This window comes from Myotis nattereri, assembly GCF_964212035.1.
Source record: "Myotis nattereri genome assembly, chromosome: 3".
NCBI classification, from domain to species: Eukaryota; Metazoa; Chordata; class Mammalia; order Chiroptera; family Vespertilionidae; genus Myotis; species Myotis nattereri.
The window spans coordinates 144,543,984-144,688,162 of record NC_138077.1 but is presented as its reverse complement, the minus strand read 5'-3'; the positions used below and the strand labels follow the sequence as shown (position 1 = coordinate 144,688,162).

Below are 144,179 nucleotides of genomic sequence, written 5' to 3'. Positions count from 1 at the left end.
CCAAGGGCAGCTTCTCTCCCTCTCTGGCTGGCTGGCAAACACGCTCCCAGGTCAACCCCTGAGTGTGTGGGGCAGTCCTCAGAGATGGGAAAATTGGTCCTGCTGGGCAGATACAGGGCCTGAGCCAGCATAGACCCAAGGAAGGGGTGATATTCCGAAAAGCTTCAGCAGGGGAGGAGCAAGAAGGGGAAGGATGGGTGATGTCTGACAAGTACTAAGTGCTTCTGGGCTATGCATCCTGCTGGGGACATGATTATTAGTGTCCTTGCTTTAAAGGCAAGGGACTGAGGCTCAGGGCAGTTAAGCACATGGCTACTGAGTCGCAGAGGCTCAAACTGGGTCTCCTTCCTCTTCGTGTCAGACTCTTTCCTTTATGCTGCTGGTCCATTATGTGAAATCATCCTCCTGGCATTGGGGGCCCTGGAACAAACCCCACATCCTCCACATGTCATTTTCTGGGAAGAGCCTCAGTTACATGATGCTCAGGGCTTGCTGCTCAAAGCCATCAGACCCGTGGGCTTCTCTCTGGGTCCTCGGACCAATGCTGAGAAGCCCTTTCGTGCCTAAGTGGCTCCATCCATTCCCTGGCATTTGGTCTCCATTCAGGGTGTGCTACAGCCTGCTCACACTGCCTCCCAAGAACCAATAGTCCAGTTTTTGAATTGCACAAGCTGGCTGATATCATATTGGCCGCTTGAAATCAGCCGTGTGGGAGGATCTTAAAGCATGACATTGACAAATGCTACCAATCAGGGCTCTCCTCTGCTCTCAGCCTGTTGTTAAATATTTACAGCCCATCACTAATCTCCATCTGCCCACTTCCTGCCTGGGAGACTACTGAAGATGTTCACATGCGAGCTCGCACTTACTTTTCAGTTCTACACTTTCTTTAAATAGATTTAGTGGAATGGTTGTTTTTAAAATATCTTTGTAAACTTGAATGCTTTGTATCAATTTTGGTGGTAACTCTAGGCCAAAAGCCTAAGAAGACAAATGGATTCTTTTTGTAACTCCCCCTCCCCCCACTTAACTACAATGCTTAAACTCCCTGTTTGCCACACTCATTGCCATGCCCTTACCTCAGATCGGTATCTTCCATGGAGCCTATAGAAGAGCTGCCTATCTGGTTTCCCTGCCTTTAGGCTTCCCTTCCCGAAGTCTACCCTTCACCACACCTGCCTGGTCAATCGTTTGAAAACCCTGTCTGTGGTCAGATCCCTCATTAGAGGCTCCGTAATGTCTTGTTATACAGTTCAAATTCCTGACCTGACTCTCAGCCCCCACCCCACCTATCTTTGGGCCCATTATTCTCCAGGGAACCCAAATGACAAACTTGGATTGAACTGGTCCTTGCTCATGTGAAGGTCCCTCTCCCTAGAATGCCCTTCTCCTCCCTCCGCCCCCTCCTCCTTTGTCTTCTAAAACTCAGGTCATGGAGCATTTCACCCATAATTCTGTCTGCCTCTAATCGCTATTACCCAGCCAGGTGACCCCAGTCGCCCGTGGACCTCTTAGAATACTTTGGTTGAGGTGCTCTTATATCCTTTATACCATGACTCCTCCAAAGTGACCTGGACACAACCCTCGGCTACACCAATGCAACTCAAAGTGTGCTCCAGGCCACAACACGGGTGGTGCGTTAGAAATGAAAATTCTCAATCCCCATCCCAGGCCTCAGTGAATGAGAATTCTGGGGCAGGGGGGAGAGGGAGCCCTCCAGGTGATTCTAGTGCAACTGGTCTACTCTCCCCCATTCCCGTGGGCTTTTCCTACTTCATGCCTTTTTTTATGGCAGCTCCTGATAGTATCTTTTTGCTGTTAATGTTTTCCCCTGCTCATTCATTCTGGCAATGTTACCTTCTGGAAGGATGGTCCCAGCAAGTCTGTAGGTGGTGGTTCCACCCACCCCAAATTACATTCCTTTTCTCCATTTCACAAGCTCCAGAATGCTCCCTGTGTCCCCAGCCCCTACTGAGATGGAGAACCTACAGCTAGCTCCCTTCTGCATTCAGCTAGGTCCACTGCTCCTTGTTTCGGTGAGAATTACACGCTCTCTTCTCTAAACACTTGCAGCAAAGGCCATCGTCCAGGTCAGCAATTCTGTTATCAGTAAGCTTGGAGTGCAGCCACTGTGGCCAGCCCAGGGCAAAGGTCAGGGCCCCCCAGGGGCTGAAGCCATTTTCACTGAGAAGAGGCCTCTCCATGCCCCCTCCCCCGAGAGGGAGCTCTGTCTGCCTAGAATCAGGTGTGGCTACAAGGTCCAACCCCTGGAGAACTAGGACAGCCTCTTTTTAGTTTGGGGGGATAACCTTTTGTTTAGATATAATTCCAAAGTTACAGAAAAATTGTAAGTCTGGTATAAAGAAACCCCATATACTTTCTACCCAGATTCACCCATCACTTATATTTTGCTCCATTTCTTTTACTACGTTAGCATTCTCTCCCCGTATTTTTTCTTAGCCACTGAAAAGCAAATTAGAGACACCACGTCCCTTTACTCCTAAGTATTTCTAAGAACAAGGGCATTCTCTTATATAGACATAGTACAATTATCAACTTTAGTACAAACTTAATGTTGATAAAATACTGTTATCTAAACTATAGTCCAAATTCGATTCATCAATTGTTTCAATAATATCCTTTACACTACCCCGCCCCCACCCCAGCCCAGAATCCAATCCAAGATTAATCATGTATTGCATTTAGTTGCCACTTCTCTTTAATCTCCTTTGATTTGGAACATTTCCTCAGTCTTTCTCTGACTTTTTTGACCTTGACAATTTCAAGGGCACTAACCAGTTATTTGGTAGAGTGTCCCTGAATTTATTTACCCAGTGTTGCAGGATTAGATTTTGGTAAGCATTTTGGCGGCAAGAAAGTCACAGGAGATGATGTTATATTCCTTTCAGTGTATCTTATGAGGGGGTCCATGATATCCCTGTGTCCCAATGCTGGTACTCTAAGCCCTGATCTCTGTAAAGCCTCTTTGTGAAGGCTGCCCTCTACTGGCCATTTACAATATTGCAGTTGCTATGCCTCTGCTGCGTTGGTTGACAAAGGCCAGAAGCCCAGCACAGGCCCTGACACTTGATTGCTTCTGAAACCTCGGGAAAGTCATTCAGCCTCATTGAACCTCCATTTCCTCATCTGTAAAATGAGCATGGCAGTGCCTGCGCGCTTCCCTCACCGGGATGGTTGGGTTTAAATGTGGTCGTGCGGTGTTGTTTTAAGCCTGCCCTGGACTCCCTGAGTGCCAGCGATGCTCTCCAGGACCCGTGTCCGCTACCTGCAGAGCCTACAGTGGGTCCGGTCTGTGGTGGCCAAGGCAGAGCTGCCTCCTTACCTGAGGCTTCTGTGAACTACAGGTTTCCAGGAGCTCAGGGAGGACCAGCCCCGCCTTCAGTGTTTCTGCCCTGAGCGACCATCTGGGAGTCGCCCTGGTCTGTGCACTAGCTGTTACCGCAACCCCTGGGGTTGCTGCCACACCGCTGCTCCCGGGCTGGGGCCGCTGAGAACTCGCCCCCTTCCACGGAGACGGAGCGTGCCCTCCGATCCCCACCAAACGCAGCGAACCTGTGCCTTCAGCACATTTACCGCAGGGCTTTCACCTGCGCTAGCCCGGGAAGGGGGGGGTGAGGGGGCGGAGATCCTGCAAACTGTTTTACACCAACCTAGTCTCTCACCCCGTGTTTTTGTTGCATCTTCGGACTCTACCTGCCTGCCTGCCTGCCTTCTTTCCAACTTTCAACAAAACGCCAGGCTCTGCACTGAGAAGGCAGCCCAGCAATTGCATTACTAAAAAGAGCCCTGTGCCTCTGAGGCGGCTTTCAATGGCCCCTGTGACTCAGCCACACTTGGTACCTCCCGCCTGGCCCACAGCCTCCGCATTATGGCTTTATATTGTTAAGTGTTCTCCAGGGATGCCATAGCGATCGATTTTTGTATGGCCCAAGGAGAAGCTCAGAGAAGGAGAATTATAAGAAATTAGTGGCCCAGTGCACGGATTCATGCACTTTGAACGGAAATTAATTAGAAAAATATTTTAATAACATAACCCCTGGCCGGAAGTGAAATTGCACGGCCCCATGAGGAATTGGGCTCCCTCCTCTTTGGTTCCAGGGTGCGTCACCAGAGAACCACCGTTGCCAAGTCACCGCAGCTCGGCAGCGCCTACGTTGAGTATCTGCCCCCTGGTGGTCAGTGCGTGTCATATGTACCTGCCGGTCGGATGGTCAGACAGTCGCTTAGCCTTTTATATATATAGATAAGTAGATCAAGAAAGAGAGGAAAGAAACATTTTTCCACATGAGACTAATTAGTTGTCTCTTACTCAGACTTACTGGTCTGAGCAGAAGCATCTATAGTAGTGAACTTGAGCCCTTACCTGGAGCCTCTCTGGGGTCTTAGGAGTCTTGAGAACAGTGACTTAATGAATGGAGCTCTGAGCCTGCTCAGAGGAAGGAGCGTCACACAGGCAGGTGATCAGTACACGCTGACTTACCAGTGCACATCCCTTGTAAAACTGTGGGAGGTCAGGCCAGAAGGCACTGGCAGGGTGGGGGGGAAGGCCCTGGTGAATGGCTAGCCCACCCAGTTTCCCCTCATCTGCATGATTGGAGGGAAGTGATTTCTCACCCATGGGAGAGATACCACCGCCTGATTCATCTGCCTCACAGGCTGCTTCTGAGTGAAAAATGAAATAAAACATGGGAAGGACCGTGCACCATTTGTGTAGAGATGCCCTACATACCAACAAATGTATAGGCAACGTCGGTGGACCAGAACCATGAATAAGGCGTCCCTTTATAATGCAGTTTTTCAGTTTTGTTAGGGAGCAGCCATGGTTAGGAGATGCTGGAACAGACGACAGATTGAGCAGCCCCAGTTGGGGTCTGTGTCAGGTGTGCATGGGTGCAATTCACACCTGCCCTGCTTCCTCATTCATGTGTACACTCCACACACACACACACACACACACACACACACACACACACAGGCTGGGGGAGAATGTGAGTGGGACACTCACAAATCCATCATTACTTCTCAAGGAACAGTTCGGTGAAGACTTAGGCCATCCTGCTATGCAAAGAGCTGAATGCTATTTGGGAAAGTAAAATAGAAAATCCCATGAGAGAAAGGACTGTGCTGTCTCCTTCACCACTTACACCCAGCACCTAGGGCCACAGCTGGCACATAGTGAGCACGTAGGGAAGCCCACCTTGGCCTCCAGTATTCTACTGTTTAGGGCGGCTTCTGCTTGGGATCAGGAGAAGAGAGTCTATGCTTTCTTGTGACCATATCCCTGAAGCAATGCTGGGGTCCAGCCCCAGCAGGTCCAGGGGTCCCCAAAGGTGTGGACGGAGTCGGCGAAGAAGGAATGACACGGAGACAGAGTTCAGTTGATCAGCAGCCTAGCCAGGATCTCTAGCCAGGATCTCTGGTCTCGATCTCCAGAGAGGTTCTGCCTTGGATCTCCAGCCAAGTTCTGTGTCCATGTTCTCCAGCCAGGTTCAGTCACCAGGTTCTAGTCAGGTTCTCTTGCCAATTTCTGTAGTCAGGTTCAGTCCAGGATCTTTTGCCATGTTCTCTCGCTAGGTTCTTTCTCTAGGTTCTGAGGCCAGTTTCTGTCCAGGATCTTTTGCCATGTTCTCTCCAGCGAAGTTCTTCTGTCTCTAGAGAATGTTCTGTGTAGGTTCTGTGCCAATTTCTGTCTCTCTGTCTGTCTCCTGCTGTCTTGTTACATCTGTGTTTATACCAGTTGATTCAATCCTATCAATCTCTATTACAAAGGTTAGGGCGTTTCTTATCTCCATTCCAGGGAGTAAAGATTATGTAGCTTAAGCATGATTGTTCATAGTTAAAGTGATTAATTACCCGCCTGACACTTAGTTAAGAGGTTTTATTCCCTCCCTAACTTCAGGGGAAAATCCCTACCTGGGGAAACAACCTTTCTCAGAGACCTTGGTTAAAACACATAGTGCCAAGAAGGTGAGCAAACATATTAAGAACAGTATGCTATATATGCCAGGTCCCTTGAAACAGCAAGCATGGACCAGCTCCCGGCAAAGCAATACTTTGAACGTCTGCTGCAATTTCTAGCTTTGCTTTAATTAGGGAATAATTAATAAATCCTTTGGAAACAAACTGTTTAAACAAGCAATTGATGGTAATATTGAAGCCATTTAAGCTGTTGTCCATTGAGTATGTTGTCCATTTGACCATGTCTAAACAACCATCACAGCTAAGGCCAAAATATCCAGGAATGCAACAAAAATGAAGGCAGAACAAAACAAAATCCCCTAGAGCCGTGGTCAGCAAACTGCGGCTCGCGAGCCACATGCAGCTCTTTGGCCCCCTGAGTGTGGTTCTTCCTAAGCCTTAGGAGTACCCTAATTAAGTTAATAACAATGTACCTACCTACGTAGTTTAAGTTTAAAAAATTTGGCTCTCAAAAGAAATTTCAATCGTTGTACTGTTGATATTTGGCTCTGTTGACTAATGAGTTGGCCGACCACTGTCCTAGACCATCAGCTATAATTATAAAAACAGGTGCCAACTTGTATTTTGCTAAAATCCTGAAACTGCCTTCAGGGGCAAGATAGCAAACAGTACCCTAAGGAAAAAAAAAGAGAAAAAGAGCCGCTATAATAATAGAACTGCTTTGTCTGTCCCGAGCCCAGGAGGGCAATACCTTCCTGGATTGTTCCACAACATTTACTCTTCAGCCATCTGTTTCCCTGGCCCCTCCACATCCTGTTAAGCCAACACTGTCCCGGTAACAGGAATCCCCGCTGTGACTTTATGGTATTGCTTCAGCTTCCTGTCCTGTTTCTGCAGGAGTTTTATTTAGCCTTATATGTGAGGGTGCACTTGCCTACATGAGAAAAGGGCATCCAAGCAGGGCCTGAAAAAGGTCACCCCCAGGGCAGGCCAGCATGGCCTGGGCTTGCTTTCTGGTTCTTGGGGCCAAGAGCCATGCATTCCCAGAGTGTCTATTTTATGCTTGTTTTTTTCAATTACTGTCGACATACGATATTATATCAGTTACAGGTGTACAACATAGTGAATGATTAGACATTTATAGCACTTATGAAGTGATCACCCCAATAAGGGGTTAATATCCAAAATATATAACGAACTCATGCAACTTAACACCAAAGCAAACAAACAAACAATCCGATTAAAAATGGGCAAACAGCCTGAATAGACATTTCTCTGAAGAGGACATACAGATGGCCAATAGACATATGAAAAGATATTCAGTACCACTCATCATCATGAAATTGCAAATTAAAACTGGAACTGGACAACCAAGGGGTTTGGGCTGCCTGTCACTACTTGACCCAATTAAGCAGAGACAGGGTTGAATCATATATGAACGTTTATTCCAATAATGCCGGCAGTATGGGAGAGCAGCAGGTCATCCACAAAAACCTGCTTTACCCCTCCCCATAAGCCAGCTGCTTACATTGGGTAGAAGGGCGAATATGACGTGGAAAAGTAAGAATTACAGGCATGCACAAAGTAGGCATGGTGTGATCGTTACAGGTTACAGGCCATGCGGGCTGGGGGTTGCAAAGGGTGTGTGCCTCCGGGCGCCCCCAGGACCAGAAGACAGGCAATAGGGGCTGCAAAGGGCAAGCATCTCCAGGACTTTCAACCACGAGGTTGTAAATCTTTCCATAAAGGTAGGCAGTTCTTGGGAAAGGAGGATGGACTGCATTCCGATGATAGCTCCCATGTCCCAAGGCATACGGCTCTCAGCCAGGTTAGAATGTGCTTTCTCTAATCAGAACAATCACAGTTAACAGAGCATGATTAATATTTCGTATAATTATAGCTAGGCCTCAATATTCTATTTCTGCCCCTAACAAAACCACAGTGAGATACCACCTCACACCTGCCAGAATGGCTGTCATCAGTAAGTCAACAAACAAGTGTGGGCAAGGATTCAGAGAAAGGGAACCCTCATACACTGTTGGTGGAAATGTAAATCGGTGTAGTCACTATGGAAAACAGTATGAAGGTTCCTCAAAAAAATAAAAAATAGAACTACCAGCAATTACATTTCTGGGTATGTAGCTGAAGAAAACAGAAACACTATTTTGAAAAGATATATGTACCCTTCTGTTCATTGCAGCATTATTTACAATAGCCAGCATATAGAAACATCTTAAGTGTCTGTCAATAGACACATGGATAAAGAAAAGGTCATATATATATATATATATATATATATATATATATATATATATGGTGGAATATTACTCAGCCATAAAAAAGAATAAAATCTTGCCATTTGTAACAACATGGATAGACCTAGAGGGTATTATGCTAAGTAAAATAAGTCAGAGAAAGACAAATACCGTATGATTTCACCAATCTGTGGAGTCTAAAACACAAAATAAATAACATATAAAATAGAAACAAACTAATAGATACAAAGAACAAATTAATGGTTGCCAGATGTGAGGGGGTGGGAGGATGGGTGAAAAAGTAAAGGAATTAAGAAAAACATATTGACATGATCTCACTTATTTGTGGAATTTATTGAATAAAATAAACTGACCAACAAAATAGGGTCAGAGGCATGGAGGCCTGAAGCAGACTGAAAAATCTCAGGCCGGGGTGGGGTGGGGGAGTAGAGGGGGATACGGGAAGAGATTAACCAAAGAACTTACATACATGCATATATGTATAGCCCATGGACACAGACAATAGTGTGGTAAAGGCCTAGGGTAGGGGTTGGGCTGGGTGGAGGAGGGGAAATGGGGGACATCTGTAACTGTCAACAATGAAAAAATATATATTAAAACAAACAAAGAAAAACAAATTGCCAGTTATAAAAAGTCATGGGATAAAACGTACAGCATAGGAAATATAATCAATAATATTCCATGGATTTTTAAAAATTTATCTTTATTGTTGAAAGTATTACAGATGTCCCCTTTTTCCCTCCCATTGACCCCCTCCACCCCACTCCCGCCCCCTCCACCTCACTCCCAGCCCCTCCCCAGGCCTTCACCACACTATTGTCTGTGTTGATGGGTTATGCAAATATGCATATACGTTCTTTAGTTAATATTCCATGGATTTTTTTTAAGCTACCAATTATTGAGCACTGTGCTAAGTGCTTTACATCTATAATAATAAAAGCGTAATATGCTAATTAGACCGACAGTCGAACACCTTTTGGACGAAGGTGAGGCTGCGAGGGCCAAGCCCCTTGCACGAATTTTGTACATCGGGCCTCTAGTATGTTATCATATTATCTCATTAGATTGACCTCACAGCTACCTCGTGAGATGGGGGTGTTTTTGTTTGTTCGTTTGTATTTTTTTTTAATCATTTTACAAATGAGGAAATAAGTCTGAAAGAGAAGTTGAGTGGCTTGACCTTTTACGTGACTCAGACATGGCAGAGGTGCAATTTGAACTCAGGCTGACTCTCAAAACTGTGCTCCCAGCCAGTAGGTTCTCAGGCTTCCCTGGTCCTACATCCTCGCTCACAGCATTGTCTTCCTTGAGAGTCAAAAGCATCCCAGCCAATTATTAAAACTTTAAAGCCCGGAATCACGTGATGAGATTAGCATGTTATACAGACTCCTCCAGGAGCGCAGGGGCGGAATTAGGGGAAGATGCGGAGGGAAGAAACACCAGGGAGGCGGCCGAAGTGTCTCCATCCGGAGGAGCCCACCCGCAGGGGCCTTCCTTTCCCTCCTGCCCTGAAAGGATTACTGACTATTTTGAAAATGAGAAAAGGAAAATAAAATGCATAAAACGTTGTTCAAAATCAAGTTAGTATTGATGCCCAACAGCCTGGACTGTGCTCCTGCTCTGTATCGTTGTATCAGAGTTGAGAAGACCTGGCCCCAAGCAGCCTCAATCTGGCTGAGCAGTGAAGACCACCAAAGCCAAGCCGCACCACACCAAGGCGCTTGCAGAACACCTACAAAGCGCTTCGTTGTCCTTCACCCCCGACCAGAATGTAAACTGGAATCCAGGAGACAGAGACTTTGTCTTATTTGCTCTATTCTGGCAGACATTCGACAAGTGCTTGTTGAATGAACAAATGAGCTCTGGGCCGTCAGCCCAGGCCTGGCCCACATGGCCTGGCCACTCCACCCCATTCCTTCCTACAGTGCCCTTGCTCTAGTCTTGAGAGCTGTCCTGCCAGGACGTACCCTGCTCCCAAAGGGTGAAACGGTACGGACAGAAACGACTTCTCTCCACACTGTTCTGCAGGACGCCCAGTGCTGCTGCCCCTCGGGAAAGTGATGCTTGGCAGTTGTACACGCTGGTGAGGGGCCAGGAGGTGGGGCTCATCCACGGCCGCTGGCAGGTGGAGGCCGACTCCAGCGAAGGGAACCAGAAGGGGGCCCATCCTTTCTTCTGTGCAGGACAATGCGTCTGAGAGGGCTGGCCGGACCCTCCAACTGGGGCTGTTACTCTCCAGGCCCCCTGGCAGCTCTGCCTTCCATCCTGGCCCCCCACACGCTGAGATGCACCATCCCTGCCCCGCTTTGTCCTTCCACCTCCTCCTGGCAAAGGCCCTCCTCCCTCTCTGTGGCCCTCTCCCGCCCACGCTGTTTCCTGGCTGTATTCCTCCCTGGCTTTCTGTCACACTAACCTCTTTGTCTCCTCTGCCCATTCTTCAAATGACATTTTTTTTTGGTGCCCTCTGTAAGCTCAAAGCTGCCGGCCAGAGCCTTTCCTCCTCTTCATCTCGTCTGTCTCGTAAAAAAAAAAAAAGCATTTAATCTGGATTTGAAGTTTCCTTCTGGCCTGAGGGGCATCCCTCCCCATGGAGGAAGACCTGAGAGGCGGTTTTGTCAGGGCAGAGAGCTGCAGACCTGGGTTTTGTTTAAGCCATGACCCCACCCCCGCTCTCCTGCAATTCACCCAAGCGCACATGCGCTGAGCATGACCCCGAAGTGGGCTTAGTCAGCTCTGACATTTTCTCAATCCCCAAGGTCAAATTAGGGAGCCAGTACACACAAAAGTCCACTTAATGATACAAGATAAATATTTGAGTGAGAAACCGATGTGTCCAAAGCAACCTCAGGGCTATAGTCTCCCCTCCAGGCTGTCACCTCTGAGCCCCACCTTAGCCGGTGGCTCCCCCGGCACACACTTCAGCTTGCAGTGCAGCATGTGGGCAGCCTGGCCTGCGGATCTCATCCTCCCCGCTGCTTTGTTCTGGGGAGCTGAGGAGCAGCCGCCCTTGGCATGTTCTCCCCCCACCTGCAGCGAGGTAATGCACTTCCAGGTTTAAGCTTCTCCCTGGCAGAGAAAGAGCAGCCAACACATTTAAAAGCTAAGGCCTCTTCAGAGAGAGCGCCAGAGGTCACCCCAGCAAACAAGGTCACACTCCCCGCCTTTCTGCATCTCTGCCTGCCTCTCCAGGTGGGGATTCCAGATGCCCCTCTACCCTCTGAGCTCAGCCTCCGCCTTCCCCAGGGCCAATGCCTCGGAGTCAGCACCCACCACCCGAGTGTCACACAGCCCCAGGCCACGGGGAGCAGGGAGAGTGTCATTTAAAGGGCATGAAACATGAGGGGGGCTGTTCTGCACTTTCTTTCCTCCGTTTCCGTTCTGGGCAGCCTACTTCAGGGTCCAGCCAGAGCCTGTGTCTGCCCCTCTGCCCACGTGACAGCCCTCTACTGCCCCAACCATCATTCCAGCCCAGTGGTTCCATTTCTGGGTTTTGGCTGGATTCATCTGCGGAGAAACTTCTCTCCAATTCTTGACACAGAGAAGGAGTTCAGGAAATATGAGTTGAATTTGGTAAAGAACGAAAGGAAGGAAGACAGGGAGAGAGGGAGGGAGAATCCTGCTCTCTGGAATGTCCTGCCCTCTCAGGGCTCCAGACCCAGAGCTTCTGAAAGCAAGGTGTCTGGGTGGTGGAGGATGGGTTGGGGGAGGCAGAGCAGGGGCAGCACGTTGGCAGGTGCTCCAATTCGAAAGCCAGCCACGCGCTGAGAGCTCGCAGCTCCCCCTGCCGGCCCTGGCCCTCCAGGTCGGCCCCACTGACCTTCCCAGGCCCTGGCACTGCCACAGGCCCCGCTCCTGTCTTCACTCCTGCCATTTCTTCCCTCTCTGCTACACTTTCCCCTTTCCTACTCCTTTAAGACCAGGTACACATTTCCATCCCTTCCCAGAGGCCGGGCTCTTTTTACTCAACCAGCCTTTGCTCACGTTCCTGGTATTGCACGTGACAGCCTCATTCACCCACGTATTGGTTCATGCTTCATTTGTTGAGGGCCTACTGTGTGCCAGGAAGGGATCGGTGGTGATGGGGAGAGACCTGGCTCCACAGCTCTGCTGAAGAATTCACATCCTGAGGGAGAAGACTTCAGGAGCAATGACAAGATGGTAGGTAAGTGTTCTGGAAAGGAAAATCGGGGTGCTGTTGGAGGCATAGACGAGGGAGGAGCACGTCATCCTGGGGTCAGGGGTGAGACAGAGAACATTTCCCTAAAGATGGAACATTTCAGCTGAAACCTAGAGTGAGGAAGCCACGGCCAAGGAGAGAGGTAGTTGTGTGTGTGTGTGTGTGTGTGTGTGTGTGTGTGTGTGTGTATGAGCGTATGAGTGAGTGAGTGTGTGTGTTGTGCCGGGTGAGAGGAACCCAAGCAGAGCCATGTAGCCAGTGAAGGGAAACAGGCTGGAGAGCCAGGTAGGGAAAGAGTGTGGAAGACCAGGAGGGCATGTCCAGTGCCAGCTCCAGAAAGGGAGGGTCTGTGACTTGTTTGTTTTGTGGTCCTGGGGCCCCGCAGAGCAACAGGTGCTCAAGAAGTGTTTATTGAACAAATAAAGAAATGAAAACATGTTAGCTTAAAGAAACAGAATTTAAACAGGACCTGGGAATCTGGAAAATGAAACAAAACCTCCTGCCAAGGCCAGCTGTGCCGCCACAGGGCCATTTCAACGTTAGCTGGGAGCCCGGGAAGCACCCCACCCATCTGGCTGGCACAAGGACAGGTTGTAATGAACATACATGGCATGACTTGCACTGGTCAGACTTAGCAAGACAAGTGTGCCATTATCCAGAGCAGGCCTATGCGGAGCCAGTGTGGGGAATCTGAGTGACATCTGCCAGGCTGGGATTTTACCCCACAGGGGAGTCCAGAGGCGGAGACCTAGCCAGGGGCTGTCATCATGGAGGGGCGCTCTCTGCTGGTCCCGCAGTCCTGTAGACCTTGGAGACTCAAAGCATCTTAGAGCTACAGAGGACCCTGGGAATCATCTGGCCAGCCCTGATTTTACAAATGAAGACACTGAAGTCAGAGAGGTTGAGTGGCTTACCCTAAGTTAGTGGCAGGACCAGGCCAGGTCTCGGGTCTCCTGCGTCTATATTCCGTCCTCTTATTAGTACATTTAAAGGGAAGACAGGAGGAAGCGAGAGGAGAGAAGAAGAGAAGGGAGGGAGGGAGGGAAGACACTGCACTGCGGCCATTTCACGGGGAATAAAACGAAGAGCAGAAGTCCATAGTCAAGGGCAACTAGGAAATACAGTGCCTGTGACAGACCCCTACTGTTCCATCCTTAACAAGGAGCCAGGAGCTGGGATCGGGGACGAAATAGCCAAGGTCTTTCCGAGTCTCTGCTCTTGCATTATTTCCCAGTATCTCTTCTCACCTTCTTCCTAGTAATAGAAATCCTGACTTTTCAGCTGCCTGGAACAAAGACTACATTTCCCAGCTCCTTGTGACTAAGAGTTGCCTTTGTGACTAAGTTCTGATCAAGGCATGGAAGCAGAGGGACCGGTGCAGATTGGGGAGATCAACTAAAAGCATTGGTTCTCTATCTGGGGAGATTTTGCACACACACCCCCCCCCCCTCCATCCCACCCCTCCACCCCCAACACAGACATCTGGCAACATTTGGGGAAATTTTTTTGTCATACCTGGGAAGGAGGAAGTAACGCCGCCACCTGGTGGGCAGAGGCTAAGGATATTGCTAAACATCCTACAGTGCACACGACAGCCTCCTCTTCCCCCGCGCTCGCCCCCCCCTCCCCACCCCCCCACCCCCCCCCCCCGCAAACAATAAATTATCTGCCCCACATGCCAAAGTACCAAGACTGAGAAACCTGCCTTAAAGGTAGAGGCACGCTCACCTTGCTCCTTCCTCCATACAGCTGGCTGGAGTCTGAGCTGCCACCTTTAACCATGAGGTAGAAGCAGCCTGTTGAGGATGGTGAAGCAGCAAGATAGGCGTCTGGAAGCCAGATGCTCCTGAAGCCGCTATCAGCTGTGGGCGGCTCACTTCCAGAATAGCACTTTTGTTCACGGAAACCTCTGTTGCTTTGGTTTTCTGTCTCTTAGGCTGGACTTACTGGATACATCTCCCTCCCTCTTGTTCCTGCTTCATTGCCTTCAACTTCAGCGAGCCCCTGCCCAGCCATCTCTTGCTCCTGGGCTTTGTACCCCTTTGTTGTTCTCAGGTTTCACCTCCAGATTTACTCAAGAGCTCTATTCATCCGTTCTGTTTGATCTACTTTAAATTCCGATACTTTCTCCAAGATTCATCTTATTGCAGCTCTGAGACTATCAGGTCCTGCTCCTTCCAGAGTCCCAGCCAAGCAGGTTCTAACCAGTCCTAAGAATATGTCGTATTAATTGAATTCTAAACATTTCTTTGTAACCCAGTTTGCAAAGTGGAGCAGTGTTCTCCCAAACTAGGGCCTATCTCTAATGACTAATGTACAGTGTGGGTGCCAGCCCAGTAGAGTGGAGATTTAACCAATGGGAATGGACCTTGGTCCTTATAGGCACTACCAGCTGGATATCAGCCCTGGTTATATTGTAGCCTAATAATTAACCCATTCACCAGTGCACTCATTCAACACTTGTGTGAGTCATGTTCAAGGTCTACCATAGAATCTGCTATGACAATACCTGGAAGTCTTTCCATTTATCATTATTGTTTACCACGGGCTTAAAAATGACAAACCCGGCTCTCCCTCCAGGGAGCATGCCCCCATACCTTCCCCTTCCTCCTCCCCTGCCCTGCCCCAGGCACGTTACCATTAGCTTCCTCACTCCCCAGCTCCAAGGGCCCTTCCTTTGCCTCTATAACTTGTTTCCTAAGCCCATTTCTTCTAGGAATTACTTTTTCTATCTCTGTAATTTACTCAATAAATGTTTTTAATTAAAAAAAAAAAAAGTAAACCCTTGGCTGCCGAGTAGGATTTCCCAGCGAAACAGAAGGGAGCGGCTGGCCCCTCTCCTTGTGCCTCCTCGTTGCTTGTGGTGGAGAACTCGATATTTAGGCCTTTCCTTTCTGGGATTTTTAACTCTGCTACCAGCAAGCTGAGAAAAAAGCCATAGTGACCCCAACACTATACAGATGACTTCACAGTTATATCATCACACTGTCAGGAATTCAAAAGTAAATCATTTGTAGTCAGGGGTAGATATTCCAGAACAAAAGGGGACTTCCTGCCAGCATGTTTGCTACTGCTTCAGATTGTCTACCTGACACCCGGAAGATATAAAATGCTTGGGGTGGGTCATTCCAGGGGAAAGTGGGCAAGAATCAGAGAACAGTAAAGGAAAAACCATCCCGGCCGACCTCCATGTCTTTCCCATGGGCTCTTGTAGACACTGTGCATTGGAATGCTCAGCCTCTACGACTTCCTAGCCTGTCCTATCTTCTTCTTCACTCCCCCGAGGCTGTGTGCAGCAGGTTCAATAGCCCTTTCCAAATGCAGCCTTCTCCCTAACTACCCGCCTCAAGATGTGACCTCTCCCTCTCTCCCCGAAAGTCCCATACCACTGCACCTATCTCACTTGGAAACCTTTTTACCTTGCATCACAGTTGTGTGCCTGTCATCATCTCTATTAGGCTGTAAGCCAGGCACATCTTGTTTCTTTGTAGTCCAACTAGACCCTCAATCACTACTTGCTGAAGAGATGAAGTCACAGGAAAACACCAAGTAAAAATGAATCGGGATGTAATATTCTCCCTGACCCTCTGCAGCCATTCAATTCAGCCTGCACACCATTCCCTAAATTAGTCACCTTAGAGCACATCCATTCTCATGCCAAACGGAACTCATAGCTCCCCAGTGCCTGTTGCATTAGATACACTTTCCTGTTGCATTAGATCCACCTTCTTCTCCTCCTACTTCTTCTCCTTCCTCCTCCTCCTCCTCCTCCTCCTCCTCCTCCTCCTCCTCCTCCTCCTCCCCTTCTTCTTCTTCTTCTTCTTCTTCTTCTTCTTCTTCTTCTTCTTCTTTTTTCTTTAGTCCTCACCCAAGGATATTTTTCCATTGATTTTTAGAGAGAGTGGAAGGGAGGGGAAGAGATAGAGAAACATCAATGTGAGAGAGGCACATCAATTGGTTGCCTCTGGGCCGGCCAGGGCCAGGGCCAGGGATGGGATCAGATGGAGCCTGCAACTGAGGTCCATGCTCTTGACTGGAATCGAACCCAGGACCCTTCAGTGAGCCAACACTCTATCCACTCAGCCAAACTGGCCAGGGGCACTTTCCTCTTCCTGAATCAAGCCTGCCCCTATCCCCTTTGCCACTACTGGACTCCACCCTCCTTGCCCAACCTTATCTCTCTTATCCCCAACTAGACTACCATAAAGACCCATTTGTCTCTGTTCTAATTAATGTCCAAATTCCTTCATTCTGGAAAATTTCCTTTCCCTTCCCCTATTCCCATATTGCCACCTAGTATAGTTTGGTTATTGGCTTGGCTGAAACTCAGCACTAAGATATTTATTTATTTTATTTATTTATTTATTTTTAGGATGAAAAAGGCCATCATTTAAATGCTGCAAGTAGATCTTGTCTGGCAAGGGACAAGTCTTTGTAAGTCCTTTAGGAGTGGACCATACCTTTGTTTTGGGAATTTAGATGGTCGGAGATGGATGAAAATAAGAATCCACATAAGGTTCTTGAGGAGAGAACTGTGAGAAAATCATGAAACTGAAAGTAGATGTTTTCAGCCTGAGAAGCTGGGTGTTCTGTTTGGTAGCAGACATGGTGTCTACAGTCAAGTAGGAGTGGGGTAGGGAGGTGGAGAATGTTTCTTGGATTGCAACAAAGTTAGCTGATGCTGTATCTGAATTTTGGTTTGTTCCTGCAGGATGTGAGATTTCTTTATTGAGAGTTGCTTGCTAATAACAGCAATAAGTTGTTACATACTTACCATGTGCCAGGACTGAGATAAAATTTTTCAAGGACTAATTCCTGTAATCCTCACAATTTTAGTATTTTTTGGATGAGGAAAAGAAGGTTCTGAGAAATTAAAAATCATGTCTTGCAAACAGGAGGCAGAGCCCAGCATGTGAACACCCTGTGTTCCTGACCCCTACAAGTCTTTGTTTTTTAAACTCTCACACTTTTAAAATTTCTTTTTGGGTTATGTTTTATAATTAGCATAGTAGTAAGTGCTTATTATTTGGGAGTATAAACTCAAAAATATTTTACTGGTAGGGTTGTCCAATCACATTTGCCTCTTTTTCATAAGCTATCTTGCATTATCTGCCCACTGCTCCGTATTCATAGGTCATATTTCTCGCAAGGAATTTGAAGTCTCCTTGAATTGTATCTTAAACTTCCCCTCTGTGTCCCACAGTAAGCCCAACTCTATCCTCCTTAAATACTCGCTGAATGGAATTAAACTGGTACTCCAACTATCTTCTCCCTCTGGAACAAAGCAATGCTAGTGAAATACAGTATAGTCGATTTCTAGATCTTCTGGGGAAGGCTGCAGCTGCTTCCAAGCATGCAAACAGAAAACAACTTCACTTAAAAATAATTATGCTGTACAAACATGGAAAGTGTTATTGCAGGTTCCCAATGGTGTATAATGGATTTGAACTTTAAGACACCAAAGTGAAGTAGGGTTTAACTTAGGGTTCTGGATGAGGAAAAGAAGAGAACTCAAAATTGCACAAGGACAGAGATCCGCACGCTCATAGGAGTTATAGTCCATGCTTTGGCTCCCTCTGTTGGCAGGAAAGAAGTAATTCTGTAATTCTTTTACCTGCAGGAATGCTTGATTCGGGGTGTATAATGGCTGCTGTGCAGTGTATGTACTGCCTGTGAAGATTAATCTCTCAGATTTAGCAAAGGGAGAGACAAAACCTACTGTCTCTCTCCTCAGATGGCAACTAAATACCCATTTTCACTCCTTTTGCACTGCTGCCTCTGAAGCCAGACTCACGATAAACCGCTTATTATCAGAGAACACCTGCAGCCCTCCTTCTGCTGTGGCTTTCCCAATCCTTTAATTGTCGGCATGAAAAGCTTGCTGACCATGTATCTTGGTGATGTTTTCCATGACATAAGGAGTTTGGAATCAAATATCCAAAATTCTCTGATTCGTTAAGTGGAATTAAGGACACACACACCTTTCCTTAGCACCAGGGTCCTTTCCCAATTCCCCTTGCCTTAACTTTTCTATGAGTCTAAGTTGTTATTTACTCATGTCAATGACTCACCATTGGAGAGTGGCTCCACCATCTCCAAGCCAAATTCCCTGTATGGTATTCCTACAGGGGCACTGAGCATCTCTCTTCCCCCATATTGCCTTGTTCAATCCCAAGGACCAGTGAAGATTCTGAGATGCCACCAGTGCCAGGCATATTGCACAATTCGATAGAAATTTGTTTAAATACGTATGATTGAAAGTCATATCCTATTTTATTTTTTAAATATATTTTTATTGATTTAAGAGAGGGAGAGAGCCCTAACCAGTTTGGCTCAGTTCATAGAGCGTCGGCCTGTGGACTGAAGGGTCCCAGATTCGGTTCTGGTCAAGGGCATGTACCTTGGTTGCGGGCACATCCCCAGTAGGGGGTGTGCAGGAGGCAGCTGATCGATGTTTCTCTCTTATCGATGTTTCTAACTATCCTTCTCCCTTCCTCTCTGTAAAAAATCAATAAAGTATATATAAAAAAAGAAACTGCCATTGTTAACATGTTAAGTGTATTTCTTCCCTTCTCATGCAATAAAATGCCATTTATTAAAAAAAAAAAAAAGAGGGAGAGAGATAGAAACATCAATAATGAGAATCATTGATCGACTGCCTCCTGCGCGCCCCCTACTGGGGATCGAGCCAGCAACCCGACGCTCAACCATTGAGTCACACGGGCCAGGCTAACCTTTTTTTTTTTTTTTTTTTCCAGCTTCCCCTCTTTATAAAGGGGACAATAGGACCTGCTCATAGTATTGTTGTGGCTTAAATAAGAATGTAAGCTACCTAGCTACCTAGGGTACTAGGACCTCCCTTTCTCTCTTTAGAACACTGACAGGCTGCTTCGATGCCTGGCGATGCTGGGCAGGGATGCCGGACAGAGAGGCATGGCGCGGACCACGCGTGGACCGAGGCTGATCCTGGGTCGGTGCAGAACTGGGCAGCGGACCAGGCTGCAGAATGCGCACAGCCGCGGCTCCGCAATTTGCACAGAGGCGGGGCTCGGAAAGGGGCAAACTGATTGGACCCGGAGGCGAGGGATTTCGTCCTGCAGCAGTGGTTGCATGGCAACCGCGCAGTTTTTATTTAGATCTTCTATTTCAAGTGGCTTCAAAGTCGTAAAGGTGGGGATTACTGGGGCACTGAAGAGTCCCCCAGGCCTCCGAAATCACCCCCCCGATTCGTGGCGAACGCGCCATTCTGAGCAGGCTCGGGCTTGGGCGCCCGGCACCCACGAGAACCCCCGCGCCCGCCCGCGCCCTCCCGCCCCCGGCGCCCCCACGCGCGCAGCCCCCCGCAGGGCTGCCGCCCACGCAGCCGCGTGCTCCGGAGGCGCGGGCTTGGGCGGCTGAGCGGCGCCCCCGGGGCAGCTCCCGGCCCGGGGACAGGTCCCGGCGATTGCTGCGATGGGGGCGCGTCGCCTCCCTCAGGCCACCAGAGCCCCGGATGCCTCCGAAATTTGGCTCTGGGTCTGTGGGGAGCGAAATGCAACCCACACCCCGTTTCAGCCAGCCCCGCGCAAATAAGCACTCAGCCCGCACACAGACGGCGCCGCGCCCGCGCCCAGAGCGGCGGGTTTGGGCCGCCGGCGGCCAGAGCAGAGCCCGGGACCCGCGCGGAGCCGCCGCTCGGAGGTGCGACGTAAGTGCCCGGCGTTACTCGCTCGGCTCAACGGCGCAACGGCCGGCCCGGAGCCCGCATCGCCGGGGCGGGGGACCCGGGGGCGGGGCGCTCGGGCAGGAAGGGAGCCGGGGAGGAAGCCCGCGGCGATTTGTCCTGCGCGGCGGGGTGCGGCGGCTGGGACGGTCCGGAGACCCGGCTGCGGCTGCCCTCGGACCGACCCGCCGGGACCGGCGGCTGGTGGCCCCTCGGATCACGGTGAGCGGCGGCCGCCGGGGGAGGACGAACGGATGCCTGCGGCCCGTGTTTGGAGGCGGCTGCCCCGGCTGGCACGGTCTCGGCGACACAGACGCACGGCCAAAGGGGCAGAGGGAACAGCGCCGAGCCCTCGCCTCTGCTTTAACAGAGCAGCTGCGCGGAGGCTCCAACAGGTGGCTCCGTGGCGCAATGGATAGCGCATTGGACTTCTAGAGGTTGAAGGCATTCAAAGGTTCCGGGTTCGAGTCCCGGCGGAGTCGTAACCTTTTCTGCTCGCAATTTATTATAAATCCCTGTCATTTCTCTGCTTCCTCTCCTTTTCCTGAACTGTTTAACGCTTCCCGCTCTCTGATCTCTCTCTCCCCTCGGCACTCGGCTTCTGCGGCCCCTCTCCCTACAGCCGATCACGCGGATTCCGCTTCACCCCCGCCGCCCGGGGTGGTGTCTCAGGGCCTGGGCACAGCCGACCAGGAATCTGATCCAGGAACTGGGAAGAGCCGCCCCGGGCGGCGGCGGAGCGAGGCCCCGCGGTCTGTCCTTAAAGGAGATTGCGGGGGAGGCCGTGTCTCGGGTGCTCTGGGGGAGCTGCCCCGAAGCCCGGGGGTGATCCTCCCTTGTCGGGAACGCGACTGTGACTGCTATGGAGGGGCGAGGAAGCACCAGAAAACGCATCTACTCCCTTCGCTGCGCGGTGCCGGCTGACTGCCCCTCCCACCCAGAAGGCTTCAAAATTGTCGCCGGAAATCCTCGTGGAATCCTGTCAGAAATGCAGATTTCTGGGCGTCATTCCTGGACGGTAATTCAGTCGATCGGAGGCGGGGCCCAGAATCTGTATTTCTGATCAGAATGCCCGCTCCCCTCCACTAGATTCCTGTGCAGAGGTCCCAGGTCCCCTCCGCCTGTCCGCTCCTCCAGGCAGAGATTACCATCTGGCACCTCTTCTGACAGTGCATACCTTTGCACAAGATTAGGATTCCACCGCATTAAATGCAAGCAAATTAATGAATAAGTGGAATTTTAAAAAATCCATTGCAACAAACTTCATTCATGCAAAAATTACAAAATCCGAAATTGTCAAGAAAGGTACATGGAAAAGTAAACACCCTATTGTTCCTGTATCCCAGTCTATAAGCCATTGGTGAAAATAATTTCTTGGAAATACTAGTATTTTCAGATTTTATGCACATGTTAGCATTTTTATATCTATTGTCTTGCTCTGTGTTTATTGATGTCAGTCATTTAGGTGATTGGTAGTATACTAGCTCTTTTTTCCTCTTTTCTCTTTATTTTTTTTCTTTTTAAATATATTTTTTAATGTTGATAGTATTACAGATATCTCCCATCCCCCACCCCCCCTTTCCTCCTCTTCCCAGCCCCTAACCATCCCCTCAGGTCTTCACTACCCTATTGCCTGTGTCCATAGACTATGCATATAAGTATTTAAGTTCTTTGGTTTATCTCTTCTCGTCCCCCCAACTCCACATTGAGGTATACTTGCTCTTTCTATTAAGGCAGGTACTTGTTCCACTGTACATGTGTATCATAGAGATTTAACAGCCCCCAATAGTTTGGCATTTAGGTATCCAATATTTTCCTATTACAAACAATACTTCAGTGAACACCCTTGTTCTTACATTCTTGTACACAACTGCAAGTATATTCCTAGGAAGTTGAACTGTTGGGTCAAAGGTTTGTTTGTGCATTCTTTGATAAGTATTGCTAAATTGCTCTCCTAGAGCCTGTACCATTTTACTCGCACCAGCAATGTGGTTCATTTCCCCACAGCCCACACGTTACCAAAAAAGATTTCTAGTTGTAGTTTCATGTCTTTTATTATGAGTGAAGCTGAGCATCTTTACATACATAGAATAATTTGTATTTCCTTTTTGTGATTTGTCTTGACTTTTGCTATTGCATCGTTGGTCATATTAAGGAAGCCAGCCCTTTGTGATTATGTTACAAACTTTTCCAGGTTATTTGTCTTTTGGTTTTGTTTATGGTATTTTATGTTCTTTTTTGCCTTACTGACATTCATATATTTGGATTATCAATCTTTTCTTTTATGGCTTTTAGGTCTGGGATTATACTACCTTCAGATTATTAAAGAATTTCATCATATTTTAGTGTTCACAGTTTTATTTTTATATTTAAATCTTTATGCCATCTGGAATGTATTTTTAATAAGGAGTGAAGTGGGAGTTTGTCCAAGAATCACTGAGAATGAATGCCTCTCCTTTTCCACACTAAGCTGAAATGCCCCCTCTGTCATTTTCTGAATTCCCATATGCATCTGGGTTTCTGGATCCTCTCTTCTCTTTCATTGATCTGCCTGTTTTAATTCTGATTGAGAACTGTGCTATTTTAATATCACAGTAGGGCCAGTCCTCTCTAAAAATGTTTTTTAAAAAATATGTTTTTATTGATTTTCAGAGGGAAAGGAAAGGAGAGGGATAGAGATTGAAACATCGATGAGAAACATCATGGATTGGCTGCCTCCTGCAAGCCCCCTGCTGGCGATTGAGTCTTAAACCTGGGCACATGTCCTGGGTGGGAATCAAACCGGGGACCTTTTGGTTCCTGGGTCGACATTCAACCACTGAGCCACACCGGCCAGACCCTCATAAGTTTTTTTAAAGATTTTTTTTTTACCACCTATTCTTGAATTGTTATTTTTCCCACCTAATGTTAATAATTAGCACTTATTTAGCACTTGTTATATACCAGGTACTATTCTAAGTGCTTTATGCATTTTAATGCATTTAATCCTCCTGACAACCCTGCCAGCTAGATATTATTATCCCCTTTCGTGAAAAGAGGCATCTGAGACACAGAGAGTTTTTAATTTGTGTGCGGATACTCAGTGTACCACGATGGGAACCCAGGAAGCTTGAGTCTGTGTGTAAAACCATAATTCTGTATTGTCTTTTCATATGAGCTTTAGTTAAAGGTAGTCTGGCTCTAATCTGAGGAGATACTTGTGTTGGAATTATATTATTTATATAGTAATATAGGGAGGAGAATTGAACTAATTATGATGGTGAATTTTCCTAAGGGTAGCAGGGGACCCCTAGCCAGTTTGGTTCAGTGGATAGAGTGTTGGCCTGTGGACTGAAGGCTCCCAGGTTCGATTCTTGTCAAGGCCACGTACCTCGGCTGCAGCCTCCTCCCCAGGGTAGGTCCTGGTCAGGGTCCCTGCAGGAGGCAACCAATCATTGTATTTCTTTCACATTGGTGTTTCTCGCTGTCTTTCTCTCTATCCTTGGGTGAAGATTTAAAAAAAAGAGTAGCAGGATGGGTTTTTTTCTTTTTTAAGAACACCTATGTTTTTCCATTTGTTCAGCCCTTCTGTGTTCTTAGGAGTGTGTCAAAGTTTTTTTTTTCGTTTTTTTAAAATTTGTGTGTGTGTGTGTGTGTGTGTGTGTGTGTGTGTGTGTGTGTGTAATTGATTTCAGAGAGGAAGGTGAAGATAGAAACATCAATGATGACAGAGAATCATTGATTGGCTGCCTCCTGCACGCCCTGTACTGGGGATCAAGCCCGAAACCCAGGCATGTGTCCTTGACCTTAATTGAACCCAGGACCCTTTAGTCCACAGGCCAACACTCTATCCACTGAGCCAAAGCAGCTTTGAAAACTTTACCCCTGGATAGTTTTGTTGTTGTTGGGATCTTATTTTCCTTTATATTTTCTAATTGGTTATGGTTATGTATATTGAGGCTTTTGATATTTTAAGTAATTTAACATCTAGCCATCTTATTGAATTATCTTATATTTAAAGTAGTTTTCGGTTCAAAACCACAATGAGATCCCACTTCACACACATTAGGCGGCTATGATAAAAAAAAATAAAAAGAAGAAAGACAATAACAACTGTTGGCAAGGATGTAGGGAAATTGGAACCCCAATACATTGTCAGTGGGGGTGTAAAATAGTGCAGTTGCTTTGGTAAACTGTTTGGCAATTCCTCAAAAAGTTAAAAATAAAGTTACTGTATGACCCAGCAGTTCCATTCCTAGAGATATACTGAAGAGAACTGAAAATATGTCTGCACAAAACTTGTACATCATTGTTCGTGGTAGCATTATTCTTAATAACCCAAAAGCACAAGCAGCTCAAATGTCCATCAACTGATGAATGGATAAATAAAATATGGTATACCCATCTAATGGAATGTTGTTATATTACTTGGCAATAAAAACAATGAAGTACCGATTCATGTTGCAACATGGATAAATTTGGAAAGCATTATGCAAATGATTTTCTTGTGAAAGGAGACAGTTACAGAAGGCCACATGTGGTATGATTCCCTTTACAGTTGGCCTGTGATTAATGCAGAGTTAGGGGTGCCGACTTCCCCACAACTTTTGACTCCCCCCAAACTGAAGCTGTTCCTCAGTATATATGGGGGATCAGTTCCAGGACCCCTGGCAGATACCAAAGTCCATGGATGCTCAAGTCCCCCATATAAAATGACATGGATCGATAGCACTGAAAATAGGTAGGTAAAGAATGTAGGTAATATTTTTTATGCTCATAAAACACAGAGCTGATACTACAGGAGATCCCCCCAGTCATCCTTTACCTTATTTCCTCGTCCTAGAGACACATGTGAGAGGGATGGGATGGTAGGCAGTTAGACAGACATGAACAGAGCAAGGACGATGGGCCAGGTATATATAGAAGGTGTCACCAGGGTGGGAAACAAGTGTAGGGTTGGACCTCATCCCCAGGGTGACATTTCCTCCCCTAGCATATTATTGGTCTTGCGGTTTGGACCTTCTAACCTTTCCTTCCTAGAGACAACATCTAACGGGCAGTTGTATTTCAGTTCCAGGCCCAAAAAGCAGGCAAACCAGACCAGTGACCCCCTGGCTGACCTCAGGACCAGCTACATGGAATAATGACCCCCTGCCCTGGCCAGCCAGTTAATCAGTGGAGACCCGACCCTGAAAGGACACGCCTGGAAAGCTGCTGAATTTTCTATTGAGATCTTCCGCTGGGACCTCCCCTAAGAACTCCACCCTTAAAACCCTTAGGACAGGCTGGCTGGCATGGCTCAGTGGTTGAGCAATGACCTATGAACCAGGAGGCACATGCCCGGGTTTCTGGCTCGATCCCCAATGTGGGGCACGCAGGAGGCAGCTGATCAGTGATTCTCGCTCATCATTGATGTTTCTCTCTCTCTCCCTCTCCCTTCCTCTCTGAAATCAATAAAAATAAGATTTTTTTTAGAAAAACACCTTAGGACAGAAGACCCAGCACCCCCCCTCCTCCTCCTCTAGGGAGCACCCTGAGGCCTTTCTCTTCCCCCTCCATCTCTCAGGATCATCACCCCTTAACCTTACCTTCTAAGCTCCAAGGGCCCTTCCTTTGCCTCTGTAACTTGTTTCCTAAGCCCATTTCTTTTTTCTTTTTTTAAATATATTTTATTGATTTTTTACAGAGAGGAAGGGAGAGAGATAGTTAGAAACATCGATGAGAGAGAGAAACATCGATCAGCTGCCTCCTGCACATCTCCCACTGGGGATGTGCCCGCAACCAAGGTACATGCCCTTGACCGGAATCAAACCTGGGACCTTTCAGTCTGCAGGCTGACGCTCTATCCACTGAGCCAAACCGGTTTCGGCCCTAAGCCCATTTCTTCTATGAATTACTCTACCTCTGTGATTTTCTAAGTAAATGTTCTTTTATAGTTTGAGTATTGGTTCTGAATTCTTTCCTAAGCAAAACTCAAGTACTGAGGTTGCTGAACTTAAGTCCTATGGTCTGACTCCCACCAGCCTAACACTTGGTGCCATCCTGCAGCCGCAAATAAAATAATAATAAAATAAAATAAAAATATATAATTAAAAAATAAAATAAAATGGCATAGATCAATGTATACAATTGCCCTCCACATCCACAGACTTCTAACCATGGATGAAAACAGTACAGGTATTTATTGGGGGGAAAATGCATATAAGTGGACCCGTGCAGTTCAAATATGAGTTGTTCAAAGGCCAATTATATATTACATATTCCAAGGTAAATCCATAGGCACAGAAAATAAATTAGTGTTTGCCAGGTGCTGGAATGTGAAGTGACTGCTAATGGGCATGGGGTTTTTCTGGGGGGTAGAGGAAGTGGGTGAGGGCAATGAAATGTTCTGGAATTAGTGGTGATAATTTCACAACTTTAATATGTAAAAACCCACTGAATTGTACACTTTTTAAAGGGGAGTTTGCTCAGTTGGTTGGATGTCATCCCATGCACCGAAAGGTTGCAGTCAGAGCCCATGTCTGGGTTGCTGGCTTGATCCCTCGTAGGAGGCATGCAGGAAGCAGCTGATAGATGTTACTCTCTCTCTCCCATCTTCTTTCTCTAAAAATCAATCAATCAATCAATGGGTGATTGTATGGTATGTGAATTATATCTCAATTTTTAAAAAGGAAAAATAGCCTGGCCAGTGTGGTTCAGTGGTTGAGTGTCAACCCATGAACCAAGAGGTCACTGGTTTGATTCCCAGTCAGGACACATGACCAAGTTGTGGGCTTGATCCCCAGTAGGGGGCATGCCTTCATGTTTCTACCTCTCTATCCCTTTCCCCCTCTCTCTAAAATCAATAAAAACATATTTTAATTGTTTAATTAATTAAAAAGGAAAAATAGCTTTTTAGTTGACTAAGTTGTATTTTCTGGAAATATATTTTCAAGGGAGCTCAAATGGTATTTTTACCTTCTCTTTTCTGATTTTTATGCCTCATATTGTTATTCTTGTAATAGCATCAGCTAGTATATCTAGAAAATATCTATCCCTATTTTTCAATAATCTTTGATTTATTAATATTGTGAAATATATTAACAGATTTTCTAATATTTAATCTTTTTTACATTCCTGGAACAAATCCCACTTGGTTGTGGTGTATATCTATTTTAATATTCTAATATTTTCAATTTTTGCATATATTATAAAGATTGACATTTAATTCTCTACCATAAAAGCAGCATTGTGTAGAATGGCCCCAAACTGGAAATAACCCAGATGTCTGTTAATAATTATCTGTTTGGAGAAAGTGTGGTAGAGTCATATAATTGAGTACAATGCAGACCTTTAAAAAATAAGGAAGATCTACATATACTGCTGTGAAAAAATGTCCAAGATTAATGGAAAAGGCTGATATGCAAATCAGTATGTTTAATATTATTCCATTTGTGTTAAATAATGCTAATATAATAGTTATGACATAAGTGCATTATTATGATGGAGTGTGCATAGAAAATTTCTGGAAGGATATTCAGGTACTGGGGCAAGAGCAGCAGTGGTATGAAGAGTGGGGACTCCTTTTTTTACTGTGTACCTCTTTGTAATGTTTGAGTCTTCTTCATAATAAACCTACCCTGTAATAGAAAAGTTAATATTTTTAAAGGTAAAGGAAAAACACCCTAATGCTAATGAGGAGGGGGGGGAGGCATTTCGTGCCTATTCTTAGATCACTTGCACATGGCAGCCCTGTTACTGCATACCCATTAAAGATTTCCCTAACTTGATTTAACATTTATTGACCCCTTACACTCTACTAGATGCTAGATCTCAGCTATAACTACACCCTCCTACTAAGAGTGGAGAAGCATGTGAACAAGATAACTCTTTACAGAATGATTCCAGCAGGCACCGTGTCCTCAAGGTCATGTACACCATGTTATGGGGTGTGGACTTTACCCTAAAACAATGGGAAGTCACTGAGTAGCTTTTATAGGGGGGATGTGTCTTGTATCATCCCACTGGCTGCAGTGTGGATCCCAGGCTGGAATCACACAGACCAGAGGCTGGAATACCAGTCAGGGCAGTTGGAATTATCTAAGCAAGAAAATGGTGAGGGTTGGAATTGAGAAGGTGGTTTGGGGAGACATATAAGTGTACAAATTGAAGATATATCAAGGGAGGTTGAATTGATGGTATTTATTTGATGAATTAAGGGCTATCTAGTGGAGAAGGAGGGAACAGTCAGAAAAGCCTCCCATTTCAAATTAGGGCAGATGGGTGGATGCCAAAATATCCACTGGGACAACTAAGGAGAGAGAATGGTTTTGGGGGAAAGTACGTACCAGTACAGATTTGCCTGTGTTGAGTCTGAGGCCTCGGTGGAACATCCCTGGAGAAGATGTACAGTGGCAGTTGGATGTGCAAATGCCCAGCACTCAGCAAGCTCTCAATAAATGTATTTATTGAATGAAAGAACCAAAGGAAAGTAGGTATGTGGAATGAGAGCAAAAGAAGAGACAGTGTGGAGCCAGGAGATGGATCTAGGCTTGAGATTTAAAATTCATTATCCTACAGATGGCATTTAAAATTCTGGACTTAGACAAGATCATTCAGGGAGTGTGGAGTGAGAAGAGATGACAGTTGAGAATAGAAACCCAGAACACAGACATTTGAAGGATAGGCAAAGGTTAATGAGGTCTTCAAAGAAGCCAAGAAGGTAGGTAGAGAGGGTAGGAAGGGAACCCGGAGAAAGTGTTACCTCCAAGAACTGATGGAAGTTTCCTCTAGAGAAGGGAATGAAGAGGAAAGGGGCCACATCTCATATTTTTCTAAACAATTGCTGTATGGCAGCAACTTTAACACTTACCATTTAATTATCTCCCAAATTTTAAGAAGTATGAATTACCCTCATTTTACAGATGAGAAATTATAGTGCAAAGATGTTATAAGATGAAAGGATTAGCTTAGGATAATGGAAAAACGCCTCCTTTCCTGAGGCAAGTAGGACGAGGACAGAGATAAAAGCATGAAGGTGGTGAAGGGAAAACTGAAGGTGCTCATGTTTGAGGACCTATTTTGTGTGTGCTCTCTTCTATAGCTGTGCCCAGGATTCCAGGAAGGTATTGACAAAGTGGGAGCTGCCACAAGGGTGGAGACGTTCCCATCTTATTGCCACTTATGGCCAATACAGACTCTAAAGACCAGTGGCCAGGAGTGGTTTCATTTCAACTTCTTGCTGATCAGGGACTTTCTATATCCCATCAGCATTTAAAAAATATAACCTCTCCCAGGCCCCCCTTCATTGTGCCACTGAGCAGCACCTTGGAGATGCTGGTCTTGGTTATTAGCCACTTCATTTACAGTGGCCTGTGCCCATGCGCCCAGTTCTGAGGCCCCTGGGTTAAGCTTTTGCCATCCCTAGCCCCTGCTTCACACCCACTGTCCCCACAGTTCTTTTGTATCAAAGGTCTTTAGTTCTCAGGCACTATGCACTCAGAAAAATCCAGGCTTAGTTTTTGTTATTGGTTTTTTATTCTCCAGGTTTCGGTGCCAAAGAGGCTATGCTATTAGATAGGTGGGCACTGCCTAGGAAATATATTTCAATAAAACCTCATCCACTTTCAATTTTGTATCTAATCTGTTTTTTGAGTATTGGCTTTGTGCAAGGAACTGTGTTGGAAGGAAATATAAAGAGGAATGAGATCAATCGCATTTTCTTAGAGTTATCCTAGTGAGGGACAGAGCCATGGATTGGTTCCATTAATTAATTAGGATTGGTTTTGGCTATGAGTGACAGGAAACTCAAAATAACAGTGGATTTGGCAAGATAGAGGTTTCCAGGGAATGATAGCTATTTGATCATGAGAGAACCAGGCTTCTCCTCATTGTTTCTTCCTCAAAATACAACTCTCCGCTCTTGTTCCAAGATGATTGCTTCTGCCTCTATCATCAGGTCAACTCACAGTTCCTCCCTAAACTCACCTTTCTTTGAAGGACATTTTCCATAAGTTGCATATACACTTTCACTCACATCCCATGAAGAGGTGGGACTCATAACTTCCCTCACCCCCAGGTGGCTATATTTCCAGCTAGAAATCATGTATTCTATAACAGTAAAAGAAAAAGTTCAGCAGTTTCCGCTGGTGATACTGAAGTAGGTATGCAGATAGCTATAGTGCAAGGCCAAAATAAAATAGAAATGTGACAAAGGAGTTATACTTACTTGCTCTGTGACCTCAGGCAGGTTACTTAACCTCTCTGTGCCCATTTCTTCAGTTATAAAATGAGGACAACACCTACCTCATAGGTTTACCTAAATTTTTGTATATGTATATAATACATATGTTCCATATGTACATGCATATGGAACAGTTACATAAAAATAAGTTGTATTTGCTAAGTTCTTAAGTACAAATAAAATAAAAATAAGCACAGTAAAATGGGAAATTCAAGAGTATACACATCAGTGGAGAAAACATGAAAAAGGATTTCATGAAGAAATGTAGACTGTCAGCTCTGTGATGCCTGGGATGACCCTGTTCCTTCCCTGGGCACCCCCAGCACCAAGCACAATGCCTCGCACAGAGTAGATGCACAAAATATTGGTTTCTGAATAGGCCTGAAAGGTCAGTAGTATTTTATTAGGTGGGATGGAGGTAAGAAAAAGATATTAGGGGAGTTAATCATATGAACAAAGACATAAATGATGAAAACTCACTGTATCTAGCACAGTACCTGGCATGCATAAAACTCGGTGTATGTTGACTGCCTGCAAGCATTCAATATCAACCAGCTTGGTTTGGCTGAAATGTATTAGTCAGGTCAGGCAGAAATACACATCACTCTAGAGCAGTGGTTCTCAACCTTCTGGCCCTTTAAATACAGTTCCTCATGTTGTGACCCAACCATAAAACTATTTTCATTGCTACTTCATAACTGTAATGTTGCTACTGTTATGAATCATAATGTAAATATCGGATATGCAGGATGGTCTTAGGCGACCCCTGTGAAAGGGTCATTCGACCGCCAAAGGGATCGCGACCCACAGGTTGAGAACCGCTGCTCTAGAGAATCCTATCTAATAGACAAACATGGTAATTGACCATATCTTCTCTACACCTCCCATTGGCTAATCAGCACAATATGCAAATTAACCCAACCAAGATGGCAGCCGGCAGCTGAAGTGAGCAGGAGGCTTGCTTGCTCCAGTGATGGAGGAAGCCAAGGTTCCCCGCCTGCCACGGCCCGGCTCTGAGCCTGAAAGCAATAATGTTTCAATTATAGAAGCTAAACAAACACCAGATACCTGCTTTCAGCAGGCCGTGGCCTCAAAGCTGAAGTGAGTAGGAGCCGGCTCTCAGCTCTAGTGATGGCAACAAAGTTTCAATTTTTTGAAGCTAAACAAACTCCAGATACCTGCTTTCAGCAGGTCGTGGCCTCAGAGCTGGAGCGAGTAGGAGCTGGCTCTCAGCTCCAGTGACGGCAACAAAGTTTCAATTATAGAAGGTAAATAAATCCCAGAATAAGAAAAAAAGAAAAAGAAAAAGAAAAAAAGGAGAGGCTGGGAGCTTCAGTTGCTGGCCAGCCTGAAAACGGCCCTCAGCCCCTCACCCAGACTGGCCAGGCACCCCAGTGGGGACCCCCACCCTAAAGGAGGTGTGGCCAGCCTAAAAACAGCCATCAGCCCCTCATCCAGGCTGGCCAGGCACCCCAGTGGGGACCCCCACCCTGAAGGGGGTGTGACCAGCTTCAAACAGCCATCAGCCCCTCACCCAGGCTGGACAGGCACCCAAGCGGGACCCCCACCCTGATCCGGGACACCCTTCAGGGCAAACCAGCGGCCCCCACCCGTGCACCAGGCCTCTATCCTATATAGTAAAAGGGTAATATACAAACTGACCCTAACAGCAGAAAGACTGCCAATGACTGGTCACTATGACACACACTGACCACCAGGGGGCAGACGCTCAATGCAGGAGCTGCCCTCTGGTAGTCAGTGAGCTTCCACATGGGGGAGCTCTGCTCAGCCACAAGCCAGGCTGATGGCTGCCAGTACAGCGGTGGTGGCGGGAGCCTCTCCTGCCTTCTCAGCAGCACTAAGGATGTCTGACTGCAGCTTAGGTCTGCTCCCCGCTGGCAAGTAGACATCCTCCGAGGGCTGCCAGGCTGCCAGAGGGATGTCTGATTGCCAGCTTAGGCCCAATCCCCTGGGGAGCAGGCCTAAGCCAGCAGGTGGTCATCCCCCGAGGGGTCCCAGACTGCGAGAGGGCACAGGCCGGGCTGAGGGATCCCCCCCACCCCAAGTGCACAAATTTTTGTGCACCGGGCCTCTAGTTTAATATAAGGGATCGTTACACAGGTGGTAGAAATGCTGAAAGTGTAGGTCACCCAGAGATGGCAACAGTAGGAAACCTCTATCACCCCTTGTGCTAGAGAGAGAATGGGAGGAGATGGTGTTACCAGAACCCAGAAGCCTGGGCCAATAGGTGGGAGGCTGCCTGGTGAGATCTGGGAAATGGCAGAGCCACAACCCAACTCAGGGTACAGGAGGAGATAAATACCCTGACTTCTCCCCTTCTGCTCTCCAGTCTTTAGGGCATTGTCTTACCTGAAAGGTAGTTGGCAAGGGAATTCGAGAAATGTAGTGTAGAAAGTGTCTGGGAAAGACCCCTGAGCTGATTGTCTGAATCCAGTGGCGACTGGCAGAGCCATGCCCTGGAAACATACCTTGCCAGAGGCAGGTGTGTTGTCAGTCTGGCTTTTAGCTCAGGCGCAAGGGGGTGGATTTCATTGTCAAAATCCAGCCAGGCACCAGGAACAAACATGATTATCGGCCCACCCAGAAGTGATGATGATTACAAAGAAGACACAAGAATGCACATATTTTCTTTATCTTAAACTTTAGTAAAACTTCCTGGTATCTTACTGTATAAAATAAACACACTGTATCGCTCTGGGTCAACTGTCTCTCCATCAAAGGACAGCTGTCCCACCCGGTCCCAGCTTTCCCTACTGTCTTTGTGTCTGTCTCTTTTGTTTTCTCAATCCCCCATCAACCCTACTCAGGACTCCTGTCTGCTCTCTAGCTGTGCTGGTTGCGGAAAAGAGAGAAATATTTATATCGTAGGTTCCTGCAACCCAGAGTAAAGCAGAGAGAAACAGGCAAATGATCAGCACAAATGGAGTTTGGTGCATGGACAGGGGAGTGGTGAATATAAACCTGTGGTGGCATTTTATAGGTCTTGAATGTCAGATCTTGAATGTAAGTTTTTCTGCATGTTTTGTTAAGCAAAGATGGCCCACACAAGGTAAAATGCAGGAAGGCATTAAAATTGTTTAAGGAAGACTTCCCCAATGGGGAGTGGGGGGAATGACAGAGAACTGAGAAATAGTAGCTTTCCTTGCCTAACTGGTTTGGCTCAGCGGATAGAGCATTGGCCTGCGGACTCAAGGGTCCCAGGTTCGATTCCGGTCAAGGGCATGTACCTTGGTTGCGGGCACATCCCCAGTAGGGGGCGTGCAAGAGGCAGCTGATTGATGTTTCTAACTCTCTATCCCTCTCCCCTCCTCTCTGTAAAAAAATCAATAAAATATATTTAAAAAAAAAAATAGTAGCTTTCCTTTGAGTACCTGTTATGTGCCAGGCACAGTGAGTGCTAAGTGCTTAATCATCTCAGAAAGATGTTTCTGGTTCTGGATATGAGATGACATCATGATACCTGGCTGGGCATATCACAGTTATTGGAATTATGTGCATCTGGAGCAAGGCTGTAGAGATAAACAAACAGAATTTCCGGAGGATGAGGCCCAGAAATCAGGATTTTAAAAAGATTCCCAGGTGATTCTAATGTGTAGCCAAGGTTGAGAACCACTGCCTTAGAGAGTGACTATGAAGGAGGTATGTGGGAAGTAGAACTTCCTAAATACTGCATGCTGAGGCCATTTAACCATTGCTAGAGCCTTCAGTGACACACAAAATGTGTGGGTTTTGTTTTGGTTTTATAGCAATTTTTATGCTATACTGTTTAAACTTAAGAAAAATTTCAATTATCATCCTACTTTTAAGAGAACATTACAAGGTGCCAGACATGTTGGAGAAGCATTTCAAACCTTCCAGATTTGCTTAGCTGCCAGCTGAATACTACCAATTCAATAGCATGTACAAGCACCAAACCAAGTCCCATCAAATCAAGAGATACAATGAAAACAACGGTTATTTTGAGTCACTGATTTTTGGGGTAATTTGTAATGCGGTGATAATCGGAACAAACATGCACTATGAACCACCCGTCACCTGAGGCTAAAATAGTTTTTGTCTTATAGTTGGTGTTTAGTGAGTATTAATTAATAACCTTTTTCATTTCAGAAACTCCCTATACCTAATTTATTTCACGTTTCATTTTAAGATATTTCATTTCTTTGATAAAACACTAATCTGCTTATGACATTTAATTACAGGTCATGCTATTGACCCTGCTTCTTGGAAACTATTAGTAAGTGGAAGCATTCCTTCTTTACTTTTAAAATAGGAAACATTTCTTTACTTTTAAATTGTGTAACAATGAGATGAATTTTACATTTTAATTAGATGCTTAAGGAATTGATTACCTAGAAAGTCTTTTTTTTGTTTTAACCCTAATTGAAAATGGTATTGTAGTTATTCTGAATAGTTGCCATTGCTTGAGACTGACTTGAAATAGTATTAAAATGTCTTTTTCATATGAGCATGTTTTCTTCTAACTTGCTATTTCTAAGAGTAGGATCCCATGAATTTATTCCAAAACTTTACTCAAGGTTCTATTGAAATTTTCTTTACAGCCTCCCTGCCCCCCACCCCTTTCCATTTTCTTAAAACTCTGTTTATGGTCTCAATAGCCAAGTATTGCCTCTCCTCTCACATTATTATGGGAAGGACTCAAGGACGTTTTCTCAGGCCTTAATAATAGGAATAATGTTTCTTTAAAGTAGTTGTTTTTATCTTATGACAGAACACTGACACAGAACTGATTTTTGTGTTAGATGCTAGAAAGTTCATGGCTCATATTTATTATCTCTGTCACCCTGGCTTCATCTAATTTCTTCCATCCTCAATTTCCTTTCTGTAATTTCCTCACTTAAAAAACTAGCTGTGTTGTATGCATTTTTTTAATAAGCTATCTTTAAAACATTTTGAAACAAGACAGGCTATTTTAGAAATCATTCAAGATCTTAAGGTATTTTGAAAGTCCTTCTTTCATCAGCTTTAACCTAATCTTTCTAGGTAGTCTTCCTTATTTTTTAAGTCCTTTTGTATCCTTCCTTTGGTTTCAACTATGACTTTTATACTGGCTACAAGTAGATCTGTGTATCTCAGTCCAGATCTCTGTATTTTTTGGACCTAAATTTACAGCCAACAAAAGAGCATTTCCTGTCTATTATCTCTCCCCTACATATACCCCACCCCCACATCTTTAATTAATATTGTTAATTACAATATTGTTACATATATCCTTGATCACATTAAAGTTTTTTGAATGTTAACAAACTTTATACTTTCTAAATATCTTTTAATTCAATTTTCTTTAATAACCAAGCATTTAAAACTTTACAAAATGTCCATTAAATTTGTTAAGGTTCTTTTCCTTTTTCCCCTCTATGGGTCTAAGCATGGGTGGGACTTTTGTAGATGCATCTACTTTTACTCCAAGGGGCACATGATCGAATCTCACTCAAATCAACTTTTCCAAACAGAAAAACCCCTATAAATAAATAGGGCCAGTCTATGTTAATTTTTTGTGATGGTGTTAGTTTTGAAAGACATCTTTAGTAAATAAATAAAGGGGCGAGGTAAAATACTGTGGCTTGCTTGGTGAATCTTAATTGCGAAATTTCTTCTTCTTTCGGAACTTCTTTCCTGCTGCATTTGCTGTTTTTTCAGCCATGATCTCTGAGTACTTCCTTCGGTTATATCTAAAAATAAAAACCAAACTTTTAAGTTCTAAAGTATGACAAATCAAACTTTAGAAGTCAATGTAACATTTTTGGGAGGTAGAGCCTGCTTTTAAATCTCAAATATTTTGTGTGTGCATTTTTACCATCTATTCATCACATTTGTACTAAATTCAACCATGTGTAAGGAGCCATACTAGGAGTTGGGGACAGAGGAGGGAACCAGAGGTCAAAGTCCCTGCCCTCATGGAGCTTATAAGCTAGTGAGAAAAAATGACAACTATAGAGGAAAGTTTTTGAAAACTTTCAGTCACTAGAAACTCGTGCACTACATCCAGCTAATATCAAATGCTTTAAATATTTTTGTGGGATAAAAATGTAAATAAAATAGAAGGACTAAGTAAAACAAAAAATTTGCACTTACCTATAAACTCAAAAATATACTTCTTAGAACCTTAAGAAATATACCAAAGACCAATGGTTTTCAAAATATGGTCTGGGAATGAGACCCTTCCAGGAGTCCATTAGGTAAACACTATTTTACAAGTATACTAAGTCATCATTGCCTATCGCATGAGTGTACAGGGAAGTTTTCCTGAGGCTACACAATGTGTTGTATCACAACAGACTGACACAGAAGCAGATATGAGGCTCCAAATGTCTTTAAGCCAGACATAAAAGAGATCTAAATTTCATTATTTTTGTTTTGTTCATGAAAATATGTTAATGTGTAATGGGTTTATTACTTTAAAATGAATTGATAAATATTCTTAAAGTTTCTAAATTCTAATTTCCATTATGGTAAATATTGATAAATGTAACCCACAGAACACAAGTTCTCTGGGTCTTCAATAATTCTTCAGAGTGTAAAGGCATCCTCAGACCAGAGAATTGCGACTATAGACTGTATTTCCCCATTGGGCTTTGGAAATACAGAAGCACAATTTATTGCAGAAAAATAATGCTGTGGTAGCTAGAAGTTGTCAGTCCACAGTTAATTATGAAAAGTTAAATTCTCTAAACATACAAAATTCCTTTGTTCTAAAGCACATTCACTGTGTTAAATAAATCTGTTATCACATTACTAAACCCAAGGATTAGCTAAAATTCTCTCTAAAACAGAAGCTATTTAAAGCCTTTACAACTTTACAGCCCATTCTATCCCCAAAACACAACTTAATACAGACTTTCTAACAAATTTAAGGTTAGATTAAAAATAAAACAAAGCCAGCCCTGGCCAGGTAGCTTAGTTGATTAAAGCATCATTACAACAAGTCAAGGTTGTGGGTTCGATCCCTGGTCAGGGCACATACAGCAATCAACTATTGAATGAATAGATACGTGGAACAACAAATTGATGTTTCGCGCTCTCTCTCTCAAATCAATAAAAATAATTTGAAAAAAATGAATTAAAACAAAAAACCACATAACAAAGAAAAGCACATTTTTTTTCTGTCCCAGAACATTCCTACTAATGAACATCTGATGCATTAAATATATTCAGTGAAGTTCTCTTTCCCAAAGTGGTCAGAGACAACCTCTTGAGCCAGGGTAGAGGGGATTAAAACTTCCGTCATTCAAAGTGATGAATAGCAAGAACCTAAAACCTAGATTACTTTACCCAGCAAAGCTATCATTCAGAATTGAAGGTCAGATAAAGAGCTTCGCTGATAAGAAAAAGCTAAAGGAGTTCATCACCACCAAAACAGTATTATATGAAATGCTGAAAAGTATCCTTTAAGAAGAGGAAGAAGAAAAAGGTAAAGATACCAATTATGAACAACAAATACATATCTATCAACAAGTGAATCTAAAAATCAAGTGAATAAATAATCTGATGAACAGAATAAACTGGTGAATATAATAGAATCAGGGGCATAGAAAGGGAGTGGACTATTTCCAGGGGGGAAAAGGGTGTGGGGGGTGCGGGAAGAGACTGGACAAAAATCATACATCTATGGATGAGGACGGTGGGGGGGGGTAAGGGCATAGGGTAGGGTGGGAACTGGGTGGAGGGGAGCTGTGGGGGGAAAAAAGAGGAAGAACTGTAATAATCTAAACAATAAAGATTTAATTAAAAAAAAAACACAACTTCCGTCAGTGTTCCACACATTGTGGCATGTAAGTTTCAGTGATAAAACAGACAATATTCATTTTAAGTAATGTATTTTATCTTAATGTATATAGAAAAATATAATTAATAAACTCATTTACAGTAGCAATATAAAGTCTCCTTCCTTTTAAAATAAAGTAAGCAGTACACAGATAATTGTGTAACATTGTGAAAATGGTATTCAATGACTGAGGTATGGTAAACAATGAGCTGATATGACAACCTCTAACTTGCAATTTTATACTTCACAAGTGGCCCAGTGCATGAAATTTGTGCACGGGGGTGCACCCTCTCCACTCTCTCCAATCTGGGACCCCCCGGGAGACATGCCTCTTGCAATCCGGGACTACTGGCTCCTAACCGCTCACCTGCCTGCCTGATCACCCCTAACCACTCTGCCTGCTGGCCTTCTCATCCCCAACTGCCCCCCCTTGCCAGCCTTCTTGTCCCCAACTGCCCTCCCCCGCTTGCCGGCCTGCTCACCCCCAACTGCCCCCCCCGCCAGCCTACTCACCCCCAATTGGCCCCCCCTGCTGCCCTGCTTGCCCCAACTGCCCCCCCCACCCCCGGCCAGCCTAATCACTCCCAACTGCCCTGATCGCCCCTAACTGCCTCTGCCTCTGCCTCGGCCCCGCCACCATGGCTTTGTCCAGAAGGTCTCTCAGTCTAATTAGTATAGTACCCTTTTACATACTTCATTCTACTACATTTCTAGGTTACTGCCCCAACTTATTTATTCCAAGACTAGAGGCCCGGTGCACAAAATTCATGCACTGGGGGGGGGGGGGGGCTCAGCCTGGACTGCACCCTCTCGTAGTCTGGGAGCCCTCAGGGGATGTTCCTAAGCCATCAGTCGGACATCCTTAGTGCTGCTGCAGAGGCAGGAGAGGCTCCCACCACCGCTGCTGTGCTAGCCAGCCATGAGCCTGGCTTCTGGCTGAGCAGCACTCCCCCTGTGGGAGCACACTGACCACCAGTGGACAGCTCCTGCACTGAGCATCTGCTCCCTGATGATCAGTGTGTGTCATAGCAACCGGTCGTTCTGCTGTTTGGTCTATTTGCATATTAGCCTTTTATTATGATAAAGTGTTATTATGGGCAAGGCCTCTAATTCAATTTTTTTTAGGTAAAGGGAGGGGCAGAATTTTCACTTGAGCCTGAAGCTAAAATTGCCCTTAGCTCAAAAATCTACATACCACTGAGACACATTTTGGTGAGGCTCATTCTGAACCCCCACACTGTTCTATTATGTGTATAAGTATTGGGAACCATCTTATCTCTTTAGTGAAAGGAACCTTTTGTTATGTTACAATGACTAACTTTATCTCATGAGTTGTGTTTTGGCTTCAAGCCAGTATCCAGTATTCACGCAGCAACTTCAGCTCTTCTGTTCAATATTTACCTGGCATATCTTTTATTTTATTTTCTCTAAATCTTTCTAGATTTTTATGTATTAGATAGGAATAGCCCATGGACACAGACAATAGTCTGGCAAAGGCCTGGAAGGGGCGGGTGCAGGGTGGAGATCAATGGGGAGAAGAAAAAAAAAAAAACTAAAAGGGACATCTGTAATACTTCCAACAATAAAGATACATTTTAAATAAAGGAAAATATCTTAGCTGAAAAGAGTTTTATGTAAAATAATATAAGTAATTGCTCTACTCTGTACTTTATATTCTAAACTCCTCTCAATGAGATATTGACCCTATGTTCACTTAATGTTAATGGACCCTATGTTCATTGACTGCAGGATTACCTCCAGACCGACCCAGCACTGACTGCTACGGGGGCTGCGATCAGACCCTGCTTTTCTCTCCCAGCCTCTGTCTGGGCCTGATCACAGCCCCCTCAGCAGTCAGTGCTGGGTCGCTGAGGAGCCAGCAGCAGGGCAGTCAGTGCTGGGTCTCCATGGTGACTCAGCAATGACTGCAGGAGTGACTTCCACCATGCTGACCCAGCACTGACTGCTACGGGGGCTGTGATCAGACCCTGCCTTTCTCTCCCAGCCTCTGTCTGGGCCTGATCACAGCCCCCTCGGCAGTCAGTTGCTGGGTAGCCTCAGCTGAGGTGCCCGCAGCGCGGCAGTCAGTGCTGAGTCGCCATGGCGACCCAGCATGCCTGACTTCCGGTGTTTGGTCGAGACTTCGGTCGTTTTGGATATTACGGACACTGGCTATTTATATATATAGATTATTCTTTAGTGTTCTAATACCTAAGTGTTACCCATATGTTGTGGATAAAATTGAACTGTATTTTGTAATCTTGATGATGGCAATCTCAGAAATCACAGCAATGTTGATAGTGCTTATTTCCAAATTTTTACCATTACCCAGACTCATTAAATAGCTTCCATAACATTTTCCATACCCACAATCTATATTATTTTTAGAACCCTTGATAAATATTTTCACTTTTGCTATTAAACCAATCTGGGACTTTAGCAGATATGCTTTTAAATCTCCTATAATATATACATAGCTGCTTCAAGGAGCTTTAAACATATTCAAATTGTTCCCATCTTTAAAAAATCCTCTTGCCCTAACCGATTTGGCTCAGTGGACAGAGCATCAGCCTGCGGACTCAAGGGTCCCAGGTTCAATTCCGGTCAAGGGCATGTACCTTGGCTGCGGGCACATCCCCAGTAGGGGGCGTGCAGGAGGCAGCTGATTAATGTTTCTTGCTCATCGATGTTTCTAGCTCTCAATCCCTCTCCCTTCCTCTCTGTAAAAAATCAATAAAATATATATTTAAAAAAAAAAAATCCTCTTAAGTCCACATCTACTAGCCCTGCCTCTCTCTTCCTCTTCACAACAGAACTTCAAAGAGTTGTGTCCATTTCTTCATTTTCTTTTTGTAAATTGTTGAGATGTCTTAAATGTCTTTCTTTTTATTAAAAAAAAATATATTTTCTTATTTATTTCAGAGAGGAAGGGAGAGGGAGAGAGAGATAGAAACATCAATGATGAGAGAGAATCATTGGCGTGATCATTGCACGCTACTTACTGAGGATCAAGCCTAAAACCCGGGCATGTGCCCTGACCCGAAATCGAACAGTGACCTCTTGTTCAACACTCAACCATTAAGCCACAACGACTATGCCATTTCTTCACTTTCAACTCACTCTCCAGTTTCCTTCCCTATTACTCCCCTAAAGCCCCTGCCAGTTACTGTAACTAAATCCAAAGGAAGTTTTTAGTTCTTATTCAGCAGCATTTCTGTTAGTCACTCCCTCTGGCATATACTTGCTTAAAACATTCTCTTTCCTTGACTTCTATGTCATTGTGTCCTCCTGGTTTTCTTAATGCCCCCTTGGCTATTCTTTCCTAGTCTTCTTAGCAGGCTCATTCATCTCTAGTCAGTCAAATATTTTTATCTTCTCCCTAAGCAGTTCTAAACTGGGAATGCTTATGCCTTGCAGGGGACACTTGGAAATGTCTGACGACATTTTTATTGTTATGAATGGGGTATTGCTACTGGCATATAGTGGGAAGAGGCCAAGGAGGCTGATAAACATCCTACAATGCACATGAAAGTCCCTCCTAATAAAGAATTATCCCATCCAAAATGTAAGTAGTGCTACTGTTGAGAAGGCATGCTAAAATAAAGCATTTAAAAATATCTGAAATTTTAAGTTTATGCATATTGTAAAGGAAAGCATACATATTATAAAGCGAAACATAAATTCCTTTACCTTCTAAACTCAGAATCAGCCAGCAATTCTTCCACAATAGTTTTCTTCCTTTGTTTCTTGGGAATTCGTGAATGGTAGAAGTCAGCTGGATTGTCAACAATGGTTCCAATCTATGAGCAATTGATAAAATAAGTCATGTGACACCTGAATGCAATGTTGCTTTCTTATTTCAGAGTAGCTCTTATAAAATGTATTTATAGAAATGAAAAACATAAGCATACATTACACCAACATTAAAGTTAATTTTTAAGAGCAAAAATAAATCACCTATTCAATCTCCATTAGGTCCTAATGACATTTCTTCATTAGTTTATAATAAACCCAAAATTCCTTATATAATTTAGTGCTAGACCATACAGTAAATTCTTGATGAACAGTGTAATTAGAGAAAAAAAGTGGGACAGGTAATACAAACTTTTGTTTTAGCTTCCCAAATTAATGAAATCAACACAGAAATTCTACTTCCCACCTATTTGATCTCCTAGATCAGCGGTTCTCAACCTGTGGGTCGCGACCCCTTTGGGGGTCAAACGGCCCTTTCACAGGGGTCGCCTAAGACCATCGGAAAACACATATATAATTACATATTGTTTTTGTGATTAATCACTATGCTTTAATTATGTTCAATTTGTAACAATGAAATTGGGGGTCACCACAACATGAGGAACTGTATTAAAGGGTTGCGGCATTAGGAAGGTTGAGAACCACTGTCCTAGATTATCATAAATGCTGCCGGCTTAGAACCTTCTTATTGACCATTCTGCATTAGTTCATAGATTCAAACAAATAAATTTTACCGAGTGTCTACTATGTGCCAGGCACTGTCCTAGGTATAGGGAAACAAAGATACAGATCATATGGTCCCTGGCAGTGAGTAGCCCAGTCTTAGAAGATTCACGGACAGGTAACTACAAAATTAAAGCATAGCACAGTATTATGCTGAACAAAAGAGTACAATGCTCTAAAAACTGAGTGACCAATTGTGTCTAAGAGAGATAAAGGTTTCACAAAGGATGACATTTTAGCTTGGATTTATATGGGTAAAATTTCACCAGCAAACATGGCAGAGTCAAGCAGAGGCCAAGTCAAATGCCAAAACCGTCTGCATATTCCAAGAAGACTGAGTAGTTGTGTGTGTTTGCGCATAAGAGGGCTATGTGACAAAGTGAGGACTGGTGGACTGGTTTGGGTGCAGATTGTGAAGGGCCCTATCAAGGTCACAAAGAATCACTGAAGGTATCATTAAGTGATATCTGTGCTATCACTGAACAGACTGCCCCTTTTTTAGAATAACTGGCTACAATATGGAGGGTGTACTAGAAGGGAGGGCAGACTATTCTAATTAATAATCCAGATGAGTGCCATGAAAGGTAGCCAAGAGCAAAATGAATTTGAGAGCTCCAGAGGATGACTCCATTGGACTTTCATCTGAAAATACTTTGAAAACCAATTTTTAACTTATCTTCTATTTGCCTGGGCATATCCCTCTACCTTGAAAAGAAGAATTGGTACAAATGATTCCCTCCTTCCCCCTCCATTCTGTAAGAATTCTTGCTCCTAGGCTAGTAGTATTCATGGATGGAACACCCACCTTTAGGTTCCACAACTTTTAGAGAGCTGATGTAGGAACCTAGTTACCATCTGCAACACTGTTTCTCTCTATGGAAAGCCATTACCAGCTGGTGGCTGTCTGAATTGGGTTCTGACCATTATTATATGGCCTGAGCAGATGTGCATTGCAAATATTCATCTACCTTAAGAGTGAACAGAAAGGCCACACTTTAATGCTTTCAAAGCTAAAATGCACACAACGTCACCACCGTTATTTTGTTTGCTTCATACCTGGAAGTACTTAGGGAAGCCATCCCGATCGTTTTTCTTATAAAACCTTTTTGGGTCCATGCCAGCTCTCATCTTCAGTGCTTTGAGATCATTTTTTAGTTCATCTGTTAATTCTGGAGCTTTCATACCAAACCAGCCATCACCTGCTGTTTTTTGTCGCTCTTTCTGAAATTCAGATTTCAAAAATAAACAACATTCTAACTTTAATAAAGTGTATAAACTATACCTTATTTCCCCCAAAATTGTACATACAGAAAATTTCATTAATTAAAACAAATAAGGTGTTACTTTACAGAACGTATTAGTCTCCAGATTTATCTTGCATAAAAGGAATGAAACCACAAAATGTAATCTCTCTGGTAAATTAGGTAAAGCATTACCGATGTCAAAAATGAGGGCTCCTTTAAATTTAATTTTGCTGACTTACTGGGAGAAAAACCCACAGCTTTAATTTCTATTGTCTAAAATAGTCTACATAAGAGATAATGTATAAAAACATTTTTGCTTCTGAAGTTTATATGTAAACATTAACACTTTTATTCAGCCACTCAGGTATCTCAAAGTCACTCATTCCAACAGTCCAGAAATTTGTATTACTTCTTAAAAAATAAAAATAACCTGGCCAGCGTGACTCAGTGGTTGAGAGTTGAACTATGAACCAGGAGGTCACAGTTCCGATTCCCAGTCAGGGCACATGCCAGGGTTTTGGGCTTGATTCCCCGTGGGGGCATGCAGGAGGTAGCCAATCAATGATTCTCGCTCATCACTGATGTTTCTATCTCTCTCTCTCCCTTCCTCTCTGAAATCAATAAAAATATATTAAAAAAATAAAAATCACAAATTAGCCCCGGCCAGTGTGGCTAAGTTGATTAAGCATCTCATCCCATGCACCAAAAGGTTGCCAATACAATTCCTGGTCAGGGCACATACCCAGGTTTTAGGTCCAGTCCTGGTCAGGGTGCATATGTGAGGCAATTGATTGATATATATATATATATATATAAAATCAATTTAAAAAAACATGTTAAAAAAATTATTCTTTTAAAAACTCCTAGCAAGTGATTTGCTTAATTTTTTGTTCCATTCATACAACCAATATTATCTACCATGTGCCTAGGTGTTTCATATTAGTGACATTATTGGAGCACCTTCCTTAAATTTCCTCCAAACTCTCTTTATAAGTTCTTTATGCTTATCAGTTGAAATGTCAGATAGAAGCAATGTCCTGCTCCATATTTTACTAAAGAAACCAGTTCATTTGGTAGACTAAACTAGATTCTTAGCTGGCTACATTAAGTTCCCTACAATAGCCTGCAACAGACAAATAGTTCTTGGCCTTTAGTGAATGGTACCCATAAGCCAAGAGGAATAGATAGTGATCTTGCATGGTAATTGTCACTGTTTTTAAGGAAAAAAGTTGTATCTATGTGCACCACTCAGTGCACTTTCACTTTGTGAAAATCCATATAAAATATGTTTATGGAACCACATTTTATAAGCCCTTAGGTATCTGTAACAATTTTCTTCCAAAAAAAAAAAATTTTTAGTTGTATAACCATCCTATCTAATATAGAGGGAATATGATAATTGACTGCCCTGCCCTCAAAGATGGCAGCACCCACAGCCAATAAAGAGGGAATATGCTAATTAACTGCCACACCCTCAAAGATGGCAGCGCCCAGAGCCACAAGATGGCGGCACCCAGTCCCCTCAGCCCCACTGGGGCAGCAGGCGCGCAGCAAGGTGAGGCCCGCCCCCAGGTGGGCCCGGCTGCTCTGCGTGCCTGCCTCCAAAGACCCCTAGTCCCCTGAGCCCCCCAGACACCCATGGCCAGCCCGAGGCACAGGTAAGCCTCGGATGTCAGCTGTCCAGCCGCCCAAGCCTCAGGTAACCAGGGCCGACCGATGCTTGGGGTGTGATGGGCGTTCCCCTGATTGCCGGGTCGCCTCCTGCCCTTGAGGGCTCCTGGACTGTGAGAGGGGGCAGGCCAGGCTGAGGGACCCCCCCACCTCCAGTGCACGAATTTTCATGCACCGGGCCTCTAGGGTCATATATGAGCTGAATATATCTAAACATTCTAAATAATGAGCCACTGTACTTACTCTGCGTTGTTTTTGAAGCTGATGTTTTGATTCACGATAAGGTGGGACACAGTAGTTTTTTTCAAAATCAGGAGTAATGATGGCTTTCTGCATAATCTATAAAAATATTAAATTTGTTTTAAAACTTAAAAATGTCATATTACTTTTTCATCATTTTTTGCCTTATTATGGAAACATCTCTCAAGACTGAAGACTAGACTCTCACAGCCAGTTGGCCTGGAGGTCAAATCCCACCCCCAGTGTTACCTACAACAATCAATGCTTAACTCCAACAAGACTGTGCACAAAGACCACTAGAGGGTGTACCAAGAAAGCATAAAAAATGCGGAGACAAAGAAACAGGACACAAATGACAGAAATGGAGGAAAACAAACTGCTGGATATAGAGTTCAAAACCACACTTTTAAGGTCTTTCAAGAACTGTCTAGAAGCCGCCGATAAATTTAGTAAGACCCTTAAAAAGACTGGTGAGACCGCCAATAAATGTAGTGAGATCCTCAAGAAATCTAATGAGACCCTCGATGTTGTGATAAAGGACCAACTAGAAATTAAGCATACACTGACTGAAATAAAGAATACTATACAGACTCCCAACAGCAGACCAGAGGAGCACAAGAATCAAGTCAAAGATTTGAAATGCAAAGAAGCAAAAGCACCCAACCGGAAAAGCAAAATGAAAAAAGAATCCGTAAATACGAAGATAGTGTAAGGAACCTCTGGGACAGCTTCAAGCGTACCAACATTAGAATTATAAGGGTGCCAGAAGATGAAAGAGAGCAAGATATTGAAAACCTATTTGAAGAAATAATGACAGAAAACTGCCCCTACGTGGTGAAAGAAATAGACTTACAAGTCCAGGAAGCGCAGAGAACCCCAAACAAAAGGAATCCAAAGAGGACCACACCAAGACACATCATCATTAAAATGCCAAGAGCAAAAGACAAAGAGAGAATCTTACAAGCAGCAAGAGAAAGAAACTCAGTTACCTACAAGGGAATACCCATACGACTGTCAGCTGATTTCTCAACAGAAACTTTGCAGGCCAGAAGGGAGTGGCAAGAAATATTCAAAGTGATGAATACCAAGAACCTACAACCAAGATTACTTTACCCAGCAAAGCTATCATTCAGAATTGAAGGTCAGATAAAGAGCTTCACAGATAAGAAAAAGCTGAAGGAGTTGATCACCACCAAGCCAGTATTATATGAAATGCTGGAAGGTATCCTTTAAGAAGAGGAAGAAGAAGAAAAAGGTAAAGATACAAATTATGAACAACAAACATGCATCTATCAACAAGTGAATCTAAGAATCAAGTGAATAAATAATCTGATGAACAGAATGAACTGGTGATTATAATAGAATCAGGGACATAGAAAGGGAATGGACTGACTATTCTTGGGGGGGAAAGGGGTGTGGGGGATGCGGGAAGAGACTGGACAAAAATCATGCACCTATGGATGAGGACAGTGGGTGGAGAGTGAGGGCGGAGGGTGGGGTGGGAACTGGGAGGGGAGTTATGGGGAGAAAAAAGAAGAACAAATGTAATAATCTGAACAATAAAGATTTAATAAAAAATAAAAAAAAAAGACTGAAGACTACTCCAAATATATTCACCTTTTAAAAAAAATGTTTTTCGGAAGGGACATCACCCAGAACCACAGGAACGCTGGCTGAGTGGAAGTCCTACAACTAGGAGGAAAGGGAAACCCATACGGACACTCAGAGGAGGCGCAGTGCTGAAGTCAAATTCTGAGGTGCGGAGTGCACGGAGTGGGCTGGCGGCGGAGGGCGCGGTTGGCGTTTTCAATCGGGAGGGAGTCGCAGACTCTGAGCTCCAGATACCTGCGAGTCTTTAGAGACCCAGACTCAAACGGGAGAAGCGGGACTGTCTGGCTTTGGTCAGAGTGAGTGCAGCTTTCTCTCCGAGGTTTGCAGCCATTGCTGGGACTCAGAGAGGCAGAGCCCCTGGGGACAGGACTGAGAGCCGCCATAACTGCTCTCTCCGGCCCACCCTGTTGATCCTGTGCGACCCGCCCCGCCCAAGCCCTGCACAGAGGCATTTGCCAGATAGCCTCAGGCAAAGGCTAGATTAGCACCTCCCTAGAGGACAGAAGTTCTCTCACTGCAGACACAGCTGATTCTCATAGCCACTTGGCCTGGAGGTCAAACCCTCCCTGGTATTAGCTACAACAATCAAGGTTTAACTACAACAAGACTGTGCACAAAGACCACTAGGGGGTGCACCAAGGAAGCATAACAAAATGCGGAGACAAAGAAACAGGACAAAATTGTCAATGGAAGATATAGAGTTCACAACCACACTTTTAAGGTCTCTCAAGAACTGTTTAGAAGCCGCCGATAAACTTAATGAGATCTACAAGAAAACTAATGAGACCCTCGATCTTATGTTGGGGAACCACCTAGAAATTAAGCATACACGGACTGAAATAAAGAATATTATACAGACTCCCGACAGCAGACCAGAGGAGCGCAAGAATCAAGTCAATGATTTGAAATGCGAGGAAGCAAAAAACACCCAACCGGAAAAGCAAAATGAAAAAAGAATCCAAAAATGCGAGGATAGTGTAAGGAGCCTCTGGGACAGCTTCAAGCGTACCAACATCAGAATTATAAGGGTGCCAGAAGATGAGAGAGAGCAAGATATTGAAAACCTATTTGAAGAAATAATGACAGAAAACTTCCCCCACCTGGTGAAAGAAATGGACTTACAGGTCCAAGAAGCGCGGAGAACCCCAAACAAAAGGAATCCAAAGAGGACCACACCAAGACACATCATCATTAAAATGCCAAGAGCAAAAGATAAAGAGAGAATCTTAAAAACAGCAAGAGAAAGAAACTCAGTTACCTGCAAGGGAATACCCATACGACTGTCAGCGGATTTCTCAACAGAAACTTTGCAGGCCAGAAGGGAGTGGCAAGAAATATTCAAAGTGATGAATACCAAGAACCTACAACCAAGATTACTTTATCCAGCAAAGCTATCATTCAGAATTGAAGGTCAGATAAAGAGCTTCACAGATAAGGAAAAGCTAAAGGAGTTCATCACCACCAAACCAGGATTATATGAAATGCTGAAAGGTATCCTTTAAGAAGAGGAAGAAGAAGAAAAAGGTAAAGATACAAATTATGAACAACAAATATGCATCTATCAACAAGTGAATCTAAGAATCAAGTGAATAAATAATCTGATGAACAGAATGAACTGGTGATTATAATAGAATCAGGGACATAGAAAGGGAATGGACTGACTATTCTTGGGGGGGAAAGGGGTGTGGGAGTTGCGGGAAGAGACTGGACAAAAATCGTGCACCTATGGATGAGGACAGTGGGTGGGGAGTGAGGGCGTAGGGTGGGGCGGGAACTGGGAGGAGGGGAGTTATGGGGGGGAAAGAGGAACAAATGTAATAATCTGAACAATAAAGATTTAATTAAAAGAAAAAAAATGTTTTTATTGATTTTAGAGAGAGAGGAAGGGGGGAGAGAGATACAAACATCGAAGGGAGAGAAATATCAACATCAATCAGGGGCCTCTTGCACACCACCTCCCCCCCCCCCCCCACTGGGGATAGAGCCTGCAACATAACCACATGCCCTGACAGGAAACTGAACCAGTGACCTCCTGGTGCATAGGTCAATGTTCAACCACTGAGCCACACTGGCTGGGCTATATTAACCTTCTTTATGCACATACTACTGCAAAGTTGTACCTGTCTTTAAATTTGTAAGATATATTACAACTGGAGGCCCAGTGCACGAAATTTGTGCAAGAGTAGGCCTTCCTTCCCCTGGCTGCCGGCACTGACTTCCCTCTGGAACTCAGGACCCAGGCTTCCCTCAGACCACTGGCAGGCATCCAGGATCTGGACTTCCCTTGCAGCCCCAGCTTCATCCAGAAGGTCATCCAGAAGGATGTCCAGTTAATTAGCATATTATGCTTTTATTGTTATAAAAATGTTTTAGAAAGCAAATTGAAGGATTTTTTTAGGAAATCTATGAAATCGATCAGTTCAACTTTCTTTTACTAATCTGAATTTGCACACATTGGATTTACATTGTGTCCACTTGTACTTATTGGTGTGCAACCAGCCACCTGCACCAAACAACTGGAAAATAAAGACAATGGGAACAATGCCACAATGGCTCTTGAAATCCCTGAAGAAAACCTGACAGGTTTTTAGTAAGTTCTTCTGATGTTGGTAAAACAGCTTGTAATCTGAGGAGACAGGCTAGACTATTAAGTACATGATACAGATTTTGATTCAACAACATATACTTTTTATGTTATACTAATGAGATCATCCTATCTAGACAAATCTGCTTTTTGCAACTCAGTGTATCTCGGATGATCTTTAAATGTCAATTTATACACAGATCAACAATTTTCTTAATAGCTGATACACACCACAGGTTTCCTTCTGACATTTAGTTTTAACAGTTTCTATTAAACATTTTCCCATTAATCATTATAAACACCACCTCTGCACACTTGTGATTACTTTTACTTTTGTAAAACAAATTCCAAAATGTGTTATTTAAAAATTTTACAGGTCATGCTAAATTGCTTGCATTCAAATAGTATAAACTCCTACCAACAGTTAATCAGGGCCCTTATCTTTATTTTGTCACCAACACTGAGTATTATCTTCTTTTACGTTGTCAGTGGTGTCTCTTGGCTATTTTCATTTGCTGTTGATCATCTTTACACATCAAGTCCTTTTCTGTGGGAATGCCTGTAGTTTTTTGTTTTTGTTTTGTTTGTGGGTTTTTTTTTCATTTTAAATTAGGATTGTGTTATTAATTTGTAGAAATGTACTTTGTATCTTAGTGATATGAATGTAGTCCTTTACTTGTCTTTAAGGTGTTTTTAACTGCTTAAGTTTTAAAATTTTGTGTAGTCAGTCAAATCTGTTAATCTTTCCTAAATTACTTCTGCATTTTTTGTCTTTTTGTCTAGGATGATTAAATATTATAATAAATACCATTTATGTGACTAAAAGAAGCCTTAGGGTAATTAGTAATTTCCCCCAGTGCAAGAACTAAAAAAGACTACTCCTTTGTCCTCAAATTAGTTCATAGGAAATACGCATATATTAAGTTGGTCAATAACATTTGACATTATCAATTATCAATTCAGACATACCCAATTCAGGTTTAGGTTTAGAAGTTTCTGGGTAGTACAGGAGCAGTCTAGACATTCCTATCACTCAGAAAAGAGAGCAAGCCATTTAACAAATTATTAAGAAGTTGTTGTGTGACAAGTACCATACTAGGGTTTAAGACAGTGGTTCTCCATTGGGAGCAATTGGCAATGTCTGATGACATTTTTGGTGTTTGTGAATGTGTGTGTATATGGTGTGGGGTGTGGATGCTATTCGCATCTAGTGGGTAGAGGCCAAGTCTGCTGCTAAATATCCTATAATGCGCAGACACTCTCCCACAGCAAAGAATTATCCATTCCAAAATGCAAATATTGCTGAGGTTGAGAAATCCTGTTTTAGGAATATAAATATAAAAGACAATAAAATAACAATCATATAACGATTAAAATAATAAAATAACGATTAATAATGGATCCGATCGATACTGGATGTTGCAGAAGCACAAAGGAGGTTAGGGGAAGCACTAGGATCAAAAAATGTTTCTCAAAGACAGTGATCTATCTCTGTGTTAGCCTGGGAAAGATCAAGGTATGTTAGGTAACTAGCAGTCTTCGATGGCAAGAACGCAGCAAGTGAATAGAGTTGGAGGAATAAAGGCACATTAAAAGCTCTGAGGAACCACTGAAAGACTTGAACAGAGTATAATGCTCAGATTTATGTTTTCAGGAAATCTAGCAAGAGTATGGAGAATAGCTGAAGAACAATGAGTAAGAAGGCTATTGCGGTAGTCTAAAGGCCTGCATGAGCCAGTGACAGTGGGGTGAAAGGAGGAAACAGAGTAGAAAGTATGTAAGAAGCCTTGTAGCCTAGGCTTTCTGATTGCAAAATGCAAAGATTTTGGCATCATTAACCATGATAGAGAATACAAAAGGAGCTGGTTCAGGCAGAGAAGAGAGAAGTAGGGCAATTAGTGAGGTCAAGTGCCTGAGCACATATAAAGAACAGACTACAGGCACCTGGATTTAAAGTCTTGAAGAAAGACCTGAAGATGCACAAGGCTAGAAAATACAAATGTGAAGCTATGCAAGGGGACGGCTAAAGCTGAGGATTTGGATGAGATTACCTACCCTATAATTTTCTTCTGAAATTAAATGTACAATTTTAAGTCTTTTCCTAGTGAGGGAGGCAGGCACTCACAGCCTTCAGATTCTCATCACAGTCCAGAACAGTTAAGAACTAAAAGCATAGCAAGAAAAGAGAAGAAAATACAACTCCCCCTGGGATCATAACTGGTGGGTGCAAGAGAGTCATCCTTTGCAGCTAGGACTTCATAAAAAAGAGTGACGATTATTCTGAAAAGAAGGAAAAAAGGAGCACAGCAGGCTTGATATGATTTCACTGTAGGAAAATTGGTCTCTTATCAAGGACTAATCATTTCTAGAAGTAACTGGCTAGTTCTATGTAACTTACCTCATTTTTCTTTTTCTCCTTGATCTGTGTTAGGGTTTTCTTGTTTGATTGTAGTTTGTCTGCATTAAAATTTATATACAAACCACCCAACTGCTTGATACTCAGACCAGGGTCTATGGTGCTGCTTGTCAACTTCAGACTGAAAGAGAAATGATCACTTAAAGATCAAGTAATTAAATCAAAATGGAAACAATTGAGATTATTTCAAAATTTCTTTTTTCCCCTTCTCTCCCCTTTTACTGTCCACGACCAAAACAAATCCTTATCTTTAGAATGAAGTTTTGAAAAACTGAACAAATACATAATCTAGTAAAAGACATTAAGGAAAAAATTCAGGGATGAATAATGAATTAAACAAAAGTTTTTTGGTAGCACATGCAAATTTATTCCTCAGATTTTCTTTAAGAGGATTAAGGCCATATAATATAATGATTGATTTCTTAACAGGATTTTTATAAAGAAAAGAATTACAGAAAAGAAGATGAGTTGCCTCTGGCAATTTGGCTCAACATCATATATAGGTAGTGAATCAATAAACGTACAAACTTTCATCTCTAAAACCAATGAGATAATACAGGAAGATAGTAACTCTGATAAAAATTAAAAATAAGACCAATGAGAAAGACAGGTTATTCTACTCTGAATTTCCAAGTTATCCAAACTTAGAATATTCTGGGTAATCAAAGGCATTTGGTAGTGCCACTAAACCAAGGAAGCTTTAAACCAGGGGTGGGCAAACTTTTTGACTCAAGGGCCACAATGGGTTCTTAAACTGGACCGGAGGGCCGGAACAAAAGCATCGATGGAGTGTTTGTGTGAACTAATATAAATTCAAAGTAAACATCATTACATAAAAGGGTACGGTCTTTTTTTTTTTTAAGTTTTATTTATTTCAAACGGGCCGGATCCGGCCCGCGGGCCATAGTTTGCCCACGGCTGTTTTAAACAGATGAGCATCCATATTTCCCACAGGAACTTTTAAAAAAATGTCTTTCCCCAGACCTAACAAATTAGACTCTTCTGCTGTTGGCCTGGAGGTCCTACTATATTAATGTAATGAGAATTTCTACTTTATATTACTGAAAGGTCCTTTTAATAAGCAAGTATATTTGGACTTATAGTCACTTTCTTTCCTAATTATGCATATAAACTGAGCAGCTAAAAGTTTTGATAATCAACCTTTAGTGGAAAGTGAAATCATTCTATTGCAGTGTCTTGAAATTCTCAACCCTGAATGTACATTGTAATTATACTACTACAGAGGACCATGGCTTTTAAGAAATAAAAATGCCTGAGCCTATCCTCAGACTGATTTCACTAGGCATCCATTAATATGTAATTCCTTATAAGGATGCCTGTATTTTGTGGATACACTGCTACCAGGGCCTGTACTTGGGAAAAACAAATTTAAAGCAGAGAAAAAGAAACTAAAGAAGTAGCCCTAAACATTAATGCCTTTCAGTGGTTTATAGATGGCTTTTATTTTTCAACTTCTCTACAATCAACATATAGTAAAAAAAAATTATTTTCTTCCCTTTTATATTGCTATTAACAATCATGCAGGAAAATACTAACAGATGATTTTTAATATATCACCAAAAGGAGCACTTTTAGCTATCATTGTTGGGAAAAATATGATTAACATAGGCATTCAGAGAGATGAAGGAAATGCTGGATAAAAGAGCTCTTCCATATAGAACTCGCAATCATTTCCTCAATTCCCTGGCTTCTTAATATTTTAATGGTAAATTAACCACTTGAAATATGTATCAAAAACTTATTTTATATAAAGGCAAGACTTACAGTTTAGACTTTGTGCTATTTAGTAAGTCGTCTTCATCACTAAACTCATCTTCATTTTCATCTTGGTCTGATGGTTCTTCACTTTTTTCATCATCCTCCTCCTCCTCTTTTTCTTCCTCAGTGGCAACCTCACTTACCTTGTCTTCCTCATCCAAGTAAAAATTTTTATCAGCACTTAATCCAGGAGTTGTGTCAATTACAAACAATGCATTGTCAGGTAACTGATTTTCTGAATCTCCATGTAATGACCCCTTTTGAACACTATTTTCAACAAAACACATAGTGTCCTCTTCAATCTCACTGTTTTCAGACTGCTGGCTTTCATCACTGCTGAGAAGTAATAAAACAGAATCATCCTGAGATGTGTTGAGCTCAGACTTGTACAGTTTGGTATCACACTCAAAATCTACATCTCTTTCTTCATTCATGTCTTCACTATCAGCTATAATTGTGCACTCTTCTTCATCACTACCACCACCATCACTAGATGTGAAGTCACTTCTTTTTATGGTGCTCTTTCTCTCTTCAGTCCATCTGTCTATTTCCACAACTGCAAATGTTTGAGCTAATGATTTCATTATAGCCTCAGAGTTCAGACTTGAGGGCTTTGATGTAGTTTTGTTATTTTGGGGGGTTGAATGCCTCTCAGAAATTAACTGCTGAAGGCCAGTGTCCTGAAGTTCAGGAAAACTCTTCAACTCAGAATTTTTCTCATTAATTTCTTTCTCCTTATCTATCATTCCTTCAGCTTCTTCATCTAAACTCTTACAATTCTGCTTTGTTATTTCTTTGAGAGGTGCAACATTAGCCTGTTTTTCCTTTTTTTTATTAAGACGTTGGCATTTTTGCACTGTTGGTTTTTTCCCAGACTTTCCATGGAAGGAATCATTATCAAAATCATTACAGATTTCATTAGAGACATTTGGCTTATTTATCTGAGAAAGAGATCTGGCTTGTAAACAAGAAATTTGTCTGGTATCTGAATTCATAGATGAGTTTATCATTTGCTTTTCATTTCCTGGCATAATTTTAGCATCTTTCTTCTCTGTTTGTGCCTGTAATTTCCTCTGCGTACTCCTCGTTGTTCTAGTTGCAATTCCAGAAAATGTAGAAATTTCTGAGCATGATGATTCAGCGTCAGAAATAGCTTCCGAATGTAATTCTTGGCTTGGATCTGTTAGGGATTTAGCCTTACTTCTGGTTCTTGTAGAAGGCACAATTCTAGAAATACCTGAAACATGCGATTCTGCTTCAGAGACTTCTTCTTCAGTATGAGACTCACTTATTGAAGTTATTTTCAGCCTTTTCCTAACACTGGACACTGGGGTGCATGGAACTAAGATTTGCCTTCTCCTAGTTATTCTTAAAATGGAATCCTGCGGCTCAGATACAGAACAACAATTTGAATCTGCTTCAGAGGTCTCTCCATCAGTAGCTGGTTTGTTCATTTCTGATAATGAGGCTCTAGTTCTGCTCTTTCTTGTCCCAGTTTTAGGAGTTTTAGGGATTGGACTTTGTTTCCTATTGCCCTGTGATCCAGCAGTTCTTGAGTCATCAGATGGAGATTCCTTCCTGCCTTTTGGATTCGCTTGAATTCTTTCAGCAGAATTCTGTAAGCCAGAGAATGCACACTGTTGATTTAGGGAGGGCTAGGACATGGGCAAGGTGAGTGAGGCACTACTCTCAGGAGCAAATTTTAAGACAGCACTAAAAAAAACTCAGTAAACTAGATGAACACAAAACCCAACACCACCATCCATTATTTTAAAAACTTATATACTGTATCTGTCCCTGCATTTGCAGGGCCCTGCTTCATTCGCCTCACCCGAGTCCTTGACTCTGTCTTTAGAGAGCAAAGTAATAATGATGATAATAACTGAAAAGAAAATATTTCTACATCTAAAAATGTCAAATATTCTAGGTGGACCTATATTCTGAAACATATGGGGGAGAGGGAATAAGGAGACTATTAACTCCGAGCAAAGACAGGTTTAGGAACACACACCAACAGAACTGGTCGCTGCCCTTACCTTTACCTACGTAAGAGAATTAACGTTCGTCTTCCTTCCTCCCAGAATCAGAGGGAGCGACAACTAGCGCCACCGAGAGCCGCCAGGCGACGCCAAAAGGAGGTGCTGTGGGGTCTCCGCCGGCCTCCCCATGAGAAAAGGCGCCCTTCACTCCGCACCCGCTCAATTAGCTCACGCTTGGTGGCCAAAACAAATCCTTAGTACGGTGTTAACAGTAAAGTTAAAAGGTTTGGGCTGAACTACCCCAAACAAGTTAACTAACCTCTCGGTCCCCCACTAAGGACCGCCTTAAAGACAGCAGAGGAAGTGACAGGCTCAGCGGCGGCCGGGACGCAGCCCCGCGCGGCAGGCTCGTCCCCACGCTTCAGCATCAGGGCCGCCGCCCCCCGCCCCCTCCCCGGGCGTCACTCTGCGCAGCGGCCAGCAGAAAAGAGGGAGCCTCGCTATTCCCTACCTTCTGCCTGGAGCTTTCAGGCGACGCAGCTTGGATGTCGGCCCGAGGCCGCGCCGACCTGGTGACCACCATCTCTCCGGCTGGCAGCCACCTGGCCCGTGTCGGTTCCGGAGCCACGGAAGTGCGTCAGAGAAGGGCCTCGCTCGCGGTTCCCGCGAGAATTCCTGATCTCGCGAGAACCTCTTCCCTACGTCCGCCCGCCGGCCGAGTTCCGGCGATTCCCTGGGATCCCGGAGGGCACGGGGTTTAGCGTTCACTCCGGGCACCATCCTTTTGCCCCACGTTGTGGGGCGGTGACACTCGCAGTGACGGAGGTCTGCGTTCCCGCTACCCCTCCTCCATCCATTCTTTCACGGGTTCGGCAAATTCTAAAGGTTTTAGTGTAGCCTGGGATGTGGCCGAAAGAGACGTTTGCATTACGTATACTTTTTTTTAAATTTTGCTTACGTGGGTTTTTTTTTTTTTTATTGTTCAAGGTATTACAAGTAGTAGTACATATGTCTCTTTACGTATACTTTCTTAAAAAAACAATCACTCTTGTATTATTTGTGAAGTTAAATATAAATAAAATAGCATTTAAAGAATTGGTTGGGGTAATGATGTTTATGCTACATTTCCCAGGAACTCAGACTAGTTAGGCAGGTATATGACCTAAAGGTGAGATGGTGACTAGGGATTGGGAATACGCAGAAAAGAAGAAATGTTAAAGAAATTGTGAGGAGAGTGATAAAAAATTTCTTGCAGTGAAGGGAAGAGAAAGACAATCAGTAGAAGCTTTTGGATTTATTTTAGGATGAAGGGTGGAGAGCGAGAATGTTTGAGGGGAATGGAAAGGGATTGAAGAAGAAGATGGACATTGTTGGGAGTGAGAAAGGATGAGTGCCTCACTAAATGTATTCTTTTCTACTTCTTTTATAACAGAAAGCCTTCCCCCTCCCCCTTTACAAAACACAGATTTTTCAGTGGCACACTGCCACTCAGCTAAATAGCTCCTTTCATTGTTTCCCTTGCAGCCAGATGTGGCTAAATTTGGGGCAATTACATATAAATTGAATGTTGTGTAGTTCTTAAGGGACATCTTTTTTTTTAGATTATCTTTTTATTATGTATTTTTTTATTGATTAAGGTATTACAAATGGATCCTTATCTCCCCATTGTCCCCTCATCCCTCCAGTCCTGCCCTCACCCTCACCCCCTGTTGTCTGCATCCATCACTTAAGGGACATCTTAAAAGAGAGGATGTCTTCCCTTCCGCCTTCTTTTCTTTTCTTTTTTCTTTTCTTTCTTGTTTTGTTGTTGTTGTTGTTGTTGTTGTTTTGTTAATCCTCACCTGAGGATATTCTTCCACTGATTTTTAGAGAGAGTGGAAGGGAGAGGGAGAGACAGAAACATCATTGTGAGAGAAACATAAAAACACATCAGCTGGTTGCCCTCCTGCATGCACCCTGATAGGGCAGGAGAACCTGCAACCAAGGTACTTGCCCTTGACCAGAATGGAACCCGGGACCCTTCAGTCTGTGGGCTGACGCTCTATCCACTGAGCCAAACCGGCGAGGTCTTCCCTTGCCTTCTTTAACTTCATTTTACACCCTGAAAAGTAGTGTGTGCTATCTGGTTTGCAAGCAGTAGGTTTGTGCCACTTTAGTGATGGCAGAGGCGCGAGAAAGAAAAAAGCATGGGTCCCAGACAATGGGTGGAGCTGCCATATCAGTCTTAAACAGACTACTTCTAGATCTGTTTCACCTGAGAAAAACACTTGTCTTTTTTGAAGCCAGTGTTATTTGGTGATTTTCTGTTATTTGCTGACAAGCCTAATCCCAAATGAAGAATGGAATAAAAATAGAGATGGAGGGCGCAGAAGCCACAGAAGAATACTCCTTCCTTTGATGCAGGAGGGGAGAACTAATATTTGAAGCAGAGAGGAGAATGTGAATGCAGGGAAATTAAAGTGTTGAGAAGAAAAGAGAAGGGGATTTTGGATTGATAACTCCAATTTTCTATATAAGAACATTCATCTGCTCAAGAATGGGAAAAGTTTAGATTGGTTCTTGTGGGGAATGTGGTGAGGAGCAAAAAGAAGGAATTTTGGTTGAGCCAAGTAGCAGTGAGACTGTAAGCAGTAAAAACAGAAGAGGAAATAGGCTAGATTGAAGAGAAGGTAGAGGAAGGAAAGTGAACATATTGAAGGTCAAAGCAGCAGAAGACAACAGCATCAATCGTAGTAATAGTATTGAGCACTTACTATATCCTGGGTATTCAGTGCTTTACGTGTGTTAACTCATTTAATCTTTACAAAAACTTTAACATGAGTGTGGATGAAAAAAGGGCCACATGCTAAACTGACAAGCTCAGGGAAGGCCTTCTTGGCGGTCTTGCAAACTCAAAGACCTAAAGTAACCACAAAGGATGGTCTGAAATAAAACTTTAACTAAAAGCAGTTTATAGTTTATGTCCTAGGCCAGTATCTTCCCTGACAAAAGTCAATCTGTACCTTCACTGTGCCTATTGTCTTTTTGTATCTAAGATAACATACCTGTGAAATGTCAGGGTAACTTATAACTTCCCTTTTTCAGGACCCCCTCAGGGCACAACCAAATATGCCTGGGCACCAGGACTTGAGACCATAAATTTCTTCATTATTGTTGTTAATTGTTGACTGTTAACTATCCTATACCCACCTAAGTAAAAGAAGTATGTGTCTATCATTTTACTTTTTATCCAATCCTAGAGGTCCCCCGCCCCCGCCTTTGCTTTTTCCCACCTTCCTAATCTATCACCAAGGGATTTCATGTAATCCACTTACATCTCTTCCTTTGATTGTAATGTATAAAACAAGGTGTAAAACTGCCATTCTCCAAAGCATTTTCCCGATCCATTGAGATTCTGCTTCCTAGCCATTGTCAACAGTTTGGTTTAAAACACTCACAGAAATTCTTTACAAGTTTGAATGTTTTTACGTTAACATGAGCAAATACATAAAAATAGAAATTAAGATCACAGGAGTAGGTTTAGAAAATTAGGAGAGTATTTGAAAATTAATTTGTAATATTCACTTGCAAGCATGGCCCCTTAAAGTAAAACAGACAAAGTCCCAGACATTATAATCTAAAAAGGTCAAAAAACAAATACCAAAATTAAAATGTCAATACATATCCGTAATCTGAGGAAATTGAGCTAGCCTACCATCAATAGGTTCTGTGTTTGTTTTATGTGTACTTACCAGGTGTGTCCTGTTTCCCTATTTCTACTTTCTCTGCCTACCCCTTTACCCAAAGTGGATTTGGAGCAAATACAGTTTTCTCACTTTTAGGTAAGTGCAGTATAAAAATATAGTAGTTATGCCCTAACGGGTTTGGCTCAGTGGATAGATTGTCGGCCTGCTGACTGAAGGGTCCCAGGTTCAATTCTGGTCAAGGGCATGTACCTTGGTTGTGGGCACATCCCCAGTAGGGGTGTGCAAGAGGCCGCTGATCGATGTTTCTAACTTTTTATCCCTCTCCCCTCCTCTCTGTAAAAAAATCAATAAAATATATTTTAAAAAATATAGTAGTTATTACTCAGTCCCAAAGAGAAACTCTACCTTGATAGTCTGATAGTCTATATTTTACAAATTAAACCCTTAAATCAAGGATTGGCTCTCTGGAATTTTAGGCATTAACCAAAAGATGAGAGTTTTAGTGCATGAGCCGTCTTTCTTTCTTTCTTTTTCAAATGTAGAAATATTTATTTTTGTTTCCTTCATTGTTTTTGGAAATTCTGTTTTGGCTTATAAAACATAGAAATAGCCAACACTTGCAGAAAGCAAACACTCAAAAACCCCAATGTGACAAGTGATTGACTTTTTGTGCAGTGAAGAACACACACACAGATTAGGCTATGATGACGACTTGAGTGCAACCCCCTGTGCTCTGCGACATGTGTACTCACACCCATAATGACAACTTACTCCAGTCACACGTGGCAAAGGCTTTCGGTTAGTGAAATTAGCAAATTAACTTAAAGAAATCCTGGGAGGAGTGACTCCCAGGAAATGAGTGTTCAGACTTCCATCCCTGAGAATTTGGCTTTCGGAAACATTTCACAGGAGCCAGGAAGCATGATGGTAGGAGAGCAAGTTTATTACCATCCATTGCCATTAGTACCCATGTCTATGGACTTCCTTAAAGCCTCATAGACACGCCTTGCCTGAGAGTTTATTCTGGGGAAAAGCCAGTTAATCACAGTGTGAACGTCTGATATGGAAACCACATTAAAAGCCAGCACTGGCCATCGCAAACAGAAGGATGTTCAGTGAAGATAAAGTGGACAGTTACTTAGGCTTCACAGTTGAGCATGGTCTTGCCAGGTGATTCTTTCTTTCTTGACATGCTTGTCTTCACTGTCAAGTGTAAGGCAGATTTTCTCATAACCCCGGGGACAGAGGGAGGGAGAGTCTGGAGAGGAGGCCCTGAGAGCACTCTGCTTCGTGGGTACCAGAATCCATTCACCCTGGGAGTGGCCCCGTGTCTGGGACTCAGTATCTTTACTGTCCTGAGTCAGTCTGTTCTGCACTTTCCTGGGAAACTTCGGCTCCAAAAGGAATAATAAGGGAATGGGGGGGAAGAGCAGGCGTTTCAGAAGCCTTCATCCAAGGGGACATGAGCATGTGTAAAGGGGTGGGGAAGGGGAGCTGACAGGAATAAAAAAAAATCTCTAGTCCACTTGTGACATTCTCCAGCCGGGTCGGTTGTTCATAAGGAACAGTTTCCGTCCAGCGCAGGTATTCTTCCGAGCAGCCAATGACTACAGAGTTTGCAGCAAGCAGCAGACATTCAGAAATAGCAAGTCCTAGTCCCTTGGTTAGAAAAACAGGGAGACAGAAGTTCCACATCCGCCTTCTGAACGAAGGAAGTCACGAATAACTTAGCACATGTATAGTTTCCCTTGACTATTGTGAAGGCTCGTTTTGGAAATGGTATATCACCACATGGGTACATGATCTGCCATGCGAGGTGACTGCAAGGCAGAGTCCCGCTTCCTCTAATATTCCTATGACAAGAGCCCAATGCCCAAGTCAAACAAGGGGGCCCTTCCCTATGCTCCTCTAGTCAAATCGCCAACGTGAAAGACACCAGGAGAAGAAGATCGTGGAGGTGTGTGGTTTCTTCTGACCGTTCCTCCTCGCTTAAACTTTGGTGGTGGAATAAAGTTCCTCTATCTGTGACTTGAAATAATTCTGAAGTTGTGGCCTTTTTGCCTTCATTGTCGGGGTCAGAAGGCCGTTTTTGATAGAGAACAGTTCAGGGTGGAGAGCGATGCCTTTGACCTGCTCGAATGGCTTCAGGCCAGAGTCCTTCCCCAGCCTCACCAAATCCTCTAAGATGGCTTTCTTGACATCCTTGCTGCGGCACAGCTCCTCGAAGGATCCCACCAGGCCTCGATTCCCCGCCCAGAGGCCCAGCGTCTCCACGTCAGGGACCACGATAGCTACGAGAAATGCCTTCAAGCTGTCTCCATGGACGAACACCTGAGCAACGGGTTCGCTCTGTACATAGATAGTCTCGATCTTTTCGGGTGCTATGTATTCTCCCTGTGCCAGTTTAAATATATGCTTCTTCTTGTCGATGATCTTCAAGGCCCCATTCGGTAACCATTTCCCAATGTCCCCTGTGTGCAACCAGCCCCCTTTGTCCAGAGCTTCCGCTGTCTTCACCGGGTCCTTCAGGTAGCCTTGAAATACATTTGAGCCTTTCACACACACCTCGCCCTCGCCGTTGGCAGCCAGGTAGTTCATCTCTTTCACATCGATGAGTTTTATCAGATTGCAAGGCAGTGGGGCACCGACATGGCCTGCGGTCCACTCTCCGGGAATGGTCATCGAGCAGCAGGCTGTGCCCTCAGTCTGCCCATAGCCTTCGTAGAAATGACAGCCCAGCGCCGCTCGCATAAACGTCAGCACCGTGTCTGACACGGGCGCAGCCCCGGTGATCATCAGCCGGACCTTCCCTCCCAGGTTGGACTGTATTTTGCGGAAGATCAGTTTGTCCCACAGGCTGTCGTTTCTAATGATGCCATTGCGAAGCTCGGTTTGTTTCCTCTTGGAGGCGAAGTCCAGTAGCAACCGCTTCAGGGTGGTGTTGGCCTGCCCCCAAATTCTGTCGAACATCTGGTTCAGCAGCCTCGGGACCACCGGAAAGATGGTGGGCTGAAGCACTTTGAGGTCATCCATAAGCAGCTTGAGGTCTCCTTGGAAAAAGCCTATTCTTGCTCCGTGGCACAGGATCGCACTCTGCAAGAGCTGCTCGTACATGTGTGCAAGCGGTAAAAACGAAAAGTGCGTGTCACTGACATTCAGGTGAATGACCTCCTCGGTCACTTTCAGAAACGCGGAGAAGTCGCTCACCATGTTGCGATGGGTGATCATGGCCCCCTTGGGGTGGCCGGTGGTCCCACTTGTGAAACAAATGACTGCCAGGTCTTCAGGCGCGGGCGGCTGGGGCGTCTTTCTGTGGGCTCTGCCCAGGTCCCCCACGGCCTTCATGCTGACGATCTCCACCCCGCACCTCTCGCCGCGTGCCGACAGGTCGCTGCTGTAGGAGTCCATGACCACGACGGTTCTGAGGCCCGGGGTCGACTTGTTTTCTACCCCTTCCAGCAGCAGGCTGGCCTTCTCGGGCTTGTCCACGAACACCAGGGCGAGCTCCGCAGTGTTGACGATGTGAGTGACGGCTTCGGTTCCCAGGGTGTCATAGAGGGGGACGGCCACCATGGAGTAAGCAAAGCATCCGAACTCGATGACTACCCACTCGGGCCTGTTCTGGGAGAAGATGCCGATGTTCTGGTCCGGTGCCGCCCCGAAGCCCATCTGGATCAGGGCCGAGCCCATGCACTCGGACATCTCCTCCACCTGCTGGTAGGAGAGCCATTCATAGGGCCCGTCCGGCTGCCGGGAGCCCAGACAAGGGCCGTTATTGGACAGGCGGACGCCCCTCTGGAAAGCTTGGTACACGGTCCTGACGTCCTCGTACAGGTACACCATGAGCTCGTCGCTGTCCAGGAGCGCGGAGCGCCGCGCGCCGCCGCTGCCCGCCACCTCCACCGACTGCATGGCGAGGGCGCGCGGTGGCGAGGGCGCCCTGGGCCTCATGGCGAACCACAGGATGGTGAAAGCGGTGAACGCATCCAAGCCCGTGAGCGAGTTGGCTGGGAGCGCGCGGACGTACTGTCGGAATTCGGCCAGCTCCGGTATCCGAAAATACCGGAGCAGCTCGTGGGCTGGCATGGTCCCGAGCCGGGGGTGCCCTACTTACTGAGCCACGGGTTTTGAAATCTTAGACGCTGGAGAGAAGACGGGTGCCTCCAGCCCAATGTCTTCGTGGAGGCAGGGAGCTGAGTCCTCACTCCACCCAAGTCTCCGTCCCCAGAACGTGCCATCCATCCCTCCATGCCAGCCACATCACAGGGAAAGCGCCATCGTACTTCTCCCCTCTCGGCTCCACGAAGGCCACCCCGACCGGGATACCGTGCGTCTCCGACACACTCACAACTTCTCTCGGGGTCAATTCCTTGCGTCTGAAGCTCAAGGAGACGCCCGGCCTCGCCACCGCACAAATGAGGAGTGGGACCCGCGGCGCACGTCACCGGACCCCACGGTGGACCAGCGCCCTGTCCGTGCGGGCACCCCCGCCTCGGGCACAGGAGGCGGGCGGCACCGAGGCCTCCGCAGCCGCCGGGCAGAGGCCCGGAGAAGCGGAACGTCCCAACGAGCCGAGCGGCTGCCCACGCGCCTCGGCTGCTGCCGGCCGCCGGCACTGGAGCTCGGGCACCTCCGCGGAGCCCACGGACGCCGCAGCGGGAACGTCTTCTAATAACAGATACTATACATGGTCATTCTGTATTATTACATATAAAACATTACTTTTAAATTAAGTTTGACTTGTAAGAATTTCCCGAATAATCCCATCTCCTGGTTTCAAACCCTTGAGTGTGGGCTGGACCTAGTGACTTACTTGTTAGTTTAATGAAAAGATTGACACAAGTGATGGGTTACCTGGCCCACGCGCGGTGGCCTCTGGCTCCCTGCAAACACTCCCCCTCCCCAACTGCGGTGCCAGGGAGCACCTACCCCTTAAGGACAACCGGATGCCTTCAGCTGCTGCTCAACCTCCCCAGGCTCAACCTGGGTGGCAACTCGTCCGTCCGTCTGGTTTGCTGCTCTACCTGGATTGCAACAGTATCGCCTTCGTGGAGCAGGGCGTCTTCCAGACCTCTTGGGCCCCTCGTTCTGCACCTCAATGGCAACCACCTCACTGTGCTCACCTGGGCCACCGTCCAGCTCCCCGCCCCCGCGCGCTTCTTCCAGAATGCTCTTTCTCATGCTGCTGGGACTGGATGGAGAGCTCTGCGCTTGTTGCCAATGTGCCTCCCTGGGCTCTGTGGCAGGAATCTGCCAGGTGGCCTTTGGGCTCTCACCTCAGAGCCAGCGGTCACCACTGTGAGCGGGTTCAGCTGCCTCTTCTCCAAGCTGCTGGCCCGAGGCGCCGGTGGAGGAGGCGGCCAACACCACCTCGGGGCCAGTCAATCCCTCCAAGGCCTTCCCTGGGCAACAACACCGTTTCTCCTTGACTCGAGTCTCCTGTTCAGCGTGGCCCAGCACATGGTGTTTGTCCTGTGACCCTGCCACACCGGGCGCCCAAACTGCCTTGGCCAGCTGGGAAATTTTACTTAATTGGGATTGAAAGTGTTGTGGTCCGGGGAGAGGGGAACAGGATGGGAGCAGGTGGAAGGTGGAAGGAACATTTTGCCTCCAGAGATGGTCCTAGGAAGAGGACAACCCTGGGAAGTGTCATGGAGGTGGGGGTGGGGGTGGGTGTGAGGTATGAATTTCTGTTCTTGTCACATGGGCATCAGCTGGAAAAGAAAGGAGAATGAACATGATGGCCCTCTGATAAGAAGGCTGGGAATTCCTAGAGTCTCAGGGCTCCAGCTCCATCCCTCCTCACTCCCCCTCCTCCCATGGACTCATTGCAATGCCTGAATTAGAGTCAGTTCTTGGCTAGGTACTGAGAACTGTGCCAATTCTCCTGGTGGGGCAACCCATTGACCCAGCCCTTTTGTATTCCATCTCAATCCTCTTCTCCCTGGGCCTGAAGACACTAGGGTCCAGGAAGATGGGCCAGACAAGAAAGAAGGGGGATGGGAGAGGGACTTAGACATAAAGGGATGGTGGTGGTTCCTGGAGCCTGAGATGTGTTACTAGGTGGTTCAAACAAAGACCCATTTCATTTACTCCACAATTATTCCCAGGGGTGGCCTTAGGTGTAAAGGAACTTTAGGGGAGGGGAGGGGAAAAACAGTGAGAAAGTGTCTGTGGACAAATAAATTTGTAAAATCCTAAGATTAAAAATAAAAAGGTAACAGGTTTGTCTACTGCAGGACCTTTCAGTCTTTCACAGGCAAACATGCTCCGTGAATCTCTGGGGAGGCCACAAAATACTTTCTTAGTTTTTTGTGGGAAAAGTGTCCAGAAGACACAGGAATGCTTTATTAATGGGACAGGAAGTCTCCAGCCTGGGCTCTATTAGCTGTGAAAATTATGGGATGCACCCTTAGGGGCTAATAGCCAAGAGGAAAGGAAGCAACCAGTGGTGGGGGGGCGGGGGGGGGGCAGTGAGATATTCCCCAGGAAGTTGCCAACTGTAAATCCCCAGATCCGAGTGTCAGAGCAAAGGCTGTATTTCTGCAAAATCCTTGCTTAAGCTGTCCTCCATAACTGCATTTGTCAACACTTTGGAAACCCCTAATCTTAATACCCTGAGTTCTTCACTCTGAAGAGGTAGGTTTTCAAAGTCCACAGATTCAGGGTGCACTGAGCTGTCATTTCTTTATGGTGACAGTACTTCTTTTGTGTTTCTAGGTGATATTAAATACTAGAAATGTTGCAAAAGCACCTCTGAGGGCATGTTCAAATAGGATGTGACCATTAGTGGTCAACACAATTTAATGAGTCATAACTGGCATTTTAAAAAAACAAGAGCCCTAGCTGGTTTGGCTCAGTGGATAGAGCATTGGCCTGAGGACCGAAAGGTCCCGGGTTGATTCTGGTCAAGGGCACGTACCTTGGTTGCAGGTTCCTCGGTCCTGGTCGGGGTGCAGGCAGGAGGCAACCAATTGATGTGTCTCTCTCACACAGATTTCTCTCTCTGTCTCTCCCGTCCAGTCTCTCTAAAAATCAAAGGAAAAATTACCTCGGGTGAAGATTAACCACTCCCTCCTCAAAAACAAAACAAAACAAAACAAAAAACAAGATAGAACACAATCACAGAGCATTACATGTAATACAAAAGTATTGTTTTATGAAACTTGTTATTTAATGTGTATACATTTATTCAGATTATATATGTATGCATATGTCAGTCTGGATTGTGCCATACAATCTGTATTTTATTGTGGGTTAGCATTTAAAAAGTTTGAAAGTCACTAAGAAAAAAAGATTAGGTTACAAAAATGGCTGACTTCTACCTTGTACTCTCTCACTCGTCCATTCTGTGGGAAGCTAGCTGCATGCTATGAGCTTCCCCATGGAGAGGACCTATATCTATCAAGAAACTGAGCAAAGTTAGAAGCAGACCAACCTCAAGCAAGCATATAGGCCAGACCAATTTCAGCTGACACTTTGCAACTGTTTGAGACATATTTTTTTGTGTTCTAAAATTTTATGTAAAGGAATTAACACAATATGTACTTTTTCATGTCTAGCTTCTTTCACTCAGCATGTTTCTAAGATTCCTCTATGTTACTGTGCATTGTGTACTTCATTCTTTTTAATGGCTGAATAGTATTCCATTGTTTGATTATAATACAACTCATCCATGCAACTGTTGATAGCATTTGGGTTTCCAGTTTTCAGATATTATGAATAAAGTACTGTAAACATTTATATATTTTGGGACACATGTTTTTATTTTTCTTGAGTGAACAGAGTTGCTAGTCATAGGGTAAGTATACATTAATTTTGTAAGAAATATAAAATTTTCCAGAGTGATCATAACATTTTACATTCTTATCAGCAATATGAGAGTTCTGCTTGGTCCATATCCTCACCAACACTTGGTATTCTCGGTCTTTTAAAGTTTTAGTGGTATTTTATTGTAGTTTTAAAGTAATTATTCCTGATGACTAAGATGTTGAGCATCTTTTAATGTTCTTACTAGGTATTCATGTTATCTTTGGAGAAAAATGTTTTAATCTTTTGCTATTTTCATTTTATTTTTAAAAATGTTTTTATTGATTTTAGAGAGGAAAGGAGGATAGAGAGATAGAAACACCAATTAGCTGTTTCCTGCACACCCCTTACTGGGGATGGAGCCCACAACCCGGGTATGTGCCCTGACCCAGGAATCAAACAGGTGACCTCTTGTTTCATGGGTTGATGCTCAACCACTGAGCCATACCGGCAGGGCATCTTTTGCTATTTTTGTCTGTTTTTTTTTAAAAAAATATATATATATTTTATTGATTTTCTACAGAGAGGAAGGGAGAGGGATAGAGAGCCAGAAACATTGATGAGAGAGAAACATCAATCAGCTGCTTCCTGCACATCCCCCACTGGGGATATGCCTGCAACCAAGGCACATGCCCTTGATTGGAATCGAACCCGGGACCCTTCAGTCCCTAGGCCGATGCTCTATCCACTGCGCCAAACCGGTCAGGGCTTTAATTGGGTTTTATTACACATTCTAGATACAAGATCCTTATCTGATATATGATTTGTAAATATTTTCTACCATTCTGTGAATAGTCTTTTCACTTTCATGATGGTGTCATTTGAAATACAATTTTTAAAAAATTTGATTTGTCTAATTTATTTTTCATCAGAAATATGTATCGGATATATTCCCCCAGTTGATGCTTCAATTTTCAGTCTTTTTTTTTTCAGGGGGGGAGGGAGGTGAGGTTAATACTCACCTGAGGACATGTTTTTCCATTGACTTTTAGAGAAATTTGAAGGGAGGGAGGGGGTTGCCTCCTGGACACTCCCCAACTGGAGGCCAGGATCAAATCTGCAACCCAGGTACATGCCATTGACCGGGAATTGAACCCAAGATCCTTTGGTGCTCGGGCACACTCCAACCACTGAACCACACCAGCCAGGGCACATTTTCATTTTCTTAACAGTGTCTTTTGAAGAACAGAAGATTCAACTTTTGATTAAATCTAATTATCAATGTCTTATTTTATGATTATGCTTTTTTGTTATAAAAAAACTTTAGTTTTAATTATTTTGTTTTATTTTAATTCTATACACATCAAAATAAGTTGAAATTCTCAACTAAAAATAAAAAAAAGCAACTAGAGAAAAAGACATTATTTCTAGGGAAGGAAATCCAGATTTTCATTAGCAAGAGTATACGTACTGTCAGTGGAATATTTAAGTTGCTGAGGGAAAGTATGTGGAAAATTAGAATTGTCTAGTGTCCAATGACCATTAAGGTTGAGAACAAAATAAAGACATTTTCAGACAAACAGGGTCTAAAAATTTATTGCCCAAAGATGTTTGCTAATTATTAAGGACATACTTAAGCAAGTAAAAAGGGAACATAAATGGAGTAGGATGCAAGAATCAACAGTGAGTAAAGAAACAAGGAAAATAGTGCTCAGTCAAAATAAGTAATGCATATTGTAAAATATGAATCTTCTTAAAATAACGGACCAACAGACAAAAAATCTTATATATGACATTTTGTACATTTATTCATTATTGAGGGACACATATTAAGGTTTTGACTTTGTTGGTAGTGAAACTACATGAGACTATATCCCGATGTGTTCAGGGGATTTGAGCAAGTTTTAGCCTCTCTTTTATATAACTTGACTTTTCCAAACTTACCTACTCTTATCTCATCAGAAGTCATTCCTTTCTCTTTGGTAAGCACAAAAATCTTAAAATGTTTCCACTAAATTTCTAAAGTTTACATTATAAACTGTCATTCAACAAAAGCACATCTATAAACCAGGCAAAAAGGGCCTCTGGGTAGAATGCCCGCCCACACCTCCTCCTCTGATCCTGTCCTAAAGCTAATTTCCTCAGAGGAGTCTTCTAAAGATAATACTTCCAAGCCCCATTTCCTTCCACATATCCCCCAATCCCTTTTCACCATAGCTATCATTAATAGATGCAGGTTTTTATTGGTCTGGTTCATGTACAGATCTCTATATTTCTGTGTCTACCTGCCAAATACCTTGCACAGTGTGTTACATATTAGACATTTGATATAGCTGCTGAATGAATGCATGAATAGCTTTATGGCTTGGATATTTAAAAAATTATTCATCATTTATTTTCAAATTATAGTCAGTTTGAGTTCAAAATCAGTATAACGATTCAGGATGTTTTCAACTATTAACACAACTCAATTAAAATATACTCACACTTTAAATTCATAAGTAAAATTAAAAACTATTATAAATATTAACTAGGGGACCAGTGCATGAATTCATGCACCTTGAAAGGAACTGTGGGCTGCAAGGCTGTGTTGGGCACAGGGGCGGGTCTCGGCCCATCCTCCATGCCCCTGCCCGGCCCCTCCCACCGCAGCCCCAGTCCCCAGTCTGCTGGCAGCCCCGCTCCCACCACCGCTGTTCCCACGTGCTGATGGCGCATTATATTTTTGTCCCGGCCAGGTGGGTCAGTTGATTGGAGGGTTGTCCTGTACGCCAAAAAGTTGTGGGTTTGATTCCTGGTCAGGGTGCGTACAGGAGGCAACTGATAGATGTTTCTCTCTCTGTCTCTCTCTCTCATCAATGAAAACATATCCTCGAGTGAGGATTAAAAAAAATAATAATGCTTTATATTTTGTCTGTATTTTATAGTACATCACTATAGACACATAACAGTAGAATTATCTGGTAGGGAAAAGTTATGTTACATATTTTCAAAAATAAAACTGACATCCCACTAACATTATGGGAAAACAATAGGTATAAGTTCTGATACATTAGGAAGTTAAGTTTTAAAAAATAGGTTCAGCCCTGGCTGGTGTTTTCAGTGGTTAGAGCATTGTCCCATGCACTGAAGGGTACCGGTGCTCTGAGCCAAGGCACATACCCAGGTTTCAGGTTTGATCCTCAGTAGAGGCGTGCGCAGGAGGCAGCCAATTGATGTTTCTCTCTTACATCTATGTTTCTTTCTCTTTCTCCCCTTTCCTTCCTCTATTTCTAGAATCAATGAAAAAATATCAAACATATCCCTGGGTGAGGATAAAAAAAAACAAAATAAATAAGTTCTCATTAAAACAACTTCAAATTTCTCTAAATGTACAATTGGCAGAAAAATTAACTGTCAGCCAATATACAATAAATATATCAGTCACTTACATTCCCAAATATTGAAAATGATGGGTGGAAATATTAGAATGAAAATCTTTTCTGAAAAGAGATGTAATTACATAAACCTTAGATCTTTTATCACTGAAAATGGAGATTCTATTTTAGTTACTAATTGGCTCTGGTAGAGAAAAGTCTGAACTATTCATTCAAAATGGAATGACTTTATTTTCCATTTCACACATAGCTGTCTAATCTTTTTTGAGAATGGAAATATTATTGACTGTTATTTGTGATTAAAGTTGTAGCATGGGTTATCCCTAAATGAATACTCTCCCAGCGTACTGGCACAAGTGGTCTTCAGAATTCACACTATGTAGACATATTTTATAAGACACCTTGGTCCTTCTGGTGACTCCAGTTTCTCGGATGGGAATTCAAGATGAACTTATCACAAAACAAACTCCCAAGTTACAGTACATTATGCTAAAGTAAGGCTCTAGTGTATTTTGGAAATGTAACAAATAAGCTGCAGTGTTGTTGTTGTTTTTAATGTATTACTGAAAAAAATTAGATGAATTCTTTCTGTCTTGGTCCCTGGATACTCATCTCCCCAGAAAACATATCTGGTATAGACACTATTGATAACTTAGCTTTCAGCTTTAAGCAATTATTTGGTAGTACCACTTCTTCATTTTATGGCTTTTTAAACATTAAGTTCTTAAATATTTGAAAAGTATTCACTATTTTCTGATAGTTCACACACAGAAAAAGATGTGAACATCAGCTTGAAAAATTATATAGTCTTAAAAAATCAGTTTTTTCTTAAAAAAGTTTATTCAGCCTGGCCGGTGTTGCGCAGTGGTTGAGCATCAACCTATGAGCCAGGAGGTCACAGTTCGATTCACGGTCAGGACACATGCCAGGGTTTTGGGCTCAATCAGTAGGGGGCATGTGCAAGAGGCAGCTGATCAATGATTCTCTCTCATTATTGATGTTTCTAGCTCTCTCTCCCCCTCTTCCTTCCTCTCTGAAATCAAAATAGATTTTTTTAAAGTTATTCAATAACTAATTAAAGATAGAGAAATGAAACAAATACTCATTTAAAAATTCCACACATGATCCCTTTCACAAAAACGAATCTATAATCTTGTCAGGAGGGGGGGGAAGAACACAAAAGGGCTTCTCTTAGGTTTGGATACATTAGCAACATACATTTTTTTCCCATTTTCAAAATAACCCTTTAAACAATCCATTATTTGTAAGACTAGGGTTAAAAGAAAACAATAATGTGATATTAAAATTTCCTCTTAAAATACCTTGACCAACTCATTGTATATAGGCTTAAATTAAAACGAGCATTTGTTTAAAGACTTACATTATATGAAAAATGTTGTATATTTCCAAATAAAAAAGTTAACTATATACATTTAATAACATTACATACAATTAGTATAAAGGCTATATAAGGCGTTAGGAAGCTCAAAGTCTAAACAAGTCTTATCAGATAAATCAATCGATTTAACATTATAATTTGGATGATCAAATTATCTAACCACTAAACCCAAAACCTTATTTATGATTGGTAAAGAGTCTAGTGTATTTATTTTGAATATGGAACCACAGTTTTTTTCCCTATGTTGAAAAAGGTTAGGCAAATTAGTTTTATATATTAGTTTATATATATATATTTATAAATTATATATTAAAATACATGGTTTAAAAGTACTGATTGAGAAAAAAGAGATTTTTAAAGAACTTCCCAAATTTACAGAATTAAGGAGATCTATAGGTCAAAGATTATTTATTTGCTATTTTCTGGCTCTTTAATGAGGAATTATACTAAGTGATCTAAAGTGTCTTTTAGCTCTAAAGTTTTGATTATATTGTTTTGCTTTTAAATAATTAAGGCTTTTTATACCCTTCTCCTTGCTTTTAGTCCCTCACAAGTCAGTTATTAGTGGGGAATAAATATCATATTTAGCAACTTACTCTTAATCCCTGTGCCCCCTCCTCTTTCCAGCGCCCACAGTGCCAAGCACATGGTAATTGCTCAATATTTATTAGATATTCTTGAATGAATAGCAAAATATTAAGGATAAATCAAGAATTAAAAAGAGTCTGAAGGTAATAATAGTTGCTTTTATAAAACTCCCAAACAATAATTTCAAAGTTTCTAGTCTACTTTTTATTTTTTCTGTTGTTTTTTTCTTTAAGTTGAATTTATTGGGATTATTCTAGTCTCCTTTTTAGATTTACTTTGGTTTGTCTTTGTAAATAACAGCAAGAGAAAATATGGCACAGGAATACAAGGTTAAGTCATTATAGGTAAACTACAAGCAAGGCTATTAAGTAAACTTAAATAAAAAATTGTTTCTATCCATATATTGAAGATATGAATTTTATTTACACTACTAGTAGATCCCAGCTACTCCAGTTACTCTGAGATATAATCATCTTATCAACAGGAAAAATATCTTCCAGTATTTAGCAGTTTTAACAATTGTAACCAAATTGCTTAGTTATACTATAGAGTAAGAAGCAATTAATGAGTTTTTTGGAAATAAAAAATATGTATACTAGTATACATTATCCTGATGCCTAGGCCAAAATATATCTAACAACAAACATTCTTGATTTCTATTAGTCATAAAAATAAAGGCAAAATATATTGCAAATATTTTCTTTGTAAATGATTTCAATTAGAAAACAATAGTTTAATGAAAACAATACAGAGGTTCATGTGAGTTCAAAAACTTGACAGATAACATGTCAAATATAACTAAAGAATATTTGCCTCAATGATGCCACAGTAAATAGATTTTTACATATCTCAATTTTATCTTATAGTCAAGGAAAATACAAGTCAGTAGGTTATGATCCTAAGTCATAGTTAAGGGCCCCTTCTTTTAGCTTGTAAGATGTAGCCTTTTGATTTGATAATTCCTCTACTTTTAACAATGACTGAATATCGCAGTAGCCACAGTGGCACCCATTCATGTGCTGGAATGTCAGGGATGCTTTCCCGAAGAGCTTCTTGGAAACTTGCTTCAGAAAGCAGTTCTTAAAACAAACAAACAACAAATAAAAACCCAGAGTTAAATTTGAAAACAAAGGCACTTTACTATATAGGTAAGCATCTCTCTCTATATAAAAGCCTAAGCAACCTTTACGACTGACGACCGAAAACAACTGAAACGACCAGTTGCTATGACATGCAATGACAACCAGGGTGCAGATGCTCAATGCAGGAGTGATGGTCAGTGCGCTCCCACATCGCTCAGCTGACCGACCCTTCCTGGTGGCCCACCAGCCGGGTGGCAGCCACTCCCTCCCTCAGTAGTCCTGCAGATCCAATCTCTGGAGAACGGGCCTGGCACCAATGGACCATCACTGCTGGCATGATCCTGACAGTGCCACCACAGGCCTTCTGGAAGTCAGCCTCGGGCACCGCAGCCGCTTCCCCTCCCTAGATGCTCCACCAGGAAGAAAGGATATAAAAGCAGCTGCCAGGTGGCTCCCGACAACCAGTGCTAACGTCAGTAGGATGGATCCGGATCCTGGGTTGGCAAGGTCGTCCCACTGCCCGCTGGGAGGGCCCATCGCATCCCAGTCCCACCCTCCCCCCTTGGGACCCCACCCATTCACAAATTCGTGCACCGGGCCTCTAGTTTAAATATAACACAAGGCACACCTCAAAATTGAATACAAAATATACTTATCCTTAATGGGTGCTATGAAACTGAACCAGGATGTCAGATGGCCAGTTCTTCAGAAAGTATCTATACCTGTAAAGCAGCCTATTTAATTCATAACATCTAGTGAATGGAGCCTGAATATTGATACTTTTTTGAAGATCTCCAGGTGATTCTAATGTACTACTAACGGAAATACAGGAAAGTAGGGAAAAAATGTTACCATTATCCTATCAACCAGAGACAGACCATTTCCATTGGCATGTATTTTTTCCCCAACGTTTTCCCTATACCTACCTATCTATCTCAATATCTTAAAAACTAGAACTCATACTGTAGTTACAGCCTAAGTTATTTATTTTTTCCACGTATGTGATAATGAATATTTCCCATATAATTAAATGTTCCATGAAAGCATCATTTTTAATAATTTTCCAATATTAGATTATATAGATATCAAAACTGATATATTTCTTTATTGTTGGCCAAAAATGTAGTTTTTTCCTAATATCTTGCTAATAAAAATGCTATAATAAACACCCTTAAAATGCATGCATGGCTATGGAACGACAAGCTCAAAGTCCAAGTATACTTTGAAGACGAGATATATAACAAATTGCCAACTGCTTTCCAGAAAGGCCATCATCCAACAGCAGCCGATAATGCTAGAGTGCCAATCTCAACCTAGCCTCAGGAGCACCAGCAGTCATTTAAGGTTATCTTTTAATTTGCATCTTTTTGATGAAATCATTATTTTCTCTTCCATATTCATGTCCAAACCCTCTACTACTGCTCTGATGTACCATTCCCCTCCTTACTTCCTCTTCTCCAGGAACACTGGCCTCATAGCTGTATCCTGGAATCCTCTAGCACATTCACACCTTAGGGGCTTTTGCATCAGATGACCCCTCTTTCCTGAACACTATTTTTCCAGATGCCCACATAGCTGACTCCCTTCTTGCAGGTGTCTGATTAATGTTGCCTTAGCAGGGAGGCCCCCCTGACCAATAATACAAAACAGTAATCCCTAACCTGAGCACACTTCTCCCTTAGCCAACTTTTCTCTATACCATATGCCACCATTTATCATTTACATTATTGTTTGTCTCCTCCCATTAGAAAATCAATTCAGTGAGAGCTAAAATTTGTCTGACTTGGTTGTCAGACAAATTTGACTTGATTGAAATTTGTCTATCTAGTACTTAGAAACAATGCCTGGAACACAGTAGGTGTCTGCAGCTGAATCAATCAATCAATCAATATGGAAAGATTCCACTGGATCAGAAGCAACCATACAGTTAAATATTAAGTATCATCTATACAGTATGATTTGGGAGCACTAGAGGACCAGTTTGCCCCAATGAACTGCTGTGATATTTGAATAGCATCAATAGTAAACTCCCAGTAAATGTTATCCGTTATTATTCGCCAGGCACTTTTCTGAGTATTTTAGATTTATTAACTCATTGAATCCACACGTTAACCCTATGAGATAGATAATATTACCCCCCTTTACAAGGGGACACTAAAGCAGACAGGTTAGATAACCTGCCCAAGATCATACAGCTAGTAAACAGCTAGTTTTCATAAACAGAAAGCAAATATCTCATCAGGAAAAGTAACATTAACATGGATTTGTTTATCAGATAGTCTAAAGGAGAAGAGACTATCTCGAGGGAAGAAGAATAAAATTGGGACGACGCTCCAATCAACTGAGTCACTTGGCCAGGGCTTAGTTACATACTTTTGATTCAACTATGTTAACTCAGAATCAGTAAACATGACAAATCTTTTAAGAGAAGAATTGCTTCATTTATAGATCAAAGTGTATGAAGATTCATTAATGGGGTATGCAGAATCAGTCTATATATTCTAATCAAAGGGTTTAGAATTAAAATTAAAAAGACATCTAGGGTGGGGGTGGGCTAGAAGGGGTCAATGGGGGGAAAAGGGACATATGTAGTACTTTCAACAGTAAAGATTAAAAAATAAGACATCCAATTGTCAAATTATGTCAGAAAAACATACAAAAAAGGATTACATTTCTCTTCTGAGATACATATGCACTATATTTTGCCATAACAATTATGTATTAGCACATAATCCACATGCCAACATTTAGATAACATGGAAATAAAATACCAGACACCTTAGTCTTTTCCTATTTCCTTTCCTACTAGAAAAAGGGTAGCATTTCTTCCAAGTGGAGCTAGATCAGGGTACAGGCTCATCTATGAGCAGCTGGTAACAACTGCTACTGGTAATAATTACTGTTGAAAGAGCCCCCAACCCAAAGTAAAAACATAAGTTGATATATTACCAACCTATGAAAAGTTAAAATTTTAATGGTTAATATTACAGAATGAATCAGCAATAGCAATTCTTTGTTAGATTTTCACTAAAATGACTTCTAAAAAAATGAATCTGTACGCCATGCTGTACTGGCTGATTTGAAACGTTTCAGATCAGAGAGATTGTACAACATGGTGAGGAAAAGCTCCAAATTCAGCCAGGACCTAGGTCCACGTTCAAACTTTACCCTGTGCCAGTGGAGTGACTTTGGCTAGTTTCGTAAACTCGAGGTTTCCGTTCTCATCAACAGAGTGCCTAGTTTCAGTTGTTATGAAGATTACAGATCATCTCTCTGAGGCAGTTAGCAGGGTGTCTGGCATTTGAGGAACAAAGCTATTAAAACTTCTCCTTGCCCGGCTCATTGGTTGAGCATCAATCTGTGAGCCAGAAGGTCATGGTTCGATTCCTGGTCAGGGCACACATGCTTGGATTGCTGGTCCCATCCCTGGGTGGGGCATGAGGGAGGCAGTCGATCAATAATTTTCTCTCATCATTGATGTTTCTCTCTCTCTGTCTCTCTCAATTCCCCTCTGAAATCAATAAAAATATGTTTAACAAAAAAAAAAAAAAACACCAAAAAAACTCCTCCTCCACTTCCCCCAGAATGTGAAAAATGAGAATGGGACAGATGGCTGACAAAAACAGTGTAAAGTCTCAAGAGATTATCCATAAGCATCCTAAAAATTAACTGAATCAAAACACTAATATAATGCCATCTTTTTAGACATGGAAATAAAAAACCAATTTTTAAAAAAAATGTTTTTATTGAATTCAGAGAGGAAGGGAGAGGGAGAGATAGATAGAAACATCAATGAGAGAATCATCGATTGGCTGCCTCCCGCACGCCCCACACTGGGGATTGAGACCGCAACCCAGATATGTGCCCTTGACTGGAATCAAACCTGGGACCCTTCAGTCCACAGGCTGACGCTCTATCCACTGAGCCAAACCAGCTAGGGCTAAAACCCAATGTTTTTTCGCCAGGAATGATCATCTATAAAATGTAATTTCCTCCAATATGGAGATTTAAAATTCATAAGACAGTTGTCACTTAAAACTACACCAAAAAATGCCCCGGCTGGTTGCTCAATGGTTAGAGCGTTGCCCTCAGACTGAAGGGTTGTGGATTCAATTCCCCATCAAGGGCACATACCTCAGTTACAGGTTCCCTAACCCTAGTAGCAGGAGCCAACCAGTAGATTTCTCTCTCTCTCTCTCTCTCTCTCTCTCTCTCTCTCTCTCTCTCTCTCTCTCTTCCTCCCTCCCTTCTACTCTCTCTAGAAAGCAATGGAAAAAATATCCTTGGTGAGAATTAAAAAAACAAAAAGAAACCCCAAAACTACACCAAAATACTATTTCACAAAGCCTATAGATCTACTGAGTAAAATGCCTCCTCCTCTCCCTACAAAACAGTGAAAAATGAGAGTAGGACAGAATAAACAAAAGTATCAAGTGTAAAACAGTCTCTTCCCAGCTTTCCTAGTTCTCATGTAAAAGTTGACAAAAATTTATGCTATAGAAGGCAGACAAGCCATTCTCATTAATCAAATAATGTTTCTATTAGCATCAAATATATATGTTTTAATAAAATACCTACTCAATCACCAATCCTAAAATGCTTACATTTCAAATTAAGTTATCTGCCTCTTTTTCCAGATATTTATCCTTTTTAATTAAGTGGCTCTTTGGTACCTTAAAAGACCTTTTCTGTGTAGCTTAATACTTATAAACCTAAACAGGCTAATATTCAGGGAACAATCCCTTCACTTTTCCCCCCATTGGTACAAAGACAAAACTAAAGCTCTCTGAAACAAAAATAAAAGGCATACATGGTTTTGAACTAACCATTACCAATAGTTCTAGGCAATAGCACTGTGCACCTATCACTGTACACAATTAGAAATTCAATTTTCACAAGTAGTTTCTTGTAAGATCAAAGCTCGTGATCAAAGTCTATAAATGAAAATCTGTCTTACCTTTTGGATCATTATGAGTCAATAGCTGTATGTCAAATTGTTTAGCGAATGCAGTCAAATCAGGTGGCATCACACAGCAGGAGGCAAGATTAACTTGGTTACTATTTGGTTTGACCTAGAAGTGAAAAAAAAATAAAATCATGTTATCTCCACTAAATTAAGTACTACTAAAAGCAGATGATACAAGGACTCAATTTTAGAAAATATGAAATATCACATTCTATAGCACTTAAAGTTTATAAATTACTTTTACATAAATATATTTATTAATGTATGTTTTCTAACTCACATTAGCAGTAACAGGGAAAGGAAAAATAGCTCTCGACGGGGGGAAAGCCAATATAATACTACAATATTAAAATGTGTCCTGCTAGAACCTGCAATCTAATACATCTGCCTCAGAAACAGACTTGATTCCAACAACAAAGGGAATATGTCTCTAAGGTAGAGGATCAAACACAAATGATAAGTACATTTAATGTTAAAGTATAAAATGGTTATTAATCAGAGACATTTTGAAAAAGAGAAGAATTAGGTCATTTCTAATAGCTCCTCTGGTTAATTTATAGATACATTCTGGATCACCCAGGCTCTCTAGCAGGGTCTTAGTCACATTCCAGCTACCACCAAGTCAAAGGAAGAAGGGGCAACACTTCCTCTAGAGCAGCGGTTCTCAACCTGCGGGTCGTGACCCCGTTGGGGGTTGAACGACCCTTTCACAGGGGTCCCCTAAGACCATCGGAAAACACATATATAATTACATATTGTTTTTGTGATTAATCACTATGCTTTAATTAAGTTCAATTTGTAACAATGAAATTGGGGGTCACCACAACATGAGGAACTGTATTAAAGGTTCGCGGCATTAGGAAGGTTGAGAACCACTGCTCTAGGGTCTTCTTGTCTCTAAGAAACTGAAAGGTCTGAAAAGGACAAGGCTAGGATGAAGTAAAAGGAATAAAGAGAGATACAGAGAGTAAAGGTAAAATTCCAGTAAGCAACTTCACTAATAATTTGTATGTTATTAGGCCAGATATTTGGGGGTGTGGGGGGGATTAATTTGTGACTCCATTATCAAGTGTATAAACTAAGCCTCATGTAACTTTAAATAATAGTCAGCAAAATATTTGTTACATATAGTAGCCCCTTACTTTTAGGAAATCAGAACCATGTTCTAATAATAGCTAATGAAAAATGTAATGTTTTTATCACATAAGTAAAACGGAAGAAAACTGAATTCATTTGGCTATGAATGCTTCAATACACATTTTCTAGTGTTTTTGTCACTCCTTTTAAATGAGACTAATATTAAGTTCAATTAGACATATAGGGTGTCCCAAAAATATACACACTTCAATTTCAATTTTGAAACTGAAATGTATTTTAATAAACACTGTGTATACATTTTTTTGAGACACCCTACGTATTTGAGGAGAAAAAATCCAATTCTGTATATAAAATCAGCCTCAAGACTTCCACACTTGGAATAGTTACTCCACGGCGAGTGTCCACTATATGCATGATACTCAACAGAATACCGCAAAGACTGTAAGAGAAAGCCCCCTCGGGGACTCCCCTCCCCCAGTGCTCGTGATCTCGCTGTCCTTTACCTTGGCCCACTGATACAGCTGTTCCAACTGTGTTTTGTCCAGATCAGAGGTACCTATGGCAACAATTTTTTTATTCTGAACTAAGTTTTGTAATTCCTCCCAGTAAGGCTGCAAGTGCTCCAAGGAAAGATTAACTCCATCTTCAGTAGGAGGTGAAGCAATGATCACAGAATCCAGCTGTGCAACTCCAAGGACTGAACAGGCTGATGTGAAGGAAAACACAGAGGATAAATGTTTGTTACATAATAAAACAAGTATTTCTAATGCTTCAAACATCCCACTGAATTCTGTCCATATATTCATTAGTTTTCTATATAACAGGTTGCTCCGTTTCACAATTTATCTGTTCCTTAGAATATTTCCATTTTCTAAAAAGTTTAAGTGCACAGCCCTGGCCAGGTGGCCCAGTTGGTTGGAGCATTGTCCCGTACACCAAAAAGTTTTGAGTTCTGTGGGAAGCCGCCTATTGTCTTCTTTAGCAGAGAGGTGTGAACAAGGAGCCCATGATGCTGGTGACCCTTGAAGCCCTGGCATAGGTCAGGGCTGTGCACCCACTGTTAGTCCAGACAATGGTACCTGAAGCAACTTCCCCACCAGATAGTCATGTAAATCCTTACTGATAAGATAGTCTGTCTGTTATTGGAACTTGCCTGCCTAAGGGCTATGGGTGTATCCCACACTCAATAAAAAGATGGCAAGGCCTGAGCACAAGCGGAGTCCATCCTCTCGGGATGGGCTCTCACCTGGCCCCCCAATTTCCAAATTATCTCTTGTCTCCTCTCTTTCATTTGTGTGCGGCCCCTCTTCCAGGTCCTGAACCCTGAACCACGCGGGACATGGGGGGAACATTAAACAGAGTTCGATTCCCGGACAGGGAACATACCTAGGTTGCAGATTTGATCCCCAGTCGGGACTCAAATGGGAGGCAACCAATTGATGTTTCTCTCACATTGATGTTTCTCTCTCTCTAAAAATCAATAAAAACATATCCTCAGGTGAGGATTAAAAAAGAAAAGTGTAAGTGTTCATTCATCTACTTGGTCTATGTAGTAGGTAAGTGGATTTCTTTGACCTGTCTCTTCTTGGGGAACCCACAGCTACTTTAGGCTCCTCTCTCTGGGAGAACAAACCTCCTTGTTTCCTAGGTGCCAGGATTTTTTGGTGCCTTCCTTAGCTTCACAACATTTTCTTCTCTAGTTCTACTAGTATCTCATATAGATGATCATGAAAATTCTGACCTAATATTCTGCAACTGGTGGTCATAGCAAAAAATAAATTTGAGACTGAAAAACTGAATGTATGGTCTTAATCTATATTTATAGAGGTAAGTACTAGTAATTTCTTAGTTTCTATAAAAATAATTTGAGTTTATTTTTAATGATTATTGTAAACTCCACAGTTATATTAAAGAGCTAATTATTTAAGTGTTCAATATATATAAATACTGGAAGATGTTTTAAAAGAAAAAAATACTAGCAACTACAGTCGTGTTCTCATCCGGATGGATGGCCTCCCAGAACCGCAACCCAGCTGCCACCGGCGTCGCTGCAGCTTATAAAGGAGCCGAGCCCAGTGCGGGCCCTGCCCTGCCCAGACCCAGTGAGCAAGAGCTGATGACCCTCATGATGTGTGGTGACAAAGGAACTTCTGACTTCCCTGAATGAGACAACCTTTTCTAATGGATGGGAACAGCTAGCACAGTTTAGGAAGACTTGAGGTATAAGCTCTCCCTTGAGTTCCTCAGTGACTACCAGTAAAACGTGCGCATGGTGAAATTCCTCATCCCAACGTAGATATCCAGGGTAACATCTGCCTAGACACCCTAAAGGACAAGTGGTCTGCTCTATATTTTATCAGGACCATCCTGCTCTCCATCCAAGCCTGCTAGGAGAACTCAACATTGATAGCCCATTGAACATGCATTCTGTGGAGCTCTGGAAAACCCCACAGACTTCAAGAAGTACCTACAAGAAACCTACACAAAGCAGGTCTCTGGCCAAGAGCCCTGTCCAGCCTCTCTTCTTTGCTGTCTTTTTCCTTAAATGGTCTGTCCTTGCCTTGATTTCTGTATAGGACCCTGTATCTTTAGCTGTGGTGTCATATTTGTTTTGTGTCTGTTTTTTTAAATTGTCTCTGGTTGAGCCCCTGTGATATTAAATAAACACATTTGTGTGTGTGTGTGTGTGGGGGGGGGGGGGATACTGAATAACTGTAATAATACCACAATAACCTAAACCAAGTACTGAAAATAGATAAAAATGCTTTGTTTGTTGTTGTTTGGTTTCATCTATAGTATTAAAAGGGCAAAGAATATTAAGGAGAATTTCTATCTCCAAACATATAGTTAACAGTTAATTGTTACATCTTTTATATTCCTCTTATATATCAAAATATGACCCTCCATAATTTAATATGATTCTACAGAAGCCTTAGAAAATTAGGTTAGAACTTTCCGGTCAGGGCACATTCCTGGGTTTTGAACTGGTTCCCCAGGAAGGGGCATGCAGGGGGCAGCTGATCCACGTTTCCCTTTCACATTGATGTTTGTTTCTCTCTCCCTCTCCCTTCCCCGCTCTCTAAAATTCAATTTTAAAAAAAAATCTTTATAAAAGGTAAAATTGGAATGAGTTCATTTTCTATTTTATGTGAATCTGAACATGGCAGGGGTATGGGTGTGTGTGTGTGTGGGGGGGGGGGGTGATTAACCGAGGATCTTATATGCACATATGCATAACCCATGAACACAGACAATAGAGTAGCGAAGGCCTGGGAGGGGTGGGACAGGATGGAGGGGGTTAACGGGAAAAAACACACACACACACACACAAAGGGGACACCTGTAATACTTTCAACAATAAAGATAAATTTTAAAAAAGATGTAACTAATGTAACACCTACACTAAAAAAAGATGTAACTAATATAACACCTACATTAAGTCCACTATAAAGATAAAATGTTAATATTTTGCTTACCCATGTCAACTGCATTTTTAGTTGATGATGATGAATTTGATCCTACCATGAACAGTTTTGCTGGGTAATAAAGAAAACAAAACTGATTACTACATTTGGATAACATTGTACGATAAAGTATTAACACTGCTAACAGTACTAAGATGACAGATAATCCTGAACGGATTGTTTTTTCTTTTTTAGTAACATTATTTTATAGTTTTCATTTTAAGACATAAAAGTATACTTTCACTGTAATTTTTAAATTATATGCTAGTTGCCAACAAATATCTGTCAAAACAAAAAAAGCAAATATTAATTAGCCATTGGTTAGAAGGTAGTTCAAATAAACAAATTTATTACTCAAAATGTATATTTAATGGATTAAACATTAATGGAGCATATTATTTATGCTCTCCAATAAACTATAATATATAGAAAGACTAAAATTGCTTGGAATGAGAAGAAAATAGAAAACAAACAAACAATCCTCCCTGTGACCTCCTGGTTCATAGGTCTTTATGCTCAACCACTGAGCCACACCGGCTGAGCTCAACTCAACATGTCTATATTTACTTGATGTAAATTCACTGCTCAAAAAAATCTAAATTCACTCAAATAGATAAGTGGATTAGTAGGAGAAAAGGAAAAGGGAAAATCCCAAAGGAGAATGGGTAGAAAACTGGCTAATAAAATACCCTATATAAAATGCCTGGGATTCAACATATACAACAGATTTTCCTTATACATTTCTTTTCCTTCTCCTTTCCTTTTTACTACTAGACAATCTTCCGAAAACACTGCTTTCCTCATGTTCTCTAATTAAAAGCCAGGTGAGTCAATCTTCACTTTAGTCCAACCTTAGCTCCCACAATCATACTCTAAGCAAACCCTCCCCACCACAGTCCCTCTGACCATGAATGTATGACATTTGAAATGGTCATTTCAAATCAAAGAGACATTTTTAGATGAGTAGAGAGAGGAAAGCTATTCATATGGGGAGAATTTGGGTGCTGAAGCTCTCCGGGAACTGAGGACAACTTGCAAGAGATCCAGGATGAACCTAAACCAGCGATGGCGAACCTTTTGAGCTCGGCGTGTCAGCATTTTGAAAAACCCTAACTTAACTCTGGTGCCGTGTCACGTATAGAAATTTTTTGATATTTGCAACCATAGTAAAACAAAGACTTATATTTTTGATATTTATCTTATATATTTAAATGCCATTTTACAAAGAAAAATCAACCAAAAAAATGAGTTCGCATGTCACCTCTGACACGTGTGTCATAGGTTTGCCATCACTGATCTAAACCATAATGAACTGCAATTAACCACAGGGACAATGTTGCTTTTACTTCCTTTTCAAGACAAATAGCAATGTGAAACTAATAGAAAGAAATGGGTTTTGGAGTCTGGATAGATTCCTGGTTCAACCACTTACTGGGTTGGTTGTATGACAACTTTCAAGTTATTTAATGTCACCAGTGCAATGAGGATAATAGCCCTACCTTGTAGACTGTTTTGAGAATTGTAAGAAATACAATGAAAAAGGACAAGCACAATGCCTGGTACAAAGTACGACTCAACAAATGCTAGTTATTGTTAGTCGAAAGTCAATGACCTATCTCATTTTATATGTCCACCCCTCGCCACAAGGAAAAACAACCACAACACAAACACAAATGGTAATAAATAATAGCTACCTAGCACTTAACTTTATGCCAAGCACCGTGGCAAATGCTTCTTTTGCCTGTGAAGCAGATGCATCCCCATTTTATAGATGAAGAAACTGAGACTCAGAGAAATTAAATAATTTGTTAACCCAAGATGACACGAGTCAGTAATCTGCACCTCCAGAAATTTCAATTTAGTCAAGTTCAAGCTTTTCCTCATTGTGCTATGCTGACTATAAGATGAGTGCAAGAACAGGGCATCTTTTCATTTGTTGAGCTTCACAGAGTCTCTGGAAAGTAGTCACTTGATACATTTGTTGAATGGGTATAATGTGTATTTTATTTCTCTCCATGCAACTTGTTGCCCAGACTTCTTTCTATACTCCCAGGCCATCTCAGCCACTGTTTGGCAGCGTCCCACCAGGAAGGGGGGGCTTATGCCTGCTTTGGGTAGACAATGTTAAGACTCCCCTTTATTCTTTCCATTTCCTCCAGCTTAATCGTCCCACTGCTCTGAAGTCCAAAATATAAATTAATAAATGACTGTGAAGAACAGCAACGTAAAGTTATATCGTGATTCCACTGAAGTAGCCAACACTGACCTCCTGTAACTCGGAGAGTTGATATTAAAATTTCTATGTCTCACACTTAATAACCAAGTCACTCATTACCAGAAGCAAAGAAAGGCTTGTTCCCATGCCTAATAAAAACTATCACTTCTGCTGTATGACATAATGAATTGGAAAGGCTAGACTTTACCAGAAACTTTCATTTCGTCTCTTTCATCGGGGCTTATCTTTTCAACTGCATGAGATACAGTACATTCCAAGACATCTGGAAACTCCTATAATAAACACATGATGTTTACAATAAATATAAAATGTTTTAGAATAGCTATATATTTTCTACTATTCATAAAGCTCTTTAGCAGCAGGGAACCCAAAAGATAGCAGGGTTCTTAACCTAAGGTCTGAATGGGCTTCATAATCTTTGTAAAGCCCTGAAATACAGGTGAAATACTGTGTGTGTGTGAGTTCATTTTCTGGGGAAAAGTGTCTCATTTTGATCAGGTACTCAGATTACAACACACACACAAATAAATGGGGGTGGAGGGCAGGAGGCCTGTAAGGAGTTAGAACCACTAGTACCGTAAATAATTTTACTTAGAAAAGAAATCAATGAAAAATACTATTATCCATTCTGGATAATGACATGCTACAAACTTTCAACATTAATCACAGACATTTTAAACAAAGTAAACAGTGAGGTCTTTCTCACAAGTCTTGAGCGTATTACAATGCCTGGCCAGTAAGTGTGTTTATTAATCATGCATAAATAAGGTAAATGGTCATTTTAGAGAAACAGAGACTGGTAATAGAAATTAATCAATGCATGTCTAGCAGCTATCAAGTTATAAAACTTGCAGTACACTCAGGGGAACAAGTATATCCAGCATACAACTTGCTCCATTGTTTTAAAGCAGTCTATGTAATTTGTTATATACCTTTGGCTGATTTGGATCCCAAAGAGTGGTTTACAGACAAGTGTTCTGTATACTGTCATATATTGACATTTAATGAAACACAGTTCCTTACTGTTTCAGCAGAAACTGACATTTAAAAAATAATTTCTAGTGACTATATTATTGGGGTGATATTCTACCAAAACAATTTACCAACCAAAACTATTTAATAATAGTTATTCCTTTATCAGGCCAAATACAAATTGGAGCAAAATACATTATGAGAAAACTCTGGTGGGAATTAAGTACAGAGAATCCTAGTATGTTGTCTAGTTGAAGAGTTGACTGCACGGTCTAGATTTTCTGTTTAAGCTTAAGCTTATTGAGTCAGACTGCCATCTCAACATATTAGCCATAGGGAGTTTTATGCTAACTGTCTATTTGTCTTCCCTATCAAAACTAAGGAAATTAATTTCCTGCTTACTTCACTTCCCTTTTGGACTACATGATTTCTTGATCCACATTTTACTCACCCTGACCAAATCAGGGCTGATTTGGGAACTCCACTCATTCAAGGTCTTTTGGATACAATCTCGAAGCTGCGAAAAGAATGCATTTTGAAACTGTTAATCAAACTCTATACACTTTTCTGTACTTATCTGATAAGAATGTATTAGCTTGATAAGTAGAAAAGGACGTCACTAGGAAATACTATACAAACCAAAATTTTAGTTCTACAAGGTTGTTTGTTCTCTACAACAAAGATAAATTTATATCTATTTTATTCTACTCTTAATTCTCAAATGTTGATGACCTAAAGTAGTAACCTAATTATTTTAAAAGTAATTTTTTGTACCAATAAAAATTAAAGTAAACTTCTGAGACATAAAAACATAACTAAAGAAACAAAAAAAATCAATAATAACGTTTATAATGGAGAAACATGGATTTAAGCCCAGGCAGCCTGACTAGAACTAATATTAACTACTATGTTATATTTCTTAAAGACAAACACACGATTCTCTAAATGTGGCCAGGGGAACTCCTACATCAGACTCACCTGTGGTGTTTATTAAAAATTCAAATTCCTAAGCCTCATAATAGACCTGCTTAACCACTTTATAAGGGCAGAACTTTTACTTAACAAGCATCCCAAGCAATCGATATGTCCTCTGAAGTCTGAGAACCACCATAGTCATATCTTACAGAAGTCAATGTGCATGTCAGTGCACATTTCCTAACACTTAGGTACATTGTCTACAGACTATCCAACCTGTCTTCAGTGTTTTCTTACATAAGCAAATAAAATTCTTACACTAACATTGTAGTATGTTATAAATTCATTCAAATGTTTATATTCGTTTATCTCTTATGTCAGTATATTTCAAACTTATTTGATAGTGGTAAAGCAAGACATAATTCACCTAGTGAGGACCTACGTACAAATAATACAAAATTTATAAAACAATATTTATGTTCACTACATGCCAGGTGCACTGTTTTTTTTTTTCTTAATTAGAAAAAAATATGCTACTCCATAACTCACTAAATTGATCTATGACTACTAATGGACATCACTAGCAGTTTGAAATCACTGCCTTATAATTATCCAAGGGCACAGTGCTTTGCAGAAAAAATAAATGTGTAACTAGAAGCAAGTCCCTGAATTGCAAAAGCACTTTCCTAATAGCATTAAGAGAGACTATCTGATCTATGACTGCCTATGATAAAAACTGATATACACACTTTGTTGCTTATATATTAGTACAGATAATTACAAGGAACAACTAGTTTATCAACTGAAGAGCTCAGAGTCACTTATGTTAAGATTTACAATCCACAACAATACTATAATCCACATAGAATTCAGTTTACAAGGTCTATATCTTTACAGAAAGTATATTTATATACTCAAATTTAAGTCGGTACATAAAAATTAGTTGATAATTATTCCAGATAATTACAAGTCAATATTCTTTTTAAAAATTAGTAAAAGCTGAGGCAGCAGGACAAACTGTAAGTTAACAATTCTATCAGGAGTGCTTTGGCTCAAATCACGGGAGAATTTGATGACATTTTCCTTTGGAAGAATGGCTCATTTGCATACGTAAGGCTTTTTTACCTCCCTGATTCAGGAAGGTAAATATATTTTTCTGGGTATTCATTCCCTTCTTGAAACCATTTCTTTTTTTTTTTTTTTAAATGTATTTTTCTTGATTTTAGAGAGACAGGAAGGAAGAAGGATCAAGATAGAAACATCGATTAGCTGTGTCCTGCACGCCCCCTACTGGGAACCAAGCCCACAACCCGGGCATTTGCTCTGACCAGGAATCGAAAGGTTCATGTGTCGACATTCAACCACTGAGCCACAATGGCCAGGCATTGAAACCATTTCTTTAATAAATCTTGGATTCTGAAAAATGTCAGGATAAACCATAGAACAGTCCAATGTTATAATAGGAGAAATTCATTGACTATATCACAAACCTAGTGATTTTTAATCTTCTACATATTATCTGTATCAATTGAACATTAACCTGGTACTGTTTGTTCTTCACTTTCTACATTCTTACCAGCCCCCCCTCCCCCCCCCCCACAACACCCCCCCCTACATAGTATCACTGAAGATAAGTATCATTACAATGTAGTGTATCAGTAAATCTGCAGTTGTATACGAGTTTAAAAAATAGCATATCATTCAACTGGTCAACTACCCTTGAAGTATGGTAGCAACCAACTCAGGTAGAAATTATAGTTAACTTTAACCCTGCTGTTTGGCTTATGTACCTATTTGCTTTGTTTAACAATGGACAGGTTATTTTGATTTTCTGAATTATATAAATCATCCCATTCGATTAAATGCCTTATTGATTGTAATGTGAATATCCCATGGGTTGTGGTCATACTGGTCTTAGAAAGCACATTTTCCTTTATCTGGGAAGGACAGCACAGTTATCCCAAGGTCAGAGGGCTCTAGACCCAAAACTGTAATTTAGATAACATGCGGTTTCTGCTTCTGTAAACTGCTTTTTTTGCGAACCAGGTTCCTCATTCCAAACCCTGGGATGTAATCAATACCTTTGTGATTTTTTGCCTATATAACCTTGGAGCTGCGACCATCTTATTACTCTGAGATTTGGGAAAGCAAAATGGCCCCTCATAGTCCCGGATTGCAATAAATGTAACTCTTTAATTCGACTTCTTGAGGCGTCCTTCTGTGATTCGCGGGGTACATTAAAACACCCTTACAACAAATAACTGGGCAAAACAGTCCTATAACGGCCCATTTAAAACACAAGATCTGCCCGGCCAGTGTGGTTCATTTGACTGAGTGTTGTCCTGTGCACTAAGAGGTCACCGGTTTGATTCCTGGTCAGGACACATGCCCAGGTTGCCGGCTCCATCCCCAAGAGGGGGTGTGCAGGAGGGGGCTAATGCTTCTCTCTATAAATTGATATTTATATATTTCTCTCTCTAAAATCAATAAAAATATATCAATAAAGAACTAATTTCTCTCTGGTCGGCATCTCAGTGGTTAGAGCCCACACTGAAGGGTCGCAGGACACGGACCCCTATAGGGCGCATTCGGGAGGCTACCAATTGATGTCTCTCTCTCACATTCGTGTTTCTCTCTCTCTCTCTCTTACTCTCTCTCTCTCTCCGCCCCCCCCCCCCCCACTCTCCCTTTCCATTCTCTCTAAAAATCAATGGAAAAAATATCCTCTGGTGAGGATTAACAACAAAAAATCTGCTTTCATAAAATTCTAGTGTAACAAAACATCTGGGCAGAGATCACAGAATAAAAACAAAGCAAGTATCAACACTAGAAGAGAACTTTTAGAAATTTTAATTAAACTCTCTATTCAATGTGTAAGTGTTCTCAGTCATGAGTGATTTATTTAGTTTCTTTATTCAATGAGGTTAAACTGTTTAAGTAATATATCCCAATTTGAAGCCCTAGTTATCATGAAGTTATTTTTCACATGGAAACAAAACATGTATATTTTCCCTACAATATGCTGCCATATCTCAAGTGTTCCTCAAATATTTTCTGGTTTCTTTACTTTTTCCCTCTTATGCTGCACCCAAAATAAAACACATGAACCATAATTAATCTTTTGAACGATGTTTTTAAAACTGTGGGGTGTGACTCATAACTGCATTAAGAAAGTAAGTTTTAAAAAACAAATTAGGATAGGAAAAAAATCAGAATACACAGTATATAATAAGGGTTAGTATCTTCATGAAACCATATATACATACACTATATACTAGTATTTTTAACTGTGTTGCAAGAAAAATGCATTTCTTACTGCGTTCACAGTAAAAGACTTTGAAAGCCACTACTCTAGAGTGTGTTGTAGTGAGATAAGAGAAAATTTCACTTAATATTATCAATATACATGCAAAATGGTATACTGAACCAGCAGCACTGGAGGAAATTAAAGGTCTAGAACTAAATATAGAAATATTTACCTTTGGGAGAAATAGTCCAATTGGGGAGGTTTGAACAAAACAAGACATGCAAACAGCTGGAACCTGGACACAATATGGTACAGGATTCTGATTCCTTTTTTTTTTTTTTTTAAATATGGAACGCTTCACGAATTTGCGTGTCATCCTTGCACAGAAGCCTTGCTAATCTTCTCTGTACCGTTCCAATTTTAGTATACGTGCAGCCGAAGCGAGCACCCTGATTCCTTTTAAAGTTACAATCAAGGGCTCTCATCTCCAGATGAGCACTCACTCCGAATACCAGACCTGTGCACAGGTCCAGCACATACTGAAATGGCTGTCATGTGCTGCTGTAGAGTACATCACCAACATCTTATATTAAAGAGCAGAAACTGCCTAGGAACACAGCTGATAACGTCACATTCTGATACAGTTTAGGGCATTTTTTTTTCTTTTAATCAAGATTTGTTTTATCGGTGTCAGATGGGTACCAGAATGATCCGCGTGATCACTTCCTAAGTGACATAATGTCTAAACACTATCTGGTACACCTGAAACTAATATAATATTGTGTGTCAATTGTAACTGAAAAATAAACAATTATTTTTTTATATATTATATTGATTTTTACAGAGAGGAAGGGAGAGGGATAGAGAGTTAGAAATCTAGATGAGAGAGACACATCGATCGGCTGCCTCCTGCACACCTCCTACTGGGGATGTGCCCGCAAGCAAGGTACATGCCCTTGGCTGGAATCGAACCCGGGACCCTTCAGTCCGCAGGCCGACGCTCTATCCACTGAGCCAAACCGGTTAGGGCGAAAAATAAACAATTATTAAAAAAATATTTATCTTTCCGATTGAACCAGAAAATAAGGGAGATAAAATGCCTATATGGTGAGCGTTTTCACATATATTTTCATCCTCACAGCAGCCTGCTGAAGAAGCTATTATCCAACTTTAAGGCTACAGTCAGAGAGAGTAACTTTCTCGAAGTTATAAGAGCTCCTAAATCGAAGTTTTATTTTGTTTGTTTGTTTGAAAACTGTCCCAGGCCACCAAGGTGCCTCCGCAAGTATTCGTGCAGAGTCAATGCTTTACTGTCCGCTCTGAAATGTAACGCGTGTAGGATTCCGCATTGACCTCCGCCACTTCAGACCAGTGATTGGTCTCTGGGCAAAGAAACTCAGATTACTCCTCGGCAAGAAAAACATACACTTTGTTTCAAAGCCGAATTTGAGTGTGTACTCACTTGTCTCACAGCAACAGACAAACTACTGTCAACATCCTACAAGCTCAGCGGATTGCTACTACTTCATCTGATTCCTCCCAAAACCAATCTCTGGACTATTTTTCACCCGAACGCGCCGTGGGAAGAGAGCGGGGCAGAGCGACGGGCTGGCCTCCCCTGACCCCACAGCCGGGAGAGGGATCCGACACCTTGGGGGGCTGGAGAGCAGCCAGAAGCGCGCATGGAGGCACCACTCGCCGTAAAGTTGCACCTGCCAAGTTTTTAAAGACCCGCTGCCCCCAACAGCAGCTTGGGCAGGAAGTCGCGGGCACCGCGGCCTCAGCCTCCTCCCGCGGGCGGAGCCCAGGTGCGCACCGCGCCCGCCCGCCCGCGGCCCGCCCCGAGCCCCGCGTCTCCGCTGGCAACGCTCGCCCGCCCTCACCTCCTCGCTGTGCGTGGACGGGCACTTCTTCCGCAGGCGGCCCCAGTTCAGCAGGTTTCCCGTCTGCAGGTGCAGGGTGCGGGCCCGCGCCAGGAGCGCCCCGGCCGCGCGGCTGTCGGTGCCCATGGCAGCGGCCGCAGGCGGGGAAGGAGGCCGCCCCGCAGACACAGCGCCCGAGGCCGGAGAGCCGGGCGCGCGGCTGCCTGCCCCGCGCGGCGGGACCTCGGCCTGCGCTCGGGCCCGGGGAGGCCGACGGCGGCGGAGCGGCGGCCCAGAGAGGACGCGCTGGTGCTGCGGCTCCTGCTGCTGCGGCCGCCGCAGGAGAGTTGACTCCCAACTGAGGAAGCGTTTCCTGGAAGACAATGACTAAGCAGAAATCGCGGCGCGAAAGTGCTTCGTAACCGTTACCCGTCCCGCCGCGGAGCCAGGCGGGGCGGGGCGGGGCTGGGCGGGGCGGCCAGCGCGCTGCGGGTCGCCGGCCCGCGAGGCACTGGCCTGGGGCCGGGGGCTGGCGTGGCGCCGGGAGGCGGGGGCGGGGAGGGGAGGGCGCGGGGCGCGCAGGGCGGGGCGGGGCGGGGCGGGGCGGAGCCGGCGCGCGCAGGGCTCCCCCTGTCGGTCAGAGGCCGGCTCGCAGGCCAGCGCTCCTCCGTCCGGGCCCCGAGGGCACTGCGGTCTGGCCTCGCAGCCAATGGGCGGCCGCGCTGGCGATTTCCTCCCGCCCCTCTTAAAAAAACAGCGGCGGGGTGTACCCCGACTGAAGGGTAGCAGCTCTTAGCTCCCAGAAACAGGTGTTCACGCACCAGCGCCCCTTCTCCTTGGCTGTGCTCTCCTCTCCTGCTTCATTTTCTTCCTCAAGGACTTTCCTCCAAACTGCTCCTTTTTCATGCCATTAATGAAAGGTCTGTTGACTTTAAGCCATTTGCCGGGCAGTGTGTGAAGTCAAATAAGCATCTTTGCCGTTGAGAAGCTTAAACTGTAGTTCCGGAGACAAGGCCTCTAGTATATCATATGAAACTGTAAGTAATAATATAAGGCAGTTTCCAGATGAGTTCAGATGAAAGAGAACATTTAACCCGGTGAGACCAGGGAAGAATTTATCATCCATTTCCTTAGATTATTTATTCCTATTACATTTCATATGCGGTAGACTTAGTATGCACCTCAAATTGAACATTTATTGAGCTTTCTTCAAGAAACTTTTACTTTTGTTGAGAGTAATCAGATATATTAAAAGTCAAACTGCTATTAAAAAGAAAGATGAGCCCAGCCCTCGTGGCTCAGCTACGGATGAACCAGGAGGTCAGGGCTCCATTCTGGTCAGGGCACATTTCCGGGGTTGCGGGCTCGATCCCCCGGTAGGGGGAGTGCAGAAGGCAGCCGACGGGTGATTCCCTCTCCTCATTGATGTTTCTCTCTCCCCCTCCCTTTCTCTCTCCCTCTCTCTCTCCCTTCCTCTCTGAAATCAACAAAAAAAATTCTTTAAAAAAAAGTTGAATTCCAGTTGGTAAGAATGAGGGGAGGGGTAAAAAAGAAGCTCCTCCATCCAGGTGGACATTAGAAATTGGGTCAGACCTTGAATAAATATTTATTGAATAAGAATTCATTGAGGAGAAGGCTAATCCCAGAAGCAGAAATAAACATGAGCTATTTTAATTGCTATAAGCATTTAATTTTTTTTGCTGAATTTGCTTTGGCATCATTTCTTGACTTTGTATATTCTCTAATACCGTGCAAATCATTCTTGATTGAAGCTTAGAGGTTACACCTCCTTACTCTTAGACCAGCCATCTTGCCAGGAATTTATAGCATGTTAGTCACTGACATAAACCTGTATGGCTTGTAAACCTGACTTTACTAGGCTATTTTAACTTAGGTCACTTAGTCTCTCTGTGTTTTACACTCTCCAATCTCTGCAGATGATAGTTTAAGCCATATGAAGTTGCTGATAAGTGATCATTTTTGATGTACAGAAATGGTTACTTCCCATGGTTTCATCTAATATAGCTTTGACCACATTGGGTAGGTATGAGGAATTAATGAGAGAACTTAAGAAAAGCCCTTAGTACAGTGCTTGGCTGATTGTAAACGCTCAGTAACTGAGAACTCCTATTATTATTTTAAAATGTATTTTTATTGATTTCAAAGAGGAAAGGAGACGGAGAGAGAGATCAGCCACCTCCTGCACGCCTCACACTAGGGATTGAGCCTGCAACCCAGGCATGTACCTTGACTGGGAATTGAACTGTGACCTCCTGGTTCATAGGTTCATAGGTTCAACCAGTGAGCCACCGCAGCTGGGCAAGAATGCCTATTACTAATGCCCCTGCTCTTTCCCCCTTACAGTCCAGTTTTCACAACATTGATAAATTTATGACATGAATTTACAGCAACACTGTTATTTTTTTAAAAATATTACATATGTAAAATCATTTACTCTTCATAGCAACTCAGATAGATAAATTTTCAAATTTTGTTAAAAATCTCACTATTAACTGTTGGGATCCCAATCAAAACCTAGATTATTCACCTTCAAACTCCTGACTCTTCCCTACTGCAATTTACTCTTTGACACAAAAGTGCGTTTGTTGAATTTTTGAATGTGTGTGTACATGATTTGTATGCTTTTTATGCCTGCATAGCTTTTTTTTTCTATATATTATATTTAATATTACCCTTGTCATGGCACCATAGTTTTGGGAGAGGGAAACTTAATCTCGTATTTTCCATGCTCCCCTTTAAAGCCACTCTCCTCCCTTGGCTTGTAAGACACTACATTAATTTTCTCAAAATAGTTGTTCCCAGAACATTAAAAAAAAAAAATTACAGTGTACTCTTGGAAGCCCAACAGGGGGTAATGAGCTGTAAGTGTTTCTATTACAGCAGACAGTGAAAAGGTCTTACGGTCTAATTGTCATAGGAAGGTCTCGTTGTTGCAGGAAGTGATCACATTTTCATTCATTGTTTTACTTTATACCAGAGCCAACAACATTTGAGAATAAATAGTCATTTTACCTTATTAAGGGACCACCTGGTATATTTTATTCTTAAGGTAAAATGGATTTAAATTCTCAAATTTTCCTGAAATTAGTGTAATTGCTATGTTTGTGTTACCATATTCAGGAACCACTAATTGGGTCATGGCCACTCTAGAAATGAGGGTTTTTAAAAGAACTTCTTTAGGATTTTTCTAAAAACTCAAGTTCTTTGGAAATAGGGCAATTGCCACTGTATTTGTCATAAGATTTGGAGAAACAGAACTTGGTTTGGCATATATCATGAACAAGTGCTGAGGAGTGGAAATAACCACAGTGTTTTCTGAAGACAAGAAAGGGAGTTGCCTGCCTTGAGCAGGGATACCCCCTGAAGGTGAAGGGGATGTGGATGTGATTAAGGGAGGACCATTATCATCTAGCTGAGGCTTTTGGACTTGATTTAAGAAACCTCTTGACCTTGACTAGAGCAAAGTCTTGACCCCCAAGGAAAACACAGAAAAAATATATACTTAAAAATAATATTTATTTATTCAATAGAAATTTCTCAAGTGTCCAATACTTGTCAGGTGCTGGATGAGGCACCACAAATTCTCAGAGACCAAAGTGAGACTTTATCCCTGTTTTCATGTAACTTATAGTTGAGTGGAGGCAGCTACTTTTGATACTAAATTACAAGTAAATGTAAAATTATATTGTGGTTGATATTATGAAAAAAGGGTACAAATGTAATATGTCTATAAGTGGTATGTAAAACTATAGTGGGGGATGACTCAACACTGAGACCAGTGAGAAGATTCTGATAGCCCTACATGTAGATGAGTGAGAACCTGGCCCACGGTGAATGAAGGCTGTAAAGATGCATTAGAACAGGATACATGTGCCTTCATTTTGCCTTAGTTAGTAGAAAGGAGAGAAATCAGGTTTCTGGTTGGAGCATTACCCCATGCACCAGAAGGTCTCAGGTTCTATCTCTGGTTAGGGCTAGTGTAAATTTTTTTTTTAAAATTATTTCAATGATTATTTAAGGCTATGAAGGAAAGACAAGAATATTGTGATGACATGTATGGGAGAGTGGCAATCTTGATAACACTGATAATCTGTTCATTGCTATGTCCAGGTATTGTGCACTTGAGTTGCACCGTTAATAGCCTCAACTGTTATGATTTTCTATTACTGGGAAGAGAAGAGGTAGGATTGAGTTACTTCTACCAAGGAAAGTGAGCATATTTTTAATGAGACTGTGTGGAGTTCTTTTTCAGAAGGCGGCACTTCTCTGAGAGTCCCTCTGGTTCTCAGATAGGCCTGGCTCACATTCACAAAGCAGATCGGATCCATTCTCATAACACCAGAAGACTTGACAAAAATTCTGGGCCTCAGGATCCTGAAATTCCAATATTTCACCCTGAGTAGGACATGGTACCCACAGACCACCCAGGTAAAATGACCGTCTGCTAGACACTCCAACCATGATGTTATGTGAAAATGAGAATAAAATGAAATTCTGGGCTTTGGAGTTATTCAAAACTTGGTTTGATTTCCAGCTCTGTCTCTTCCCTGGGAGCCAGACTGCTGAGAATTAAATGAGTTAGAAATCATAAATCTTTTAGAACAATGCCTGGGACATAGCAAATGTCCCACAAGTGTTATGTATGCATTTGTGTGTGTGTGTTTTACATAAATGTGAATATGCTGTTATTTCATGCAATATAATAGTTATTATTTTCCCATAACCATATATAGTACATAGATGTCTATCTCATCCATATTTCAAAAAACCTAGTATTTTATTTTATGAATATATTTTATTTATTCTCTGTATTGATGGCCAGGTAGTTTGTTTGCAGGTTTTTGCTAGAATAAACAATCGGCCATAAATATTTTAGTACTTGCCTCTTTGTACATGGGGGAGCATATTTTCCTAATTGTTAACTAAATGTGGGTGTCACTGTCTTGGTGTGCACATTTTCTATTTTAATAGCTACCTCTGAATCAATTTACACTCAAACCTAAATTGCATTTCCTCCCATAGTCACCAACACTAGGTATTATCTGTCTTTTCAGTTTTTGCCAATCTGATGGGCAGTAAGTGGTATTTCATTATTGCTGGATTATTAATAAGATTTATTGTTTTATGATATATTGCAATCATATTCCATATAATTTTGCATCCATTTAAAATTAATATTGTACAAATGCACTTTTCTCATGTTATTAGACAAAATTATTTTCTAGTCTCTATAAACACAGACAATGACTTTGCTAATTCTTGTCATATTCTTTGGGCCTTAAAACATGTTTAATAAGGGGAGCTATCACATATCTATTGACAGCATGTAACCCCTGAAGACAAACGAGCTTTAGCAAAGTAATTTGACACATTTTACAAAATTCACAGGCCAAGTTTTTTCTCCCTTGGTTACTGTTTTAGTAGCAATGTCAATGAAACATGTTAGACAACATTGCATGAAGCACTGGAGACTGCTGTCCAATTGAGGTGTTGGTTAGCAGTGGGACACAGACCGCAGTGTCTCACAGCCATAGGAATTCCATGCTAAATTACTTAATAATGTGCTTTGTGGTGGAAATCTTAAATTGGCACTCAATCCCCAAATTCATTCTAAGAGTGCCTTTCCTGTATGACGGAACCTGAAGCTAAACCTGTAACTCTCAGAATCCCTTGCAGCTCTCATTCTAGTACACATTAGATTATGTCAATTCCAGTGACTAGTTTTAAACTTCAAAGGTGAGAATGCAATGAAGAGCATCTTCCTGGGTCTTCAGCTGTTGAGTTTTGTTGCAGCCATGTTCCAATGTCCTATCCCCAGCTTTGCAAGTATCAGGGAGCAGTTATGGCCACTTTCTGATCCCTGGATCACAGTGGCAGCAATAAGCTCTGAAACTCAGCAGGTTCAATGGCAACCTCCTGATTGCCCACCCTTCTTATTGTGGCACAAGAGCAGCTTTCCTGGAAGGACAGTTGAGCAGTGTCATTCTGGGAGTTATTTCTGGAGGCCCAGTCCAGAGCTTGTTTATCCAACCTTCAATTTTGTGAGCACTTAACTCCCTATATTAAATATCCTCTGTTTAAAATAGAGTGGTGGCTGTTTTCTGCAGTTGAACCCAGACGAATGCCATTTCTGTTCTTAAAACCACATTTGAAAGGTACTACTATACTGAAAATGTAATATAATTTTTTTCATCTCTGACAAACATCACTCTATAATTTTTAAATACACATGGATACAAGTGTTCATACATTTGGGCAAAGTGTTAATTAAGGTTTGCAATTACATACATAAAAGTACCCATAATTATGATACACAATTAAAACTGATTTTTATATAAAAATATTAAGTTCTAGGAAGATTAAAATTAGGGAAAAACTCATAATTCTGGTGTGCATTTTTGAGAATCATAGTCATAGATAGATAGATAAATGATAGGTGACAGCTAGCCACAGAAGCATTGTAGTAGAATGGTTGCATCAGACAACTTTAGTTCAAATTCTGGCTCCAACACTTGCCAGCAGCATGTTTTTGGGTAATTTTTTATTCTTTCTAAACCTGGGTTTTCTTATCTATTAAATGAGAGCAATCCTAGCATTCAACTCATAGTTATTAGGTAAACAAGATAACATATGTAAAATTCTTAGCATAATATATGACACATATAGCTCAATAAATGTTAGCTGTCATAGGAACAGATATATACAGATATATTACAATTTTTTTTTTCATGATTTACTCTAAAAGTACAAGACTTTTAGGACTATTAAAACTTTCTGGCAAGGAGACTATACTTACTGGTTTCTAGTTTTAGCTAGTTCTGTATATTAGCCTATATAATAAAAGGCTAATATGCAAAGCGACCGAATGGCAGAATGACCGGTCACTATGATGTGCACTGACCACCAGAGGGCAGACACTCAATGCAGGAGCCTCCCCCTGGTGGTCAGTGTGCTCCCACAGGGGGACCACTGCTCAGCCAGAGTGAGCGCAGTGACGGTGGCAGGAGCCTCTCTCACTTTCATGGCAGTCAGACATCCCCTGAGGGCTCCTGGATTGCAAGAGGGTGCAGGCTAGGCTGAGGGACCCCCACCCTCCAGTGCACAAATTTCATGCACCGGGCCTCTAGTTTTATATAATTTATGGTATGTTGGCTGCTTTCTTCAGAGATTCATCCAAAATCCCTGAGGAAATACTCGATGATGAAAGAAATTACCTTCAAATGTATTCCAAGCTTGCTAATACTTGCTATTCTGTACAAGTTGTGTTTTAAATCTGACTAGTGTTGAGCCAACTTTGGGTTTTCATGAACTTGTTGGATGTTGTTTGGGTACCCGTGGACTTTAGGACCAAGTCTAAACTTCAGTGCACAGTGGAACGTGGTAACCTAGATTCTGTCTTAACTGTCCCTGACGATGACCCCATCCCAAGATGAACACGGACTAAAGTCAGGATAGTGTGTTTGCTGTTAAATGAAGAATTACCATTAAAAAAACAGAAGGGGTTGGAAATCCCTCACCCTCACTGCTGAGAAATCAGGAGCCCAGAGGCAGGGGCTCAAGTGATAAGCAATGAAGGGAACTCAGGCGAGCTGGTAACTTTCTCTCGTGTCAGAATCTCATTTGTGAAGTGAAGGAACTGAATTGGATGATGTTATTTCCCAATGACTGACCCATTTGCCAAAAAAAGATGGCTTTGCTGAATAACTGGCAACTGAGAAAGCAAAGGTTTATTATTATAAAGATTGAGATTCAGAGACAAACAAAGGAACAGCATTATAATATTTAAAGATATAATGAGAAATGTGTTCCTATTAGAAGATATTGAGTTGATGGAGGAGTGATATGTTGGTTTTCTGCCATCACTGTGAGATATACATGCCCTGGCATCCTGCTGGCTTAAAGGAAGAGAAACATGAAACAGACCTGGACCCAACTTCCAGCTTGTGACAAGCCCAGCTGAGCCCAATGCCCAAAATACCTTAGTTCCTTAGGTGATCTGCATGTCATAAGTGAGCATTAATGTTGCTTTACACTATTAAATTCTGGGGCTGTTTATTATTAATCATTTGTGAAAATAGCAAACTGATATAATCCCCAGCCACTTTTCTACTTCAGTGTTTTGCTTTTTTCCTTGCTAATTTGTAAGAACTAAAGATATAATTGCCTTGTTAGTCTTTTTTATCTTTTTCAATTTTCCCTCGAGGACATATGCTTTTTGTTGTTGTTTGTGGGTTTTTTCTGTTTGTTTGTTTGTTTTTTGAGAGAGAGATCTATTGGTTACCTCCCACAAATGCCTAGACTGGGAATTGAACCTGCAACCCAGGTATGTGCCCTGATCAGGAACTAAACCTTCTGGTGTATGGGACAATGCTCAAACCAACGGAGCTGCCTGTTGGTCTTACGTCACATATAACTTCTCCAGTTTAGCATTTTATTTTTGGTTACTGTGTTTATTGATTTACAGAAGCTTTTTATTTCTTTATGGACAAATCTGACACTTGTCCTCATGGCTTCAGCCTTTGGTGTTATGCTTAGAAATGCCTGTCTACCTAATGATAACATATGTCTATTTCTTTTAGTACTTTTATTATTTCAATTTTTTCACTAAAATGACTCCATTTGGAATTTATTTTTATAAAGGATATGAAATAGGTACCTAATTTGTATGAATACTTGGGTCTGTTTCTAGTCTTTCAATTCTCTTACATTGTTCTGTCTTCTATCCAGTTGCACACTATCGTGCTGTTTTATTTCATTTATTTTAATCTCATAGTATGATTTTATTTGCATTGATAAAATGATGCTGTGCCATTTGAGGATGCATATGCAGGTATTAAAAGTAGAAAGTAAAGGAAGAAAATGGTAGTCACAAAATTCAGGAGAGTGGTCACTCCTGAGAGTGAGGGTGGGGTTGTGAATTGGGAGGTGCACACAGTTGGCTTCCGGGGTGCTGCCAACATTTTATTTCCTGACCTGAGGGAGGTCGCACAGGGCTTCACCTTTTTAATAATTCTTTTAACAGCACCAATATGTTTTACTTACTTTCGCTATAAAGACAATTTCTCACAGTTTAAGACTGTTTTTAGAAGTTCTTACTTACTAGGAGTCTGTAAAGAGGATTTTAAAAACAGCCAGAGGGGTGGATCCTTACACTTGGAAAGGTTCCGTGCTGTCAATATAGACGTTACACTGGAATGGTTCACAGTTCATGAAAGTGGAAGATCTCTGCGGGTGGCTGCTCACAACCTCCACACCTCCTCTTCCATTAGACTTTCAGACTTCCAAGTCAGGCCCCTTCCTTCCCGTTCCTTCTTGCCGCTGTGCTAAATGCCCACATCCAATTTAGGTAGGCAGTGTCTGTGCCTGGCCCCTTCCCCCCGCTTTGCTCAGCCTTCTCTGGTCTTTCTCGACCATCCTTACTACCTGTTTGAAACGCTGTGAAGATCACCAAGTCTCGACAGTGGAGCTATCATTGCCAAGTGTTCCTCACACACTTCTGATCTGTGAGTCCTCTTATCACCACTTTCAGGGCGTCCCACGGCCTGTTGGGTAAAGTCCAAATTCTCTGCAGGCCAGCACTCCTGGCTCCAGCCTGCCTTTGGCCTCATGCCTTTGACTTTGTACACAACCCCTACATCAGGGCAGCTGAACTTTGTGCCTTTCCTCTCTGAACAACCTTCCAGCCTTCCTTTGTGCTCCCACCTCAACATCCCAAACAGCCCTCTCTTCAAGGCCTCACATGCTCTCTTCACGGAGCTACCTTCGCCTCGGTTCTGCCCCGCTCCTCACATGCCCCCATTCTTTTCTCCCGTGGATATGACCAGTTAACAGACTTGTCTGGTTATCTTCCCCACCCCTCCCTCCGCTCCCACCCCTCCAGTGCCCTGTGTCCTTTTTTGCTCGGAGCCCCTTCTGGGATTGCCCGTGACCTCCATGATGAGGCCTGGCAGGGGTTAAGGCCAGCAGACCCCCTTCAGTCCTGTTTCAGGTCACTCCCGCATGTGAACCCTCTGCTCCGAGCAGAATCTCCTCTTCTCTGTGTCTGAAACACTTGGTGGTGCCCAGGCCACGCCTCCCGTCCATTCTCTCTCTCCACCCTACCTACCTGCCCTCTCCTTTATTTGCTTGTTGAAACCCAGCTCCTCCTTTTGCACTGTGTTTAGATGGCACCTCCTCTCCATGGAACCTTTCCTCATTACTCTGGTTAAACTTTCTAGTTCCTACCTCTGAGCTTTTGTGACATTTAATTTCTACTGACATTGGTTATAAATGTCCTTAAATTTCTCCTTTTTGTATTTAGTGCTCTAGCCAATTGAATGACCATTTCTTGAAGCTGGTGTGCAGTTTCTTAGACTTCTATTTTACCATCTCCCAGGGCTTTGAGTGTTGTGTCTCAGTGCCATAGGCTACTTAGTGAAGACATGTTGATTGAATGACTACCCGTGTATCTAATTTAATTCTGAGTATGGGTTTCCCTGGCTTAGGCAACTGCTCCTTTACCTTCTTCATCTCTTACTTTTCTTGGTTGCAGGATGGTGATGATTTCATTCCATAAAAGAATGGGACAAAGCTAAATTGGACATATGCTCTATACTTTTTAATGTCATATATTTTTAAAAATATATATTTTATTGATGTTTTACAGAGAGGAAGGGAGAGAGAAACATTGGTCAGCTGCCTCCTGCACACACCCTACTGGGTATGTGCCTGCAACCAAGGAACATGCCCTTGACAGGAATGGAACCTGGGACCCTTGAGTCCACAGGCCAAGGCTCTATCCACTGAGCCAAACCAGTTAAGGCTCAATGTCGTATATTTTTATTATCACTTAAAATAAATTTGCTTCTTAATTGAAAGGAAGCCAGTTTCTCTGGGGTGTGGCTGCATTCCCCAGCTAACTTGTGGTAAAAGTTGATAGGGTTTGGATTCTATTAGATAACTTACGGAAAAGAAGACATCCAATGCACAATTTCAGTAAACTCTACTTATTAAAGGCCCTCAAGCTCTGTACCCACAGGGGAAATAGGCGGTGCCTTTCCCCGTAGATAAGCTGAGGCCTGACCCAGCCCTGTGTTGTGTACACCATCAGACCCCTACTCCCAGCTCCCTGCTGGATATCTGCATTTGGAGGACCCACCAGCACCTTGAACTCTTGACAACTAATGCTGGCTCCTTGTTTCCCCTCCTCACATGTTCTTTATCTCACTCGGGGGCACCACCTCTAGCAGTTCCCCAGGAGCCGCGGGAGCCAGCAGAGCCCTCCTGCCCTCCTTCATGGCTTCCACTCCCCACACCGGTTTTCCTAATGAAAACCACCATGGCTTTCATCCCTACATTTAGCCCCCTCTGTTCAACCATTGTGGAATGCTCTTCCTTCATAGCGCCATTCCGGTGGTCTTTCTAAACTGCAAATGGGCACCTTTGCCGAGGAAACCATACTCCTCTCCTGTTTGCCTGGTGACAAACTCATCCTTGGAAACCCTGCGTGGGTGTCAGTACTGGCTTGCGAGCACCGTGGCTCGCTCACTTTTGCTGGACCCAGCACGCTGCCCAGCACCGAATAGCAGATGCTCCGTTCATGTCTGTTGACTTGACTGTGCAAATCAGCCATCGCCGGCTGGTGATCCAGCAGAGAGATGAAATACACTCTCTCCTTTTTTTAAGTAGGCATCTTTAAGCTCCCCAGCAGCTAGTAGCTGCTGCGTGACGTCGTCCTGCCCCGTCCCTCTGTGCATTTTGACAGGACGATCCTCCCCCTCTTGAGCGGCATCTGCTTCTCGTCAGCCACAGTGTTCGGGTTGGTGTGACCTTTGTGGGTCACTGAGTTTGGAGTGAGTAGACCTAGGAACTCATTTACCTCTGCTACCAACTAGCTGTGTGGCCCTGGACAAGATAAGTATTTTTTTTTTCCTTCTCAACCTCATGTTTTCCTTTTGTAACATGGCAGTGGCAGTGGGTTAGGGTAAAAGGAGTGGTTTTAGAAATTCTCAGAGGTAGAGGTGCAACAGCTGTCAGTGGGGCCTGGACCTGGCCTCAGCCAGAGCAGCTCTGTCTTGGTGCGTTTTGTGTACACACCTTGGTAATACTTCATTGAGCAAAGGTTCCTCAGTCAAAACCCATTTGAAAATCCCCGGCTAGGTGAATTTTAAAATCCCTCCTCCCCTTTTATTATCTCAGGAACCACAATTAACAATCTTATTAATCAGAATAGGCTTAGCTGGTCTTCTGAAAAGGATTTTTTTGCCCTTTTTAACTCCTGGGGCAATTTCTCCCTTTAGTGTTCTTAAAACTGAAATCTAATCATAGGTTCACTGGTTCTCTGGACTGACTTGCACAATCTTGGCCTGCTTGTATTTTTATTGTCTTTCCAACTTTTGCTCTTAGTTCATGCTGAGGTTTGCTGGTTGATTATAAAACAGCTCTGCAGTGAGGTCATCCTGGAGATTACCGTGCCACTCGAAGTGCTCAGAGGCAGGCTCAGACTTGCTTTCTATAAGCTGAGTGGATAGAGAAGCAGTGGGCATTGAAGCTTTCATTTTAATACTCACCATTGAAAAAAAGCATTTGTTAAAAAAAAATTAAGATGCAAACTAAAATTCAGTGTATTTGAATAAAAAAGGAAAAAAACAACAATACAGGCCTTTGTTGGGTACCAATACAGGCCTGTGCTGGGTGTGTGTGTGTGTGTGTGTGTGTGTGTGTGTATGTTGGGGGGGGGGGCGGTTAGTAAAAGCCAAGACTGCACCATGTTATATCTTAGGGCTTCTAGAGATCAGAAATCTTCCAAGAATGATTCCATTAACCTAAAATTTGAGGTTCATAAATGTTTGTTTCCTATTGAAAGTAAAAAGAGTCCTTGTGAGCCATTTTGACTTTGTTGGTCTAACCTTTACAGATGAATTTAGTTCAGACTTGCTCTTTGCGATCTGACTCTGAATCCTTTGCAGTTTGGACATGAATGGTTCAATGGACAGAAAGCACACTACAAATTCTGTAATAACTGTTACTTAGTGACTGAGTTACTGTTTTTTAAAATAAAGCAAACTTGCCAAAGCAAGCATGGACTTTTGCCTCCATGCCTTTTCATGTGCTGTTTTGTCACCCTAGAACATTCTTCTTCCTGTCCTTACATCTTATTACTATGACTAACTGATACTGTAAGTCTCTGTTTAGAGCATGATGTCCTTTGGGAAGCTCTCCTCAGTCTGGGTTATGCACCCATCTGTGTCCTCCTAAAACATCTTGTGCTTATGCTTGCTATAGAGAGCACTTGTGTTTTATTGTCTGTTTCATCATAACTCATATATAGGACTTACTGGGCACTAACCATAAACATACAACATACATATGAATGCACTTAATCTTCTCCATGCTATGAGGTAGATACTGTTATCTTCACCATTGTATACATGGGGAAACTAAGATATACAAGGTCAAGTGACTTGCCTGGGTCACATAGCTAACTGAGATTCTAACCCAGGCAGTCTAGCTCCAGAGTCTATACTCTTAAGCATGATGCTTTCCACTACCAGGACATTGTGGAACCCCAGGTGTATCTTTCTCCCAGGTGGATCTCAGGAGCCAGCAACTTGCTTGGCCGTTAGAAGGCATTAAGGCATACTTGTTGGAAGAGTGGATGAAGCATCATCCTCACTTCCAGGAATTTCCTGCCTGGGGCCTAGTCACAGAGCTATATAATATGAGGTCAGACCCAGGGCTGAGGGCCTGAGGGGGAGGGAGAGACTCATGCTATCTGGAAGGTGGGGGCCGACGTGGGGGCTCAACATTCTCCCACAGGAACTTGGGTCTCAGCCAGAGAATGACGGGCCTCTCTGGTTGTGTCAGGACAACCTGAAATGTGTCTTGTGAATCTTGAACTGGTTACCCAGATGACCTTAATTTTAAGAGAAATATTATGTGTTTGCTTTGTGGAAGTCTATTGAAAACTAAAACAAAAATTTCAGTGCCAAAGAGTGAAGAAATTAAACTTGCACAGAACCATCTGTACAGTGGAATTTCCCAAGCTCAAAGAAAGAGCAGTTTTCTTTTTAAAAGGATTTTGAGTCTAAAGGGCTCGTGTAGAAGAAGCTGTCATGAGCCAGCCCAGCTTGCAATGCTCCAGGTATGGGCAGAGGTGGGCTGAGGACAATCGTGAGGGAGGACACATCCTGCCTGCCCTGCAGCTCATTCATCCCGAGAGTTAGGGGCGAGGCATTTACAAGAGCTGCTAAAATTAACAGGTGTTTTTACAGCACTCATTCATGCATGGTCAGGTAGCCTTTAATTTACAGAGTTGATACATTTCAGCAGGAATGTGAGAAAATTTTTTGGTAACAAAGTCTGTGCTTGGTCTTGTCCTTGCCTACAAACATGCCAGATTCTTTCCAAGCATGTGGATTTCTTGCCCCTTCCACTCCTCTGGGCCCCTCCAAATCCTTCTTCCCCTTTCCCACTGAGCCTTTCCAAAGAACTCCACTGCTCACTCATACCCCCATTTTGGGGAATACGACAACATTTGTAATTTGTAGGTAAAGGCAGTATAATATGATTCTCTCCCACATCGAGTTGTGGCGTTTAAGACCTGCTCTTGCCAATTTCTTTGGCATGACACTTAACCTCTCTGAGCCTTCACAATAACAACAGTTCCTGTGAGGGCATTATTATGGGGATTAACTGAGAAGATTCATGTAAAGTGGCTGGCACAGTGCCAAGCACGGACCACATCCTCATAGGCCAGTGATGGCGAACCTATGACACGCGTGTCAGAGGTGACACGCGAACTCATTTTTTTGGTTGATTTTTCTTTGTAAATGGCATTTAAATATACAAAATAAATATCAAAAATATAAGTCTTTGTTTTACTATGGTTGCAAATATCAAAAAATTTCTATATGTGACACGGCACCAGAGTTAAGTTAGGGTTTTTCAAAATGCTGACAGGCCGAGCTCAAAAGGTTCGCCATCACTGTACATAGGCCAATCCCCTTCAACAGGGCCCAGGTGCCTCTTTTTGTCTCTGGGTCCTCTCTGGTGGTGTCCCAGAAGTGACGGGGTTGGAGATGGTCTTGTCACCCACCACATACAGTGGACACAGACACCAGGGAGTGGGACAGGGACTAAAACTACTCATCCTCCCCTGACCGGTTTGGCTCAGTGGATAGAGCGTCGGCCTGCGGACTGAAGGGTCCCAGGTTCGATTCCGGTCAAGGGCATGTACCTTGGTTGTGGGCACATCCCCAGTAGGAGTGTGCAGGAGGCAGCTGATCAATGCTTCTCTCTCATTGATGTTTCTAACTCTCTATCCGTCTTCCTTCCTCTCTGTAAAAAATCAATAAAATATATTTAAAAACAAAAACAAAAAACACACACACAAAAAACCTACTCATCCAGTGTCTGTGTCCCTCGTGATGGGAAGGAACCCTTCTCGGCTACAGAATAGGATGTGTTAGAGCAGCTTAACTGCTAGCTTATTTGTTAATGCTCCCAATGTTAGCTAGGATCTTCAGCCAAACTCTCCCTGGGGACCCACCCCTCTAACGCATCCTACCGGGTCTCCAACTTCCTGGTACTTCCTGCCCCACAGAGCAGGCTGCGGGGATTTTTCATGGGATTAAAGAATAACTATTCTGAAGGTCTCACTATGAGTAAGCAAAAGCTCACTGGGGCAGAGGCGCTCCAGGCTCAAAGTCAGTAACTTGAATTTGGGCGGCCTGATCTCACAGTGTGCTGCCGGGGCAGAGAGAAGCCACAGAGCTGAGTCCTGGATCCCTGGGTTTGGGGTCTGCCACTGTGGACAGGAATAGGCCAGTCTCTGCATGGGGTTTTTCATTTTTGAAATTCTGAGTTCTCAGTTGTTTAATCCAAATTAGCTGGAACTATGGGGTGGTGAGTGGGTGGCCTGGAAAGACCTGAATTCTGGGCTGTGGGTTCAGCATTTGGCCCTGACCATGATTCACGGAGAAATTCTTTTAAAAACATAAACCCTATTGCTCTGTGCCAGACATTTCCAGGCTGTTGACAGTTGCTAACATTTGCTAAGCATTACTGCTTTGCTTAGGCAGGCCCTGTGCTGTGTGTTTGACAGGTGTTGTTTCATGTCACCCTCATTAACAGCCCTTCAAGGTAGGCATTATATCCCCACTCTGCAGATTCAAAACTGAGATGCAGAGGTTGGAAAAATGGCATAAAGTCAAATAATTAGAACATGGGAGAACTGAGACTTGAACCCAAGTCTGGTCGATGCCCAAGCCTGTGCATTTAGTAGAACAGAGGAAAAACATCAGCAAATTCTCTGCTTTCCCCAAACTCAGTGAAATCAGTGGGAATAGAAGTGCTTCCCTTTCCCAGGTAACATAGTCGCCTAACTCCAACACCTTGGAAAAGGGGTGTGAATTTGCCTCCAGAGTTGCCTCAGAGAGGGAGGCTTATGCTGGTGACACAGCCAGCACCATGGGGCTGGTACTGCCTGGTGTTGGCAGAAATAAAGTCCCAGCAAAACTTGTTCTGTGGGAAATGGGGTGTGAGGACTCTCAAAGGAAAGTCTAGATTCACTTGTTTGTATAAAGCGCCAATTGCAACGGCCTTGGTGAGATTTTTGCCCTGTGACCCAGACTGTGAATGTTTGCTGCAGAGTTTGCTTTAGGCAGGAGGACTTGGGTTGGGCCTTATCCAGGACTGAGGTCAAGGTTGGGTAGAGCCCAACAGATGTGCTTTCCAGATTGGTCAGCTTCTCTCCTATCTGCCGCCCCAGGATCTTAGCCAGCACCTGACCCAGCTCTTTACTTCACAGGCCCCAGGACAGACAGGCCTGAGAGCTGAAGGGATTTGACCAAAGTCAGAGCTCCTCTTTGTCCCTGGTAAATGGACACATTGAGAACGTTGTGGGGGAGGTCTGCCCTCCCAGTTACTTCTGTTGGCACTTAACTCTCCTTTTGTGTTAAAGTTTCTCTTCCAGAAACAGACACTTTAGTAAGTGCAGTTATTTGTTGGAGTTTTGCCCCTCTTTTCTTCCCCCGGGGACTGTGATGAGCTTCCAAGTGAGTCAGTGCAGCCTGACTTGAGAATGCCTGAAGGGTCAGGCCAGGCCAACAGGTTATTTATTCAGAAAATGTTTGTGGAGCTCCACTCCCAGAGCTGGAGGCTACTGTGGTAACACCACCACTCCTGCCAGCAAAAGAGCTACCACTTTGGTGGAGGCCACCGACTGATCAGGCGACCTGAGGTTCTGTTTCAGAGGATGACTGGGTATTCCTGGAGCAGAACTGGGGTTAACTCACCCAGGGAGGACTCTGCAGGGGCAATGAACCAGCTGGGAATGGAAGAATGAGCCAGGGAGCCGGTGAGGGGCTCCAGGTTGCAGAGAAGTGACAGTTTGGGGACTACATCTAGTCCAGTGCCTGGAGCAAGAGCTGGAAGAGGGGAGAGATGAGGCTGGAGGGGAAGGCAGGGCCAGGCCCTGTAAATCTTGATGAAAACACTGGAACATTTTCATGAGTAACAGGGTGTGAGGCCTCAGGTCCATCTCTCTCTCTTGCTTAAAACTGATCTCAGAGAGGAAAGGAAGAAGGGAAGGGGGAGAGAGAAAGAGAAAGAAACATCAGTGTCAGAGAGACATCGATCGGTTGCCTCCCATACATGCCTTGACGTGGAATTGAACCCGCAACCTAGGTATGTACCCTGACCAGGAAATTGAACCCGTCACCTTTTTGGTGTGCAGGATGATGCTCCACCCAACTGAGTCACACCAGCTGTTGTGCCCAGATTTCAAGATTCCCAAGAACCCACAGGGAGCCAGTGAGTCCGATGCAAAAGCAAAGAGTCCTTCATTTCGAACTAGTTCGGCTCCCCGACCACACTCACCAATGCAACGGTAGCCCAGTGGCCGAGAGAGCAAGGCCTGATGGGATTGTGGGTTTTATAGTAAGGGCAGGGGAGGGGACTGTGGGCCCCGCCGATTGGCCAGGCACGAGTCGGGTCTTGTTACACAGGATGTGGTCATCTCTCTGGCGCACATGTCCCTTGATTGTCATTGGTTAGTTTGAAGAAATCCTGGGCGTGGCCAGCAGGGGCCTGGGCTTCCGGGAAGAAGGCACTCTCCTGAGCACATGGCGGCCGCCCCAAAAATGGAGGACCCAGGGCAAGATGGAGGGCGCAGTCCTAGGCCCGCCCCCCCCCCCCCCCCCAGGGCGAGCTGGTTGCCGGGGGTCCAGTCCAGCAGATCGACCAGTTCCAGCCCAGACAGGAAGTCCACGTCCTCTGTCTCATTCCCGGGGGCGCAGGCGATGCCTCCTCCTCCATCTCCTCGGGCGAGGGCACGCGCCCCGCCCCGCCGCCGCTGCTGCTGCTGCCGCCGCGTGGGTCCGGTCCAGGGGCGGCAGGCGGGTGGCGGCCTGCGCCGGGCTCCCACCGTGGGCTGGGGAGTCAGTGCCCGAGGCCGCCAGCAGCGTGGTCAGGCTGTGCCTCATGGGGCCTGGCGGCCGGCCCACGTAGGCCCCGCGACGACTCGCCCTTTCACAGCCAGGGCTCAGGTCCACACCTTGTTTGCAATCTAAGCATGTGTGACTGTCCACAAAAGTGCATTGTTCTAAGAACTCTGGAGGCAGAATAAGTCAGGGCCTCTAGGCCAGGGATCGTAACTAGCCCTGGTTCTTCACACTGGCCAACACACCAGCCTTTGGCCTTGGACATCGTTTGGTACCAGACACTGGGGCCAGGACAGCTGCTGTGCATCCCACTGCTCTGTGCTTTATTTCCTGCCACCAGTCACAGCACACACTAGATGACATTACTGTGGGCTCAGGCTCTTACCAGCACTGCAGGGAAGGGCTCAGTCCTTAAATGTCAAATATCATATATTTTGTATATATTTTTTCCTAAATGGGACTACCTTCTTGCATGTTATTATTATGAAAGTAATATGTTTCTTAGCGAAAAAAAAAATCCCAGAAGTGTATACAATAGAAAGTGGAATTTCCTGCCTCACTCATGATCCCATTTCCCCAAGAAAACCATTATTCTCCCAGACTTTGAAAGAAGTGCATATATATGTGTGCCCAGGCAGTATCCCAAGTCAAAGCAGGCTCTCAAGCCCCTCAAAATGCCCTTCAGCTCTTTCTGGAAGTCCCTAAAAGGGTACCCCACCTGTGTCCGTAAACCTGTCTGTTGGATGCGGCTACACAGGACAACTTCTCTATCCTGCTTCTCAAAGGCTTCTTTTGTAGCCACTGCTCACAGAAGCTTGGAGAATATCGCAGAAGCCAAACACCAAAGTCCATGCCATTGGTGCTGTCTCCAGATGTCACCAAAGTTTCCAGTTCTTGGCTGGCAGAGTTGGGACGTGGGGAAAGGGCCATTTGCTCACAATGTGTCCACCACCCTGTGTCATCCGGGGCTCCAGGCCTGCTCTGCTTAGATCCCAAGCGTTGTGCAGCAAACCCAGGCGCTGCATCGCGCTCCCCACTGTGGTCTGTGGGGCTCATGCAGGCTCTCCTCTGAGCTCCCAAGGTGGTGTGCAGGGCTTTTCCAAACACTGCTGGGGCTCTATTGGATGTCGGGTGGGGCTATCCTCAGTGCTTCATTGGGCTGCCCAAGGTGTTGCGCCGGAGGCTTCCCCGGGTGTCTAGGCACTGCTTGGGGCACCTTAGGTGTTGTGCGAAGCCTTCCCGGTGCTGCACCGGGCTCCCCGAGGTGTTTCTTTGGTGCTGGCAGGCGCTGCGCGTGCTCCCTAGGTGTGAGGTGGGCCTCCCGGGCACTTCCCACCGCTCTCCCACACGCTGCGCTGGGCTGGCCTGGCACTGCATCTGCTTCCCAAGGTGTGCGCTCTTCCAGCACTGCTCAGGGCTCTCCTGGGCGTTGTGCGGGGCCTCACGTTCACTGCCCCGGGCTCCCTAACACATTGTGTTGGGCTATGGTAGGCGCTGACCTGGGCTTCACAAGGTTTTGCATGGGATTCTGGCAGGCGGGGCAGTGGGGGCTTTTCATGGTGTTGGGCTGGGCTCTCCCAGCAGCTCCACAGGCTCCCAAAATGTCGCATGGGGCCCTGGCAGTTGATGCGCGAGGCTTCCCAACATTTGGCACAGGGCTCTCCCAGGCATTGTGCCAGGCTCTCCCCAGCGCCCCCGGGCTCTCCAAGCTGTTGCGTGGGGTTCTAGCAGGCACTACATTGGTCTCCCCAAGTTGTTGTGCAGGGCTCCTCCAGGCACTCCTCGGGGCTCTCCCTGGCAGTTGCGCGATGCTGTCTCCGGGCTGCGCTGGGCTCCCCAGTTGTTGTCTGGGGCGCAGGCAGGTGCTGCTCCGGGCTTATCAAGGTGCTGCGAAGCGCTCTTTCAGGCGCTGCTGGCCCTCTTTCAGGCTTGTGCGAACCTGTTTCAGGCGCTGCCCTGGGCTCCCCAAGGTGGTGTGCTGGGCTCTGGCCGGTGTTGCTAAGGCTTCCGAAAGTCTCACACAGGGCCAACAGGCACTGCTCCGGACTCTCCCAGATGCTGTGTGGGTCTCTCTTGGGTGCCGTACTGGGCTCCCCAAGGTTTTTGCGGGGATCCCCAGGAGCTGCTCGTTTTACTGTTGGAGAAGTAAAAAGTTGACTGAAAATAAATAATATCCGGAAAATGTGAAAAATAGTATAACCCAGAAATGGACTAATTTATAGTCATATAAATCATGTTTTTCTTTTAACAATGTTCACAAATAGTTTTTAAAAAGACTTCTAAAGAGTTGTGTAAATGATTATAATTTTATGTTTTAATTATACATTAAAACATTACTCATGCCCTAGCTGGTTTGGCTCAGTGGATAGAGTGTCGGCCTGCGGACTGATGAGTCTCGGGTTCAATTCCGGTCAAGGGCACATGCCTGGGTTGTGGGCTCGATCCCCCATGGGGGTGTGCAGGAGGCAGCCTATGAGTGATTCTTCTCATCATTGATGTTTCTATCCCTCTCCCTTTCCCTTCCGCTCTGAAATCAATAAAAACATATTAAAAAATTATTTATGTAATGTTTAGACAAAAATACTGAAAAGGAAGACGTGAAAGACATCAAATGCCAGCAGTGGCTGCTGGTGGGTGATGCCCATTTAGTCAACGGGAAATTTTGCAGTATCCCAATTTTCTACAAGGAATATGCACTACTTAGGCAAATTGGAAAAAAAAATTAGGTTTTTGTTTGATTTTAAGAGTGTCATTTGACCATCCTGGTGCAGTTAGGCTTTCATCATTCCTGCCAGAAAAGGATAAAAGAATAAAATGTTCCTAGATTTTTTTTAAAGTGCCATAATTAGACAATACTTCAAAAACAATTTAAAAATGACTTAGCGTTTTCTAATAGTATTGCTAACAAGGTTTTTAAGGAATTAAATTTATAAAAAAAAGTTGTGGGTTATTTGAAAGGGAACAATCTTTCCACACTAAACTATGATCCCTGATTATTACACTAAGAGAAAACCTGAAGCAATCTTCAGCCTTTGAGATATTGACTAATGGTGCACTTCTCAGGTTTCCCTGGTCAGACTCATGGAGTCTCTTTGCCAGTTGGGCTGCAGGATGGGGAGACATGAAGTCCCCGACCCAAGAACCCTGGCTTAATAGCCCATGCCTGGGAATGCGGGAGCTACCCACGGCAGGGTCTCCACGGAGGGTGAGAGGAACTCCCAGCGCACACCTCTGAAGGGTGTGGCTGACACCGCTGGCCCCTGGATCAGCTGGGGTAGATGGACCTTCTGGGTCATTACTGTGCATAGATGTGAAGCTGTAAGGGTCCCCCCATGTAAAGGTGAAAACAGGTATATCTTGGAGATACTCTGGTTCTACTCCAAGGCATCACATTAAAGCAAACATTGCAATAAAGCGAGGCACATATATATATATATTTTTTTTTTTGGTTTCCCAGTGCATATAGAACTTATATTTGAAATATACTGTAGTCTGTTATGTGTACATTAACATTATGCCTAAAAAATGATGCAGCCCTAGCCTATTTGTCTCAGTGGCTAGAGCATCAACCTATGGACTGAAGGGTCCCAGGTTTTCGATTCCGGTCAAGGGAACATGCCCGGGTTTCAGGCTCAATCCCCAGTGTGGGGCGTGCAGGAGGCAGCCAATCAATGATTCTCATCACTGATGTTTCCATCTCTCTCTCCCTCTCCCTTCTTCTCTGAAATCAATTAAAAAAATGTTTAAAAATGATGCATACACCTTAATTTAAATACACTTTATTGCTAAAAATACTAGCCATCATCTGAGCCTTCAGCAAGTTATAATCTTTTTGCTGACAGAGGGTCTTTCTTCGATGTTGATGGCTGCTGACTGATCAGGGTGGTGAATGCTGAAGGCTTGAGTGGCTGTGGCAATTTCTTAAAAAACCACAGTAAAGTTTTCTGCATCCACTGACTCTTCCTTTCAGGAACAATTGTTCTATAGACTGTGATTCTGTTTCATAGCATTTTACTCACAGTAGAACTTTTTTCAGTATTAGTCAATCCTTTCAAACCTGGTGCTGCTTTATTAACTAAGTTTATGTAATATTCTAACTTCCTTGCTGTATTTTCACAAATCTTTACAACATCTTCACCAGGAGTAGATTCCATTTAAAAAATAGAATCCCTCTATCCTCGTCTATAAAAAATACCTCCTCACCCATTAAAGTTTTATCATAAAATTACAACAATTCAGTCACATTTTCAGGCTCTGCTTCTAGTTCTACTTGGCTTGCTATTTCCACCACATCTGCAGTTACTTCTACCACTGAAGTATTAAACCACTCAAAGTCATTCATGAGGGCTGGAATGAACTTCTTCCAAACACTTGTTAATGTTGATATTTTGACTTCTTCCCATGAACCATAAATGCTCTTAATGGCATCTAGAATGGTGAATCCTTTCCAGAGGTTTTCAATTTACTTTGCTTAGATCCATCAGAGGAATCTTTATGGCAGCCAGAGCTTTATAAAAAGTATTTATTAAATAAAAAGATTTTAAAATTGAAATTACTCCTTGATCCATGAGTCCAGAATGGATGTTGTGTGCAGGCATGAAAACAACATTAATCAGAACTCTTGGCTGACCAGGTGCATTGTCAGTGAGCAGCAATATTTTCAAAGAAATCTTTCTTCTGAGAAGTGGGCTAAAGTATTTAGTAAACCATGTTGCCAACAGATGTGCTGTGACTCAGGCTTTGTTGTCCAGGAAAAGTAGATTTAGCATATTCTTAAGGGCTCTAGGATGTTCAGAATAGTAAATGAGCAATGGCTTCAACTTAAACTCACTGGCTGCATTAGCCCCTAAGAAGAGAGTCAACCTGTCCTTTGATGCTTTGTAGCCAGGCATTGACTTCTCTCCAGCTATATTGCATTTTCTTCCAATATAGAGCCCCTTTTGCCACATTGAAAATCTGCTGTTTAGTGTAGCCACCACATTCATTGTCATAGCTAGATCTTCTGGATAACTTACTACAGCTTCTAGCTCAGCACTTGCTGCTTCCCCTTGCCCTTTTATGGTATGGAGATGGCTTCTGTTCTTAGACCTCATGAACCAGCCTCTGCTGGCTTCTGCTTTTCTTCTGAAGCTTCCTCACCTCTCTCAGCCTTCACAGAACTGAAGTTAGGGCTTTGCTCTGGATTCAGCTTTGGCTTGAGAATGCCGTGGCTGTGTTGGTGCTGTATCCAGACCACTAAAGCTTTCTCCGTATCAGCGATAAGGCTGTTTTGCTTTCTTCTTTTTTAAAAAAAAATTAAATTTTTATTGTTCAGATTATTACAGTTGTTCCTCTTTTTCCCTCCATAGCTTCCCTCCACTCGGTTCCCACCCCATCCTCTGCCCTTACCCCCACCCCCCCACTGTCCTGATCCATAGGTATATGATTGTTGTCCAGTCTCTTCCCCACTCCCCACACCCCTTTTCCCCCGAGAATAGTCAGTCCACTCCTTTTCTATGCCCCTGATTCTATTATATTCACCAGTTTATTCTGTTCATTAGATTATTTATTCACTTGATTTTTAGATTCACTTGTTGATAGATGTGTATTTGTTGTTCATAATTTGTATCTTTACCTTTTTCATCTTCTTCCTCTTCTTAAAGGATACCTTTCAGCATTTCCTATAATACTGGTTTGGTGGTGATGAACTCCTTTAGCTTTTTCTTATCTGTGAAGCTCTTTATCTGACCTATCATTCAATTCTGAATGATAGCTTTGCTGGGTAAAGTAATCTTGGTTGTAGGTTCTTGCTATTCATCACTTTGAATATTTCTTGCCACTCCCTTCTGGCCTGCAAAGCTTCTGTTGAGAAATCAGCTGACAGTCGTATGGGTACTCCCTTGTAGGTAATTGACTTTTTTTCTCTTGCTGCTTTTAAGATTCTCTCTTTGTCTTTTGCTCTTGGCATTTTAATTATGATGTGTCTTGGTGTGGTCCTCTTTGGATTCCTTTTGTTTGGGGTTCTCTGCGCTTCCTGGACTTGTAAGTCTATTTCTTTCACCAGGTAGGGGAAGTTTTCTGTCATTATTTCTTCAAATAGGCTTTCAATATCTTGCTCTCTCTCTTCTTCTGGCACCCCCATAATTCAGATATTGGTACGCTTGAAGTTGACCCAGAGGCTCCTTACACTATCTTCATATTTTTGGATTCTTTTTTTTTTTTCCTACCTGGGGAAACAACCTTTCTCGAAGAGGTGACCTTGGTTAAAACACATAGCACTAAGGGGAGCAAGCATATTAAGAACAGTATGCTATATACGCCAGGTCCCTTGAGACATAAGCTGTGCAGATGTTTCTTTCCTGCAGCGACTGTGTCAAGCAGCAAGGATGGACCAGCTTCCGGCAGGTTATCTTCAAAGCTATATGATAACATGACACATTGCTTACTGTGTGGTCCAGTTTTCTCACTCATGGACTCTCTGATATTCATCTCTAACCCTTAGTTTGTTGTATTTCAATTCTCTAAGCCAGTGACTTTCAACCAGTGTGCCACAAAGATTTTTAAAACATGCAATATCTGACTTCTTTTCCCTTAGATTGTCAAATTAAAAAATGACAATGGGAGAGTCCTCCAGCTGTGCAGTCAGCGTGGTGGTTCTCCACCAGGTCTGAGACCTGAGCCCCAGCCAACCCAGTCACAGCAGAGATCTAAGGAGCCATGATTGCCCCCTGGCTTCAACGAGCCTCTGGTCCAGCAGACAACAGGCTGTCAGACAAATACAGAACAGAGTGGTATTGGGGGACAGGCTTACTGAAGAGGGGACCTGAGGGCCGATGATCATAAGGGAGATCACTGGGGGTGTGGTGAAGTGAAGGGGTGCCATGAGGGCAGAAAAGGGGCCATGGAGACACTATGTAGTGAGGGAAGGCACTTGCTACCTGGGAAGGGTTCTCTGTGGATAAACCCTGACCCGCAGATTAACGTCACCTCGTGGCAGCTGCCATGATATGACAGGGTTACGTATGATGGGCCCATGTTTATTTCTCTCCCAGGCTCCAAGATCCCAAAAGAGCCCATGCATCTGCCTTCAGTGCCTTTCGGACTTGAAAAAAATCTGGATTCTTTTTTCATTTTGCTTTTCCGGTTGGGTGTTTTTTTGCTTCTTCGTATTTCAAATCTTTGACTTGATTCTTGGGATCCTCTTGTCTGCTGTTGGATCTCTGTATATTATTCTTTATTTCAGTCAGTGTATGCTTAATTTCTAGTTGGTCCTTTTTCATATCCTCCAGGGTCTCACTAAATTTATTGGCGGTTTCTAGAAAATTCTTGAAAAACCTTATAACCGTGGTTTTGAACTCTATATCCAGTAGTTTGCTTTCCTCCATTTCTGTCATTTGTGATCTGTTTCTTTGTCTCCACATTTTGGCTGCTTCCCACTTTCTGTGCTAAGTGTCCTATAGGGCCCAGTGGCTCAGCCTCCCCAGTTACTGAGGTGGACACTCTTGGTGCACCCCTTTGTGGGCTTTGTGCACAGTCTTGTTGTAGTTAAGCCTTGATTGTTGTAGGTATCACTGGGAGGAATTGACCTCCAGGCCAATTGTCTGTGAGAATCAGCTGTGTCTGCAGTTGGAGAACTTCTGTGCTGGAGACACCCTTATGGGGCAAGACTTGCTTCAGTGGGGCTTTGGTGCTCACTGAGTCTGCCCCCTGAGTATGTCCCTTATGGATCTGAGGAGTTGTAATCTGAATGGTCCCAATCTGACCACTGGGTACACAGGCTTTTGGATCTCTAAGGAGGTGCTAATTTAGCCTCTGCCTGAGCCTACCCAGCAGGAGCTATGGAGATATCTTCAGTTTCCTCTTTCTTGTTTGGGGTTTGGAGGTGCCCAGATGAGGCCCAGCTGTGAAGCAATGAAAGCTGCTGTAGGACCTTGAGCCTTCTTTTGGATGTTCTGGGTCTCTCTGGCCCAGCTGCAGTTTGTTAGGTAATTTTAGATTTCAAAGGGCCAGGCCTTTCATATGCAAAAGCCTCTACACACAGCTTGGTGGGGTGGGGTCTCAGGGGATCAACAGGACAGAGCAAGCAGCTATGGCTGCTCCTCAGTGCTACCCTAATAGGCCCCGCATCTCAGTGTCCCAGTAATCACTGCAAGCACCTCTGAGAGAAAGCCGCCCTCAAGTTCCACCCGCTGCCAGACAGTCCAGTCTCTCCTCGTATGAGTCTGGGTCCCCAGAGACTCGCCTGGAACTGGAGTTCAGAGCAGTCGGGAGCTTGAGACTCCCTCCCGATTGAAAAAGTCAACCGTGTCCTCAGTTGCCAGCCCTTTCCCACATGCGCCTCCGTACCTCTGCACTTTACTTCTGCACCTCCTCTGCGTCTCAGTGTGATTTTCTCTTTCCTTCTAGTTGTAGAATTTCCACTCAGCTAGCCTTCCTGTGGTTCTGGATGATGTCTGTTTTGTCTTTTAGTTGTATTTTTTTAAAATATATAATATATATATATTGCAACACAGTATAATTTTTTAATTTATTTTTTATTTTATTTTTTTAAATATATTTCATTGATTTTCCACAGAGAGGAAGGGAGAGGGACAGAGAGTTAGAAACATCGATGAGAAAGAAACATCGATCAGCTGCCTCCTGCACACCCCCACTGGGGATGTGCCCGCAACCCAGGTACATGCCCTTGACCGGAATCGAACCCAGGACCCTTCAGTCTGCAGGCCAATGCTCTATCCACTGAGCCAAACCGGTCAGGGCTAATTTATTTTTTAATTTTTTAATTGTTTTATTGGTTAAAGTGTTACAAAGATTATTACATATGTCTCCCTTTTTCCCCCCCACCCTTGACAATAAAAATACATTTTTATTGACTTTTTACAGAGAGGAAGGGAGAGGGATAGAGAGTTAGAAACATCGATGAGAGAGAAACATGGATCAGCTGCCTCCTGCACACCCCCCACTGGGGATGTGCCCGCAACCAAGGTACATGCCCTTGACCGGAATCGAACCTTGCGACCCTTCAGTCAGCAGGCCGATGCTCTATCCACTGAGCCAAACTGGTTAGGGCTTTGTTGTATTTTTGAAGTGGTTGTGTGAGGCAGCAATTTCAGGTGTTTACCTATGCCACCATCTTGGTTTCTCCTGATCATCTTCTTCAGATCTTTCAGTATCATGGACTTCAGGCTCTGGTGAGACAAGCTGCTCTGTACGACCTTTTCCACGGACACATTTGTAATCAAAGTCCCTAAGTGCCCTCAATACAGCCAGAGAGCCATTCACACGCTGAGTCATTACAGAACAACCTGCACTCTGAATCTGTTCTTTTCCCAGCAGATTACTTGACTTGTGATATTGTATGAAGAAATGAACTTTCCTGTTCCTACAAAGGAAACCACTCGAGTCTCCACAGTTAATGAAATAAGTCTGATGAGGAGAAATGAAGACACCCACAGCTGTTGACCCATTCCTATTTGTACCATGTTTCTTCTCTGACATAGCTCTCATGTGTTCATCAATCTCCAGAAAACCTGTTCTGATTCCATTCTTTACATTTTCAACAGAAGGTGCTCCTGTAGACCCTTTAAAATCCTGGTTATTGGTGATGTGATCTAACAAATGCTCACAGCAGTATTTGGCAACCTGAGAACCAGCATGCCCATCATACCGAGCAAAGAATGACCATGTTTCAAGTCCGCTTGGCAAACCAATCACAGCTGTAGATGCATCCTCCATTTCAACTCGCCAGCCTCGCATGCTGCTTAGCGCATATCGCAACCCATTACCCTACCCATGGGCATTATGTTTTCCATCTTTGGCTTGTCTAACATGCTCTCATTATGTCTTGATCCTTTAGGTCCGGAGCAGCCCCGGGCCAGCAGGTCCCTGGTCGGCTGGCCAAGGCGGCCACGGCCTGAGAGGGGGTGGGATGGGGGTCACCAAGGGTGCTGCGGACCAGGTCAGGCAGGGGATGGGGCAGAAGAGGGGAGGAGCCAGGCTGCCTCGAGGGCCCTGGCTTTCGGCGCCCTCAAGGCTCAGATCATCCGGGCATTGGAGCAGCGGCCAGAGACCTGGTTCCTCACCCACTGGCTCAGCCACCACAGCAGAGCAGCTGGAAGGAGAGCTGTCACTGATATTTTCAAGCATGGCTCCGCTGTTGCTCCACTTGCCCTTTGCCACTGTCTTTAGGTTTTTGAAGGCAACGTTTTCTTGGATCTGCTTTTTTTTCTGTATATTTTTTACTGGGTTTTCATAGTATTGAGTTTGGCAAGTATTGTTGAGTTTTCTGCATGACAGAAGCTGGGGAAAATGAGGAAAAAAGAAAAAGACACTGACTTTTCTATTTGTGAGCTCAGGTGGAGTGGAGACAGACAGCTAAACTGAACTTTCCTCACGAAGGGTGAGGTACTACCTATGCCTGAGCCTTTCCAGTCCATGAAGCTGCTCTACAACCCTCACAACTCCCACACCAGGCATGATAGCTCGCCCCACTCCTTGCTCTGCCCGTGTCCCTGTGATGTTGCAGTTGCTAATTTACTTCCCAAACCAGCCAGGATGCCATAGTGTGATGCTGAGTATTCACAGCGCACTCCTGGGCTTTCCTAAACTCTATTCTAACCCCAGTTACATGGTTCATGGTTGTGCCATTGGTAGATTTTTTTTTTAAAAAGTCAAAACCAGATTAAGCTCTGAGGCTATCAGTGTTGTAAACTCTATAATTATTTGGAAAGTGGCCAGCTGGGAGCTGTGAAGGGTTAAAGTTGTGTCTGCCTCTGGAGAAACACAGGGCTCTGCGTCCTCAGGAAACTGTCAGCAGCTGGTGTTCACTGTCCTCCATGTCCCAGCATCCTTCTCGTCCACTTCCGTCTCCTACCTTCAGCCCTGCCCCAGATTCTGGAGTGTGGCCATGGATAATGTGCTTTGAGAGGCACTGCTCCACACATGTTAGAACTAGTAGCCCCTCTGAGGGCGTGCAAAGGAGCCTGCCTTGGCAAGAAGTCCATTTGTTCTTGCCCACAAGTCATTTGAAATGGTTTCGTTCAAAACTATTATTTCTGAATCTTGGCCAGTTTTTACAGGAACAATTAGGTGTCCTGTGACCACTGCCTCCTATCGTCACTGCAGAAGACGCACTCGTGAGCTCTGTGGAAATGGCCGGGCACTGTGCGAATGAGGCCTTGCCATCTTAAACAGCTGCAAAGACATGTGGGATCTCACATCCAACCCAAGATCCACTCGCACCTGCCCTTGTCTCATCTACTCCTGTCTGAATTGCACTTATGAGGTAGGCTCTCAAATGAGCTGAGCAAACAGATGTGAAACTGAGATTCAAATAATACCCAGGTAACAATGGGTAATGCTCACATGCATTGCCAGTGGGCGTTTCCTTCAAACCCTACAGACCAGACTTGGCATGAACATCAAGATGAGTCCGTTCACTTCCCTCCAGTTTGAGAATCCTGCCATGACTGGCACTCCTGTGGCAATGACTCTCACAGAAGCTCACGCAACGACAAGAAGCTGCTCGGCCAGAAATTATGCCTAAAACTATACCAGATGGTACACACCAGGGCTCAGTGTACGTAGAGAGTATATGTAAATATGTTTGCATTTATTTTCTCCTTAAAAATAAAACAGACGTACATACACATACAGAAAAGCAGATCCACTTGACGTGAGAGTGATGTCGAGATCAAAGCTATTAGCAGGATGCACTGGGCTTCTGCCTCTGTGGTCTGGTGACAAGGGTCACTTTCACCATCAGGTGTCCCAGTTTGGCTTCCTTCTGAGAAGCCCTTTGGGGATCTGTGTATGCCCACGTGTTTGTTTCTGCTGCCGAGGCCTTACTGATGCTGGCTGGTCGGCTCGGACGGCCACGTGGCAGAGGCTCCTGCCCTTCCCGCTGCCCAGAGCTCCTGTCCTGCCGCAGAGAATGGCCGTGTGGGAGGAGGTCAGAACTGCGGACAGAGACCAGATAGGCTTTTGTCATCTCGCTTTTCTGAAGAGATGGTACAACAGCTTTTAGATTTTAAAAGTTAAATAGCCATCGATTAGTCATTGGAGGAAGCTCAGCCAAGGGCACTGTGATTCTGACAGATGCCCAAGGTTATGGGCTATGCTGTTTCCGTGTCTGTGAATAGTGTGGGCCAGGTGACCCCTCAGGTCTGTCTGTCTCTAAGGAGCAGACGTCATGAGGCTCACACCCTCTCGGTGGTACATGATCACATCTCAGAGGAAGTTCCACCTCTGGGTGGTTTCCAAAGGCTGCCATGGTGTCTTAAAATTTGCTTTTTAGTCCAAGAAAGTTACCAGGTTCTTCCTGTCTTAAAAGCCAAGAAGGCAGGTTTGAAATGCTATAGGTGACATACACTATCAGCTCCCCTCACCTGGCCCAGAGAAGGTTTGGTAGTAGCCCTTTAAGAGAGAATATGCCTGGTGGGGATTGGGAAGACATTAATAGTTGTAGGCAACACTTTTGCTACCTAATAATATATTCTGAGCCATAAAATAGATTCATAACTGCAAATGGCTCTCAAAGAATAATTTTTTACAGGTGTAAACAGCAGGTTAAAGACTTTTCTATGAGAAAGAGTGGCTGGAAAATCTTAGCCAAACTTACTTTCCCTGGACAGGTACCTTTGCTCAGACATTTCTGGGCCCTCTGGGGAGATGGAGGCAAAATCAACCTGGCAAGTAGCCATTAGGTCTCTACTAGGCAAAAGGAAGGGGAAAATTCATCCTAACCATGATCTTGGGAGTATGTCCTATATTAGCAGTATTTGGTTTTTCATACAACTAGAAACTGGTGAGAGTAATGAGAATTTTATGGGAAATTAGGTTTTGCATATCTTTGCTGGTTGAAAAAGTGCTTTGATTTTATTTGATTTACTCTCCAGGTAAGTCTAGAGAGAATGACTGAGATAATTTGTCCTCTTATCATCCCAGGCTTAAACTAAGGCACCAGGGTCTAGGTGCCTTCTCTCTTCTCTCTTCTCTCTTCTCTCTTCTCTCTTCTCTCTTCTCTCTTCTCTCTTCTCTCTTCTCTCTTCTCTCTTCTCTCTTCTCTCTTCTCTCTTCTCTCTTCTCTCTTCTCTCTTCTCTCTTCTCTCTTCTCTCTTCTCTCTTCTCTCTTCTCTCTTCTCTCTTCTCTCTTCTCTCTTCTCTCTTCTCTCTTCTCTCTTCTCTCTTCTCTCTCTCTCTCTCTCTCTCTCTCTCTCTCTCTCTCTCTCTCTCTCTCTCTCACTGGAAAGGGGTGGAAGTGCTCCCTACATGGGCCTGGGGTGTGATGCCAGGGCAGGAACCTGGACGCACCTATCCCATGAGTTATCACTGGCCAGAGTACATACCTTCTATTGCTTCTTCCTCTTTCGTCATTTCTTAAATAATTTTATAAAGAAAAAAGAGCCCTCTTCCTAAAACAGACCATACTTGCTTTAACCAAAGGTGTTTACCATTGAAATCAAGTGCCACTTAACTCTTTTCCTTTGAAATTCAAACACATAACTAGACATAGATGTCAACTATCCCAACAATCAAGACAATTTATTATTCCTCCTATTTTCCCTGCTTCTAATTTCCAAAAATCTAAATTCTTTTTGCTGTAAGAAAACACATGTGGGAAAATTCTTTTTAAAAATGCTCTCCCACACCATCCAAAGTGTTTCCTGACTATAAAAGGAACCCCCACCACTACCAATTGAAAGTCCTTTGGCACAGAACTGGGAGAGAGAGGTAGGGGGGAACACGCAGTGTGTGTAGTTTGCGGGCTCTCTGCAGGAGGCATATCTGAGCCTTGGAGGCCCTCAGGCCCAGTGGACCAACCAGTGGGCTGGGAAAGAGTGGCGGGTACCTTGGCTTGTCCGCTGGCTCCGGCAGCTCTGGGGTGCAAAGGGAGGTCGTGAGTTTCAGTGTGCTGCTTAGCAAAGTTCACAAATACCTGAAAGCAAGAAAAGAGCAAGAATAGGTATATGCTTCCAGAAGAATGGCACCCTCCACCCCCCCCCCCCACCCCCACTGGGCTTTCTCTTTTCCACAGCTCATAGACAGCCCTGCTGGAGCAGCTGTGTGCTGCGGGAGGGGAGGCTGGCCCACCTGAGGGGCCCGGCCACCAGGGCCCTGCACAGGGCTTGTTTCTTAGAATTCTGAGCTGAGCCATAGGCGTGCCTCTGGGAGGATTCAAAGGATGTGGGGTATACAAGGCAAGGCAGATCCCAAGTAGCAGCAGCCTTCTAAACCTCTAAAGAAGAAACTAAAAGCAAAAATACAAAACTGGATCTGATCTCATCTCTCCTCTGTCCTTTAGTCAATGTGTAGTGTGGCCGTGACTCCTGCTCATGCCTTCCTCTGCTTGTGGCTGAGAAGGTGCTGGTGACTCAGCTTCTCAAAGGCTATTGGAGACTTGCCTATGCACTGCTTTATTGCACAGTCTCTAAGGATGTCTACTTAAAATAAACACACAGCAACAACAAAATACCCCAGAAAAAACTCAAATGTCCGAATGGATAAAACAGAATATAGACTTACAATGGAATATTACTCAGTCTTTAAAAGAGGGATATTCTGACACATGCTACAACATAGATGAACTTTGAGGACATTATGTCAAATGAAATAAGCTAAACAAAAGGGACAGAATACTGCATAATTCCACTTATATGAGGTACGTTGTGTAGTCTGCATTCAGTGGTTATGGTGGCTGTGGGTTGGAGGCTATTGTCTAATAAATTGAGAGTTTTAATTTGGGAAGGTGAACAATTTCTGGAGGAAGATAGTAGTGATGATTACACAACAATGTGAATGTACTTAATGCCACTGAATTGTACATTTAAGACAGGTGATAATGTTATACATATTTTACCACAATAAAAAGTGATCACATTTAGAAACCCTGACATATGGCATAAATATGTATGAAAACGCACCAAATTGTACAGCTTAAAGGGGTGCATTTTATTGTACGTAAGTTAAGCCACAATAAAGTTGATTTGAAAAGAAAAAAAAAGCCACCACCACAAACCAGGAAAGTTGAAATAAAGTCATAGTGTAGTGGGGAAGGATAATGCAAACTCAATGAGATTTGCTGATGACTAAAATAGTGTTAGACAGCAATTTCTGACAGGCTGAGTTTCAGCCTAATGGACAGATGCTCAGGCATGTCCTGCCTCCCTGTGGTGGGGATGCCAGCCCTGGTTGGGCTGTCCAGTCGGGACTTTGCAGAGCCCCGCTCTGCACCCGGCTCCCCTCGGGGGACTTGCCTGGTCCAGCGTGGTCTGTGTGACCGAGTACTCCTCGATGAGCAGGCTGTCCTTGTGGGAGATGAGCAGCCGGAAGATCCTGGCCAGGGAGGAGGAGGGCACCTGGAACTGGAGCATGTTGTGGTGCCTCTCCCTCTGCACGCTGCCTGGGAAGTTCCCCTGGAAGAACTGCTCCACGGGGTTCAGGTCGGGAAGCAAGTCGTCCTTTGGAGATTTGATCTTCATTGTGACGATGTAGCCATCTCCGAACCTATGGATGCCCACCACAGCGTGGTACAGGCCTGTTAGTAGTTGGGTCTAAGGCATTCTCAAAATCAGGAATAGACTCATCAAAAGTATTGGGGATTAAAGGCCACCCTATAAGCCATTTGTGCGTGTTTAAAACTAGAAGGTCATCATACCTATGTCAAGCTCCCTGTGTCCCACTCCTGGAGGCATGAATGTTCCCTGTTCCTTTCCTTCTCACATACTTGCTGAAGTCAAAGGTGTTTTAGCCACCTGTGGAGATCACAGACCTGCCCAGATGTATATTCTCCAATTTAGTTATATTTCCAGTCTGGCCCTTGCATGAGGTACAAGACTGGCTGCTCTTCAGCCACCATTTTTCCCCTCATTGATTTAGCATATTCTTAAGGGCCCTAGGATTTTCAGAATAGTAAATGAGCAATGGCTTCAACTTAAACTCACTGGCTTCATTATTATTCTGTTTTATAATAAGAAGAGAGTCAGCCTGTCCTTTGAAGTTTTCAAGCCAGGCATTGACTTCTCCTCTCCAGCTACATTGCATTTTCTTCCAATATAGAGCCCCTTTTGCCACATTGAAAATCTGCTGTTTAGTGTAGCCACCTTCATTCATTGTCATAGCTAGATCTTCTGGATAACGTACTACAGCTTCTAGCTCAGCACTTGCTGCTTCCCCTTGCCCTTTTATGGTATGGAGATGGCTTCTGTTCTTAGACCTCATGAACCAGCCTCTGCTGGCTTCTGCTTTTCTTCTGAAGCTTCCTCACCTCTCTCAGCCTTCACAGAACTGAAGTAAGGGCTTTGCTCTGGATTCAGCTTTGTCTTAAGAGAATGCCGTGGCTGCGCTGATGCGGTATCCAGACCACTAAAGCTTTCTCCGTATCAGCAATAAGGCTGTTTTGCTTTCTTATCATTGGTGTGTTCCCTGGGGGAGTGCTTTGCATTTCCCTCAAGAACTTTCCTTTGCATTCACAACTTGGCTACCTGTGTGGTGCAAGAGGCCTAGCTTTCAGGCTATCTTAGCTTCTTGCTCAGCCTAATTGATTCTAGCTTTCTATTTAAAGTGAGAAGGCTGTGACTCTTTCACTTAAACACTTAGAAGCCATTGTCAGGGCATCAATAGGCCTTCCTTTAACATTGTTGTGTCTTGGGAAATAGGGAGGCTTGAGGAGAGGGGGAAAGATGGGGAATGGACAGTTGGTGGAACAGTAAGAACACACAACACTTATGGATTGTGTCATCTTACACCAGTGGTGCCCTAAGCCAGATCACACATAAAAATAAAACAGTATAATAATCATGAAAACATTTGAAATGTTATGTGAATTACCAAAATGTGACACAGAGACAAAGTGAGCAAACCCTGTTGGAAAAGCAGTTGCTGATAGACTTGTGAGATGCAAGTTTGCAAAAAAACTTCAATTTTTTTTAAAGCGCATTATCTGTGAAGCATAATAAAGTGAAGTGCAATAAAATCGGTGTGTCTGTATTTAATGTCAGTCCAGTTAAAATTCCAGGTTTCTGGAAACTGCACAAAATGATTTTAAAGTCGATGTGGAAAATAAATATGGGAAGGAATTGTCAAAGTAATAAAAATTAAAAAAATCTCAAGAGGGGATTCACCTACCAGATATTACAAGGTAGCTGAATAACGCGCTGCCATGGAAACAGCTATGGGACATGGAGCCACAAGCCAGACACAGTGTCTGGAGGCAGATCTGAGCCTGGTGTCCCAGGAACTGGGGAGTCAGGAAAGGGGCCTTTCATTTTGATGAGGAAAGGCCACATGGTGACACAGAGTTAGGTTGTGACAAAGTAAGCTTAGCTTCTATATCAGTGAATGAAACATAAACTCAAAATCACTTGGAGCTTGGCGAGCATGGCTCAGTGGTTAAGTGTTCACCTACAAGACACAAGTTCCAGTTGCGGCCTTTATCTCCAGTATGGGATGTGTAGGAGGCAGCCAATCAATGATTCTCTCTCATCATTGATGTTTCTATCTCCCTCTCCCTTCCTCTCTGAAATCAATAAAAATATATTAAAAAAAAGATTACTTGGAAAATAAAATATAAAGAAAGCAAATTAAAATTATCAAATTAGCCAAGAATATGGAGGGTGTTTGTTTAAACTTGCAGTAAAGAAGACTGTTTAAAGCAAGACAGTGTACAAAGGGAAAACAGCTAATTTTCAGGAAAAATCACCCTAGTAAGATTACAACTTACCTCCATGCAGATGAACCCGGGTTGTGATCTGGTTACTGTGGAGATAAATGAAAATACATAAACTAAAAAAGTGTTGCTGACACTGAGCTTATCTTACACTAAATTCAAGTCAATTTTTAGTCAATTTTGAGTACTGGCACCTCAGAGGCTCCTGGTCCAAGGAAAGGGGACAGCACGTGCGCATCCTCCCAACTCTGGTGACCTGAGTACCTGTGTTTTTCACTTTCCTTTTGTAAATAACCGGGAATGGGATTGCTGTTTCATGTGATAAAACTTATTTCAGTTTTCAAGAGCATGGCAAACTGCTTTCCAAAGTGGTGAAGCTTTCCTTTCCCACTAGCAATGTGGAGACTTCCCATTTCCCTTCCGCGTCACCAACACTTGGTACTGCTGGCCTTTTGATTTTAGTCTCATAGTCTGCAGTGGGACTTTCTGCTATTCACCTGTACCCCCTAGTGCCAAATGAGGCCAACCATCTTTTTTTTTTTTTTATCCTCACCTAAGGATATATTCTTACTGATTTTTGAGAGAGGAAGAAAGAGAGAGAGAGAGAGAGAGAGAGAGAGAGAGAGAGAGAGAGAGAGAGAGAGAGAGAAGAGAGAAATGTGAGAAAAATGGATCCGTTACCTCCCTTACATGCCCCAACTGGAGATGAAACCCACAACCTTTTCATGCACAGGCTGATGCTCCAACCAAATGAGACACCCGGCGGGGCAAGGTTGGGCATGTTCACGTGAGTCCACCTTAGTAAACAGTTGTTTTTCCCATTTAAAAAACTTGGTCATTATTCTCATCATTGAGTTTTGAAAGTTCCTTATGTATTCTGGATACAAGTATATCATTTGTAAGTATTTTGTTTGTGTCTGTGGCTTCTACTTTCATTTTCTGAATGGTGACTTTTGAGGGGCAAGTGTTTTAGTGTGTGATGAGCAGCAGCTCAAGACATGGACCTACCAGAGTCAGCCCTGCTGGCGGGATCCCATGCAGAGTGAGTATAGAAATGATGTAACACAAACATGTTACCACACACTCACACTCAAATGCACATCACACACACTTACACACACATAGGACAATGCCCACACAGAAGCAAAGAACTGTGACTAAGTGGTGCTAGCCACAGGGTGATCTTGGGCCTTGTCCCAGCCCTGACTAAACAGGAATGATGAAACAAGGGCACATCCATACCTCTGGCAAGATTTGTTTACGAAATGATGGAATTTTGTTCCTTGATGAGGCACCTGAGCTATGTCTGCGGCTTTGATTCAGATAACTGTAAGTGCTCATCCCATTTGACACTAAAAAGTAGAAAAGAGGAAAAGGTCAGTTAGGAACCATCATCCACTGTAGGCACCTACCCAGCTCCCCTGAGCTGCACCCTGGGGTGTCAGGTCCTCATCCAGTTACTGGGGAGCTGCTGGACAGACGGCTACTGCACAGCCTGACTGGCACTAGGGCAGCAGCCAGCAGCTCCTCACACTCTCCTGAGCCCCCCTGGTCCCTGGAGGGGCTGCCCTGCCTGCCTCACAGCCCATAAAGTAAATATGGCCCTGTGAGTAGTGCCTGCCCAGCACACTAGTTATTAAGCTAAGACTCTGGCTCCAGCTGTGGCAGGAGCGGGCCCCCTTGGGTTGCTCGCCCAGGTGCAGGGAGCTCCATGGAGCAGAGCCTCATGCCCTGCCCTGAGCAGTCTCGACAAGTGCTGTTGTTTTTGTTGTGTTTGGACCTGACTTATCTGTCCTGATTCACTCCACCTGGCTCCTCCTGCATTCTTCCTCCTTCCCTCCCAACCTGGGAAACAGCTGGAGGATAGAAACTTGCACTTGGGTATATTCTGGTGGGTTTGCACAAATACCATCAAAATCAGCTTGTGCGCACGTCCTATGTGTCTCCCAGAGCTCACACTTATTCTGAGAACATTTTATGTAACACATTGAACCCTGACAGAACAATAAAGTAGGGGAGGCACAGCACAGACCTTGAAACCTCACAGGTGAGGAACTTTGAGGCCTGAGTGAGTGCAAAGTCCATGCTTTAAAAGGGCGTCCACCAGTTTTTCCTCCAACATCAGCTCGGGGCGATTTCTAGAATCCTGCTCTTCCTTAATTTCACCCAGGATGCTCTGTGATCCATGTCCCATGACTGTGGCTTTTCTCCTCCGTCCTCAGTGGGCACTTTCCACGTCCTGCGTCTTCCCAGCAGATCTCACCCTCACAGTGTCTCTCCCACTCTCGTTCTGAGGACTCATCAGGATGCCCCTGTCCCAAGCTTCAAATGGCAGCATCCAGCTGCCAAGCTTCCCGTGTGGCCGCCTGCAGTGCCCCCTGCAGCGTGTTGGTGCCTGGTGGACTCCCTCCTCTGGAGTGTGGAGTGCTTCTAGTGACTTGCAGAAAGGCAGTGGGACCACCTGCACGCCTGGGCGAGAGAGACTGGCTTCCGCCTTGCTGCCCCCTCTTGTCCTCTCATTTGCTCAGCAGCTGAGTTATGATTTCCTGGTCATGGGAAGATGCATGTGGCAAGGAATGGGAGGGGCCACCTGCCCAAGACTCCTGAGGACTGACCCTCCAACAGCCTGGTGATGAGCCCAGAGTGGGCCTCCCCGGGGAGGTGAGACCACAGGCCCAGCCAGGGCCTTGACTGAAGCCTCACGAAAGATCCCGGGCCAGAGGACCAGCTGAGCTGTGCTGGACTCCCGACCCACAGGCACTGTGAGGTAATACATGTGTGCTTTTAGGAGGCTGCATTTCAGGCTAGTTTTCCTAGAAGGAATATCCCAACTTTACCTGGAAACTTATTCTTTGGTGTCCAAATGCCCCAAAGTAGACATGTTCAATCTTGAACTCACTATGCGTCTCCCCTCTCAGGGGTGTCTTCCTGTCTGTCACCACCCTTCCCCTCCCCTCCCGCCCTCCCCTCTCGAGCACCCCCCCCGCCCCCCCCCCCCCCCCCCCCCGCCCCGCTCCCGGTTGCCTGAGTTAGAACCCTTTAGGTCCCAGTCCTCAAATCTCCACTTAGTCATTATGCCCTGTGGATTTGGGTTCTCTAGTGCCTCCCTATCTTGTGCCTGGAAACTCATCATGCATGTCCTGAATGTCTTACTGGCTCCCAGCCTGGTCTGCCTATCCAGCTGGCGCCTCCATGCTACTGTGCACCCTCGCTGGAGAGGCGCTCTTTCCCCAGTGTGTCCCTGACCCCATCACCCACTGCTCGATGACCCCCCACCAGAAGCTTTAGGAAGAGCCAGGGCCTTGGGCACTGTTCCTGTGCACTTCCATGGCTCAGCTGGGCTGTCCCCGCACTAGGCCAGCTTCTCTCAGAGGCTACAGGGAGGAACCATCCTGACTTGCCAAGAAAGGCTTCACAGGCAGGGGCAGCCCCGCCCTCCCCTATTCAAGGACATTGATGCAGCAGCCAGGGGCCCTGTGCCGCCACCTTGTGGACAGGAGGAAACCACCAGTCCTCCTGCCGCTTGTCTGGCTAGTGGACACCCTGTCACTGAGAGGGATGTTTTCCTTGTTAGGATTTTAATGAGCGCTTTCCTCAGTCCCCCGGTCTATTTCCATGGGGTCCTGGTCCTGACTTAGACCCTACTTATCTCTCTGAACACGTTAATCTATACTTTTTAATCTTTCGTGTTTTCTGCAGTTCTTGGAACAGGACTGGCCCTGCTGCCTCTCAGTTCAGGGTTTGCCTTTGGGCACGGAGCTTGTTTCTGGCCAGTGGAGCGGCCACCTGCCTCAGGTCACATACGAACGTGAGGGGAAAGGACTGGCCAGCCTGGACCGGGGCGGGGGGAGGGGGGCGTACTTAGGTAAAGATGGAAGATGAACAGTTGCCCGATCATCAGGAGGCTGATGAGGTCCAACACCAGCACCAACACCGCGATTGTCACAACCACTGGGGTCTTTGCCTTTAGGTGGAAATATGGCAGGAACAGAAGCCATGTGTTCTGACTGTTGATGTCTGCGGAGAGAAGACAGACACAGGCATTCAGCGCCTACTGACATGGTAGCACCTCTCCTCAGGGGAGCACCACGGACAGAGCTTGGCGGGGGTCGGGGAGGGGGGGGGGTGGGAATACCAGCCTAAAGCAGGTGACCACCTTCCTGTCCAGGAGTATCTCCCAGCCCAGGAGAACTCTTCCTCCCCAACCCAGTGAGCACCTGCCTAGCCAGGTGAGCCCTTGCTCCTTACTCAGGTGTGTGTCCTGCCTTCACCTAAGTGCCCCTGTAGCCCCCGCTGTCTGCAGTGGCTGTTATGATTCCTCCTGATGGGTCCGGAAGGTGAGGCTGAGGGAGGGTAACTATGTCTAGGTCACAGAGCCTGACCCCTGTGCCTGACCCCCACACCCACCCTGTCCTGCAGGCCTGCAGCCTGGCCAGGCCCTGGCCATTCTGCACCAGCCACTCTCACACAGCCCTGGCAGGCTGCAGCCACCACGGGGTGGGGGCATTTCTAGGGCATGGTCCCCAGACCCGCTCACAGCCACACTGCTCCCAAACATGAAGTGCGAGACAAGTCTTGAAGGCTTGCGTGGGCGGAGCAGCGAAGACTGATTCCAGGCTGAAGGGTTGACTAAGATAGAGGAGAAACCTGAGGGGAGGCTACCAGAGCAGCAGCACATACTTTGGTAGTGGGGGTCCGTGCGGAGCACACGTGGGTTGACATGATGCTGGATGACAATATATAACAAGATGGAAACAACACAGAGCAGCCAGGCCGATGCGGATGCTAAGGAGCAGAAGAACCACCTGTGGGAAAAGCAGACACGGCTCAGAGCTGGGACAGCTGCCCTGAAGCACAGTGACCAGCATCAGCCCACCCCCGTGTGAGGGGCACTTAGGTGCCCAGGCAGCATAGGGCATGTGCCTGACCTTGGCAGGAGCAACCCTGCCCCTGAATGCTGCTCTGATTGCCTGGTAGAGCTCAACCCTTCGTTCTCATGCTGTCTTGAGCATTTACAGTGCTGGGTGACGTCAGTGATTCGTGGACACTGATCACACTTACAGTTTATGTTGCTTCACAACATACAGATGATGACCTCATTTAATCTCCATCAGAGACTGCAAAACGGGGGACCACCCTCAGCTCACAAAGGTAAACTGACTCACGGAAATGGGGTGTTACCTTCCCAAGCGGCCTGGCCCACCTAGAACTTCCGGGCAAGATTCCATGGTGTCTCCAGCCCATGGGCCAGCCTGCTTTTCCCTGCTCCCCCTTATTCAGGACAGGGCTTCCTCCCAGCCAGGACGCCTTGCATACATCCTCTGTGCTTGGGGCCTGACAGCTCAGTGGACAGAAAGCGAAGGGACCCAGACCAGCCTCGCCCGTGCCCTGTGGAAGGGGCTGCTCCTCTCCAATGCTAACGAGGGTCGCCAGCGACACATGTTGTGAGGATGGACTTCAATGGCATGTTCAGGGTCGGCTCCATCCAAACACGTTTCAGAACCAGACAGGGAGACAGGAGGGACCCTGAGCTCCATTGTACCGAACAATGGCACACAGCCCCCTCTGCCGATGACCCCCCCTCTAACCATGAGGCCTCCAGCCCGCAAACCCTACTTCAGGGCCCCCCTTTACCCTGCCCTACCCCCCAGCTCCCTCACCAGTAATTCCTGCTCCCAATACAGTTGTTGAGCCATTTGCAGTGATGGTCAAAGCCAGCGATGCATTTGTTGCAGGCCCGGCAATGTTTGGCTTTCTCGCTCCTGAAAGGAAAGGTTTGGGAGAACCAGCTTGTCAGCAACCTGTGCAGGTGAAGAATGGGGTCAGAGGCCCCTCAGCCAATAGTGGGGGAGGGATCAGGCAGCAGCAGCCCCAGTCAGCGTGAACCTGTGTCCAAGTGGTGGGGCGGCTACCCTCGGCCACGCCTGCCACATGGTGCCAGGGTTTGAGGCCTGGGGCCCGGGCTAGGATCTGCCCTGAGCCCTGGGCCTCACTACCAGGCTGGCCACTTAAGTTCCCAGGCCACGGGAGACCCAGGTACCTGACCAGCCCTGTGAACCACTGGGGCGGGGGGCTCATCTGAGAAAGCCCAAGAAAGACGGCGCTCTCTGGCTTTTAGATCTGCAAGGGGCCGGGGAGGCGGTGTGTGTCTGAGGTCACAGCACCAGCCTGCTGCATGTAAACAGCCCCTGCTTCTTCGGGGAAGCAGCATGGCACTGCCCTTCATGAGGGGCTACAGCGTTAAACCTGGCAGTCCGCCCAGTGGGTGCCGGCCATGGTGCAGCCTGGCCTTACGCCCCAGCACTCACACGGTGACCCCACATAGGCAGCAATACAGATCTTCTATAACATGGAGGTGTTTGGATCTGTCGAACGTGGGCACTGGTTTACTGTAAATCTTCTTCCTTCTCACATTATCCTCGCCCGGGTCGATGGAGACACACACGAGGTACACTATGACATGGAACAACAACATCCCGCCGCTCACCTGTGGGAAGCGTGTCAAGGAGTAACTGAGCCCAGGCCCCCACACAGCACAGCATGGGGTGTCCAGGCCCTGGCGCCTGACCAGAGCTGTGGGCACAGCTAGTGGCAGGGACCGAGGACAGCCTCTCCTGCCCCTCATTTCTCCCTCCAGGAAGGACAAAGCAGACCTGCTGGAAGGCGGCTTTCAAATTGGGGCCATGGTCCTGCAAGGGGCGAACAGGTGCATTTCTAAGGGTGTGGGTCCCATGAGCTTCACCAAGGGAAAGGCCTGTGTGCCCAGGTGGGCACCAAGCTGCACTCTGAAGGTCGTGGGAGAGGGCAGCCAGCCTTATTGGGGAACGGACAGGAGGTTGGCCAGGTGGCTGCGGGGCATCTTCTCTGGGAGCAGGTGAGGCTGGGACTGAGCTGTGTGGCCCAAGGCCTTTGGTCCTATGACTATGCTCTGCTCACACACCAGACCACTGCCAGGGAGTGTGAGGGCAGCATCCCCTCCACTCGGACCCTCAGCCTGAAAGTGGAGGTGCCAGGGGCACCAGTCCTGGGCTGCCCAGTCAGTTCTACAGTGCTGCCAGTGGCCAACTTCCTAAGCCTTTCTCAAACTGCTATGGACAGTCAGTCTCCCGGAACCTGTCCCTTGGGAACAAAGAGGTGAGTCCTCCAGGGGAAAGGGCCTGTGATTTCTAACCCCTCCCCACCTACACAACAGGCAGGTGATGCCCAGTAAAAGGATACTCCATAGGCAATGTACTTCCACATGCCAGGCAGCATGGGAATAAAAATGCCAAACATGGCTAAGGCCAAGGTCACAAACATGGCCCAGGATACTGCCTGGTATCCGTGGAGGGGCTTCGACCAGCCGTTCATTCTGGACAGGCGAGGCGGCAATGTCTGCTGTGCCCTGCTTGCGGGTTCTGGGAGGACCCTTCTCTGGCTCCTGCCACAGCCGTCCATCTGCAAGAGGAAAAAGGGGAGCCTGGCAGGCCACGGGCTTCCTTCCCACAGCCAGGCGTGGCCAGGGACACCCCAGGAGTGGGAACCCCCCTCCCTGCCTCCCCTGGGACCACTGGTGGTAGCAGAGGGGGCAGGGCTGGAACTGGGCTGGAGCTGGCAGAGGACCCTGGACAGGGGAATCCAAGGCGGAGCCATCCAGGCAGCTACGACGCAGCTGTGGCCAACAGCTCTTAGAGGGAATGTGGCCCACAGGGCTCAGGAAACGAAGGGGGCACCCTCCCACCAGCACCCCGGTGTAGGCCCTCCCAGGCCCTCGTGGCCAGGGAACAGCCTATAGCGATGCAGATAGCTTGGGTCAGGTCAGGAGCATGGCCCAGGCCATCATATAGGAGTGGCTTTATAAACAAGTCCGGGTCTTGTTCATAGAGGTGCCTGGACTCATCAGGAGACCCATCAGTGTGAGATGAAAACCTGTGTCAATACCAGGCCCTCATTACCGGGGGCAATGAGGCTATGCGGGAACAGATAACTGCTGGTGTGATGAGGTGATCTTTTATTCTATAGATATCCTCCCTCAGAATTCTTCCTGCAAGTTCCCCTCTAAAAGAGCACCAGACACCGGTTTTGCAGAGAGTTCTGTTATTTCTTGTGCAGGGACAGGAAGGCCTGTGACCTCTGGGCATCCAGTATCGCCCAGGTAGAGAGGGGGCCAGGAGCCCTGGGAAAGGAAAGGACTGGGAGTCAGAGGGACCGCGGAGCATTTGAGATGTGGGGCGGAGGTGAGTGTTATTTCACAGCTGCTGCAAGTGGACTTTCAGAAAACTCTGCCACATTATGCCCTGTGCAGACATCATTGTCTGTTCTGAATAATACGTATAGAATATATAGTTGATATTAAGAAATATTCTCAGCGTTTTTCTTATTACTTATGAATTCCCTTGGGAATTTTCCCCAGAACACATTTTGGCTGCTGTCCACTGCTTTTGGTCATCCACGGTGGTTCTCTGAGTGTGACAGCAGGTGGACATGGGGTCAAAGTGGCCGCAAGCTTACTTGGGTTTCATGACAATCTCAGGGTGACCTGAGAGGAAATCACTTATAAAACCAGAGCAAGGTACCTATGAGGGGGTGGAGGGTTGGGGAGAACACAGAAGGTAATATTAGTATAAAAACACCATGCTGATATAAGAACCAACTAACTGAAAAAAAAACAACAACAAACCCACAAAAAACCCAACATAGCCAAAAATCAAAGTCGAGAGAGGAATAAGAAAAGAAATAAGATTACCTACAATAGATGGATACCTCAAAGTTGTAACTGGATGCAGATTTTGTACAATTTAATACAGAGCAAGTCTACAAGTTCTAAGACTCTCTGGAACTTAAAATAGACGCAGCCAAAGTATCACAAAAGTGTGAGAGCAAACTGGAAGCTCCTAACGTGTGAGAGTGAAAGCACACGGAAAAGGTTCTCACCATGAAATTGGAAAATTACCACAGTGGTGAGCAAATGAATCTGCAATTACGTCTGAATCAAATCTACAAGGGAATCAAGTTGGAACAAAGCCTGATGGCAGAGTTATCAGTCTTTGCAACTGTCACAGGCACCCTTGGTCAGAAGGCAGAAGGAGAGCAAGATGGCATCTGCCAAAACTATGAGCACCAGGCATATACTTACCCCCAGCTTCTTAGGACACATAAATGAAAGCAGTGACTGAAGCCCAGAGCGCTCCCAGGCAGTGCTTGGGGCTTTCTCAGGAGCTCCAGGCTCCCCAAGGTGTTGGGTGGAGCTCTGGCTGCCAATGATGGTGGTTTCCCAGGATGTGGTATGGGACCCCTGCAGGTTCTGCTTGGAGATGTCCCAGGCAATGCTTGGGGCTCCCCCAGTCCCTTTAACAAGCTCTCGAAGGTGTTGGGCGGGGCTCTGGCTGGCACTGATGGTGGTTTCCCACAATGCGGTGTGGGACCCCTGCAGGCTCTGCTTGGGGGTCTTCCAGGCAATGCTTGGGGCTGTCTCAAGTGCCCCAGCAGACTCCCCATGGTGTTGGGTGAGGCTCTGGCAGGTGCTTCTCTGAGCTCCACAGGGTGTTGTCTGGGGCTCCTGCAGGCACAGCTGGGTGTTCTCACAGGTGCTGTGCGGGACTCTTCCCGGTGCTGTGCTTGGCTTCCCAGCCTGTTGGGTTGGTCTCTCCTGGGCACTACGTGGTTCACCCACAGGCTGCATGGAGCTCTCCCAGGTGCTTCGCTGGGCTTCCGCAGCTCTGCACAGCGCTAAGGGATGTAAATGGATTCTGTAGGTGTAAAGGGTATGGATTGCCATTCCCCACCTTATGGTGCTATCACTGATCCCCTCTCAGCAGGATCTGCACTCATCCCATTAATAAAAGCCACGTGTAATTTTCACCCAGTTTGAAATATGTGCAAAAGGGAAAATGTGTATTTAGTTCAAATTCTTATCTCTTGGGAGATCAGTTAAAAAAAACTGAGACCAAATATCTGGCTTCCTGCTTCTTTCTGGGTTGAAATTGGCACAAGTAAAGTGGGCTCCCGAGTGCTCCCACAGCCTCCCTGTGTGGACAAAGTGCCAAGTCTGGAACAGCCCCTAACTCCAGGGTAATCAGCCACCCATTCATCCAACCACGCATCCATCCAACTTCTGATGTCCATCTCTTTGGGGCCAGACCTTGTGGGAAATACCACTTCCTACAGCAGATTCAGCTCTACCCCACCTGCTCCACACGTAGAGAAATGAAACAATAGTGCTGTCCCATCTCCAATGGCACAGACCCATTTCTCTATACTTCTTAAGGGGAGGTGTGCTGGTGAGGACCCCAGGACTGGGAGAGCAACAAAGAAGACAATGGCCAGAGCAGGCTCATTCCCTCTCATGAAGCCCCTTCCCACCACCGCCATGCAGCCAAACTGCTCAGGCCCTAGTGCTGAGAGCCAGGGAAAACGCTCTTCCTCCCTGTCCCGCCTAACACACAGCTTTCATATTGCTGCTGGATATGAACACACACTCCACCACACACACAATATCACACACATCACACACACACAGCACCACCACCACCACCACCACCACCATGTACCATGTACCACACACACACCACCCCAGCCCACACACACCACACAAAACACAACACATACACAAATACACACATACTACACACACATACACACCACATATGCCACTCACTGGCATCTTTATGACACTATGACCTCTGTGTAAACATGTCTAAACCCCGTCACTGGACACAGACCCCAACATTTATGAATAGTTTGCTGTGTCTTGCTGGGTCTTGGACTATCTTTCTGGACCTCCAGTGGCCAAACCTGCTAGTCCCCTGGTGAGAACCGAGGAAGAAGTGAAGCACACACCTCCCTTGCAGCCACACGCACTCTCCTTTCTCAATTCTCAAAGTCGTCCTGACTGAACAAAACAGTGTGCACGATCTTACTCAGGCCAGGCCAGAATGAGGACATGGAACCAGTCCCCAGGACCTCCCTGGTTGACATGGCAACAACATAGACCAAGGGACCTCATAAAGCCCAACCCATGACCATGCCCATTGCCAGTTGTGGGGGAGTGGAGGGAGGGTGGGGACAGGCCCTGACCATGCCCATTGCCAGCTGTCGGGGAGTGGAGGGAGGGTGGGGACAGGCCCTGACCATGCCCATTGCCAGCTGTGGGGGAGTGGAGGGAGGATGGGGACACCCTCTGAACATGCCCATTGCCAGTTGTGGGGGAGTGGAAGGGGAACTGGAGCAGACCCTGTGGAGATCCCAAAGATAAGATGCAGCGGGCCTCAGACAAGCTGGGCTGGTGGCAGCACCACCCTTCATCACCTTCACTTGAGTTGATTTTACATGGTCCTCAGTTCTACCTAGAATGCTTCCCGTCACAGCCCCTCAGTGACAAAGCGGCCAGCTCATGGCCCTCCCTGACCTCCTATTCACTGTGGCCCAGGAGTCAATCCCCACTTTCCTCGTCACACTTGACAAATCAGCTGTTTTGCTCCAGGAGCTGAGACTCACATACACTGTCCAGGGTGTTGGTGCCTCTGGGTCAGATCTCGGGACCATGGCACCAACACAGCCGCCTGAGCCTGATGGCCCTGCCAGATACCCTCTTAGTGGCCACAAAAGTGCCACAGCAGAAGGAGAGGAGTCAGGAAATGAGGGACATGTGAACACCATGTGCCGAGTGGGTGTCATGTGCCAGAGAGGGCTTTTAATGGAAACCAATCGATCCCTGGGAACCAGCTCACCCAGGGACCACATCTTCCGTTGGCTAGCTTCATTGCCTCTACATGAATGGCAAGATCCCAGTGATGGGACCACAAACATTGCTGAGCTCCTCCTGTTGTTCCTGTTTCTCCTGGTTCCCCATACTCCCCTGCAGGCCCAGGTTGCCACCTTGATACCAGACATGCAAGGGTCTGGCTGCCCACTGCTACCAGAGTCAATAAGTAGAGACAAGGTTGAATCTTTATGGTGCGTTTTATTAATCAGATAGCCGGCATCTGAGAAGCAGGTGTAACACCCTGAAAAGACTGCTCTGACATTTCATTTCAAACCAGCTTTTATACAGGGATAGTGGGTGGGGAAAAATCTAAAATCGGTGAGTTTCCAGGGTCTGCCTTTCTTCACTGTCCTTGCAGAGACTAGCCCCGGAGAAGATTAGCCGGGAAGGCCGTCTCCCTTCAGAGAGGCCCTGTCCTCGATCTGGACTCCAGGCCGCCTCCTCTCCAGGGCCTGTTCTTCCCTGCAACACATGCTCCAGTTCCCCAGGGTCTGAAAGAATAGTTCTTCTTTAGAGGGCATAGCTATTGAACAACCATGATTCTATTTCTATTACGTGCCCCTGCCCATCAACCTGACTGGTTCCAGTTGATCTGGCCCATATCCAGATCCCTTTTCAATAGGAGCCAGGAGTCTATGAAGAAACTGTTTTTCTTAGATGAACCAAAATCGTTTCAAGTAGAAATAAAAATTCAAATACACATAAAAGAAGGAAAGTCATTGAACTACAAATTAAAAATTCCCCATTTAGAAAATATCAGGCTCTGAGGGCTTTATTGGTGAATTCTACCTAATGTTTGTGTTTGTCTGTTTACTGTAAATCCTCTCCTGAGGATATTTTTCCATTGATTTTTAGAGAGAGTGGAAGGGAGAAGGAGAGACAGACAGAGAGAAACGTCTGTGTGAGAGAAACACATCGATTGGTTGCTTCCTGTATGAGCCCTCACCAGGGCTGGGGATTGATACTGTAACCAAGGTATGTGTCTTTGATCAGAATTGAACCCAAGACCCTTCAGTCCATGGGCTAATGCTCTATCCACTGAGCCAAACCAGTAAGGCTCTACCTCATGTTTTTAGAACAAATAATTCCAACCATACACAAACTCTTTCAGAAAACAGAGAAGGAAGTAATACTTCCCAATTCATTTCATGAGGCCAATATATGATACCAAAACCAGACAATGAATGTCAACATAAAAGAATATCATAAGCTAATATCATTCATGAATGTGGAGGCAAATATCATTAACAAAAGATTAGCAAAGAAATTCAGTCATACACACACACACACACACACACACACACACACACGATGATACACTAAGTGAGGGTTATTCCAAGAATACAAGACTTTTAACATCTGCAAATAAATTAATATAAGAATATTAATGAATTAAAGTACATTAAACATATGAGTGCACCATACAGAAAGAGCTCTTGACATAACACATCTGTTGATAAAAAATTTCACAACCTAGGAAAAAAAAACCCCTCATTCTGATAGAGAGCACTGATGAACCTTAGAACTAATCCACACTTAATTTATACCAAATGCTTTCCCCTTAAGATTGGGGCCAAGGCAAAATGTTCACCTCTAATGTGCACTCCACATGTTAGTAAATTTCCAGCCAGTGCAATAAAGCAAGAAATAGAAAGTAAAGGCATATGAATTTGAAAGTAAAACTGTTAATTTGCAGGAAACATGATCCTATCAAATCTGCAATAAAGCTAACAGAAATAATAAGATAGCTTAGCAAGCTGGTAAAATAAAACCAATATAAAACAGTCAATTATGTTTTTATATACTAGTAATAAAGAACCTGAAAACAGTACTAAGAAATCTATACTATTCACAATAGCATCAAAAATAATAAAATGATAAAACAAGTGCACAGTCTATCTACTTAAAGCTGCAAACTATTGCTGAGAGAAATGAAACACAGTCCAAGTAAACGGAAATGTTTACAATATTTATGGACTGGAACACTCAGAATTGTCTTGATAGAAAGTTTGCCCCAAATTGATCTATAGATGTTCCATGATCTCTATTGAATCCTCACCAAGTTTTTATTTTTAATTTTTAAAAGAAATAACAAGCATATCCTAAGGTGTTTATGAAAATTCAGAGGACTTAGAGTGGCCAACATAATTTAGAAAATAAGAACCAAATTGGTGGACTTAGAGTACCTGACTTCAAGTTTCCCTAAAAAGCTAGAGTAATAAGACTGTGGGACTGGAGTAAAGATAGACATAGAGATCAATGGAACAGAATAGAAACTCCAAAAAGGAAACTTTATGTTTCTGGACAATGGATTTTAAATAAAGGTGCTAAGGTAACCCAAAGGGGAGAAATGAGAGTGCTTTAGCCAATGGTGCTAGAACATTACTTAATCATAGGAGCCCCCACCCAAAGAATTAACTTCCTGCCCAACTTCACAACCTACATAAAAAATAACTCAAAATTTGTCACAGACCTAAATTTCAGATCTAAACTATAACACTTCAGATGAAAAACAATAGAATAATCTTTGTGATGTTGAGTTAGGAAAACTGTACTTCTTCAAAATTAAAATCATTTGCTCTTCAAAAGTCACCATTACAAACATAAAAACATAGGTCACAGACTGGATTAACATATTAGCAAAAAACATTCTTGTATGCAGAATGTTTATAGAACTTCCAAGATTCATTAATAAGGAAAAACAACCTAAGTGTTGAAATAGGGAAAGATTTGAACAAACTGTTCACCAAAAACAGCACATAAATATATGTTCAGATCATTGGACATGAGGCAAATATGAATTAAAACTGCAGCAGTTTACCACTGCATGTCCACTGGAAGACCTACTATCAAAACAATGACCAACACCAAGTGTTTAAAATATGGAATAATTGGAAGTTTCACATAATCTTAGTGAAAATATAAATTATTCCACATTGGAACAAAGATTGGCAGTTTTTCCAAAATGGAAATATATATTTATCAATGAACCAGCAAGTACAAAAGTGAAAACACAGGTATACATGGCATGTAAGTTGGGAGGACAGATCCTGTCACCAGAATGAGGTCACACTAGATTGTATGGATTTAATTGATATTTACAGAACATTTTATCCCCAAACAGCAGAATTTACACTCTGCTGAAGTGAACATGGAACATTCCCAAAGATGTTCACATATTAGGATGCAAAATAAGTCTTAACAAATTCAAGATGATTGAAATCATATGAAGCATCTTATTGTATCACAATGGCATGAAACTAGAAATCAACTATAATTTAAAAAACTCAAAACATTCAAACACATGGAGGCTAAATAGCATGTCATTAAACCATAAATAGGTTAACAATGAGATCAAGGAAGAAACAAATATTACCTGGAAACAATGAAAATAAATACACAACAACTTGAAATCTATGGGACAGAGTGAAAGCAGTCCTGGGAGGGGAGACTCATAGCATTACTGGTCTACCTCAAGAAGCAAGAACAATCTCAAATAAACTATCAAACCCTTTGTCTAAAAGAACTAGAAAAAGAACAACAAACAAAGCCTAGAGTAAGTAGAAGAAAGTAAATAATAAAGATCAGAGGAGAAATAAATGACATAG

At 44.0% G+C, this 144,179-nt stretch overlaps 3 protein-coding genes and 1 pseudogene across 5 annotated transcripts; 1 reads left to right on the top strand and 3 right to left on the bottom strand.

The window, feature by feature from the left end:
• Positions 1-34,278: 34,278 nt before the first annotated feature.
• On the bottom strand, positions 34,279-56,819 carry DNTTIP2 (deoxynucleotidyltransferase terminal interacting protein 2). Its single transcript, XM_081088468.1, has 7 exons — positions 56,612-56,819; positions 54,128-55,737; positions 52,325-52,463; positions 45,735-45,830; positions 43,633-43,797; positions 41,791-41,900; positions 34,279-36,007 (listed from the first exon to the last, which is right to left on the bottom strand). Exons 1-7 carry the CDS (start codon positions 56,681-56,683, stop codon positions 35,914-35,916), a joined length of 2,286 nt encoding a protein of 761 aa, XP_080944594.1. The 5' UTR covers positions 56,684-56,819; the 3' UTR covers positions 34,279-35,913.
• A 4,956-nt stretch (positions 56,820-61,775) lies between these two features.
• Positions 61,776-63,872, bottom strand: LOC308517009 (long-chain-fatty-acid--CoA ligase 1-like; the record flags this gene model as incomplete). 2 transcript variants are annotated; one of them, XM_081088062.1, is made up of 2 exons in its annotated part: positions 61,776-63,395; positions 63,498-63,872. In XM_081088062.1, 2 exons carry the CDS (start codon positions 63,870-63,872, stop codon positions 61,776-61,778), a joined length of 1,995 nt encoding a protein of 664 aa, XP_080944188.1. The 2 variants fall into 2 exon arrangements, with proteins under 2 accessions (XP_080944188.1, XP_080944187.1); XM_081088061.1 differs by having other exon boundaries at positions 61,776-63,872.
• A 9,430-nt stretch (positions 63,873-73,302) lies between these two features.
• GCLM (glutamate-cysteine ligase modifier subunit) lies at positions 73,303-93,126 on the bottom strand. The gene is made up of 7 exons (XM_081088467.1): positions 92,763-93,126; positions 87,169-87,234; positions 85,933-86,017; positions 83,522-83,581; positions 80,549-80,751; positions 78,939-79,053; positions 73,303-73,978 (listed from the first exon to the last, which is right to left on the bottom strand). The coding sequence occupies exons 1-7, from the start codon at positions 92,886-92,888 to the stop codon at positions 73,809-73,811; spliced, it is 825 nt and encodes a 274-aa protein (XP_080944593.1). The 5' UTR covers positions 92,889-93,126; the 3' UTR covers positions 73,303-73,808.
• Positions 82,054-82,590, top strand: LOC308516912 (ubiquitin-conjugating enzyme E2 C-like; annotated as a pseudogene). The gene is made up of 2 exons: positions 82,054-82,177; positions 82,255-82,590. The product of its transcript is annotated as a ubiquitin-conjugating enzyme E2 C-like (transcript).
• Positions 93,127-144,179: the final 51,053 nt, after the last annotated feature.

Coding starts and splice junctions, on each gene's coding strand:
- DNTTIP2 (XM_081088468.1), bottom strand. CDS start 56,683: ATGGTGGTCACCAGGTCGGCGCGGCCTCGGGCCGACATCCAAGCTGCG. Junction 43,798..45,734: donor AGCTTCAAAAACAACGCAGA/GTAAGTACAGTG, acceptor TCTGAATTTCAG/AAAGAGCGACAAAAAACAGC. Junction 41,901..43,632: donor GCTTCCCTAAGTACTTCCAG/GTATGAAGCAAA, acceptor AATTGCTCATAG/ATTGGAACCATTGTTGACAA.
- GCLM (XM_081088467.1), bottom strand. CDS start 92,888: ATGGGCACCGACAGCCGCGCGGCCGGGGCGCTCCTGGCGCGGGCCCGC. Junction 80,752..83,521: donor TAAAAATGCAGTTGACATGG/GTAAGCAAAATA, acceptor CCTTCACATCAG/CCTGTTCAGTCCTTGGAGTT. Junction 79,054..80,548: donor AGCTGTATCAGTGGGCCAAG/GTAAAGGACAGC, acceptor TTTCACTTCTAG/GTCAAACCAAATAGTAACCA.